Source organism: Lynx canadensis, chromosome F1 (genome assembly GCF_007474595.2).
Source record: "Lynx canadensis isolate LIC74 chromosome F1, mLynCan4.pri.v2, whole genome shotgun sequence".
Classification (NCBI taxonomy): domain Eukaryota; kingdom Metazoa; phylum Chordata; class Mammalia; order Carnivora; family Felidae; genus Lynx; species Lynx canadensis.
Window position 1 is genome coordinate 31,296,800 of NC_044319.2, and position 144,179 is coordinate 31,440,978.

At 41.0% G+C, this 144,179-nt stretch overlaps 2 protein-coding genes across 5 annotated transcripts in view; both read left to right on the plus strand.

Moving 5' to 3' along the window:
• The first annotated feature begins 22,358 nt into the window (after window positions 1–22,358).
• Window positions 22,359–113,527, plus strand: LPGAT1 (lysophosphatidylglycerol acyltransferase 1). 3 transcript variants are annotated; one of them, XR_003965866.1, is made up of 12 exons: window positions 22,359–22,401; window positions 23,290–23,554; window positions 55,082–55,200; window positions 59,973–60,068; window positions 62,021–62,294; window positions 66,242–66,368; window positions 90,289–90,395; window positions 99,651–99,770; window positions 103,370–103,615; window positions 108,140–108,452; window positions 108,830–109,030; window positions 113,442–113,527. XR_003965866.1 is itself a non-coding variant. In XM_030302240.1 (8 exons), exons 2-8 carry the CDS (start codon window positions 23,317–23,319, stop codon window positions 92,997–92,999), a joined length of 1,113 nt encoding a protein of 370 aa, XP_030158100.1. In that variant the 5' UTR covers window positions 22,362–22,401; window positions 23,290–23,316; the 3' UTR covers window positions 93,000–99,118. The 3 variants fall into 3 exon arrangements, 2 of the variants coding, with proteins under 2 accessions (XP_030158100.1, XP_030158101.1); XM_030302240.1 differs by lacking the exons at window positions 99,651–99,770; window positions 103,370–103,615; window positions 108,140–108,452; window positions 108,830–109,030; window positions 113,442–113,527 and adding an exon at window positions 92,848–99,118 and having other exon boundaries at window positions 22,362–22,401; XM_030302241.1 differs by lacking the exons at window positions 22,359–22,401; window positions 23,290–23,554; window positions 99,651–99,770; ... (2 more) ...; window positions 108,830–109,030; window positions 113,442–113,527 and adding exons at window positions 46,511–46,811; window positions 92,848–99,118.
• A 22,098-nt stretch (window positions 113,528–135,625) lies between these two features.
• The window catches only part of NEK2 (NIMA related kinase 2), a 12,467-nt gene continuing 3,913 nt past the window's right edge, over window positions 135,626–144,179 (plus strand). Inside the window, exons 1-7 of one of the 2 annotated variants that reach the window (XM_030302876.1) lie at window positions 135,629–135,981; window positions 137,092–137,309; window positions 137,588–137,828; window positions 139,628–139,710; window positions 140,434–140,560; window positions 141,403–141,619; window positions 143,074–143,199. In XM_030302876.1, coding sequence (XP_030158736.1) covers window positions 135,886–135,981; window positions 137,092–137,309; window positions 137,588–137,828; window positions 139,628–139,710; window positions 140,434–140,560; window positions 141,403–141,619; window positions 143,074–143,199 — 1,108 coding nt within the window. In that variant the 5' untranslated portion in view covers window positions 135,629–135,885. Of the gene's footprint in view, window positions 135,982–137,091; window positions 137,310–137,587; window positions 137,829–139,627; window positions 139,711–140,433; window positions 140,561–141,402; window positions 141,620–143,073; window positions 143,200–144,179 lie in introns of both variants that reach the window. The other variant, XM_030302877.1, reaches the window with a different exon arrangement.

A 144,179-nucleotide genomic window follows, 5' to 3' on the forward strand; every position in this document is an offset into this window, starting at 1 on the left:
AACAAACAAACAAACAAGGACAATGTGCACATATGAGAATACATGTAACATGAATTAGTCTTTAATATAGCATCTACTTTACATTTGTCTCTTATTTCCTAATACATAATAGTTATTGAAATAAGGTGTGTCTTTTTGAAACCTTAAGGCTCAAGCCAAACGGTCTTCCTAATGCTAAATGCAACTCCAGACACCTTTTATCCTCTTTGGCTTTTAGGGCTTTATTCACAATGCTAATCTCAAACATTAAAGGCATTTTGCAATCAATCTTAGCTTCCCTGAGAACCCATTATAAGCCAAATATTTTTCATTAGGAGAACACATAAATAAATGTGAGAATTAATTCCACATGGTATACACATACTATAAGGTCATTAAAATAAATTCATTGGGGTGCCTGGGTGGCTAAGTTGGTTAAGCATCTGACTCTTGATTTTAGGTCAGGTCATGATCTCGTGGATTGTGAGATTGAGCCCCACGTCGGGCTCTGTGCTGACAGCATGGAGCCTACTTGGGATTCTCCCTCTCCCTCTCTCTCTGCCCCACCCCTGCACACATGCGTGCTCTCTCTCTCACTCTCTCTCAAAATAAATAAACATAAAAAAATAAGTGCATTTAAAATGTATATTTAGACATTGTGTGTTAGATGATTACTAGATTACACGATTACTAGATTACATGATTACTAGAAGTGCTAGGTCTTGGAAACATGGTTAGTGGCAACACCAAGTGGTACATTATTGTATATAGTATGCTATTTTTGCATCCATTTGTATTTACTTATATTTTTAATGACACCATTTATGCAGAGTATAAAAACACAATAATAGTAACCTATGGGAAAGGAAGAAGGAGGGTGGGTGGGATTGGGGCAAGAACACTGGGACTTCAACTTTATTTTCAAATTTTTCAAAAGAATCTTTTATGATACTTCTGGTTTTCTCCTGAAGGGTCCTGCGGGGTAATAGTTCCTTAAGTTTCCTGGACATTTTGGAAGGTAATGCTCTCATTTGACATGAAGTTGCCCTTTCAATGTTGACAGGCATACCTAATTCTGACATTCTGAAATTTGTGAACTTAATTTGCTCATTCTATCTTTATCATTGCAATTTTATCATTTAAAAAAATTTTTTTTATTTAAAAAAATTTTTTAATGTTTGTTTATTTATTTTACAGACAGAGAGACAGAGCACAAGCTGGGGAGGGGCAGAGAGAGCCAGAGACAGAATCTGAAGCAGGCTGCAGGCTCTGAGCTGTCAGCACAGAGTCCGATGCAGGGCTCGAACTCACAAGCTGTGAGATCATGACCTGAGCTGAAGTCGGAAACAACCGACTGAGCCACCCAGGCGCCCCTACCATTGCAATTCTATTGGCGGTACCCATATACAGTATGTTTAGAGCTTATTAGACCTAGGATTAAATCCTAGTTCTATCACTTTTTAGTGGCTTGGTGTCAAGTAAGTTATTTAATTCTGTTTCTTTGTCCGTAAAGTGGTAGCAACAAAGACATTCCTCTCTGGCTGTGAGGCACTTCGTGGTGACTGACGTGGAGCTGGTCTCAAGAAATGCCAGCTTTTAAATTTTTTTTTTTTTCAACGTTTATTTATTTTTGGGACAGAGAGAGACAGAGCATGAACAGGGGAGGGGCAGAGAGAGAGGGAGACACAGAATCGGAAACAGACTCCAGGCTCCGAGCCATCAGCCCAGAGCCTGACGCGGGGCTCGAACTCACGGACCGCGAGATCGTGACCTGGCTGAAGTCGGACGCTTAACCGACTGCGCCACCCAGGCGCCCCAAGAAATGCCAGCTTTTTAAAGACTTAAAGCATAGTCTTTCTTAGTCTTCAAACTACTTGTAGAATGAACGAATGAATTAATGAATGAATGCATGCATGCATGCATGCCAAGAGAATTATATTGTCTACAATGAAGTAGGTATACTGAGAGAGCAGCCCAGGGATTTTTACATGAAAACATAAGTAATAGAGTAAAACAGCAGTTAGAGTTCATGCCTAAGTGTGTTTTAGAGGTAATGGAAGGATAAGTGAGCACTTTCAAGCACACCATCGAAGGGGAAGCTGATATGTCATTGTAAAATGTGTGATGCAAGAAACTAAGTTATCTCTACTAGCCTCAAACTACCATCACCAGCACGGGTGTGTCCCGTTATGTTAAATGATACATCACATAGATTACCTGCATTAACACAGAAGTCATGATCCAGAGTTAAATGGGTGCAGTGGTGCCTGGCTGGCTCAGTTGATAGAGCATGTGGCTCTTGATCTCAGGGTCGTGAGTTCAAGCCCCAAGTTGGGCATAGAGCTTACTTAAACAAACAAACAAACAAAAAAAAAAAAAAAATCAAAGAAATGGAAAGAAGAGGTAGGGAACTGTATAAGTTTAAACATAAAGATAGGATTTGGTTTTGAATGTAACAGCAGTATGTTTAATATATGATCATCTGAAGTTCCTAGGCAATGGACAGATAAGCCCTTTAACAAACCCACAATCAGAAAATTCAGAACAGTAAAAGTCCTGATCCCTTCTCTGACCACTTTAGGTTCTGAAGCCTCTTTGGAACAGAAGGTGGCTACTATAAGTGTGGTCTATATCACCAATAAGAAGCAAATGGGTATCATGTACCTCCTGTAGAGGAGATATTCTGAAAAGGACACATCAGCTATGTAGGATTCTAGCCAAAAATACATAACCCAAATCTAATCACTAGAAAACATCAGTCAAACCCACAATAAGGGATATTCTGTAAAATAATTGGCTTAAAAATGTCAATGTCATAAAAAAACAAAGATAGGCTCAGGCACTGTTCCAGATGGAAGGAGACAAAAGAGATGTCACACTAAATACAATATGTATGTGGCCCCTGGAGTGGATCCTGTATGGGGAAAAAAGTTGTGATAAAAGGCATATTGAGGCAATTGATAAAATTGGAATATGGATTGTATATTAGATAAAAGTATCTTATCAACGTTAAATTTCCTGAATTTGTTAACTGACCAGTGCTTACGTAGAGAGAACATCAAAAAAAATTTTTTTTATGTTTATTTATTTTTGAGAGAGCTGTTGGGGAGGGGCAGTGAGAGAGGGAGACAGAGGATACAAGCCAGCTCTGTACCAATAGCAGAGAGCCCGATGTGGGGCTCAAACTCATGAACCATGAGATCATGGCCTGAGCTTTAGTCGGTTGCTTACCCACCTGAGCCACTCAGGTGCCCCAAGAATATTCTTATTTTTAGGAAATACACACTCAAGTTTTAAAGAGTCAAAGAGGTATGATATATAACCTACTATCAAATGATTTAGAGAAAAATTTTCTAGATAGAGACAAATAGAGGAAAAAAGAGAGTAATAGTGTAAAGGTAGCAAAATAAAAATTGATGAATCTTTGTAAAGCCTATATGAGTTCTTTGTGCTGTTTTTGCAACATTTCTGTAAACTTAAAGTTACATCAAAATTAAAGGTAAAGTCGGTTGAGCGTCCGACTTCGGCTCAGGTCATGATCTCATGGTTTGTGAGTTCGGGCCCCGCATTGGGCTCTGTGCTGACAGTTCAGAGCCTGCAGCCTGCTTCGGATTCTGTGTCTCCCTCTCTCTCTGCCCCTGCTCTGCTCACACTCTGTCTCTGTCTCTCAAAAAAGTGAATAAACATTTAAAAAAATATTTTAAAAGTTAAAGGTAATTTTATTTATTTATTTAAAAAAAATTTTTTTTCCAACGTTTATTTATTTTTGGGACAGAGAGAGACAGAGCATGAACGGGGGAGGGGCAGAGAGAGAGAGGGAGACACAGAATCGGAAACAGGCTCCAGGCTCTGAGCCATCAGCCCAGAGCCTGACGCGGGGCCCGAACCCACGGACCGCGAGATCGCGACCTGGCTGACGTCGGATGCTTAACCGACTGCGCCACCCAGGCGCCCCAGTTAAAGGTAATTTTAAAAAGTGCCCACGGATCACCTGAATCAGAATACTGGATGGAGTACAGGTGTCACTACAGATGCAGACACATGGGCCCTGCCACTGACTTCTGAAGTGGAAAGTCTGGGGGTCGCGCCTGGGAATTTTCATTTAAAAAAGTGATTCCTGGTGACTGTTAGTTTGAACACCACTGGAATGGACTTGAAACAGTTTTCTTAGCTTCATCAACAAAATGCCTTGAAGAAGAATATTCCTCTTCCTGCACCTAATAGCTAAAAGGTATTATGTGCTTATCATATGGTAAGGACTGTATATATTTTCTCCAATTCTCACAATCATTTCTGTGAACTACTATTTGCTCTCTTTACAGATGAGGAAGTAGGGGCATAGAAAGGCTAAGTCAATTGCCAAGGTCACATGCTGTTAAGAGAGGGAGCCAGGGTTTAAAATCTAAGGACAGACTGTCTTCAGGGCCACATTCTTGCCACTACGCTATTGAGCCCAGCTGGGAAAACACATGTTCAGATTATAGGCTTTGGCTATCATAAAACTGACATGTTGTTTGTCTCCTATAAATTCAGTCCTTAATTGCATATTAAGGAAGGACACAGTGATGCAGCCAAAGCAATGAGCCTTATGATAAGGCATGGAAGTTCCCCTGCCAGTTCTCCATCCTGGTGACAAGCCTTGGCTCTGTGATTAAGATAAGGCCACAGCCTGTTTGTTCTTCCAGATCACTATTGTGACTTTCCCATCCATTTTGTAGATCTTCTTCAGTCCACAGGTACCAGGCCAGGGAAGGTCTGGAAATACCTTCACCAAAAACAGATCCACTCTCAGCTTGAGAGGGTTTCCTCAATGAGGTGAAATGCCATAATAGTTTAAAACTTTTTTTAATTTTTTTTTGGGGGGGAGAGAGAGAGAGGGTGGGGGAGGGGCAGAGAAATAGAGGGAGACACAGAATCCAAAGCAGGCTCTGAGCTGCCAGCACAGGGCCCAACGCGGGGCCGAACTCATGGACCGTGAGATCATGACCTGAGCCGAAGTTGGACGCTCAGCTGACTGAGCCACCCAGGTGTCCCAATAATAGTTTTAGACTAAGAAAAATTATCATCAGGAATTATCCCTGATGAAACCAGGGAAATGCCGTGACTAAAAAGAGGTAGGTATTTCCCAAGGAAACTGCACAGCCGGCCCTGCCTCCTCTGGGCGAGGGCCCTGCCACCTCGCTAAGGCTCAATCCTCTATAGGGGAAACAGCCAGCCTACAGAAGAAAGCCCCAGGAAGCAGCTGGCCCCTCCCTGGACTCTCAACAATAACCCTGTAACAGCACTGCTTATATGGACAGAGCTGGACTAAAAACCAGCCTTCCAATTCTAAATCCAAGGAGGTCTTTCCATGAAATCAGGCTGCGTTCTGAATGAAAAAGATAAACACTGACAGTTGTTTGCAGTCATGATCTCATGTATTTTCATAGATGGATAAGTGCAACCCTTGTGGTCAAAAAACAAAACTGTGTTTCTCAGCTGCATTAATTGAAATGTAATGTGTAAAGAATTAGTGGTGAATTTTGTAATTGAGGACTCCTCCTTTCTAACTGGAATAATGAAGAACTTCCAGCAAAAAACACATCTCTATTTTGAAGGAATTGAAGATCCACCTCCAGCTTAGTCCTAACGTTGTGCAGTTGTTGTCATCCCTAAGAACCTTCAGGTGGCAGGTGACCATGATCTTATCTACTGAAAACCCTAAGGAATCCACACAAAGAAACTATTACAGCTAATACATGATTTCATCAAGGTCCCAGGATACAAGATTAATACACACACAAAAACGTTTTCTATATACTCACAATAAAAAAAAAATCTGAAAATGAAATTAGGAAACCATTTCTATTTACAATAGCATCAAAAATAAAATACTTAGGAATAAATTTAATAAAGACATATAAAACCTATACTCTGAAAACTACAAAATACTGTTGAAAGAAATTCAAGAAGATCTAAACAAATAGAGACTTAATGTGGACACTCCCCCCCCGCTCCCAAGTCCCAGGGTGCCTGGGTGGCTCAGTTGGTTAAGTGTCCGACTTCGGCTCAGGTCATAATTTTGCAGTTCGTGAGTTTGAGCCCCATGTTGGGCTCTGTGCTGACAGCTCAGAGCCTGGAGCCTGCTTCAGATTCTGTGTCTCCCTCTTTCTCTGCTCCTCCCCTGCTCATGCTCTGTCTCTCTCTCAAAAATAAATAAAACATTAAAAAATATATATTGTACACTCCCCAGGACACCTTGGATGCAACACAATCCTTATCAAAATCCCAGTTGTTGTTTTTTCAGAAATCAACAAGCTGATCCTAAAATTCTTCTGGAAATTCAAGGGACCCAAAATAATCAAAACAATATTGAAACAGACAAGTGAAGATGAAAGATTCACACTTCCCAATTTCAAAACCTACTACAAAGCTATAGTCATCAAGACAATATGGTACTAGCATAAGTAGAGACATATAGATCAATAGATAGAATTGAAGGTCCAGAAGTACACCCTCACATTTATAATCAATTGATTCTGACAAGGGTGCCAAGGCCATCCACTGGAGAAAGAATAGTCTGGGACAACTGGAGAGCCACATGCAAAAGAATGAGGTTGGACCCCCACCTCACATCTCATACAAAAGTTAGCTCAAACTGGAGAAGCTAGAGCTCAAACTCTTAGAAGAAAACATAGGTGTAAATCTTTGAGATCTTGGATTAAGCCATGGTTTCATAGATATGACACCAAAAGAACAAGCAACAACAGCAAAAAATAGATAAATGTCACATCATCAAAATTAGACATTTTTGTTCTTTGCCATCAAGCAAGCGAAAAGAAAATCCACAGGACGGTATAGAATACTTGCAAATCATATATCAGGTAGGGGACTTGTATTTAGAATATGTAAAGTACTCTTACAACCTGAATATAACAAGACAACCCAATGTAAAAAGGGTAAAGTGTCTGAATAGATACTAGTGGCCAATAAGTGTATGAAAAGATACCCAATATCATTAAACATCAGGAAAATGCAAATCAAAACCACAATGAGATATTACCTCACGCCCATTAGGATGCCTAGGAGCAGAAAGAGGGAAAATAGCAAGTTTTGATGAGAATGTGGAAAAACTGGAACCTTTACACATTCATTGCTGATGGCAATGTGAAACGGTGTAGCCATTTTGAAAAACAGACTGATAGTTCCTCAAAAGGGTAAACACAGAGTTACCATATGACCTAGCAATTCCACCCCCAGAAACATAACCAAGAGAACAGAAAACACATGTCCATGCAAAAACTTGTGCATGAATGGTGATAGCAGCAATGATTCATAATAGCCCCAAAGCAGAAACAACCCAAACCTCCACGGGCTAATGAACTGGTAAATACAATGTGGTATTACTTAGACAATAGAATATTACTTGGCGATAAAAAGAAACACAGTTCCAATCCATTCTACAACATGGATGAACCTTAAAACATCCTGCTAAGTGATAGAAGCCAAACACAAAAGGCCATGCACTATGTGATTCCATTTATATAAAATGCCTAGAAGAGGCAACTCCATAGAGACATAAATAGAAGAGCCATTTCCTAGGGCTGGTAGTTTGGAGGGAAATGAGGGAATGACCGCTAATAGATATAGGGTTTATTGTTGGGGTGATGCAATGTTCTAAAATTGATTTTGATGATAGTTGCACAACTCTGTGAATATACTAAAAACTGTTCAACACTTTAAATGGGTGAATTATATGGTATGTGACTTGTAGTCAATGAAGCTGTTTAACATCTATATGTGCCTATATATACCCATATATTTGTATATATGACCATATATTTATATCCATACATTCATAAGGACCTCAGGTCTGTGTTTTTTCTTCCTTTCCTCTCAGTAAGAGCAGTTGCTCGGTAGGTACTCTTCACTGCTTATAAGTTTAATGTTTTAAAAATAGTAACACAAAATGAGGAAATTCCTAGTAACTCTTTCACTTATTGAGCCTGAGAAACATGAATTAAAAGCTCTGTAGATCAAAAGCGCTTGAAGGTGGCTGCAGATAGGTTTCCAGCTGGGGTGTAAAGAGACGACAAGGCCTTCTGCTGAGACTCAGGGGAGAGAATGCAATTAGAAGTTTAAGGTAAAGAGGATATTGTGTTTGAAATGAGACAGATGGAGGCGCCCAGGGGGCTCAGTCAGTTAAGCATTGGACTCCTGATTTTGGCTCAGCTCCTGATCTCACAGTGCTTGGGATCAAGCCCCGCATTGGGCTCTGAGCTGACAGCAAGTAGCCTGTTTGGGATTCTCTCCCTGTCTCTCTACCCCTCCTCCACAGCCTCTCTCTCCCTCAAAATAAATAAACATTAAAAAAAAAAAAAGAAATGAAACAGATGGTACGGAAGCTGATCATGGATATACAAAAGGATTTCCAAGTGGCTCAGAGAGCCTGATTGAGTCCAGATGCCATACTGTACTGGGCTGTGTGCTTTTTTTCCCACTGAGCCCAATATCGTCAATATGGGTTGGACAAAAAATGGATTTAGGGCCCATCCCTGGTTTTGCAGGGCAGGTGTAATAAGAATATGACCAGGAGGGCAAGTTGAGAGTACTAGTTGGAGTGATAAATGAGGTGAGAGATGCTCAGTGAGAGAGGGAGTGGGGGACAAGGGAAGAGTGGGGGGTTCCAAGTTGGGAGGGATGGACAGAGCTGGAAGGACAGGAGGTCATGATCAGAGGCTGGAACAATGGAGCTTAAGATATCATAACTGAAGCAGTTTTGGGTGTTGACAAGGCCCAAGGAGAGCCTGAGAGTGCGTTGGTGGTGGGTAGGTGCTACAGAATCCCTAAGTATGCATCCTTGGAGCTGCTAAATGCTAAGGCTGCCTTTGCTTTTCTGACTGAATCAATCAACATTGGGGATAGAGGCAGAATTCATTGTTACCTTTAAAAGAGAGAGAGAATAACATGCCTGCCTCTTCCACACACACAATTGACCCCTAGACCATCTAAACTCATCTTGGCCACCTTTGTAAGATTTCAGAATTTTTTCATTAACCTTATTTTTAGTGCTTTTCTAATGAAATTAAGTTAAAACTGCTAAATATAGCCAAGTAAAATAATTGGGTTCCTAGAGGGTATACTTTAATAATATTAAGGTATGCTAATTATTACTTTGCAAAGAAAACACTTATGTACTTTACATGTATAAAAAGAAATTTCTGCAGGTTTATTAGAGACTTGAGGTTAAATATAAATGAGAGAAAGACATAGCAGAGCTGTGTTTAAGTGTAAATTTTGATTCTATGACATCAAGCTTGTTTCATCATTGTTTGCTCCGTTCACAGTCCTCACCTCTTATTTCTAAAGCCATCAATTCTTTTTCTGGTGCAAAAAGGAGAGCAGCAACAAATAAGTTTTATATACTGTTTCCTCTTGCTCCTAAAAAGATGGGACAACTTGCAAAGGATGTTAAAATTATCATAAAGCCACAATGACAATCCTGATAATAATTTGCTTAGATATCTTCAGTTTAGAAATATGAGTTAAGAAAGCAGGGAGGGGCATGGGGAATTAAAAAAAAAAGAAATATGAATTAAGAAAGGAGACAGAAGCAAATGATTATTTGGAAATACCACGAGAGGCACGGTTCCATACCAACAAAACCTAGGTAAGTAGTTCATGGTAACTATTAGACCACTTTTTTGTAGGAGGAAAACATTTTAGAGCAACTCCAGGTACGAGAGCTCCTGGCTTCACTGACAGCAAGTCTATTTGGGATGAGGTGTGGTTCATAGGCTATAAAGAAGACTGTTTTCCTTGTGGAACACCTTGATCGAAGGCTCTCGCTTAAGGCAGCAAGTTAAGGAGCAATAATTTTTTCTTTATAGTCTTTGATTCTTGTAACAAAGGCCCAGGCCAGATAGTTTACACTTTGGCTGGGATGATATCCTCTGGGTCTACCTTAGTGTTTCAGTGCTTAGAACAGTGTCATTAGACTAGTCCTATGCGGAATTTAAAGTTCAGATTTGACTTTTACACCTGAGTTAATCCATGTAGTCTTGGAAATAGCATTTCCAACCTCTCACTGTGCCCTGCCAACTTTACCTCCTAAACTTCTCTGAAATGTCTCTTCTTCTCAACTCCGTAGCCACCACCTGAACCCAAGCTACCATCCTCTCTCACCTGGATACCCCAATAATCTTACTGGTTTCTATCTTCCTACACTTAGTTTTCCATACAGCAGCCAGTATGTGAGCCTTAGAGAAAAATGAGATCATGTAACTACTAGGGTGACAACCCCAGCCTACTTTCTTCTGATCTCTTTAACACGAGAAAGAAGTAATTTTATGTCTTCCTTAAGTTACCATTACTGTACTTTGGGCTTTTCTGTCATGCACAGCCAAACCTGATTCTAATGACTAAAACATGTACTTGAAAGTCAAGAATGCAAGAGTTTAGACATCAGGTTGCCATCCTGGTTTCACTTCTTATAAGCCCTATGACCCCAGTAGATTAGTTACCTAATCTTTCTAAGCCTTTCCCTTCTCACATGTGAAATCAAGATAACATTCCTCAAGGGTGGTTGTGAGGAGCGAATTAGATGGACTATATAAAGCATCTAGCACTGTGCACAGTACATTCTTCATAAATGTACTCTGTCTAATTATATCCGGGGATTTTGACAGGCCAATATGGGACACGGGGACAACTGTGGACATTCAGAGGTTATCCACATCTAGAAGGTTAGCATGGCAGTAGTGGACCTCATGGCTTGGAAGAAGAATAGACTAGAAACAGAGAAATGCTTCAAAAATCTCAAATCTAGCCAATGGCATGAACAATGGAACTGAAGCGGCTACTTACTGAGCCCATTTTTCTGTCCCAGGCACATTCTGGGGGTTAAAGCCACAATGATAAACAAAACACACATGATTCTTGCACTCACAGAATTTACAGCCTGGTGTGAGAATCAGACATTAAGCTACTAGTGAGCAATTATATGACAAACTGTGGTTAACTACTATGAGGGAGAGGAACAGAATGTCTAGAGACTTGTGTCAGGGTGGGGGTCCTAATGTAATGACGTAGGATTAAGCTGAGATATGAAAGATGAACCTGATTTGACTAAGGGAAAAGAAGCAGAAAGTACTTTCCCCACAGGGAAATGAAAAGCAAAGACTCTGAGGTGGAAATGTGCATAATGGGTTCCAGTAAATAAGATGAAGCCAGCGTACCTGGATTGGTGAGTCCCAGGGGGGGCCTTGCATGGGACAGGCTGGAGAGGCTGGTCTTACAGAGCCTCATAGGCCATTATAAAGGGTTTTAGTCTAAGGATGAGATTCTTCCAAAATGGTACCTACTCTCTTTCGGTGTTTCTTAAACATGCCCAACCATAAGAATCACCTGGGGCTCTTTTTAATTCCAGACTTTACTGTATACAAAATCCCCTGAGGAGAATAAGCTGGTGGTTGAATGTCATTTAATTCAGTGTAACAGAGAGTTACTGAAACTTTACCAAAGCCTCATGTAAGAATTTAAGCTATATAATTAATATGAATTGAACAGCACTAAATTTTTAAAATCTCATACTTGAAGAGGCAGCATTTTAGCATCACTTTTGCCCAGAGCTTTGTTTGATTCATGGTACTTAAAACAGGAACTTGTGTCTACAAGATTACACAATAGGAAACCAAATGATGAGATGTTCTTTATTGACAGTTCCTAATTTACAGTCAGGTAGTATTTCAGGGGAAGGTTATCAGTTTGCGTTTCCCCACAGAAGCAATATTCCGGGAGGGAAGGGGTACAGAAGCAGGGCCTGCCAGGCTTTGGTGACAGAGGGTGCGACCCTAACTCCAGGGCCTGTTGGTGGCTGTGTTGGGAGGGAGAAGCAGGTCCAGGATCCCAACCCCCCACCCCAGCCCTACTCTGGGCTTTCTCAAAGCTGTGTGGTGGCCAACAACTGATTCCAGACAATGTTTTAAAATTATTTTTTAATTTTTTCTAGGGGAACTAGTCAAACAGTTCATGAGCAGAGAAAAGTGTTTCTACTCATTTGTAAAATTTTGTTGGTTTGTTATCATGATAAGCGTACTCTTAAATCACCATCATTTATCTCCCCCATTCTGCATCCACTTCCCTTCTGGTAACCATCAGTTTGTTCTCTACAATTAAGAGTGTGTTTCTTGGTTTGCCTCTCTCTTTTTCTCTTTTGCTCATTTGTTTTGTTTCTTATATTTCACATATGAGTGAAATCATAGGGTATTTGTCTTTCTCTGACTGATTTATTTCATTTAGCATTATGTCCTGTACCCTCTAGATCCATCCATGGTTTTGCAAATGGCGTGATTTCATTCTTTTTTATCCATTCATCTTCTTTATTCATCTGTCATTGGACACTTGGGCTGCTTCCATCGTTTGGCTATTGTAAGTAATGATTGCAAACAATTTAGATCTCCATTTTGGTTTATGCTTGGAAGATGAAGTTTGAAAGAAACAAAGGATCTGAAAGTGTGTTTTATAAAATGTTTCTTAAAGACATTTCAAGAGGAAACTACTTGTAAGGAAATTCTTTCCTTACCCTTCTTACTTCTTTCAACCAATAAGTACCTGCCTATCCTCAAGGGGTTATTGTTAGCATTCAATAAGATGTGTGTGCATGTGTGTGCCTGTGTGTGTGTGTGTGTGTGTGTGTGTGTGTGTGTGAGAGAGAGAGAGAGAGAGAGAGAATGAGAGGTGGGGGGGTGGAGAGAGAGAAAGAACTTTGTTGACTATAAAGCACTGGAGAAATTCAAGGTGGCATAATTTTCATTACAACAGGGTCTCAGCCAACAGGCTTAGTCCTCAAGATAACAAATTAACTTTAAACACACAGCTGGATTATCAGCAGAGTGAAATTTTTTGTTCAAACCCCTTAGGATTTAAGCTGATGAGAACCACAGAAAGAGCCAAGCTACATCGCAGAAGACTTGGCTAAGAGAGGGAAATTTAACCCTGGTAAGGACAAGTAATATGCTTTCAAGGAAACATTAAACATGCTATCAGCCCTGAATGGTTTGTTAACTAACCTCTGGTGTATCAGCTCCTCAGGGAGCAGGTATAATAGAGAAAAGGTAGGGTGGGTAGGGAAGCTGGGTCTCTGTAACCTGCTAAAGGGACTTCTTGGGGACCCAGGGGTCAGGAGACCACATATGGTCATCAGCCATTTGCCAGGACTGAGTAGTTTCCTGGGATGTGGACTTTGAATGCTAAAATCATGAAAGTCCTGGGTCAACTAGGAGAAACTAGTCCCCATAAGGACAACCTAGCTCTGTTTCTGATACACTCTATGATGAACAAGCCACATCATTTCTCCACACCTTATTTCCCCTGTTCATAAGTGAAATTATCCTGTGTTCCTTTTCTACAGGGAAATTCCTCTTCCTTATCAGACATCACTAAATTCTACCCCCCACACACACCAGAATGTAGATGCTCCAGTGGGTTTTTTTTTTTTTTTTAATTTATGGGAAATCCCAGAAACATTGGATATTTATGGGATCAAAGATTCCAGAACAAGTTAGGAGCTTCTTGTCCATGGTAGGTCTTGGAGTTGTGAAAGGAAGCTAGAGATGAGATTCAAGGGGGTCTCCTGAGGATGGAGGTGAGGGCAGAGGAAGGGAGAAGAAGGTAGTTCAGAGCAGCTAGTCAGGATTCTGTTTCCAGAAATAAGTCAGTGCTGGGAAATTCTGTGCACAGAGTCCCGGGAAATTGCCAAGCTGGGATTCAGGTAACCGTGGAGAAAGAAGTCTTCTGCGGAAACTAAGGGGAACCCAGGACATTGAGAAGACTCAACTTTTGGAAGGGTCTAGAGAGGCTGAAGAAAGTGGATCTGGCTTTACAGGGGAAGGCGGAGCTTGGAAGGACAGAGGGATTGAAAGGATACAGCTACGAGAACGAGCAGAGATGAGTTGGAGCAGCTGGTACTCGTTGGCACTCTGAGGCGGAGCACCACAAGACTGTGCACCTGGAACTTCTCGACTCTGCGGTTTGAATGCTGAGACCTCTTTCAAGTGCAGGCTCCCAAGTGGGCGGTTAATTATGGCTATCCACTGCGACACGTGTGCAGAAGGAATGTGTGAAAGCAAAGAATTGAGTCAAAACCGTGAAGTGCTCTGGGTGAATGCAGTAGGAAATCAGAGAAGGGACTCTGGAGTCCTGGACAAGAAGACAAACTCCCCGTGGTTGATCGAAGATGGTCTGAAAGAAAGAAGGACGGTATTCTAAGTATGAAGAGCAGCCACGAAGTGAAGCTACGGGATGTGCTCATTTAAAAGCAGAGCAGGCTCGGGGCGCCTGGGTGGCGCAGTCGGTTGGGCGTCCGACTTCAGCCAGGTCACGATCTCGCGGTCCGTGAGTTCGAGCCCCGCGTCGGGCTCCAGGCTGATGGCTCGGAGCCTGGAGCCTGTTTCCGATTCTGTGTCTCCCTCTCTCTCTGCCCCTCCCCCGTTCATGCTCTGTCTCTCTCTGTCCCAAAAATAAATAAACGTTGAAAAAAAATTAAAAAAAAATAAATAGATAAAAGCAGAGCAGGCTGGGTGGAAGTAAATGAGAATTGAAGTGGAATCTGACAGTGTTTCCCAACCTTTAACTGTATGGCACTCATTAAAAACGGTCATAATAATGTAGGGTAAATGGAGGCTGCCCTCGCAGCACCAAGCTCTGCCACGTGAACCTAAGTGAAACCCACTGGTGTGCGTGACCCGTTGGCTGATAAAGTCTAGAAGGAGTGAGGGACTGGGTATTGAAGGCCCTGAAGTAAATCAGATAGAGACATTCAGACTAGATTTGTTATGACGCTGGGAGACATTGTCAAAACTTGAAAGGGAAAATGCAATGTTAAATATGGTACTTTAAGGAAAACACTATGACCACACAATGTAGGATGCATTGGGAATAGGTGATAGTTTGAGAATAGAGAAAGGATGCTATTTTAGAATAAAAGAAATAATATTCTTTTGCATAGTCCGTGATTCAGTTGAAGTACTTGTAGTTACTAAATATTACTGAAACAATCATGTTTAAAAGATTGAAATACATTTTGGAATGAATATTAGCAATCTTATTTCTTCTGGCTTGGTTTGGATGATAATGATGATGTCACCATCCTATTTGTCGATTAAAAAAAAGAAATTATTTAAACTTTTTTTTTTTTAGAGCACGCATGAGTAGGGGAGATGAGGAGTGGGGCAGAAGGAGAGAGAGAGAGAGAGAGAGAGAGAGAGAGAGAGAGAGAATCTCAAGAGAATCCATGCTTAGCATGGAGCCTGATGAGAGGCTCGATCCAAAGACCCTGGGATTGTGACCTGAGCTGAAATCAAGAGTCAGATCCTCGACCAACAGAGCCACCCAGGCACCCCCCTAAAAGAAAGTATTTAACATGAATAAATCAAACAAACATTGAGTTAAAAAATTTGTTTCCAGGATGCCTCGGCAGCTCAGTTGGTTGAGCAAACAACCTTGATTTCAATTCAGCTCAGGTCACAATCCCAGGGTCATGGGATCAAGCCCTGTATTGTGCTCTGTAATGAGCATGGAGCCTTCTTGAGATTCTCTCTCTCTCTCTCTCTCTCTCTCTCTTTCTCTCTCTCTCTCCCTCTGTCCCTCTCCTCCCCAATTAAAAAAAATTTTTTTTAATTCATTTCCTACCATATATAAGGCACTAAGCTAGACACCAGGAAAATAATAAGAAAGATGATGTAGAACTCCTAACCTGAGCAGAGATCCTGAAATATAAAGTATCCAGGCTTGTTAGAAGGTAGTAAGCACTGAGGCAGAAGCATACATATGGAGGAAGAGGCAATGAATTCTGAAGTGGTGGGAGACTGTTTGATATCTTAGCTGGACCACAAGGGATGAATATAATCAAATGGATGCAGAGAAGGGAAGAGCGTGAACAAAAAAATGCATGAACTTGTATGTGTGAAGTTGCACTGTGCATCCTTTCAAGAGGGTGAGAACCTTAGCATGGCTAGAATAATAGAGCACAGTGGGCGGTGGGGGGGGGGCACAAAACAGGGGAGGGCTCAGAAGGGAGTGATAAGAGGTGAGACTGGAAAAGAGTAGCATCTCTGAAACTTCCTCTCTCTCTCTCAGTGGAGAAGAGATTTTCCACCAATCTCTCTCAGAGAGGCAGTATAGTGTGTGGTCAGAAGCATGGGCTCTGGAGCCTGAGAACCCATCAAGAGAACTGGAAATCAAGTCTCAGCCCTGCCACGTGCCAGGCAGACCATCTGATCTCTCCATCCATAAAATATGTCTAACAATACGGTCCTTATAAGGTCTTTGTGAAGACTGAATGAATTAATTCAGGTATGCCATTGAGAACGGGGCCTGGAATGTAGAAAGTGATCGATACATCAGCTATTATTACCATTCTAACATAATCAGCAATAACATCATTATTTAGGCTCTTATGTTAGGAAAATACAATTTTATAAATTATTTATTTAAGAGAGAGAGAGAGAGAGAGAAAGCATGTGAGCAGAGGAGGGGCAGAGGGAGAGAGAGAATCTTAAGCAGACTCCACACCCAGTGCTGAGCAGGAGGCGGGGCTGAGCTGAAATCAAGAGTCAGACACTTAACTGACTGAGCCACCCAGGCGCCCCAGGAAAATACGATTTTAAATCTGAATCTGTCTTATTCATAGATGTACTACATGACTTCCTAGGTTTTGTCAGGAGAAGAACTTGCTGAAATAGCCTTCTCCAAAATATCTTACAAGAATACTCATCTACTACAGTACCTGAGAATCTACCACTGCACATGAATTAAGGCTCAGGGGATTTTAGGAGGGCCTTTATAAAGTGTTCAGACTTTAGGAAGAGGGAACACGTAGCCACGAGCAGCTCAGCAGGGATTAGTTTACCACACTAGATAGGAAAGACAGGGCTGAAACAAGGAAATGCAATGTTGGACAGGTAAGAAAGAAAGTTCCAGCTTGGAGGGTTGTCTGGTGTGGGTGTATGGGGGTTCTTAGGCAGGGTCTTCAGTGCCTTCTGGAAACTAGGGACCACTTTAGTATTAAGAGGGGAAAAGGGAAGGAAGTTGAAAAGGAGAGGGGTGCAGACAAGAAGAGAGAATTGTTTACTTCACAATATTGTTTAGGGCCAACCTTGTTAATAAAAAGTTGCTGAAATGACTTACATCAAGCTGCAGTCAAGTCTTGATGATTTGACCCAACTTGTCTAAAAAATATTAAGGCTATAATCCCTAATACATTTCATATAAAATGATTACTGACACTAATATAAAAGAAAAAAATATATTTTATATGTATATTAATATATATATTAATATAATATATATATTTCCCTTTTGATTTGAAGTTAAAGCCGACAGCTGTCAGAATTTGATTCTGTTGGGGTGCTAATGCCTGGTTTACAACTCTGGTGATGGGGAGGAACCATGCGAAGTCATCCTACACTTATAACACTGCCGACGGGGCTTCCCCTTAGACAGGAAATAGTCACAGGGGCTCCAGTGCAGAGAGCAGCCCGGGGAAGGTGAAATGTTTTTGTAATTGCTACTAGGAAAAGAGAGAGCCTGGGGGGATTCTTCTGCCCAAGGGAGTCCCTTCCTGGTTATAACCTAGTTTTGTTAGGTGTATGTGGACCAGACGGGTGGAATCAAACCTTCTGAGATGTTGTGGTTAGATTGTTTTAAAGTGTCTGGAGACTCCTGGAAATGTAAGAAGTCATATTTCTCCTCCAACGGACCATCTTCTTGTGGTCCAAATGTGGGCTTTTGAAACCGAAACTATAAGGCCTGTGGCTATAGCCACATATAGGGTGGCGTCTGTTCTCCCCTTTCCCCTATTGGAGGATATATGAAGGCTCTCAAATTCTTGACTTAATGTTTGTGTTTTGATAAACATAGCTCTAAGGTAGCAGGGAGCTATTGAGGAAGGTTCTTGCTTTCTACAGATCTCTCTAGAAAAACTGGCTTTCTCAAACTTCTTGTTACAGTCATTCAAAGCATTTATACATCTGGCTGCCTGTGCTGTTTTGGAAATAAGCTACCAAAAAAAAACCAAAAAACAAAAAACATCTCAGGAGGGTACCTAAGTGGGTTGAAAGGCAACAGGGGAAAGAAAAGGTTTACATAGGTAGGTATTTTATACCTAGAATGAACTCTGAAATACAATAAATAAAGCATCATCTGATATTGTTCCCTGAAGTCAGCTCAAATGCAGATTCCTAACCATTGTAGGTACTGAATTGGCTTGAAACTGAATGTGCTGCGATTAGAAAAATAAGCCCTTTTATTCACCCTGGACAACAAAAGACCAGGGTATATCTACACTTGGAATATGGTGTATTGCTTTGTTTGCTTAACTTCAAGAAAAGTCTAATGAGGCAGGAGCCAGTCAAGAGGAGAACAGTTAAAATAATCAGAATTAGGGCTTCTACATCCCTTCCATAAGGAGCTACTTAAACAGCAAAATTCTGCAGTGTAAACAGTAGAAGGATGATGTTATGACTGAACTGACACAGTTATGACTGAACTGTGTCCCCTAAAGCTCATATATCGAAGCCCTAGCCCTCAGGACCTCAGAATGTGACTGCATTTGGAGAGAGGGCCTTTAAAGAGGTAATTAAGTTAAAATGGGAGTCATTAGGGTGGGCCCTAATCCAATGTGACTGGTGTCCTTATAAGAAGAGATTGAGATACACAGAAATAGACCGACATCAGACACATGTGCACACACAGCAACAACCGTGTTAAGACATAGGAAGTAGGCAGCTATCTACAAACCAGAGAGAAGGGCCTCAGGAGAAAGCAACCCTGTTGGGAAGGAACTTCCTTCCCAGAGAGAGTGCGGCCCTGCCAATACCTTGATCTTAACCTCCTAGCCTCGGGAATTGTGAGAAAATAGATTTCTGTTGTCTAAGCTCCGCAGTCTGTGGTACGTTGTTATAGCAGCCAAAGCTGACTAATACAGATCAGAACAGATACGATCAAATAATGTAGAATTATGAAGGGTCTAGAAAAGAATGTAATTATCTCAGGATACCTCTAGGTCAGGTTTTCTTAAAGTAAGGTCTGCATATTACCCACATCAGAATTACCTATGATACTTTTCAAAATGCAGGCTCCAGACCCCTCTGGAAGTACTAACATGTTCTGGGGTGAGGTCCAAGAATCTATCCTTTCAATAGACATCCCAAGGTGTTTTGCATACTAAAGTTTGAGACCCACTATTCAAGGTCCTGCTCAACCTCTGGACCTTTTCTGGGCCTGGCTGGCTAGTACTAATTACATAGTAGCAAGTGCTGGTGTATCTGTGCTCTGGCAGATTCTCAGTGATCCAGGAACCAAGTATAAATCCCATTGTACATATTAAGTGTCAGCGAGTGTTTACCAGCATATGAGGAATCCTGAATGGGATAGATCAAATAGAATCCATGCCTTACCTATCTTATTCACTTAAGAATATAATGATATATAAAAAAGAACTTATACAACCCAACACCAAGAAAACCAACAGTCCAATTAAAAAATGGGCAGAGCACATGAGTAGACATTTTTCCAAAGAAACCATACGGATGACCAACAGACACATGATAGGATGCTCAACATCACTAATCAACAGAGAAATGCAAATCAAAACAGTAAGATATCACCTCATACCTGTCAGAATAGCTAAACTAAAAAACATAGGAAATAATGAGCGCGGGCAAGGCTGTGGAGAAAAAGGAGCCCTCATGCATTGTTGGTAGGAATGCAAGCTGGTGCAGCCACTGTGGAAAACAGTATGGAAGTTTCTAGAAAAACTAAAAATAGAACTACCATATATGATCCAGCAATTCCACTACTGGGTATTTATTTACCCAAAGAAAACAAAGACACTAATTCAAAAAGATCTATGCACCCCCATGTTTATTGCAGCATTGTTTACAATAGCCATGACATGGAAGCAAGCAACCATAGGTCCATCCATAGATGAATGGATGAAGAAGATATATATCATAGTGGAATATTACTCAGCCATAAAAAGTGAACTCTTGCCATTTGCGAAAACATGAATGATCTAGAGGATATAATGCTAAGTAAAATAAATCAGTCAGAGAAAGACAAATACCATATGATTTCACTCATATGTGGAATTTAAGGAACAAAACAGATGAACAAACAAACAAACAAACAAAACCCAGATTCTTAACTACAGAGAAGAAACTGGTGGTTGCTGAGGGGAGGTGGGTGGGGAGATGGGTGAAATAGGTGAAGGGGATTAAGAATACACTTACTGGGATGAGTAATGTATAGAATTGTTGAATCATTATATTGTGCACCTGTAACTAATATAACACTGTATGTTAACTATACTTGAATAAAAAAGAATATAATGGTATCTTTTGAACAACAATAATCTACAGTATGAATATTTTTTCTCTCACGAGATTTATTTAAAGATGTTACTATGTTGGTACCTATATTCTCAGAGAAAATACAAAGGAATAGAAAGGGCATATCTAACTTTTCTATTGCTACACATTAGTTGAAATTATACGGAAAGTTCTCTGATAGGGTCTACCCCTTTTTATGCCCCACACAACTGTATATATTAGTGAAAGAGATAAATAACATCTATAAATAAAACAAATTAATAATAGGTGGAAAGGAATTCTAATCAATTCTTTCAGCCAGGCTCTGTGCTTTCATGCATGGGAATAGAGGGAATAGAATGGAGGGAATGGGAATAGAAGGTATTCGTTCATACGGCATAAAAGTGAATGTTCTTTCTTTCATTTGTGGACCAAGGAGGGAATTAGAAATAGTTGAGAGTCCCAAGCAAACACAGTAACAAATATCATCAAAACAGAATAGGTGGCATTCTGATTTAAACGTGGCAGTTCGCTTAGGGACATGTAAAAACTGCTCCCCACCCATTAACAAATTTGATTAAGGGATATCATCCCTTTTTTTTTTTTAAGCTGAAATTTAGGTAGGCCATTTGAGAATGTTCAAGTGGGCAGGTCATTGGGTCATTTTGTCTATTCTCCTTATGGCCGTCCAGAATTTGAAACAGAATGCAGCTCCAGTGTCCCAGGAGTGACCTGGTCTGCCCAAGGGTACCTATGGCCACTATTTTTTGAGCACTTATTCAGTGGCAGGCTCTGCCTAAGTGCTTTTCCCTCCTTGACTAACTAAATTTCAGTGTCTCTGGGTAGACCACTCACTCATTCCCACTGGATTCCTATTTTTTTTTCTTTAGGGGGATGGGGGTGGGGACGTGGATGGGCGATTGGAACTGTCATTACTGTTCTGGGTGTTCTCCAGAAACAGGAATTCTGACCCTTAAGATGAATTGATTTTAAACTCTAGACCTTTATACTCTGGGGAGGTTCAGAAGAGAAGCCGTGAGAGCAACTGGGTTTTATTAGGAAAGGAAAGAGGGCATCCAGCCTTCCAGGAGACAGCTTCCCAGTTTGGGCAGTAATGGGTTGGTCCGACGCGGGAGAGCGCTAACAATGAGAACCGGCCGTGTGGTCTGAAAGGCGGCTCTCGATCGGACCGCGGCACTCCTTGTGTGGTGTAAGGACAGCTGCTCCTTACCAGACCGTTCTCAGCCGCCCTCCTCCTGGGAACGGGGCTCGGCGAGGTCCCGCCGGCCTAGGGACCAGGCAGCCCCAAGGGCCGGGACCCGAGGACCAGCGGGATCGGGGACGCGGGCGGCGGCTGCCGAGCCTTCATTAGAGGGCGCTCTGGGGGCGGCTCCGCCGAAGTCTCGGCTCCCGCCGCTTCCTCCCCGCCGCCCCTCCCCGCCACCCCGGCGAACGCGGCCGGGCCCCGGGGAGCGAGTCTCAGCGCCGCGGGGACCGGGCGCGGGCCGCGCCGCAGCCGGAGCGGGGCCGGGCCCCGCCGCCGCCTCCTTCCGCCGGCCCCGCCGCCGGCCATGCATTCTTCCGGCTCCTCTGGCTCCCGCAGCCCGGGCCGGGGCCCGGCCCGCCCGAGGTAACCTCCGGCTCGGCGGGCGCAGGCCCGGGGCTGCGGCGGCGCCGGGCCCGGAACGGCGCGGGGGGGGGGCGGGGAAGGGGTGTCGTCGTCGTGCGGTCCGGGGAGGAGGCGGCGGCGGCGGCATGAGGGACGAGGGCGCGGTAGGCCCCGAGGAGGAGGCGGGGGCGCGGGGCATCCGCCCGCCTCCCCGGACCCGCCCCGGTGACAGGTCCGGCCCCTGAGTCCCCGCCGTCCCTCTGTCCGCAGGCAACCGCGAGGGTTATAGGGTGCCCGCGCGCCCGCTCGCGCCGCGCCTCAGCCGCCGCCGCGTCCATGACCGCGACCCCTCGGCCGGGGACACCCGCCGCCGCCGCCGCCGCCGCGCAGCACCGCGCCCCGGGCCGCCGGCCCCCGGCCCCGCTCGCCCCCGCGCTCCACCGCCCGCCGTCCGCGCCAGCCGAGGTGAGCCCGGCGCGCGAGCCGCCCTCGCCGCCGCGACCCCAACCCCAGCCGCGGAAACCGCTGCGGGCGCCCCCCGCACCCCCCCAACCCCCTCCCGAGCGCTGCCGTCGCCTCTTCCTCCGCGCTTCTAACATCATCCCTGGCTTGCCTGCCCTCCGGTCCGGGACTTCATTCTCATCTGTGCCCCCCGTGCCTTCACCTCCTTCTGGTTTTTGCTCCCCTCCCCCTACTCCCGTCCTTCCTCCTTTCGCTGTCTTAGCCCCCACTTTCTTCCTCTCACCTTCCTGCCCTCTTTTCTAGGCCCTTCTCCTTTTTTTCACCCTGAGTCAAAGGTTAAACAAAAACCCCTTTGCCGCAAACGAACATTGTTAGCGTAACTCGTTTTGCTAAGGCGAGAGACCGTTCTAAGGCACGATCGATGTGCAGGAATGGTAGTGGTTCGGGTACCCAGGTTCTCCTAGCTGGGAAAGGGGATCGGGTCCCTGCAACAGCCTCCTTTCACTCGTGTCGTCAGTTTGGAAATACTGAGGGGGTCTGAAGCAAGTGGGTCTGTTTTTCCTCCCCAAAGTCCAGACAGCAGACTGCAGTGAGGCGCGGTGCGGGGACGGCCACTGATTAGTTAGTGGGGATAGTATTATCGTTTGCTAAATATATTATGACATACCCTGTGCCTCCGTGAACAGCTCCCTTGACCTTGTGCGGCTCCTCCTCCCTCGCTCTCTGTCCCCCTCTGGAATTTCCCGGAGAGATCACCGAGGTACTACACCGCGAAAGCTTAGACCCTCGATTTTTCTCGTGTTTTTGTGCTAGAGGCGATTTCTATGTTAGTGACTATTTGGATGTGGATGATCCATTTTCCTTTTTAAATGAATTTTTCTTTCACCTCAGAAAGACAGGACGGACGCCCATGTGAGAATGGCTGTGACTTTGGAAGAAGCTCCGTGGCTGGGCTGGATCTTGGTGAAAGCCCTATTGAGGTTTGCCTTCATGGTCGCCAACAACCTGGTTGCTCTTTTATCCTACCTCTGCTATGTAATTGTACTTCAGCCCCTTCGACTGCTGGACAGTAAGCGGTTCTGGTATATTGAAGGATTCATGTATAAATGGCTTTTAGGAATGGTGGCTTCTTGGGGATGGTATGCTGGATATACAGGTAAGAGTGTGAGCACTTTTGTTTAACGCGTATGAAACAATTTATAATGTTATGCCTAAGTCAGGAGCCATGATTAAATATATATTACATTTGGGGTTGAAGACGCCTTGATGCTTTGGCTATTAAAAAAATAAATAGAAAACAATTCTATTGAGTTTTTTTTTTTTTTTCAGAATCCCAATTTAGGAACGATGATATTTTCAGATGTATAATTTCATAGTTACATCCTGATAAATTCCTTAAATAGTATGTTTTTAATGTGATTGACATTGATTCAAACCGGTCTGCCAAGGCTCACCTAGAGGAATAGGAGTGGGTTATATAGGACTTGAGGGCTTATAAAATGAGATGACATATTTAGCCCATAAACACATTAGGAATTTAGAAAAAGGACTGGGCCATATTTGTGCTAAGATAGTTTAATAAGTTTTTTCATTTAATGTAGTATTGTGTTAACATTTTGAGTCAAGCAAAACATGGCTTTCTTTCTGTGATGTATGTTTCTTTTGTTTACTAGAATCTATATTTTAATCTCATACGTGTGTATTAGAATATTAAATATAAGAATTAAGTTTTATCTATGCCAAACTCATTTATGTTCTGAGTGTCTTTAAGTAGATTTATATTTCTGCCTTTAAATTGCATTTTGGGGAGCCAGATTAATGCTGTTCTGAAGTGGACTTTTAAAGAACTAAATGAGAAGTAGCGTTTATTTTTATTTTCTCTTTATAAGCCTTATGTGCTTTGAGAACTTGGGCCTCTGATGTGAAAATTCTTTGTTTATTATATTCATTTGACTTTTTCCCCCTAAGAATTACGAAGATGAAAAAAAAAAAGCATTGAGGTTTCTAGCATTTGTCTTAGACATTGAGGCTGTTATCATAGGATTTTATAATTGATAGTTTCCTTAGAGATCATGCTGCAGATGCTGTGGTCAGTGGAGTCTGTAGTTCACAGCTTGGAAAAGTGAGGAGGGTATGAGGGTGCTCTCGGGGTCACACAGCATGGCAGTTCCCCGTTTTAAATTCTCTGTCTCCTTCTTTCCTGCCCAGGCTGCATCTGTAGATTTTATCCATATACATAAAAAAAGGACTGACAACACATAGCTTTTATGGAGTCCAACGGACTCTTGCTAGGTCAGAGTGCTCTCAGTTGCCCCAGATGAAGTCTTTTTTCCTTTTGGCAATGCTATTTATTATTCTGCAAGACCCAAAGCTCCTGGGATAGTGTGTGCATTGCTTCCCTGTCACGGGTCTTGTTGAGATCCCATGCCCTTTGGGTACAGTAGGTGAGCTTCTAGTCCTCTTTTAGGACCTTGTGGTAGCAGTAGTAGTGGTAGAGGGGGAAAAAATGAAGTTCTCAACTATGGTGCTGAATTCTTACCTGAAGTACTGCTGTCTTAGAATCGCTTTGTTCTGTGTAATTTTAAGCTTCCGCAAATATGATATGTGGTACTCGTGACTTTGCTTTTTGTATTGTATACTTGTTGGCCAGTTTTAAGTCAACTCATAGATTAGAGTTCTAGAAGTTCATTCTACTTAAACACAATGAAATTAGTGAAATGTTTGTGCCCGTGTGTGTGGTTTGTTTGTGTATAAGTGTTAGCATGATGAGAAGCTGAAAAAAAATTGGCATTGACCTTGAGATTGTAGTGAGTGCAGTGATGCTGCTTGAAGTTAAAGTGAGTTAACCTTTGGCCACAGCATGGCTGCAAGGCATTTCTGAGGATATTTTCTTGTGGTGTCTTTCCCTTGCTGACTGTGGAACTGCGCAGTTTCTTTTGCCACCTGCTTGGAAAGTGGTCCTGGCATGATCTGCATATTTTAGTCTCTCTGAAGCATCTGTTCTCTTCAGGCTACTGCATTCTAACCATTTAAATATAGAATATTTTAGTGTTTATATTTTAAATGGTTTTCCAATAGGTAGAATGCTTTGAGAGGGTTTGATCATAAGGAAACACAATCAAGAGGTCAAACAAATGTAGAAATGACTTTTGTGGAAAGCCACAGCTGGGTCTAAAGCAACATAAGCAGGGGATTGGTGAGCAGATGTACCCATGAAGGAGCCTAGGAGGTTACATTAGCCTTTGTCTGGATTATGTATTCCATTTCTTCCCTTTGTATCAAGAGGAAGGTGGGATTCAGTTTTTTCCTTTCCCTGTGCTTAAGTTTCACAGACAGAAAATTGAACACTGCCAAAGGGATTCTGCTCAGCAGATCTAAAATGTTCATATTTCAGAATAGAAATCGCCAAACTTTGTTGAAAAACACTTCTAAGGACAACTTAAATATTAAGTAATGAAATGTTAATTGGGAAGTTGGAGATTGAATATTTGTGTATAATATCATTTTTTCAAATTGTGACATTGAGTCTAAGACAAGTGAGTTAGCCAGCTCTGCTGCTTTTGTTGATTATCTAACCTACGCTATCCCAAAGGTAGGTACTTGGGCGAATGCAGCTATTTAAATTTAAATTAATTAAAATGAAAAAAAACCTTAAAATACACTTTCCCAGTCACATCAATCACCTTTCAAGTGCTCTATATTAGGTGGGTGGTGGCTACTGTATTGGAGAGCACAGACACAGAACACTTCCATCCCCAGAGAAAGTTCCATTGGATAGATCTGATAAATAGTAAGTATGGCTTTTCCTTTTTCTTAGGAAAAATGCATTTGTCTTTATAAAAAGAATATTTTTCTGAACATAGTTCTAAACAGATTTCTTTGGGGATGATAGGAGGATTTGTTAAAGTCTTATAAAATTGTGTTTTAATTTTTTTTTTAATTTATTTTATTTTTTTGAGAGAGAACCTCAAGCAGGCTCAACACCCAGAGTGGAGGCTGATGTGGGGCTTGGGGCTTGATCTCACGATGCTGAGACTATGACCTGAGCCAAAACCAAGATTCAGAGGCTCAATTGACTGAGCCACCCAAGTGCCCTAAAATTGTCTTTTAATTTGAGGCAAATGTGACAAAAACTACTGCTTTAAACTCGGACTTGCTTCTTGGATGGTGAATGGCAAGGCCAGTCAAAGAACTTGAATGAACATTCTTATACTTAGTTTGTGTTTTTAGAGCTGGAGTACTGCCTGTGGACCCAGAACATGGAGAAAGAGATTTTCTGGTCTTTCTGCCTGTTTGTGACTTTCTAGGGGAACACATTTCTTTTTTTTTTTTTTTTTTTTTAAGTTTATTTATTTATTTTTGAGAGAGATAGAGAATGGAGGAGGGACAGAGAGAGATGGAGAGAGAGAATCCCAAGCAGGCTCTGCGCTGTCAGTGGGAAGCCTGATGTAGGGCTCGAACTCATGAACTGTGAGATCATGACCTGAGCAGAAATCAAGAGTCAGGTGCTCAACCGACAGCCATCTAGGCACCCCCAGGAGAACACATTTGTTGAAAGAACTCTGAGGACATTGGAGTTTGTTCATCCCTAGCTTGCTACTAGGTAGTGATGTAGTTGTTACCACATTTCCTTTCATGGGAAATGCTGTACAAACATCTCATGTTGAGGAAAAGTTGTATACTGTCTTTGACCTAATATTTTGAGAGCAAACAAGAAGAGGTACTAGCTTAACTAATGATCTTCTGTATATTTTATTCAGATCTGGGATAAATCACTTCCCTCCTCCCAATTTAAGTGAAGCATGGCAAATTTCAGAGAGTTTTTTTTTTACATAAAATGTGTTTAAAATAGTTCAATTTTTGTTCACTTTATTTATTTTAAATGTTTATTTATTTATTTTTAAGAGAGAGAGAGTGGGGGAGGGACAGAGAAAGAGAGAGAGAAAGAATCCCAAGCAGGCTCCACACTGTCAGTGCAGAGCCCAAAGGGCTCGATATCATGAACTATGAGATCATGAACTGAGCCAAGGTCAAGAGCCCACCTGAGCCACACAGGCACTCCCCATTCACTTATTTTAATAAATTTATTGTTCCCCATCCAAACACCTTTAGTTAAAGTCTCTTATACAAAATCATTTAAAAAATATTCATTGTAAGTGGAAGCTCCAGAATTTCTAAATTTTTTTTTTTAACGTTTATTTATTTTTTAGACAGGGAGAGACAGAGCATGAACGGGGGAGGGTCAGAGAGAGGGAGACACAGAATCTGAAACAGGCTTCAGGCTCTGACCTGTCAGCACAGAGCCTGACGCGGGGCTGGAACTCACAGACCATGAGATCATGACCTGAGCCAAAGTCGGCCGCTTAACCGACTGAGCCACCCAGGTGCCCCCAGAATTTCTATATAGAATAATTGTCTTTGGGCCATAGTCTGGTGGAAGGGAGCTGGGGTGTCAGGAGGCTTGCCACCAGTTTGTTTCTGCCCAGAAAACACTCTTTCCCTCAGATTGGGTATTTGTGGCTTTAGGGAAAGCGGATGGAGATTAGGTTTAGCTTCCCCCCATTCCCCAAGTGACAGCTGGCATGACTCCATTAGTCCTTGTGGGTTATTTGATTATTTGATAGTGTTTCACCTTTTTTGCTGGGATACACATTTATTGTGTGAGAAAAACTATTAGGAATTCTATCTGACATCAAAACTCTAGAGATTAAAAATATATCTCCTAGAGCAGTATTTTTCCACCTTTGAGTCATAAGCCAATTTAGTGTGTCAGGCTGAACATTGAAAAACAGTGAAATAGAATAGAATGAAGATAAAAAGATCAGAAATGTGTATCTGTACTGGGGAGTGCTACAGGATGTATTTTTTACTATAAGCCCACTCAACATTTGAAAGGCACTGTTCTAGTGGAAAGAGCCCTGCAGTTTAGAGTTGGGAGTCACATGGCTTAATCTGGCTTTAACTTTAACATCTCTGCTCACTGGTGGGGGTGAGATCCTTACCTGCTCAGTGCCCACAGCGCTGTGAACTCAGGTAGAGCTGTGGTCTTTATAACCCTAGAGTAAAGTTTCTTGCCAGAAGCTCACAGAGTTCCCCTTAAGTATTTCTTGAATGATTCCTTTTTTCTTGCACCTCCTTCCCCTAACTTCCTGAAACCTCTGATAGCAAACACATTGCAGTCCACAAAATGTAAACCCTGAGCTGGATCATGTTTTTCACACATGTACATAAATGCATATATATATCCATCTCTTACACTGTCACATTTGTTAATTTAACACACCTTTACTGAGCTTCTATTATATGTGGGAACAGGTGCCCTGGAGATGCTGAGATGCAAAAGACATAGTTGCTGACTGTAAGGAGTTCACAGAAGCCTTGGTGGGGAAGACAGTGCACCAACAAAGAAAACATCCTGGTATAATGCTCTAGTGGAGATTTACCATGGGATTAAAGAGGAAGGGCTCCTGATCTCATGCAGGTGGTAGGTGGTAGCAGAGAGGGAATAGGGAACTTAGGGACGGAGCTGCTTTAAATGCCTTTTTTTTTTTTTTTTTCCACTAGGGAAGTACTTGTCTGTGGGGTTAACTGGATAATCAGTAATTATATCAGATTTAAAAGACTTGCATAATGTGTCAGTTTGAAATTTGTATCTTTGTGATGATAATATTAGCTAGCTAGCATTTATTGACACATTAAACCAAGCGGTGTCCTGAGCGTCTCGGCCATTTAATGCCTACAACAGTCTTACCAGGTCGGTACTTAGCAGGGTGGTATAATGATAATACCTTCCTTTTGTTATTGTTGTGGAAATTCAAACACAGAGGGTCACAGTTATTTCCCTTTAAGCACTAACTGAGTTGATGTCACTACGGGTAGAGTCATTATTGATCTTTATATAATATTCCTAGAGTCTTTTAATCTTTACTACCTGTATGTCCTTTTGTTTCTGAGGCTTGAAATCTCTTTACTAAACTACAGCTTTTAACACCCGAAAGCAATGTCATTGCTATGGATTTCTGCAGGAGGTTAAAAAAAACCTGTTGCTTCAATAGAAATATTTGTAGTATACTATAAATTTAATGAAATGGCACTTTCTTAAATCTCTACCCTTACAGAGAATGACAGTTCAATTAGGATTTTTGTTTTTGAGTGCTTGACAATAGATTGTCAACAGAGTGAAGGGTTACTGCATGGTATTAGGTCCATAACATCATGGGCAGAAATCCAGGCAAGGAATTTTCAGTACAATGTTTTGATTTTTATATGAAAAAGTAGTATTAAATGCCTTGAACTCAGCAGTCTGGCAGTACTTTAAGTTTGGAATCTAGTCTTATTTCAAAGATCATATACAATTGAGTAATTTATTTAGATAGTTCTCTTTAAAAGTATACTCATTCATGCACACATACCCAGGAACACACGAAGCAGTATTTGCAGTTTGTAGTGGTTAAGACCACAGATTCTTGGGTCAAAAAGAGCTGGATAAAACAATTCCTGCTTTCTTTTTGTTTGTTTGGCTGGTATTTCTTTGCCCATTCTTTGTTTTCAAACTTTTAAAATTACTTTGATTTAGAAGTAGTCTACTAACCAACATGGAGTTAGGTTTTCACTTTATGAGTAAATTTGTAAACCTCTTTGTTTTAATATGAGTTGAATCTATTTATATTTGTATATCAGATATGCTTTGTTTGGACTCTGGCATTTTATTTTATGTTTTCTGTTGTTTTTTTTTTTTTTTATTTGAGAGAGAGAGAGAGAGAGTGTGTGTGTGTGGTGGGGGGGGAGAGAGAGAGAGAGAGAGGAGCAGAGGAAGAGAGAGTCTTAAGCAGGCTCAATCCCATGGCCCTGGGGTCATGACCTGAGCTGAAATCAAGAGTTGGATCCTCAACTGACTGAGCCACCCACGTGCCCCATTTCCTGTTTTATATAAATTTTAGGTCTTTCACTGTTTGTTGCTCTTTTGTTATTGTGGTATTTAGGAAGGTTTGTATTTTTCTCTTGTTAGTTGCTTTATATGATGTTCTTAGTTCTCTGTTGATAGTAACTCTTAGTTCTCTTCTAGGAACAAAGGTAAAATTCTGTTTAAATCTTCTCTCTTCCCCTTTCTCTTCTCCATCACCCAATCTTAGTCAATACTCAGTAGCATTTATTCACAATAGCATTTGCATTTATAATATTATGTATACCTCTAGTACTTGATTTTTGAGCTTTAAGATGACTATCTGTTGACTCCCAGCTATTATGTTAAGGTAATCAGCAAGCTTATTATACTTCCTGCTCCCAATTTTTGTTATTTGCATTTATACATTGTCAAGGCCTATAATATTTATGTTAAATTTATCACCCTTATCTCCCTCTGTTTTAGTCTTAATTCTTCAGTTAAATACATATATAATGCTGGGGCGCCTGGGTGGCGCAGTTGGTTAAGCGTCCGACTTCAGCCAGGTCACGATCTCGCGGTCCGTGAGTTCGAGCCCCGCGTCGGGCTCTGGGTTGATGGCTCAGAGCCTGGAGCCTGTTTCCGATTCTGTGTCTCCCTCTCTCTCTGCCCCTCCCCCGTTCATGCTCTGTCTCTCTCTGTCCCAAAAATAAATAAACGTTGAAAAAAAAAATAATTTAAATACATATATAATGCTAACCCAAGGACTTTTGCAGAAATTTTTCCCAGTCATTCTTTGGTTGGCTGAAGTTCATTCACTACTGGTTTCCCAATAAGGATCATGGGAACAATATGGGAATTATTCTTGCAACATGTTTAGAACTTCATTTTTTTGTTGCTTTATACTTGAAGGACAGCTTGGCAGGTAATAAAATCCTTGGCTCACCCTTTCCTAGAGTAATATAGTGTTATACAAATGTCTTCTGGCATTCACTGTTGCTGTGGAGGTGTGTGAAGCCAGCTTGTTTTTTTCCATTATTAATGATTTTATCTTTGTTGCCTATCTGCTGAAAGGATTCTTTCTGTCTAATATTTAGTAATTGTACTAAGATATGCTGGTATAGTATATGCTGGCTCACCTGTGCCCTTTTAATATGTGGCTTTAAGTCTCTTTTATTTAGGGAAGTTTTCTTTAATTATATCTTTAAATATTTATTTAGTTTGCTTGTTTTGATTTTCTTTTTTGGCGACCTAATTTTATATTTGTTGGCTCTCCCTTTTTAATCTGTCACTTTCTCATTAATTGTTTTAAACACTTTCTAATATGTGTGAGTTTTTAAGAATTTTTTTTAATGTCTATTTTTTGAGAGAGAGAGAGACAGAGTGTGAGCAGGGGAGGTGCAGAGAGAGAGGGAGACACAGAGTCCGAAGCAGGCTCCAGGCTCTGAGCTGTCAGCACAGAGCCCGATGCAGGGCTCGAACTCACAGACCTTGAGATCATGACCTGAGCCAAAGTTGGATGCTTAAGCGACTGAGCCACCCAGGCGCCCCTCATATGTGTGTTTCTATCTTTAATGTCTCTTACCATGTCTTCTGCACTGTCTCTCTTTGTTCTCATTTCAGTTTCTTCTTCATTTCTGTGATGGTTTTATGTATTCTTCTGTTTCTTTCTTGAGTTCTATCAGTTCATGCTTTCACTATCCCTGTTGCCTAGACATTTCTTCCTTGAGTTCTTATATTTATGCTTTGTGATTTTCTTCATAGTGGTAGTGACTTCACTGATTTTCTTAAATTCATACGAGATATTTAGTTATAATTTTTATCTTATATAGTGTAATATTTTTCTAGTGAGCATTCTTTGACATTTGGTACATTGTGCTGCTCATTTCTACCATTTTTCTTACGGTATCTCTAAGTGAATGCTGTGACAGTTACCTTTTTATTCCTTGTACCTTAATGCGTTGGATTCTTCACAGTCAGCTATTTGCAGGAGGTACGGGTAGGAGGGCCAAGGTAGATTCCAGATTTCTGCCTCAGAGAAAGTCTTTTTTACATATGGCACCTGGGTGTGCTTCTCTATGTTGCCACAGGTCCTCTGCTTTTCTCCAAACCAGACTGAATTTAGGTGGCTTTTTGCCACCAATTCTGGACTTCCCACTCCTTCCTTTGTGGCTGTGAATGGAGGGACACAGCCTGAGTGTGCCAATGTAAACCCTTCTCTTTAGGGAAGTGCGTTTTTGCTGTTGTTTTTGGAGATCTGCCACAATCCTCATCACATGCCATATTCTGTCTCTGTCTCTGTCTCTGCTTTTCACTCCCATCACAGATTCTGTCTGATATCAGTCTTGTTTGATCTCAGTCCTGATCTCATGATTTTTGGAGTTTTTATATATTTGTTTTTCTCCTAGGTTTGCTAAAAGAGAAGTTTTGTAAAGTTTTTTTTTCTCTTTTTCCTTGTTGCTATGTGTATTTTTCAGACTCTTGTCTATAACTCCCCATGTTCGTATCAGAAAATACAACACAAGATTTTTATTCAACTATGTGTAATTCAGATAGCTCTGTCACCATTCTGTTGTACTACTAGTTGATTGTTAGAAACTGGAGACAAGTTTTACCACTTAATTTTCTTTTTCTAAAAAATTTTTATTTCTTTTAGTTATCTCTACACCCAAAGTGGGGCTCGAACTTATAACCCTGAGATCAAGAGTTGCATGCCCCTCTGACCGAGCTAGCTAGGTGCTCCCCTAATTAATTTTCTTTAAGGTCTGTCTAAAATCAAGAAATAGCTTCCCTAATTTTTCCCCTCCTAGTGGTTCCCAAACTGTTTTGATTCTTGGACTACTTGTCAGTGTAGGTAAGACATCCACTCTGTTTCTACTTGGCTGCAGTAAAAAAAAGTCACCAAAACGAATGGAAGGAGTGAGTTACCTTTGGTAAGAATTCAGTAAGGAATATGAATGAAATGTAATATTAATACTAGTCTTTAGGGTCTGGTCTGTGGATCACCTGGAAAACTTTAAGGATGGACAAACTTTTGTATTCATGCTCCTCAAACCTCAGTAAGTATATTTAGAATATATTACATGCATTATATATATTGAGCATATGTGTAATATATATTAGTTATATAAATTATATTATATATTAAATCTGTTATAGTGTATTTGTAGTTTGTTATAAACTAGTTTCAAGAGTTTCTTTTCAGAGTTTACAAACTCGTGGCCATATTCTATAGCTGATGTTCTTTATTGGCCCTTTGCACTATTTCAACTTTTTTTAAATTAGTTCTCAACATTTTGAAATTAGGGAGATTTCACAGAACATAAAAAATAAAACCAAGACTTCCTTGGGAAATTGGAATTCCAGCTGTGCTGGGTCCTCATTCCTGTCTGGCAGCAGTTTGCTGGAGCTAAGTGATGGCCACCTCCTTTAGATGGGGCCTGGGATCTCTAGTTCACCTGAGATATCCCACTCCTTCCTTGTCTTCCTCTGGGCCTGCTTTGCTCATTTACATTACCTGCCTGCATCCCAGAGGCATAGATGATGTTCATTTAAAACAAAACAAAATGGAACCTCAAATAACAATTACTAGTCTCTTTCTGGTAGGCATTTGATAGTTTTGCATGTATATGCCTTACAAGTGCCTATAAACTCATGAGTTCTATCATTGAAAACTGAAAGTTTGTTAGAGACCTCGGCTGTGGATTTCATGTAGCAGAGGCATGTGATGGGAACTAAAAAATGAAGTGCCATTAGTAAGAACTGTGGCCACAAGGTTTTTCAATTCATGTACTATATTTCTAAGCTAGTGAAGTGTTTCCTTCTATTTGTACACTCATTAATTAATAGAACCTTCATTTCATCTTCTGAATATAATCGTATAAAATCTAGATTATTAAAATTCCTTCCCTTTGCTTTTCATATTTTGAAATATGAAGAACAAGGCAAGCCCAGTTGATTTCTGTATCTCTAAATTATAGTAAGATAGTTAAAAACTAGTATTGTAAAAAGCATGCATAAATTTTAGTTATGAAGTTATACTTTTTCTTAGGGTTTAATAGATCTGATAAAGTTTGCTAGCATAGCACCTTCTGTAAACTTTTTTTCTACTCATTAAACTTTAAGAAACCATTGTGAATCATGTACATAAGACATGTTTTGCATATGCTGTTAATTCGAAGCTTGCATTATTTGGCACTTTAAGGGAAAAAACATCTGTAGAGTTAAATACATCAAGATGTTTCTGAATCATCAGAGGACTAAACTATGATCAGTATGGATTTAGTGTTAAGAATATATAATATATATATATTTAAATTGAAGTATAATTCACATAGCATAAAATTCACTGTATTAAAATGTACAATTCAGTGCTTTTTAAAATTTTTTTTTTTCAACGTTTATTTATTTTTGGGACAGAGAGAGACAGAGCATGAACGGGGGAGGGGCAGAGAGAGAGGGAGACACAGAATCGGAAACAGGCTCCAGGCTCTGAGCCATCAGCCCAGAGCCTGACGCAGGGCTCGAACTCACAGACCGCGAGATCGTGACCTGGCTGAAGTCGGACGCTTAACCGACTGCGCCACCCAGGCGCCCCTCAGTGCTTTTTAGTATAGTCACAAGATTGTACAACCATCAGCACTGACTAATTCCAGAACATTTCATCACCCCCAAAAGAAACCCAAGCCAATTAGCAGTCACTCCCCATTTCCTGTTCCCTTCAAGCCCTGGCAACCATTAATCTGTGTTCTGTCTTTATGGATTTGCCTATTCTGGATGTTTCATATAAATGGAATTGTATAATATGTGGTGTTTTGTGTCTGGCTTCTTTCACTTAGCATAATGTTTTCAAGGTTCATCCATATTGTAACATGTCAGTACTTCATTCCTTTGTATGGCTGAATAATACTCCATTGTATGGATAGACTACATTTTGTTTATACATTCATCAGTTGGTGCATATTTGGGTTTCCACATTTTAGCTATTGTGGATAATGCGATGAACATTCATGTACAAATTTTTGTGTGAACGTATGTTTTCAATTCTTTTGGACCTAGAAGTCAAATTGCTGTGTCATATGATAATTCTATGTTTAACTTTTTGAGGAACTGCCAAATTGTTTTCCATAGCAGCTGTCCCCTTGTACATTTCCACCAGCAATGTAGAAGAGTTCCAATTTCTTCACATTTTCACTAATATTTATTATTTTCTGGGCTTTTGTTGTCCTTTTAATTTGGCCATCCTAGTGTATGTAATTATAATTTAGATTTCCATTTCTCCGATGACTAATGATGTTGAGCATTTTTTCATTTGTTCATTAGCCATTTGTGTATATTTGGAGAAATGTCTATTCAAATCCCTTGCCCATTTTTATGTTGGGTTATTTATCTCTTACTGTCTTTTTATCGAAACTTATTGTTAAGTTTCTTTCTATATTCTGTATACTACACCATCTGTTTTTTCATTGGTTGATTATACTTTTGGTGTAGTATCTAAGAAACCATTGCCCAATTCAAGATCATGAAGATTTACACTTAGGCTACCTTTTGAGTTTAGCTTTTATATTTAGGTCTTTGATCTATTTTGAGTTAATTTTTCTATATGATGTAAGATAAGGGTCCAAACTTCATTTTTTGTTTGTGGATATCCAGTTGTCCTAGTGTTTGTTGAGAACACTGTTCCTTTCACATTGAACGATCTTGGCACCCTTGTTGAAAATCAACTGGAATTGATTGGAATCAGTATGAATTAGTATTCAGATCTGGGTTATTAAGTGACCCCTTCCTACCTCTTTATTGAGGAGATGCTTCCTAGTTATGTGTTTTGCTAGTAGTTGTCTTAGAAATATGGTTATAGGGAATAACTATTTCTAGTTTGCTCTCTCAAGAAAACAGAACTTCAGTTGTATCTTGTGTGATCGATCAATCAAATATTTATTGACTGCCTGCTGCCAGTTAGTAAAGTTATTAATTTGTAAGATACTGTGCTAGAGAGTATGATCTAGATTAATTCCAACCAAAAGGATTTTGGACATAGTTTTTATTTTTTATAGATGCCTTTGGGAATACTTGAGTTTGCTATGAACTGTGTGTCCAAAATGTACCAGGTGCAAAGTTTTCTGAAAAAGAGATCAGAATGCGCATTTTCCCTTAAGGTGATGGTTCCATTTTTTAAAGTTAAGTTAGTTCCTTGCAGAGAAGAAAATTAACTGGAAGCTAAATTTATTTTGTAGAATAAAGTATGGATTACATAGATAAAGAACAAGGGTGTCATTTTCAATAAGAATTGCAGGCTGTTTTTTATGGGTGGAATAAAATTGCTTTTTGTATATGAGAGACTGAGTTGGGCAGTCATTTTATTTTTATTTTACTTTTTTTAATTGAAGTATACTTAATATACAGTGTTGTATTAGTTTCAGGTGTACAATACAATGATTCAACAAATTCTATACATTACTCAATACTCATCATGATAAGTATTCTCTTGGTCCACTTTATCTATTTTACCCATCCCCCCAGGGCAGTAATTTCAAAACTGAATCATTTAAAGAAATTTTAAGCCTCAGATACTTATATACAAATGTATTTTTAACAAATAATAGATATTGCTAAGTAAGTGTGATGTTAGAGATAGCATGATATATTAGAAAAAGTCCTTGACTTTTGAGTTAGTAGGAATTTAGTTCCTGTCACCACCACTTGCTAGTTGTGTAATTTCAAGCTACTTACTTATTTGAGCCTTAGTTTTACCACCTGTAAAAATGGAGGTTATATTTATCTCATATGAAGCTTAAGTGTAACGTGAATAGCATGGTATTTGTTATTCTATAAATAATAACAGTAATAATAATATTATTATTATATTAATGCCTAGGAAAACAGCTGTGTTAATCTCTGGGGAAAAGCATGTCTAAATGAATAAAAGCTAACATGGGATAGTTTGAGAAATACATTTGACAACACTCAAGTGTAGTTAATAGTATAGCTCAATAAAGTTCTCTAATCAAGAAATAAAAATAATTTATCATTAGTAATTTAAGCCATAGTCCAGCTGAAATATTAACTAGTGTTGATGTTTATAAGTTATGAAATCTTCAAAGCATTTATGTTTAACAGTGTTCTGACTGCCTCCTCTGCAGGCACTGTGCTGGTGGTGGGGGAATGGTGGCAAATAAAACAGCACTGCCCCTGTTCTTCTGCAGTTGACTTTTTCTGTGGGAGACAACAGGAGTCACATGGTAACCATGTGATCACAACTGTGAAAAGGGCTGCAGAGAACAAGTGTAGGGAGTAAGGAGGGCCAGGTTGCTGCAGCATGGAGTGAATGTGGCAGAGAGGAGCAGGGTTGGGGGATGAAGGGAAGCTGAGGAAGCCAAGTCCATTGAGGTCGTGTAGCGCGTGTTGTGGATTTTGAAATTTATCCTAAGAGGAAACTATTCAAGGATTTTAAGTAAGGGAATGACGGAATCAGATTCACATTTGTAATTCTGTACTCTGCCTGCTTTGTGGAAATGGATTAGAGAAAGTGAGGGTGTGCAGGGGATGCCCTTGGGAAGATTCTCACTTTATCCGGGTGAGGTGACAGTAGCCTGGTCTAGGTGATGGCAGTAGAGATGGAAAGAAGTGAACCAATTGGAGAGTTTTATAGGAGGAAGATGGTCAGGAGTTTCTGAGCGATAGGACATAGAGGATGTAGTAGAAGGGCAGGTGACAGGGATGACAGGGTTTCCAGTGTGAGCTGCTGGGTAGATGCGGAATCTCAGAAGAGGCAACGTTGAGAGGAAAGATAAAAATTTGGCATGGGGTAGGATGAGAAGCACCTTAGTGGAGCTCTGCACTGTAAATGGATATACAGTCCAAAACACACAGGAGAAACCTGAGCTAGAAGGAAGAATTGGGAAATTAGCAATAGTATTTAAAGCCAGAGGCTGAAGGAGGTCACCTAGAGAGATTGTAAGTACTGAGTGATGAGAGGCCCAGGACCAGACTGAGGAAATGCTGACATTTTGGAGGTTGGGGAGAGCGGGATGCTTGAGCCTCAGAAGGAAAGGCTAGAGAAGCCAAAGGTGTGCCTGCCCTAGGAATGTGGTGGCAGAAGTCAGCAGCGTTTCAAGGGAAGGGCTGGGTGAATGCTGCTGACAGTCTGTTTTGTAAGATCAGAGCTGATTTATTCTTTTACTGCATTTTGCAGGAGCAGCTTCTTCGAGGTGGTAGGAGTGGAAACTAGATTGTAGTGCATTGGAGGTGATGACAAATGGGAGGAGGTCTAATGGAAACATGAACGTGTGACTTACCAAAAGTCTGGCTGTCAAAGAATAGAGGGCAATAGTTGCATAGTTGCAGGAGAGAAATTGGGTCAAGAGAAGGCTTTTCAATTTTTTTTTAAATTTTTTAAGATGGAAAAGTCTAGATTTTGAACCACTTAGAGTAGTTCATGATGAAACCATGGTCATTTACTTACACAATTCAGATGTTTAGGAAACCATTCTTAGAGGAGATTGAATGAGGGCATACTTACCAGGGTTCAATACAATTCATGGAAAGCACTTAACCGTTGGCTCTGGTGGCAGAGACAGATGGTGATGCGGCGTCTCCATAATTTGGTCCGTTCTGAGCTCTTATTACTCAGGCTGCTCTCCCTCAACCCTTCTTCGTTCTCTCATTGATGTTCTTCCTCTCCCCTGTTAAATAACAAAGTTCAAGTACATTTGAAGATCTAATTGGCCTTATTAAATAATTTGTGAGTCAGCAGCAGCCCATCTGGCAGGTAGGGAGGTGTTCCCAGGATTTGTACAAAAATGGGACGATTTTGTAGTTGGGGGGGAAGGGCGGGGCAAGAAAGTTCCTAGCAAGCTCTTTTTTTTTTTTTTTTTTTTTTTTTAAGGCAAGGTGTCTTATGCACATTACCTCATCTTTCCTTAGGGGATAGAGAGAACCCAGAGTGCGTGACAGGCTCATTGGTGCAGACTGAAAAATTCCTGGCTGACCAGGTTAAGACTACATTTCTGGGGGAGGTTGGAACTGCAGTTAGATTACATATTAGGCACCAGTTTGAGAACTAGGTCTAAGTGACAATCATTTTGGGTCTGTGGTTGTATGTGTGTGTGTTTGAACACCCTCAAATCTGTTCTTCAGTTTTCTTGAAAATTTCTACCTACTTACATAAACCCCTGACATCCCGAAAGAGGACTTTGGCTTCCTCCCTTTTGACCTCAAACTTTTTAGTTGGGTTTTTCTTTCTAGCTTATCTCTTGGCTCAGGCAGAAGACCCTGAGGGCAAAGCATCCCCCGAGGGGAACCAAAATTACGCCCTCAAGCAACAAGGACTGCCCTGAGCCAGCAAGACCCCCATCCACGATTGACCCCAAGAGGATGATCAATTTAACCTTCACTGCCTACCTGCACGTACCTACCCTTCTTTGCCCCACATTTGCCTTACGTAATCCTGGAAGTCTTTTCGACATTTTGGAGACAGTCTTTGAGACTGTCCGCTGTTTTCCTGGTGTTGGCCTCCCTGATATAAATTCCTTTCTTGCTTCACCACCACTCGTCTCTCTGCCTTTGTGTTTTGTCACTGCCAGTTAACGGACCTGGTCTGTTTGGGATCCCCACACCAGGCGCTTTCACCCCTTGTGCCCTTGGCGCGCCGGCTACAGTCCCCCTCCTCCACCCACTATAGCCTCCACTGTTAACTTTCTTTCTGAACCACTTTGCCATCTACTCTGTAATTGTGTTCCTACCTGTTGGGCTGCACTGCTTCAGAGTTCTCTCAGGGTCAAGAATCCACATGCGTGTTAAGCGCTGTCTGTGGACGAATAAATGATGTGTCTTGTACATATGTGTTAATATTTTCCAAACATATGTAGCTGCTGTTTTAATTAATAAATCCCTTAAAAGCATCATAGACATTTTGTTGTTGCTTTTTGTTATGGAGATTTTCACTCAGTGGTAGAAGAACTACTGTATAGATGCCTGCCATATTTTCTGACATTAATAAAGACCGTTTGTGTTTGAAACAGTTAGGATATACTGCCCCACAAATAAAACATGCCGAATTCCGCTTCAGGTTTTTCACTGTGCTTTACTTTTGCTGTTCCTGTCTCTTTAATTTGTCAGTTTCTTAAGGGCAGGGGTTGTAGTTCTTCTTCCTTTTACCTTTCTTGGGCCAGGCTGCAGCTCTTGGGCCAAATCCAGCCCATGACTTGTTCCTTTTGTAAATCTCCATATCCTGGTTTTTACACACCACCATTTGCAGTCAGTCTGATAGGAAACACTTTGAACCCCAATTAAGTGAAATGTTACCTCCTCCCAAGAGAGAATTCCGTGGTTCTTATTTGTAGACTTGTATTGCAAAAGTTGTATTCAATTTTATATTTTTAATTTTGTCCACCAAAAATTTGTAGAAATATGTTGGCAAACAAATTTGTTATGGAAATACCTATGTAATATACTCAATATTGCCTCTTGGCCTTAATAGCCTAAAATCTTTACTATCTGACCCTTTACAGAAAAGGTTTACTGACCCCTGCCCAATAGCAGTAGTTCCCAAATTTGTCTGCACATCTGAATTATTAGAGGAGCTTTATGTATGTGTGTTTTCCTCCATCCTGGAGATTCTGATTCAGTACATTAATAAGCTGTTTAGTTGTTTGGGAGTCACTGTTCTTTCATGCATTTTGTAGGGTTAAACTCCAAGAGCTAATGAAATGGATATTGGATTAGATGCCAGAGGACAGCTTCTTATTTTCTTACTTCAACATGTACCAACTATGGGACCGTATCCAAGTAGTGACTTGTTTTGTAGGTTTTTAAAAAATTTCCAGTTCATCTGTTTATAGACAGTTTTGCTCTGTCCTCTACAGTAGTAGTTGTTTTACCCATTGGGATTCATAAGAATTGCTTTTAGAGTCTGATAAAAGTTATGGGCCCACCCCCTAGAACAGTGCACCTGTATTAATTTCCTATGACTGCCATGGCAGGTTACTCCAGAAGCGTGTAAAACAACAGAAATTTATTCATGCATATTTCTGGAGACCAGAAGTTCACGTCAATGTGCCAACAGGGCAGAGACTCCAGGTGACATTCCTTGCCTCTTCCAGCTTCTGGTAGCTGTAGGCATTTCTGGACTTATGGCTGCATCACTCCAGCCTCTGCCTCTGGGGTCACATTGCTGCCTCTTCTGTGTTCTGTGTGTGTCTGTAATAAGGACACTTATCATTGATTTAGGGCTATCTGGATAACCCAGAATAAGTTCCTCTCAAGATCCTTTATTCACAGGTTCCAGGGATTTGATGTGGATGTCTTGTGGGGTGGAGGGTGGGCATTTTTGGATTTACCATAGCACCTTTGCACATGCTCACAGTTTTACAGTTTCAAAGGGTTCACAACTCTGAGGTCCATGTATGGACTCCATGGACTCCAGGTTTAAACTCTTTGCTCAGTGAGAAGCACCTTACACCTACAGTGTATTCTAGTTATAGTCCCTATTCTCTCCTCTTATGTCATATTCTTTTTTTTTTAATTTAAGTTGATTTATTTATTTTGAGATACAGAGACAGCATGAGTAGAGGAGGGGCAGAGACAGAGGAGAAGAGAGAGAGAAGCCCAAGCAGGCTCCACGCTGCCAGCGTGGAGCCCAACGTGGAGCTTGAACTCACAAACCGTGAGATCATGACCTGAGCCAAAATCAAGAGTCAGACACTTAACCAACTGAGCCACCCAGGCGCCCCTCTCCTCTTATGTCATGTTCTTATATTCATCATGCTATTACCACTGAATCTTGAAATGGTGTTGTTTTCTTCTCATGACCTTAGATTCTTTAGGGTTTGCTTTTTGAGCTGGTTTCTCTGCTTCCTTTAGGAACTCTTTATCTTCTGATAAGATTTACTATTTTAAAAGAAAAGCCAAGTTTTTCCCAAGCCTTTCTACTGAATTCTGTATCAAGGAGGCTAACTTCTGTGCAAACCATATATAACTGATTATGCCTCCAGTGAGAAGAGAAACTTACCTGGAGTACGATGTGCCAGGCCTTCTAGCAAGTGCTCTCACGTGGCTTAATTAAATACTGAAACCCTTCCTCAGAGGGAGGTCATATCAGTCCTACTAAATAAGTGAGGAAATAAAGACTGGTGGAAGTTAAGTAACTCGTTCAGTGTGGGTGACGGAGCTAGCAAGGGACAGAGTTGGTCTGTGAATGAAGGTCTTCTGCCCATGCTGCTTTCATTATACCATGAAAACATAGCATACCTCCCTTTTAGTTGAATGCTTAGTAATCTGCGTAGACAGGGCCTATCTATGCTTTGGTGTCAGGAACCAGCAGACCTGGATTTCAGTCAGGTTTACAGTGCTTACTTATCGTATTACCTTGTACAATATCTTCTCTGATCCCTAGCTTTAAGTAAGACCGATACCTGGCTTGTGTGCCTTATGGGGCTGCTCTAACAACTGACAGACTATGAATGAAAGTTCCTTAAAATCAAAAAATCTTACTAATATGCAGTATAATTAATTCGTTTCTCATTTGATTATACTTTTAGTAGTTTCTTCTTTTACTATCCTAGATTTCAAAGTTTGGGAATATGGTCAAGCCTCCAACCAGAGGCTACATTAGTTCCAAGGCTGAATTTGTTTTCTTAAGACCTCTTGGGCGCTTGGCTGGTATGAGTGCTTACATTTGCTTTCTTCTCTTTCATTTTTAGGGGAATCCCCACTTTTGTCTAGTTCAGCTGCACTTAGGATATCTACATGTGTGATAAGTTTCTGAGCAGTTCTCTCTCCTAGGTTAGTTTTTAACTCCTCTCATTGCCTCTTTGCCATGGGTTTGGGTGGTGGCCTGGGACTATGCTCTGGAGACTCTTCCCTTTTCTCTACCCCCCCCCCCAATTTCTTGACACCTTCATTCATCCGGAGATAGTTTCTTATCCAAAGCAAAAATCCCGTCTCTCTTACTTCTCACTAATTATAGGCTCCTTCTATCTTTGCCCTTGTCTTCCAAGATATAAAGATACTACAGACATTCCATCCTAAAAAAATACCCCCATTTAACAAACAACTTCATTCCTTTCCTCCATCCCACATATGGCCAGTTTCTTTTCCCTGCTGGCTTTCTGTGGTTTATAAGATAATATTAAAAAACTTGGTGCTTTAATAACCTGGCTCAGGCCTGCTGCTCAGCCTTATCTTTTGGTGAGCCTTTCTTTTATTCTTCCAGTTACAGTGCAGAATGTCCTTTTTCTATCAAGAGCCTGTCCCTTTGTTTGGATTCCATTCCTTCTCGCTTGCTCAGGAAACTTCCTTTAGTGTTAAGGTCCTCTTTCTTCACCTTTCACAAAAACTCTCAAATTTCCAATTATACTTAAAAAGTTGTAGAATATGGTAATCTGGGTTCACATTCCCAGAGATGGGAGTGGAGCATGTGCTGTCTATTTTAACACAGTCCCATTGCTTAGGGGCACCAGGGTGGCTCAGTCAGTTAAACGTCTGACTTCCTCTGTCTTCGGCTCAAGTCATGATTGTGAGGTTCCTAGGCTCGAGCCCCATGTCAGGCTTTGTGCTGACAGCTCAGAGCCTGGAGCCTGCTTTGAATTCTATGTCTCCCTCTCTCTTTGTTCCTCCCCACCTCGTGCTCTGTCTCTGTCTTTATCTCTCTCTCAAAAATAATAAAAATTAACATTAAAAATTTTTTTTAAAAAAGTGTATCTGTTATCTGACCTCAGATTTACAGATATAACCTTATTTTTCATTCTTTAAAGTACCAGCTATCTGTCCCAGAAGGCGTCTACCTAGGTTGTGTTCCCATGTGTCTTTGGTATCTCTTCCCTTTGTGTGTTAGCTCACAGTGATTTCTCCTCCTCCTGCCACCTGTGGTACATATTTTCATAGATAATGCATTATTCCCCAGTGTGTCTTTTATTCTCAATAAGTGAGCAAACTTCTTGAGGGCGGGGATCATGTTACATCAATTGGAAAGTTTGCTTATGTTTTATATTGAAGAAAATGTATCTTTTAAAAAACTAAAATACAGCTTATTGAGATGCTGGTGAGTGGGATGATGGTATGACACGAGGGCACATGAGAGGTGAAATGACCAGGAATAGCAGATTCATGGCTCTGGTCGCAAGCTTACACAAGGGCTTTCTCCTGTGGACTGGAAAGGCAGGCAGAATTGCCTATACCATTTAGTATGTTCTCTGTTTCGGTCTTTCTCACTTCTCTTTTCCCTCACCTTGTACTTCTTCTCTCTCTCTGTCTCTCTTTTATTTTTGCTAAGCTCAGATAGTTGGGTAGTATGATTCCTCCCACTGTATTCATGAGTTAATTTCTTCATGATGGAACCCCAGTTTACCTTTATGTCTCCCACAGTGGTAGAACCCTGTTTCTCTATGAAAAGAATAAAACTAGTTGAATGAATGAATACAGGAAACAGTGCTTTGGGGGATAGTGAGCAGGAGGTGATGTAAATTAATTATACTTACCATCTCTATGTTTTTCTTTGCAACTAATTTGGTCAGGCAAGAAGCAGCCTAAGAGTTCTGTTTCTTATACTCGATTTAAAATACCTGTGAGGAGAGAGATTTGGGTCCAGCTATCTCTAAATTCCTTCCTAGTTCTAAGCTTTCTAAAATCACCCCCCTACCATTTGTGAAAAAAAAAATTTAATGTTTATTTATTTTTGAGAGAGACAGAGGGAAAGAACATGAGTGGGGGAGGGGCAGAGAGAGAGGGAGACACAGATCCGAAGCTGAAGTTGAACACTTAACCAACTGAGCCACCCAGTGCCCCTAAGACCCCCACCATTTTTAATGGTCTGATTCTAAAACTAAAGCTCTAGTAGCAAAGCAAAAAAGTACCTATACTGCACACTTATTTCCTGGCAATTTGGTATAATCTTTAGAAGTTAGAATTTCCCTTCTTCTAATTACTCATTTCAGGAATCTGAGGCAGATATTACTGAATTATGTTGCTTAAACTGTCCCAGTGGAATCAAATTTAAAGTAACTTTGATTTAAGTTCTGATCTCTGATTTAGTATAGTGTTAATTGTATAGTATAGGTAAATGAAAGAAGCTCTTTAAAAGGTTGAGAAAATAGGGGCGCCTGGGTGGCTCATTCAGTTAAGCGTCCAACTCTTGATTTCACCTCAGGTTGTGGTCTCATAGTTCATGAGTTAGAGACCCACATGGGGCTCTGTGCTGACAACTTGGAGCCATCTTGGGGTTCTCTCTCTCCCTCTTCCCCTCCCTTTCTCTTCCCCTCCCTCCCTCTCTCTCTCTCAACAATAAATAAAATCTTAAAAATGTCAAAAATTCTAAAAGGTTGAGAAAATAAAACTGAGCAAACTGAGGATTCTGCATAGAGTGAAGTACTTTTATTAGAACATACTAGAAAAAAAAAAAAAAACTTAAGATGTAAGTCTTGCTACTTTGACTCTCAGTGATTTAACAAAATAAATTTGGACCAGGCTGCTTTGGGGGAGAGGTTGTTAGTGTATGTGACATAATGAACATTAAAGAAACAAATAAGAGTGCAGTGTATTAGTAAAAGCTTTCATTATTACTTTGTTCTTGGGGAGCAGGGGAACTCTCTTAATTACAAAAGTAATAAGTCAAATGCTGAAAATTTGGAGAAACAAAACAATATAAAAAATAAAGGAAATAGGGGCGCCTGGGTGGCGCAGTCGGTTAAGCGTCCGACTTCAGCCAGGTCACGATCTCGCGGTCCGTGAGTTCGAGCCCCGCGTCGGGCTCTGGGCTGATGGCTCGGAGCCTGGAGCCTGTTTCCGATTCTGTGTCTCCCTCTCTCTCTGCTCCTCCCCCATTCATGCTCTGTCTCTCTCTGTCCCAAAAATAAATAAACGTTGAAAAAAAAAAATTAAAAAAAAAAAATAAATAAAGGAAATAAAAACAGAACAAAACTCATTCGTAAGTCTGCCATGCTGCAGTAATCACTATCCTTGGTAATCACAGTCTCCCCCTACCTCTAGACCCCCGACAAACTCAGATATGTTCTCCTTCACTCTAATTTTGTCTTTTTGAGAGTGTCATATAAATGGAACATTTTGAGATGGGCCTCTTCTCTCAGCATGCTTGTGAAAGTCATCCAAATTGTTGCATGTATCATTAGAATGTTCTTGTTTGTTGCTGAGTACTATTCCATTGAATGGATGTACCACAGCTTCATTCAGCTATCAAGGACATTTGGGCTGTTTCCAGTTTTTAACAATTATGAAAAATGGCAGTATTAATGTTCATGTTCAAGTTTCTGTATTACATAAGTTGCCTTTCTCTAGGGTAGGAGTAAACAAACTATGCCCCATGTGCCAAAATTTCCTGTTGCTTGTTTTTACATGGCCCTATGAGCTAAGAATGGCTTTTACATTTGTGAAGGTTTGTACAAACCAACAACAAAAGAAGAATATAAAACAGAGACCCTATGTGGCCTACAAAGCTTAAAACACTTAATGGCTGGCCCTTTACAGAAGAAGTTTGCTGGCCCCCGCTCTGGGGTAAATACCCATATTCCTGGGTCGTGTGGTAAGTGTCTTTTTAACTTTATGAGAAACTGCCAAACTGTTTCCAGAATGGCTATACCATTCTGTATTCCCAACAGCAGTATCTGTAAGTTCCAGGGTTTGTTTGTTTTCTTTATCCTTGCCAAAACTCAGTATTAACAGTATTTTTAATTGTGGTCATTCTAATCAATGTTTAAGGTTGCTCATCATGGTTTTAATTTGTATTTCCCTAATGATTAATGGTGTTAAACATCTTTTCATATGGTTGTTTGCCAATCTTATATCCTCTTTGGTGAAGCGTCTGACTTTTTTGGCTGGTTTTTAATTGGGTGGTTCGTTATCTTACTGTTGAGTTTTCAAAGTTCTTTATATATTCTGGATACAAAGATGCCAATCCTTTGTTGGCTATATGATTGTCTATATTTTCTCCCCGTCTTTTCATCCCCTTACCAGTATCTTTTGCCTAGCAAAAGGTTTAAGTTTTGATGAAGTCCAATTTACTGGTTTTTTTTCTTTTATGAATTGTGCTTTTCATGTTATGTCCAAGAACACTTTGCCTAGACCTGGATGATGGATATTCTCCTAAGTGTTCTTCTAGAGGTTTTGTAGTTCTGAGTTTTACATTTAGCTCTCTGATCTGTTTTGAATTATTTGTTGTATAAGGTATGGGTTGAGGTTTCATACTTTTGTAATTTTGTTTGTTGATAAGACTATTTGTTTCTCCATGGGATCAACATTACACCATTGTCAAAAATCACTTAGCCATATTTGTGTGTTCTATTTCTAGATTCTCTTTTCTGTTCTGTTGATCTATGTGTCTGTCCCTTCACCAGTACCACACCATCTTGATTACTGCAGCTTAATAGTGAGTTTTAAAATTGGGTAGTATGATTCCTCCAAGTTTATTCTTCTTTTTCAAATTTATTTTGGCTATTCTAGTTTGTTGGCCCTTATTTATAATAAAATTTATAAATCAGTAAATCTAATTGTATCTGAAAAAATTCTTACTGGGACTTTGATTAGAATTACATTGTATTTGTAGATTAATTTGTGGGAGAATTGGCTTTTTACTGTGTTGAATCTTTCAGTCCACAAACGTGATATTCATTTCATTTTGGTCTTCTTTGATTTCTTTCATCAATGTTTTATAGTTTTTAGCATATATATCCATTTATATGTTTTAATTTATATCTAAGTATATTTTTGAACTATTAAAATGGGATTTAAATATTTTTTTATTTCCTCTTGTTCATTTCAAGTATAAAAAAGATTGATATTTTGTGTGTTGACTTTGTATCCTGGAACTTTATTTTTTTTAAGTTTATTTATTTTGAGAGAGATTGAGAGAGAGCACAAATGGGGTGGGGGCAGAGAAGGAGAGAATTCCATACCTGTTCCATGTTGTCAGTGTGGAGCCCAATACAGGGCTTGATCTCACAAACTATGACCTGAGCCAAGATCACTTAATCAACTGAGCCACTCAGGAGCCCCATCGTGCAACTTTATTAAACTGTAATTAATAATGAAAGCTTTTTTTAGATTAGTTGGGATATTCTACATAGAGTCATGCCATTGTGAATATGAACAGTTTTATCTCCCTTTCCAACCTGTAGGACTTTTTTTTTCTTGCATTATTGAATTGGCTAGGCCTTCTGGAATACTGTGAAGTAAGAAAAAGGAGTTTGATATCCTTGCCCTGCTCTGAATCTTATGGATAAAACATTAGTATATAATTACTACTAAATATTATGTTAGCCTTGGGTTTTGGGTAGAAACACTTTATTACATTGAGGAAATTCCTTTCTATTCTTAATTTACTAAGCATTTTTATTATGAATGGATAGTGAAATTTGTTAAATGCTTTTTGTGCATCAGTTCATATGTGTCTTAGTCCATTCAGGCTGCTATACAAAATGTCATAGTCTGGGTGGTTTATAAACAACAGACATTTATTGCTCACAGTTCTAGAGAGTGGCAAGTCCAGGATCAAGGTGCCATCATTGTCTGGTGAGAGCTCTCTCTGTGTCCTTCTCACTGTGCCCTCACATGGTGGAATGGGCTGGAGAACTCTGTGGGATCTCTTTTATAAGGACACTAATCCCATTCATGAAGGCCACACCCTTGTGACCTAATTACCTCCCAAAGACCCCACTATTAGCATCACCTTTGGGGGTTAGGATTTCAACAAAAGAATTTTAGGGAGACACAACCATTCAGACCATTCAGACCAGAGCAATATGGTCAGAAGTTTTTTCTTATTTAGACTGTTAACATGGTGGATTGCATTCATTGATTTCTGATACTGAACCAACCTTGCATTCCTGTGATAAATCTTACTTGGTTGTGGTGTATACTGTTGGATTCCACTTACTAATATTTGTTGAGGATTTTAATGTATATTAGTCTATAGTCTTGTATTTTTCTGGTTTTGGTATCAGGGTAATGGTGGTCTCATAAAATAAACTTGAATGTGTTCTGTTTTCTGGAAGAGATTTTTTAGAATTGGTGTTCTTAAATGTTTAGTAGAATATGCCAGTGATAACCATTTGAGCCAGAAGAATTATTTTTTGGAAGGTTCTTGCCTGTGTAAATCAATTTCTTTCATAGAGATAGACTTTCAGATTATTTACTTAATCTTCAATGAATTTGTCAGTTTGTGGTTTTCAAGGAATTGGTTCATTTCACTCAAAAATGTCAAATTTGTGTTTGCAAAGTTGCTCATAATATACCCTTAGTTTTTTAAAGTCTTTGTGGTATGTGTAATGATGCCCTATCATTCCTGACGTTGATAATTTGGGGAGTTTTTGGTTAGTTTTGCTAGAGGTTTATAAAACTGTGTTGACTTTCTTAAAGAGCTCCATTTGATTTTATTGATTTTCTCTATTTTTTTTGTTTTCTATTTTATTGATTTCATTGGTTTCTGCTCTTTTGATTCTTTGGTACTCTGTTACCCACTTAGGACTTATTTATATCCAAAAAAGATTTTCGATTTCTGTATGAGTTTATTCACTGACTGACTCAAAGAACATATTAAAAAGTCATGTCTTCTAAATTTGTGCATGTGTTTTTTAGTCTGGCTTATCGCAGTATAATTTGCAGTAAATAAATTACAGTAAAATTTACCTTTTGTAGTTTATAGTCTGTGAGGTTTTTTTTAAATGTTAAGTAACCTTCCTTCCTCAGATTAATTCTGTTTTATGAGTCAGTATAATGGCTTTAGCATCACTGTTTTTAAGGAATTTGTGGTGGATTCTTATTGTTTTTATTTTCTTTTTGAGATGTGAACTATCCTGATCAATACTAGTCTATAACTTTTAGGGGAGGTTTATTGTTAAGTTAGAAAGAGAAAGAGAGAGAGCAAGTGTGTGTATGTGGTGGGCGGTAGGTGACGATCTTTGACTTTCATTTTTAACAAGAATTTTAAAAATTCAGTTACAACTAGAGAAGTTTCTTCCAGATTTTATTCAGTTGTCCTTCATTCCCTTTGGAAATAGTGGACCTGACCCAGTTCTTTTTTGAGAATACATTTCATAGAACAGTGTGTTAAAATATTTTTGTTCTTTCAGTCAAGTACAGTGTAAGAACTGGCAGGCATCCATAACTTCTATTCTTTAACATGCACATAATTCTATTCCTTGGTTAAGATATTGACTCCATTATTATACTTACTTTTTCTGGTATAGCAAGGTTTGAACTGAGGAACATAGCTACTTCATACATAATAAATTATTTGTCTCTACAAACATTTTTACCTTGATTTTGTTAGTCACATGACTTTCTAACAGTGATCTTTGAAGTATATAGTGGAATGGTAAAAGTATGGTAAAAGAATACCATAAATATTGGAAATTAAATATGTTTGGGTTTTTTGGAGTTTTTTATTTTAGAGAAAGAGAGCGTGAGTGGGCAGGGGGGAGAGAGAATCTTAAGCAGGCCCCACACTTATCACAGAACCCAATGCAGGACTCAATCCCACGACCCTGGGATCATGACCCAAACTAAAATCAAGAGTAGGACGGTAGGGGCACCTGGGTGTCTCAGTCAGTTGGGCATCTGACTTCAGCTCAGGTCATGATCTTACAGTTAGTGCCCATATCGGGCTCTGTGCTGACAGCTCAGAGCCTGGAGCTTGTTGTGGATTCTGTGTCTCCCTCTCTCTCTGTCCCTCCCCTGCTCACGCTCTCTCTCTCTCTCTCTGTCTCTCTCTCTCTCTCAAAATAAGTAAACATTAAAAGAAAAAGAGTGGGACCCTCAACCAACTGAGTCACCCAGGTGCCCCAGAAATTAAATTTATTGAATGAAATTTAGATTTTATAAAATTCAGGATGACTTTGTTACTATATCAGGATCATTTTTTAATAAAAAAGTTGTTTGAGCTACCTTTACTTATTTGATTTAATATCCCATGTGGGTCTTAATAAGTTGACATTTGGTTTGAAAAGAAATTTTGGCCAAGTTGTGGCTGTAAGATAAAACATATATTAGATTAACTCTTAATGATTATACCCTGAAAGGATTGTAGAAACTAACATTGAGAGCCATTTATAATGCATAACATAAGATGCATAACATTAGATGTCCGTTGAAATGTTCTAGATGTTTAAAGTACAGCGCCATTTTTTCCCTATATATGATAAGAAAAAAAAAGCTATAACTTGGGGGGAATAGAATGGAAAAGAGAGAAAAGGGATGGGGAGAGCTGAGGCGGCTGAGGTATATTAGTTTCAAGGGGCTGCTATCATATAACAAAGTAGTACAAGCTGGATGGCTTCAAACAAAAGAAATTGATTCTCTCATGGTTCTTGTTGGTTTGAAGTTCTAAAATCAAAATGTCGGCATGGTTGTGCTCTCTCTGAAGGCTCTAGGTGAGGATCCTTCCTTGCTTCTTGCTGCTTCTAGTAGTTGTCCTCAGTCCTTATGTTGTAGATCTGTCACTCCAGTCTCAACCTCTGTTGTCATGTGGCATTCTCCCTGTGTATATCTCTGTCCACATTTCCTTCTTCTTAAAGGACACCCGTCATATTGGATTTAGGTTGAGGGCCCGTTTACAGATATAGGATGGATATAAACTGGGGGGGAGGGGACGCTATTCAACCCAGTTCAAAGGGTTCTAAATTCAATTTAAATTTTGAGATAAGCCAACACACTAGATTTATCTGCCTTATACAAAGCAAACAGGTAAGATACATTTTACGTAAAAATTTTTTATTTGCAATTATATTCACTTACATGCTTTCCCATTGTGTAGGCCCACGCCTAGGTATCTAGCATTTTCCCTTCATGTGATAGAAATTACATTAAAGGAATATTTTGTTATGAAACCTCTGTTTATATAGATGTGGAGCCAGAAGACTTTCCACATTACCTCTTAATAGCTCAATATTTATAGAACCAAGCTAGACTTTTTTTTTGAACGCTTTAACTGCTATTAGAATAATAATTTGGGGGTGCCTGGGCGGCTCAGTCAGTGAGGCATCTGACTTCAGCTCAGGAGGTCATGATCTCACAGTACATGAGTTTGTCAGCTCAGAGGGTCATGATCTCACAGTCCAGGAGTTCGAGCCCTGCATCAGGCTCTGTGCTGACAGCTCAGAGCCTAAAGCCTGCTTCAGATTCTGTGTCTCCCTCTCTCTCTGCCCCTCCCCTGCTCATGGTCTCTCTCTCTCTCTGTCTCTGTCTCTGTCTCTATCTCCAAAATAAATTAAAAAACATTTTAAAAAATTTAAAAAAAGAATAATACTTTTATTCTTTTTATTTTTATACCCACGACATCTAACAGCTCCTGGTGCTGATTTATTGAATGAATAATGCATTAATGAAAGAATGGGGGGTGTGTTTGTGTGTGTGTGCCTGTCTGTCTCTCTGTCTGTCTCTGTCTATGTTGAAGGGTTGTCAGCAAAGGCATGATAGAATCAATTTTTATTTAGCAAACATATTTCCCTCTATCCTTTTTAAAACCCAACTGGTGGCATCCTTGACACACTGGTCTGAATTTCGTTGTTATTACTTTTAGTATATCATTTCATATTGGTATACAGATGCTATGATTCATAATATTCCTTTGCATAGATATATAATAATTTACGCTCCCTTTTTAATTTTAATTGTGAAAGATACAGAACATGAAATTTACCATCTTAACCATTTTTAAGTATATACTTTGGCATTGTTAAGTATATTCACATTATTGTGTAGTCAATCTCCAGAACTTTTTTATCTTGCAAAACTGAAACTCTACTATTGAACAACACCATTCCATTTCCCCCTCCTGGAAACCATCATTTTTTTCAATTTCTATGAATTTGAGTTAGTCTCTCTTTTGAATTGTTATCCTCTTTGCTCTTACAAACAAGGCTGCAGTAACTAGCTTTGCATATGTGTCATTCTGCACATAAATAAGTATATCTGCAAGATGAATTCCTAGAAGTAGAATTTCTGGGTAAAAAGATTTTTGCATTTCTCAGTTTTGATATATATTGCCAAATTGACTTCCCAAACTGTTGTACCAATTCAGACTCCCCACAGCAATGTACGATAGAGCAGCTGTTTAAATGTGTTTCAGTAGTTAGCATGTCAGCTGAGCTGAATTGGGAACTTGGGAAAGGAAAGGCCGCTCGGTAAGAAAGTTGGTGCTACTGCATTTTTCAAGGGGCTGGGCTCTCTCCCAGTATTCTGTCTCTATTCTTTAAGGATTATTTGATGTACTTTAGTGTAGTTTTATCCTGCATTCACTTAAAAAATTTTAAATAAAAAATTTTCCCACATAGTATATAGGCTATTTGAGTGTTGGTAATAAAATAGATTTGAATCTGATAGAATGATTAGAATACCTCACTTTGCAAGGAGGTCCTACAACTTAATACTATATGTTTAGCTCGGCTGAAAATTTCCTTAATACAAAATTCGAAGGTCTTTAAAATCAATGAATAGATGGGTTTTAACAGAAAGGAAAATCAACAGACTGCTTTTCTGAAATGCATTCTTTTTAAAAATTTTTTTTATTTTGTGTGAGAGAGAGAATGAGCGGCAGAGGGGCAGAGAGACAAGAGTCAGAGAGAGACAGAGAGAGACAGAGAATCCCAAGCAGGCTGTGTGCTGTGCTGTCGATGCAGGCCTCGATCCCACGATCCTAGGATCTGAGCCAAAATCAAGAGTTGGCCACTTAGCCAACCAAGCCACCCATGTGCCCCTCAGACGAACTCTTATGAGGAGCTCTACTATGTTGGGGTGACAATGAAGGGTGACTGGAGAAGGAAGAAGGCTGGGAGAGGCAGAGCCAGTGGGCTCCACATCTCCTCAAGCCTAGTTCATCCAGAATTATTACACACGGGTGGCTTGAGTTCTTTACTTTTAGCAGTGTGTGAGGTTAGTGAGTACTAATGTGTAACCAGCCTCTCATAATTCATGTCAGACGTTTGAGGAGCCCTAGAAGCTTTGTCTCGTAGAATCCTGATATGTGAAACTGATGCTCAATTATATTATTTCTCTGAAGTAAATTTACTGTAAAATGAGGCATATTAAAGGAGTTTCCTGCATGGAGATACCACTGTTTTCCTCAGAGTGTATGTATAGGTTTTAGTACAATGACTTTTCATCTGGAGATTTTAAACATTAGTTTTCTTATATTCAAATGAAACTATTTGCATATATTTGTGATGTTTTCACATTTTATTATAAAGTAGAAATACACTTTATTATGCAGTATATTTGAAGGGTTCTGGAGACCTTCTCCCAATCATGATCAACATCAGTGGTTTGGAATTCATTCCCTCAGACTTTTTTCAACGTATAAAATAATATTTAAATTTTATTCCTTCTTTAAAAAGGTGGAATCATGCTATATATACTGTTTTGTGATTTGCTTTACTTGATAACAGGTCCTTTCTGGGTTAGTGCATAGAGATACATTCTGGTCTTTAAGTGGACTTATACTCTTCTATTATATCATAATTTTGTTATCTGTTCCCCTGTTGGTAAACATTGGAGTTCCAATAAGTATCCCTTATGCATGTATCTTTACCTATTTGGACAAATGTTTCTGCAGGATAAATTCTAAGAAGTAGAACTTACATATCAAAGGATGACCATTTTACATCTTAATGGGTATTTTGGTGCTCTATAAAATGTTACATCAATATATCAACATCCTGATATTTATAGGAAATAAACTTAGCTCAGACTTTAAGAAGTTTTAGCGAGGTGATGTGTCATCATTGATGTATACCAGTTGTTCTAATATAAGGTTTCTAGTAATGTAAAACCTTTAAAGTGACAGCTTTTTTATTCTTACAGTGATGGAATGGGGGGATGATATTAAAGCGGTTTCCAAAGATGAAGCAGTAATGTTGGTGAATCATCAGGCAACAGGAGATGTATGCACTCTGATGATGTGCCTCCAAGACAAAGGACTGGTAAGCCATCCTGAACGCAGAGGTGGACGGGAGAAGGGGGAGGTTAACAAAGAATCAATTCAAGTATCTTACTGGGGTTTGGAACATAAACTTTAATATGTATACTTTTTCTGAAAATTGAGAAAATTTTAAAAAGAAAAATATATACAATTCTAAGTAATTCTGACTATAATTAGAATTCTAATCTATAATTCAAAATATTATTCGAACTCCAGGACAGGAATTTGGAGACTTTCAAAAAAGTAGCTGGAAAATAATGTGAATGAGCTGTTTTTTTAAAAAAATAATTGAAGTAAAAGCAGAGTTAATATGGTTCAAATCGGGGACTGTCTTGAGGTGAAGTGGTGGATCACTGGTTTGAGAAATACACAAAAAGCAGTAGTGTTTAAGAGAGAGGTCAGTGAATTAGATGATCTCGGGGATCTTTAGCCAGAAGGAAAAAAGGTAAATATTTTGGATTTCCTTTACAAAGGAAATTGAACAGAAAGATACTACACCCATTTCATTAAGTGTTACTAGGCTGTGTGTGAACTGTTGGTTTTACGTGACTTATATTAATAAGTCAAGATAAAATATATCCATCAACTGGGTGGGTTTAAAATAAATTCAGTCTTTAGCATTAAAAGAATTATCTATCACCTTAGAAGTTGAAGAGGTTGTGTTACTAGAAAACCAAATAAATGGAAAGTGTATAAATTAATGGAGTTAATATTTATCCTAATAGTAAAGAAACAAATCAAAGAAGTTTATTAAGTGCTTCATATTCATAATCAGTGACTGCAAGGATAGAACACCATCCTGTAAGACACTATCCTCGTAAAGGAGCGAACAGTCCAGCAGAGGAAAGCGTAGCGAAGTGAAGAGTATTCAGTAGAGAGGGTGCTCCCCATGATAGGTATAGAAGACTTTGTAGAGGGGCAAGGACATAAGCGTGGCCTAGTTAGAGTGGTGAAGCAGGGGCCTTCTTCCTTAGTGAAATACTCTTGGCCAGAACACCAAGGCAAGGATAAGCCTGGGTGTTTAGGTCCTAGAGATTTTGACTCAGTAGGTCAAGGAGGGGTCATAAAATGAGGTGAGAATAAAGGAAAATATGTTTGATTACTGCAGAATCTTTTCTTGTTTATCTGAAAAGCAGAAGCATAATCTCGAATGTGGAATAAATTCAATCCTTTCTTGAACTGTTAAAAGAATGTCGCTGTATAAATATATTTGCATTTATAATAATATTACTTGTGATATTAAAATTTTGTAAAAACTAGATTATTTGGTCTTGTATGAAAGAGAATCCCCAATTAACAGACATTTTTAATCTTATTGATAGGATCATTACACTCACAGTGATTATTCTGAAGGCTTACAGTGTCCTTGATTGGTTTTTGAATTTCAAAGAATGATTACAGTGGTCAGTATAAATACGCCTAACTTTAGTGCTCTAACCCCAGTTTGGCATGGATGATAACTGTATTAACTAGAATATTAGATAACCTGAAATTCACCAATTGTGTGAACAAAAGAAAATTTGGTTTGTTTGTTTCCTTTTATAAAAAGATTTCTGTTAGTTTGTCTTAGATTCATTTTTCTGTCCAGATTATGATCTGATATTAGTGAGTAGATATTAGTACAATCTTGAGGAATTTATTTTTATCTTCTTTCATAAAGGGTAATAGAGAAATATAAAGCTGGAAGCATTATAATTTCTCCCTCCTGCGCCTATCAAGTATAAGGCAATATTAATTTTCATTTACCAGTAAGAATGTTTGCTTGACTTATTGAATATTCCGTGGGTATATTCAAAGAAAGAAGGCTAATGCTAAATTGTGGCCCAATTTTAAAAAATATTAGTTTAATTGTGATGTGAGTGTAAACAGCTTTTAGAATTCAGGAATCTTCTTGTAACACCCATTAGTGTTACTCAGCGGGAGTCCTGTTGGCATTTTGGTAGGACTGTTGTGTTGTGTTCTGAACTGTCCTGGCTATTGCTGGATGTTTTCCATACCTGGCTACCACCCACTAAGTGCCGGTAGCATGTGCTAGTCAATGTGACAGCCAAAATTGGCCTTAGAAATTTCTAAAAGGGAGAACCATTGACTTTACTATAATTTCAGAAGGATATAAAGAACGGAGTCCTTCATGTAAGCCTCTCTAGATCTTTTGATATGTAGAAAATCTGTGCTTCCAGATAAAGAATAATTGATATGGGCCAATTTTGTTTCTTGAAGATACCTAAGAAATTTCTCAGTGACAGGCCTATGAAACGTTGACAAGAGTTGCTTCAGGCAGCTGGTATTTACTGAGCTTCTTTTGAGGAATATGAAACAAAGGATTAATTGTATTTTCTAAATGTGCTGGTACCTTTTAAATAAGTATCTGTGACTTGAGGCATGTTCTTTTATGGCAATTGATGATAAAACTAAAAACTTTTTTTATTTGTCAAAAGAACTTTATTAGACATGTAATAAACATTTACTGACTTGTAACATTTCCCCTAAAATAAGTTAGGACTTGGGGCACCCGGGTGGCTCAGTTGGTTGGGAGTCTGAGTCTTGATTTTGGCTCAGGTCATGATCTCACGGTTAGTGAGTTCAAGCCCTGCGTCAGGCTCTGCGCTGATGCTGCGGAACCTGCTTGGGATTCTCTCTCTGCCCCTCCCCCACTTGTGTGTGCATGCACTCTCTCTCTCTCAAATAAATAAACTTTAAAAAATAAATAAAATAAGTTAGGACAGAATTATCCATACAAATCTTAGAAGATAGCTTGGCTATCTTATTGAACTGATTTGTTTTAGGTGACCTTCTAACTGAAGAGGCAAATCCACTGTAAGTACAAGGTTAAGTTATATACATTAAATACATTAAAGCTAGAACAAGTAAAGCTTGTTCCTTTAGTGTTGGTATTTTAAACCCAGAAATTAATAAATTGCCACTAAACTTCATACTGTGTATAAAGCTCAAGTATTTTATAGGTTGAAGTCACTTGCTTTCTGTTTTGTTCCTTGGGGCACTTTTCAACAGATTCCATTTAGTTCAGATTTCAGTTAATTTAAACAAGTAGTCATCATTACAAAACAAGACTGAAAAGTGAGATGTTGGTGATCATTTTATTCTGTATTAGTTGACTTGGGGAATCAGTACTTCACTGGGCATGTATCTTTATTTTGTAAAGTGATTTAACATAGTAATGTGAATGAAGTATGAGTTGTGTAACTGACCTATTTAGTGATGCTGAAAAATTATGCTGGAAGCTTTAATGTTACATTCTTTGTCAGCTTTTTTAGTGTTTTTGTAAAAGCAGCAATGGTATTGATGCTTATTTTTTTCCTAATATTTAAGTTCATATAATTTGGTGTTTAGAGGTGAAGTTTACATATGTTATTCCCATAGAAACCAAAGTAGAGCTCTGTTGCACTCTTGATTGAGGTTGTAGCTTTTAATTAATTCCTTTAAGGATTATAACCAGGAATGCTATTTCCTCAGCAGGGAAGAACAATTAACCAGTTTATTAATTAGACCCCTGTTTATAGTTACTTATAATTTTGAAATTTGTTTGAAATAAAGTCTTACGCTCTTAATATGAATATTAATTCTTATCGGCAAGGGATACTATTTCTGTGTTTAAGAACTGAGGTGCTGTAAATTTTTTTAATTTATTCATTTATTTTAAGAGAGAGAGAGAGAGAGAGAGAGAGAAAGCAAGTGAGCATGGGGAAGGGGCAGAGAGAGAGAGAATCCCAAGCAGGCTCCACTGTGTGGAACCCCACACAGGGCTTGAGCCCACGAACTACAAGGTCTTGACCTGTGCCGAAAACAAGATTAGGATGTTCAAATGACTGAGCCACCCAGGGGCCCCAGTTCTGTAAATATGTTTTTGCTGGGGAAGAAGATAGCCTTGCATAAAGTAACAAATATTCTTCTTAATGTAATAGAATGTTAAATCATTCTATTAAATGAAATTTTAAATGTTCGTGTATTTTGGACATTTTTGTACTTTTATAAAATTTTATAATTTTACATTTATATGTAAAATACATTTATATATTTATAATTTATAACTTTTAATATTTTAGCTATTAAAGCCCCATTTTATTTTATTTTATTATTTTTTTAATAGAAATTTATTGTAAAATTGGTTTCCATACTAAAGTCCCATTTTATAAAGCTTTAGTGCTTATTAAACTTACTGCCCTCATTTGGTAACATTAGCCATTTTATTGTTTCCAAATAATTTTACAAGTTCTATAAGAATTACCAGAGACTTTGCTTAGGGAGAGCAAATTTGGAATGGTTAAGTCCAAATTTAAGAAGTTAATTCAGGAATTCCTGGGTGGCTCAGTCAGTTGGACGACTGTCTTCAGCTTTGGTCATGATCTCATGGTCTGTGGGTTTGAGCTCCGTGTTGGGCTCTGTGCTGACAGCTCAGAGCCTAAAGCCTGCTTCAGATTCTGTGTCTCCCTCTCTCTCTTCTCCTCCCCTGCTTGTGTTCTATCAAAAATAAATAAACGTTAATAATAATAATAATAATAATAATAATAGAAAAGAAAAAAAAATTATTTGTTGCACAATAACATACTTGGGATTTCAGGACTTGGAATCAATACCAGTAATTGTTCATAGAGACTTTGTGCTTTAATTGTAGAAATAAACGCTAGATTTAAGATATTTAGGTTAATTAAGAGTGTGGTTGGATAATTATATTTAAAAATTAGAGACCTGGCTAGACTATAGCAGGTTGCTTCTGTTTAACGTATAATTATTTCTTGCTTTTATATATTTTAGGTTGTTGCTCAAATGATGTGGTTGATGGACCATATTTTTAAGTATACAAACTTTGGAATTGTTTCTCTGATTCATGGAGACTTCTTTATAAGACAGGTAAGTAATGAGTATTCTTTTTTAACAGTGATAACCTGATTAAACTGACAATTTATTATAAACATGGGAATAACAAGACCAATTATAATAGATAGAGCCAGTTACACTATCTTAGGGAGCTCTTCCTCCGAATCTTTGTTCTCTGAAACATTTATTTCAATCTGAATTTGAGTATGCTCAAGCAGTGAAATGGTGACATTGCAAATACTTTAATCTCTATCCTCCTCCTCCTATCTAAACAGTGCAATGCTTAGTAACGATTTATCAAGCACCCGCCACATTCCCAGCTCTTCTGCTTCTTAGCCATGTGAATCAGGCAACTTATTTAAATTTCCAGTTTCCTCATTTTTCAGATGAGAATAATAGGTACTCCCCTCACTGGATGGGTGTGGGGGTTAAATTAAGTATACACTCAGAACAGTGCCTGCCCCCTTCGTTGTCATTTTCATCACAATTACCCCTATCGTCATCTGTATTTTCACTATTACTTTTATTTACAAGTCATTGTTCTATGATATAGAAGGTATCTAAATTACCAGTAGGTAGGTAGGGTAGGTAGGTAGGTAGGTAGACAGGTAGGTAGATAGATAGATAGATAGATAGATAGATAGATAGATAGATAGATAAATAGGTAGATAAATAGGTAGATAAATATATATATTTTGGTGACTCGTAGTAGGAAAAGTGAATCCATCAGCTTTTTATGAATACGGAAAATATTTATTTATTTATTTTTTTGAATCCAGAAAAACTGTAGAGTAGAAGATGATATTTGGCACAAATGTAAAGAATGTATATGGGTTTGTTAGAGAAAGGTAGATTGAGAGTGGGTCTGAAGTATTAGGGATAGTTCACTGTATGAGAAAGAATCCTACCTTCTTATCCAGTCAGCACTACATGATAGTATCTCCCTGTGTGCTAAGGATCACACGCTTTATTTTCTCAAAAACTGAAATACGATATGCAGGAGTTTTTATGTATGGTAATGCTTCACTGTTCTGGTATTTATATATTTAGCAGCTTCAGCCTTGCACATAATAATTACTTAATGAATAACTGATGAATCTGATTAAGCCTCATATGAGAACCACAAATTCTGGAAACCTTCTGGAAACCACAAAGCTGGAAGTATGTAGAAAAACTTCTAAGCTCTGTGAATGAATGTAGGTGTGAGAAAACACATATACTTTACTCCAGACAATTTTATGTGCAGAACATTTTTGTTTTTCATATGCTGTGCAATTATCTGGTTTCTTTTGGAAACACTCTTGGTGCTTCTGAGCAGAGAGATGAATAAAAGCACACGCTGGAGCCTTTCTGCAATTTTCCCTCCTACCTCTGTCTTCCTCACTCTTCACCCATCAGCCACACTGGCCTTGGAACTGTTCTTTGAACATGCAGAGCTCCTTCCCATCTCAGGGCCTTTGTCCTGTTTGCTCTTGTCACCTAGAAGACTCTGCCTCTCCTCTCCACTTGACTGGGACCCTCACATCTCTAGCTCCTTGCTCCAGTTTCGCCTCCTTGGGGCTGCTGACCCTGACCTTGTCGACCTTCTCTATCCTCTTACTCTTTTTATTCCTAACACATCACCAACTGAGTTTACACTTTGTAGTTCTCTGTCATTTCCATTTGAGTCAGTTCCGTGAGGGTCTCTCATTACCTCTCTATCTCCAGTGTGTGGGACAGTACAGTGCCTGCTGAGCAGTAGGGGCTCTGTAAATAGTCACTGATCTGATGAATGAGTGAACTCTCAGGAGCAAGTAGAGCAGTGTTTTTCTTTTGGAGTGCTAACGTAATATAAGCGCTAATCACTTGATTTTACCACTGTGGTCAGAAGGGGAGGGAAGGAGGGGGACATCACTATACTTTAGAAACTGTTGTTTCTATTTAATTTTATGGCATCTTAATTTCCAGTGTGTATCTACTTATTCTATATGTATCTGCCTTCATAGGGAAAATCACATCGTGACCAGCAGCTGCTTCTTCTCAAAAAGCACCTAGAAAATAACTATAGGAGCAGAGATCGAAAGTGGATTGTTTTGTTTCCAGAAGGGGGCTTCCTCAGGAAGAGGCGAGAAACAAGTCAAGCATTTGCCAAGAAAAATAACTTGCCATTTCTTACACATGTCACTCTGCCAAGGATCGGGGCAACAAACATTATTTTGAGTGCACTTGTAGCACGACAGGAAAATGGAAGTCCATCAGAAGGAGATGCTAAAGAATTAGGTATGATGGTTTTTAGCATTTTTTTTCTTTTGTTGGAACTCAGGGATTATCTGGAGTTCCAGAAGATAACATTATTGTTCTTTTTTATAATTTTTATCAAATAGAAATAATACTCAAGGAGAAGATGAAAATTTAATGTTTTAATGTTTCTATTTACAGAGTTCATGCTTATAATCATTTATTCACATAACCCAGAAATGCATAAAGTCAAAGGTGTCTTTCCTTACACTGCTTACCCATGCTTCTAGTCATTCCCACTTCTGCAGTAAACATTCATATAAATATCTTTACATATTTGTGGAAGTCTGTAGTATAGATTCCTAGAATGGAATTGCTAGGGCAAAGGTACAGGAATAGAAATGACTGATTTGAAAACCTAATGATAGATACACAAATGGAAATAGTAATAATGTATATTTCGTTCATTTATCAAATGTAGAAAGTTTTGAGGGTTTGTTTTTAAGAGTATGAACTTAATGCAGTTTCACAATGTTTATGAAGAGCCTTCAAATGACTCCCATCATTCCACTACAAATAATACTTATCAAAAGGAAATAATCTGAAATACCGGCAAAAGGGTTTATCCCAGCATTATTTTTATATATTTATTTTTAATTTTTAATTTTTTCTCAGCATTATTTTTAATAGCAAAAAATTGGAAATAGAGGGGAGAACAGAGAAGTAATATCAAATATCCAACCAACACAATATAACCACACGGCCATTACAAATGATGTATACAGAGGGGTTTTATGGCTTTGGAAAAGGCTCATGCTGTATCATGTTAATGGAGTGCGAGGGACATACAACTCTAGTGAAACTGTTATGAGCTCAAATGTGTCAAATGTAGGAGATGAGCTCAAGGAGAGATTCCAGATGTTATCAGTGATTGCTTCTCAGAGCTATAACTTTATGGATGATTTTCCCCCATTTCTTAATACTTTTCTGAAATTAAAATTTTAAGGTTTATTTATTTTTGAGAGAGAGACAGAGAGAGCAGGGGAGGGGCAGAGAGAGAGTGGGACAGAGGATCTGAAGCTGGTTCCGTGCTGATGGTGGAGAGTCCAACTCAGGAACCCTGAGATCATGATCTGAGCCGAAGTCTGACGCTCACCCGACTGAGCCACCCAGGCACCCCCTGAATTTTTTTTATAATGAGTATGTATTACTTTTATGGCCAGGAAAATGCAAACCATACTCAAAGATGCAACTGTCTTGGAGATAGCCTGGTGCATTGTGAAGGTTTGCAGAAGGTATTTGTGCCAGTAACACGAAGACTGTTTTGAACAAGTTTATCTGAGATACTGTGAAATTTGGTGACAAATGATAAATTAAAAAACTGAAAGAAACTCACCAGGCCTGTTTCCTCAGTAGTGTTTTACTGTTTAAAAAATATATTCTTCAGATAAAATAAAAATAGAAATGATTGACCCTCAGAAATATGTGTTTTTAAATGAGGGTTAGGACCAGACATAGAGATAATGCCTGTAAGATTGCACTGAGTTTTCCATTCATGTGTTTTTTTAAGCAGCTGCTTGGCAGTCAGCTCTCTTAATCTTTCATCATCTATTAAAAAGACAAATTGAAATAATCTTTTAATAGAAAAGGAAAGTTCAGAATAGCTTCAGACAGCCACTGTGGCAATGTCAGCCAAGCCAAGGCTTGAAGGCAAAGGTCTTCCAAATAGAATTAGTTGCACTAATAAAGACTGCTGTAGTTTTCTCCAGTCAATAATACCCTGTGGTGTCTAGATCTCAAAGGTAGGGGCAATTGTCATATTGATCACACAATAGTGAAGACATTTTTCTTTCTTTTGGAGAGAAACAATTTCTTTGTATAACCAAAGCAAAGTAGTTTATAATTTATCTTACCTTAGTTAAAATTTTTATTCTAGATGTTTAGGAAAAATAAGAAATTCTAGAAAGTTATATACCCTAAAACTAGTTTTACTTGTATTTTACCATTTTCTTCTCTATGTTTTGGTATTTTGTGTCTTATTTTCTTTAGTATTCATATTCACTCTTTAGTGTTTTGTTCCATATAAACACAAAACAGGCCTTTGTATCTGTTTTAATATGTGATCCATACACATATCAAAATTAAGTTGTGTCTGATTAAGGATTAGTATTTTTTTGTTTCTTGTGTGATTTAATATATATTAAACTGAACTCTGATGATTTTCCCAACCATTTTGTTATAAAACTTTTTAAGCATCCATAAAAGCTGAATGTTGTAGTTAATATCCACTAGCTGAGTGCTTGCTTCGGCAGCACGTATACCACTAGCTGGCCAAATAGATTCTATAATTAACATTTTGCTATATTTACTTTATCCTGTCTTTTTCTACCTTTCTATCCATCCATTAGTCCATCTTCTTTTTTTTAATGCACTCAAAGTAAGTTACAGACATCAGTATATACTTTACTCCTAATCATTTCAGCATGTACAATCATTGGTAACTTGTTAAAATGTGTTTCCTTACATAAATACTCTGTTCCTTTACCAATAGGTTACTTAAACATTATTATTATTTTACCTAATTTTTGTTTAAACCCTTTTTTTGATAGTTTATTTTTTGAAAAAGAGGGAGGGAGAGCATGAGCACAGAAGGGGCAGAAAAGAGAGGGAGAGAGAGAATCTCAGTCAGGCCCCATGCTCAGAGTGGAGCCCAACGTGGGCCTTGATCTCATGACCATGAGATTATAACCTGACCTGAAATCAAGAATTGGATTCTCGGGGCACCTGGGTGGCGCAGTCGGTTAAGCGTCCGACTTCAGCCAGGTCACGATCTCGCGGTCCGTGAGTTCGAGCCCCACGTCGGGCTCTGGGCTGATGGCTCAGAGCCTGGAGCCTGTTTCCGATTCTGTGTCTCCCTCTCCCTCTGCCCCTCCCCCGTTCATGCTCTGTCTCTCTCTGTCCCAAAAATAAATAAAAACGTCGAAAAAAAAATTTATAAAAAAGAATTGGATTCTCAACCAACGGAGCCACCCAGGCGCCCTTTCTTTTCTTTCTTTTCTTTTTTTTAAACCTATTTTTATGGGAATTTTTCCCCTTCAGAATATTATCAAAAAAAATTTTTTAACTCAAAGGTCAGCTTTTAGCTATTTGATATACACAAGTAAAATATCATTAATTATTACTGCACATTTAGTCTTATGTTTAAGTTTTATTTTTTTAGAGATCTCTTAAATACTTCAAACAAAGGACAGACTATCACACAAGTCTGGCTATCTGTACTCTCTGGGAAGATTCATCTCTCAATTCTTGCTCTAACTCCATGCTGGGAATAAAAGCAGCATGCAGAGGACCAACGTGAACAGAACTTTCTTACTGCCTCTCACAATAGCAGTTACCTGTTGTACCTACCAAAGGGTGGACAGTTTTATTGCTTTATTTGTATAGAACTCCTGCTAAAATGGGAGGAGTTTGTGTTGAATAAAAGCAGCAACTGACAATCGTGTGACACTAAAATGCTTAATTTGGGACCTTATTCCAGTATTTATTAATTTTTTTTTTTACTTTTTTTTTTTTTTTTTTACTTTTGTGGTGTGATACCTTAGCTTCTAACTTTTTGATAGGCCAGTTCTTATGACTGATAAAGTATAAATTAGACTTTGATAGTAATTGTATTGAATGCTTGAATGGTGCATGTCCAATAAATAATAGTGCTCTGTTATTTGTTAATTTATTTGAATTTCAGCCATTTTATAATATATTAGGAAATGCTTGGTTTCATCCTAAATGAAGATGATACACTAAATGATACATCCTTATATCATATAAAACAGTAACAACCAAAGTTCATCTGTTTTCTTAAAGCAAAAGATACATCAATATGCTTTATTTATACTATATTATTTGCTGTAAATAATGTAAAAATTGATCCAATTTTAAGTGGTTTTTTTTGTTTGTTTTTTTGTTTTTTTTTTTTTTTGCTTTGTCCTCAGAGAGCAAGTCAAAAGGCCTCCAGTGGATAATAGATACAACTATAGCTTATCCCAAAGCTGAACCCATAGATATTCAAACCTGGATCCTTGGATACAGGAAACCAACAGTCACACATGTACATTACAGGTAAGAGTTTTGTGTTAGTACTCAGCATATATCCAACTTAAAGTATTATCTCAAGCAGTGTTTTAAAATTAAATTTTTAATCAATAGTGAAAATAGTTGGCTCAAAATCATTCTTATGCTGAATTTTTAATATGAAAATATCATTTGAAGTAGTTATTTTCACTGAGTGATAAAAGTCTCTCAAAATGGTATTCTAGAGGCACTATGATTACTTGATGGCCTGACACTCTGAGCAAGGGTGATTAAGGGCAAACATCAAACATAAATATATACTCATTTGGGCAAAGTAGATTTGTATGAATAGAAATGAAATTTGTTTTTAAGTCATTAAATCACATAAGATTTTCCAAATGATTAAATTGAGAATTTAGCTGAAACTTATACTTTAAAATTTTTAGTATTTTAATATTTAACATTTTAACATGTTCATTTGCATAAACAACAGCAAAAACATTTATTGAATATTGCAGCTTCTTGAGATTTTTAAAAGTAGATTGCTTTTTAAAAAAGAGTATCATGTAAATGTGTGTAGGTATTTATATCAAAGCATGATGCTGATGAGGCTTGGATAGATTTGACCGCTTTATAAGCCATTTATCTTTACTGTATTTCCTGGCCAAAGATCTCACTCAACCCATGGCAGCTAAGTTACAAACTGAGCAGTTGGTCCACTGAAAGATCACAATTGCCACAAAAGCCCTCAATTCAAGCGGAAAACTACTCAAATTACATACTCACTGCAAGTAGATAGGTACATGTTTTCATATATATAAACCATCATAGTTTTACACATAGAAGTACAAATTTGGAATAATTTGAAACTAAAATTTTAAAACTTAAAATTAAATGTTACAATTTGCGTTTTTGGTGTGTAAGAGAGGACTATAAAATTACAGTTGAGTCCACTGTGTGACTTACGTTGCCAAATTATGAAGTTCATGTGTAAGATAAGAAGTAATTCTTGAGAACTGTACTGACTACATTTCACATGTGTTGTCCACTTTACTTATGGAGCACTTACTATATATAAGGCAGTGTGCCAGGCCCTGAAAGAATTTCTCCAGGAACGGTTTTATTTTCATATAGAAGAGGCTTATCTAGCCTTCACTAAACTTTTAAATTGTAATCTATAAATGAAGCTCAATTCTGATGCCCAAGCAAAAATACATGACTGTTGGGTGTATGTTCTGGACATGTGTAGATTGTATTTGAGTCAGATATATGTAGATCTTCCTAGCACATCATACCCAAAAGGAACTGAGACAAGGAAGAAAATATTAATTACAGAGGCATTCTATTATAGTTCACCCTGCTTTCTTTTTTAACCAATAAGTAGAAAACAATTTTATTTTATGGATTAAAAAATGAATGGAATAATAAGGGATCTTAGAAATTCAAGAAATGTCAATTTTTAGCAAAATTATTTTACCAGAAGTAAGTGCAAGGTCCTTAAATTCACTTGAAGCAGGAGTTCTTAACTGTGGTTCTCATGGATGAACCTGAGAATTTTTCTTTTTTGCCTTCAAAATCAGATGTTGTTTTAATTTTTTGTATTTATTTATTTTGAGAGAGAGAGACAGTTAGATCAGGTGGGGGGGGGGGCAGAGAGAGGGGGAGAGAGAGAATTCCAAGCAGGCTCCACACTGTCAGCACAGAGCCTGACGCAGGGCTCAAACTCGAACTGTGAGTTCATGACCTAAGCTGAAACCAAAATTCGGACACCCAACCAATTGAGTCACCCAGGCGCCCTAGATGTTGTTTTAATTAAAAAAATTTTTTGAGTATACTTGACAGACATACAGTGTTACATTAGCTTCCAGTATATACCATGGTGATCCAGCTTCTCTCTACATTATCCTCACCACAAGTGCAGCTACCATCTGACCTCAGAGAATTTTGAATTTTTCAACTCCTTCTCTATACAAAATGTTCTAGATGTATGCAGTTTTCTGCAGAGAAGCTTCACAGATTTCAATCTAGTCTCAATATAGATTAAGGGTTTAAAAAAAGATTAATGACCCCTGATTTAGAGATCAAAACCAAATAGTAAATAGAAGAGGTGGGATGGTTAGTTTGATACAGAAAAATACTTCTGTTGATAAAAGTGAAGCTTCTCAGAAGTATATTTGACTATAGAAATGTTATTACCGACATAGAAATAATAAAGAAAATTCTAAAATATTAGATTAGCAGAGATGAAATCATGATACAGAACCATATCCTGAAATAGTAATTACAATACACATCATGCCCAGTTATTTATTTATACACACGCACACACACACACACACACACACACGCACACCCTAGGAGTCTCGTGACAGGTAAAGAGATATACTGTTGGGTTTTTTTTTTTTTTTATGTTTATTTATATTTGAGACAGAGAGAGACAGTATGCGAGCTGGGGAGGGGCAGAGAGAAATGGAGACAAAATCTGGAGCAGGCTTTGAGCTATCTGCACATGACCACACTGTCAGCACAGAGCCAGACATGGGGCTAAAACTCACGAACTGTGAGATCATGACCTGAGCCAAAGTCAGATGCTTAACCAACCGAGCCACCCAGACACCCTGAGAGATACACTGTTCTTTACAGAAATTTAATAAAAAAAATTTATTGTCTAACCAGTGTTAGGAAAAGGGAAGGACTTAAGTTCAGATGGGAAAGAGAGGGGAAGTGAAAGGGGCAAGAAAGAGTGAGGTGTCTTGGCATCAGGATAGTTTTGAGATTTGCAAGAAGCTTGTGAGAAGGGATGTGGGCCATGTCTGTGGCAGCTGCCAGGGACAAATCTCTATCACCCACGGGTTGACTAGGTCTCCGCCTGTATTGTTCGAGGCCATCTGGACACCCTGGGAGATAGGGAAAGGAAGATTGGTTTTTTGTTTTGGTTGGGGTTTGGGGGGGGAGTTGTCCCCCCCCCGCCTCCAGTTTTCTCAATTCTAAAATAAACTGTTTATTGTTTATCATGGAGTTTTCCTGGCGGGAATAACACCATAGAAATTAAAATACATTTAAACAAACATGGTACTCCTTACTCATTTTTTTTCCTGTTCTCAGAAAGATTGGTTTTTGTTCCAACACTCCAGTTGTTTGGTTATATTTTTAAAGTTTTAAACAAGGATGAGATGTTTCCAGTTAGAATAAGAGACTTAAAATGCGACATTGGAAATCACGTATATACAAATGTGAATAATGTAAGTAACTGAGGTTAAATCTTTCTCTTTTACTGTGGGGTGGTTGGCAAGAAAAACTAACCAGCGCTGACTACTTAAAGCAGGGAACAGGTGCCTTGAGAGATGGAAAAGGTGCTCAGGAAACTGTATAGGCAGATTTTAAAATTATTAGTGAATGTACTTTTTCCCTGAAATTTAGCATAATTTTTCCAGAACTTTTCTATTAAGCCATATGTACAAGCCAATTTTGTTTCGTATCATTTAGAAAGTATTTATTTTCTTCCTACCTCCAGCTGACTTTTTCTTTTAATAAAGCACCACATCAGTCTTAGAGAATTTAATTGAAATGATTACTTGAGATTATGGTGTAGCTGGGCAAGTTGGTACCGTTGCTAGTTTTTTTCAGTGTGATCTAGGGTATACATGTGAGAGTCAAAAATAATTATTCCATTCTGCTCAGCATTTATCAGATGCCACTTAGAGTATTGAGTGTATTTTAACTGCTCTATTTTAAAAGAAATAATACGGCTGGTAGAAAGTTATGAAAATACCTAATACTGTATGTATAAATCCTACAACACGACTACCACTTAAAAGACCATTTTAGATCAAATCAAAGCAAATTTGGAGTTGGTAATAATTAAATGAAACATAATTCCAAGAGAAACTACCAGTTGAAAATATAAATAGGTTAAGGAAAACTTTAACCATCAGTAACCACTAAGTCTGTAATAAGTTTCTGTATTTATGAAGTACTTTTACCACATTTTAGGTATATTTCATGGAGGACAGCAACTGTCCTTTCCCGTGTGATACATCTGTGCCTCTGGGTGACTGGGGTAGTCTTAGAACACTGTAACATTCCTGACCATCAGAATTTACTTGTCATCATTGATTGTCATCACTTATTTAACATTAATCAGTAGTTGGGCCACTTATTATTTCTTTGATACATTTCTTTTCTTGGAAATTATTATCAAGGCTTCCAGGTAAATTCTGTTGCCTCTTCTATACCTCATTGGAATATACAGGTGTAGGGAGATTTCTGAGCAAAAAAAGGCATTTTGGGGGTCGCATGGCTCGTTCAGTCAGAGGGGCACTTGACTGCATCTCGGGGTCATGAGTTTGAGCCCCACGTTGATTTAGAGATTACTTAAGTAAATAAAACTTTTTTTTTTAACGTTTATTTATTTTTGAGACAGAGAGAGACAGAGCATGAGCAGGGGAGGGGCAGAGAGAGAGGGAGACACAGAATCTGAAACAGGCTCCAGGCTCTGAGCGGTCAGCACAGAGCCCGATGCGGGGCTTGAACTCACTGACCGCGAGATCATGACCTGAGCCGAAGTCGGCCGCTTAACCAACTGAGCCACCCAGGCACCCCAAAACTTTTTTTTAAAAAGGCATTTTCTCCTTCAGAGTGATTCCAGTCATAATGTATTAGTAAAACCAAATACTTAGAAAACATTTAGTTTTTATTTAAATAAGAAAAGACTATCTAGATTACCAGAATGTACGGCAGAACGTTCTTCTAGGTTTTAAGTTTCTGTATTGATGCTTAGGAAAAAGCATAAGAGTGCAATAGCTTATTTTAAATGTTCTGAAATAAACTATTTTTTTCCCAAGAGCAGTTTTCTACATTGTCCATTCACTTCTTCTTGGGTTTATATGTAAACTTTTAGGATTTCTGGAAGAGACAAACCCTAAACATGTATGTTACTATATGTTATAAAAGACTTTCCTAAAATACCACATAAATGAGAAAGTAAAAATTTGTGACATGGTTATATGTTAGATCCCATCTTACAAATAGTGTTGTTATCTGTCAAAAGTCAAACTTTTAAGGCAAATGTTTGGAGCTAATTCCTTAGAAAATTTGCAGTAAGTGGTAACTAATTACCCAGACCATTTTGCTAATTAAACCCAATGCACACGTAGCTCCTCAGGCAAACCATCGTAGGACCTTACTGGCTAGAGGTTGCCCCAGCTTCAGTGACTGCATTGTTTAAGCACCAAATGATATACTGATTAAAAAGTTTTTTAAAAACCATAAAGCACCTTACAAATGCAAAGTGCCATTATTAAGGTATATAATGTGTATGGATTATTGTCAAATCCAGTGTTAGTAAATTAGTGTTCCTTCCCCATCTAAGCCACTTATTATTTTAAGAGAAAAGAGGTCCTTTCTTATTCTTTACTTTCCAATATTATGTATTATTTAACCAGGGGAATATTTTTTATTAGTATGCATACAACCACATTATTGATCTTTTTCAAAAGTAATGCTTGTTTTAAAAAAGGAACTAAGGCTTAATTATGAGAAACATTTGAGGGAACATTTTCTCCTCCCACTTTCCCTTTTATGTTATTACTGTCACACTGGAAGACAGCTTATTCCTATTAAAGAAGTAATTGGCACAGTGTGCTGCCGTTAAGAACTTAATAGGAAAATTAAACATGATTAGATTTTAACTACAGGGATAGAATGTTATAAGGATAAAAGCAAAAGTAATCTATATCCTTAATATAAATGTCTTCACTCCAAAAATAAGACATTGAGTTAGAGAAAATGATCCTCTTGTGCAGAAGTAGTTTATATTTTTATTTTAAAAATTTTAAAAGGTGTTGCTTTCACGTCTTATTTGATTGGAATTTTGGTTACTTTGGAGAAGACATCCATTTAAGGACTTTGAGCAGGAACTTACTTTCGGTTTTGGAGGGAGGGAATTCATTCAGAAAATGATTATTTGACTAATTAATATTTTTTAAGAAAATATGTTCACTAGGGGTGCCTGGCTGGTTCAGTCAGTAGAGCCTGCAACTCTTGATCTCAGGGCTGTGAGTTCAAGCTCCACACTGTGTGTAAAGATTACTTAAAAACAAAATCTTGCCATTATTTCCCTTTCCAGTTCCATACCCCTTCTTTCCCACTATCAAAGCCACTACCGTAATTTGTGTGTAACCTTCCTGTTCTAATGTTATTACACAGAGACATTTATAACATATAATGTTCTGTATGTTATTAAAAATGTATACAATCATATGTAGTTTATCATTTTACAACATGTATTTTTTCCACTCTGTATTATTTCCTAGATCTTTTTGTTTTTACACTTATGGTTCCCTTTCATTTATTTGAACTGTTAACACGCTATTCTGTTCCCATGATATGATTGTCACACATCATCTATTCATTCTCCTACTGTTGGATACTTGTTTCTTCAGTATTTTTGCTACTATAATAAACAATGTTGAATGAACATTTTTATACCTCTTTCACTAAGCATGTACTTGTGAGAGTTAAAGTAGGGTGTGTCTCCACCCAGCGGTAGAAGTGCCAGATCGTAGGGTATGCACATTTTTACCTTTATTGGGTAGAGCCAAATAGCTCTCAAAGTGGTGACATCAGATTACAATCTCATTAGCAGTATAGAGATCACCTCTTCCAGTATATATGTCAAAGTCATCACCTTTAACTTTTTCAAATGTGATACACTTGAAATGTTATATATTATTTAGCCCTCAGGTTTCATACGTATGAGGTAAGTGTTATAATCCTGCAATCTGATAGTACAATCCACTGCCATGAAACAAAGATTAGGGTGAAGCTAGCATCTTTATCTAAGCATTCAATCGCTGTTAGAAATCTTACTGGTTTGCTCATGGCTGTCTGTCTGTCACATCTAGAACTGAACGCCCGTGAGAGCAGATACTTCATCTGTCTTGTTTCATAATTCTCAGAGCAATGCTGGCATACAGTAGAAATGCAATACTTATGAATGTACGAAGGCTAAAGTTTATGCTGTCTAGACATGCACTGTCCAGTTATAGCAGCCACTAGCCACGTGTGACTGTTGAGCCCCTAAAATGTGGCTAGTCTGATTTGAGATGTTTTTTAAGTGTAAAATACACACTGAATTTCAACAACTAGGAGGAAAAAGGAATCTGAAATATCTCATTAATGATTTTTGTTGATGACATGTTGAAATGATAATATTTTAGATTGGGAGGGTTAAAGGAGTACATTTCTCTAATGCTGTTAGATGCCTTCTGTTATGTACTTTGTAAAACATTAAAATTATTTTCAGAAATAAAAGTTTGCAACTATGGGAAATATTTCACAGAGGGAAGATGCTGTTCCAGCATGCTCCCATAAAATTCCCTTTTTATATTTCCCTTTAATATTTGTTTTTATGTATGTTTTTAATGTAGCTGTGGCTGTAATAGGCATAAAAGTTATTTGTATGCTACTTTTTCCCATAGAGCATTTTAATGAACATTGTACCCATACTTCCTATGTACTAGGTGTTAAGATTATAAATTTTGTAAGTATTTTAAAATATTGTTATAAAGTCTTTACATTTTTAGTGCCTTTCCAAAATCCTACATAGTATATACATTTAATGACCCATTTCCCTATTAGTCATAGACTTGTCAGATTTTATTCTTGACTTTTAATAATGCCATGCTGAATATATTAGTACTTACATATAGCTCCCTCCACCCCATGTTTTAGATTCCTTTTATAGTAGATATTTTTAACCTGTTATTTCTGATGTTAGCTTGGAGAGTATTATTAAAGTTACATCTGAATGGGGAAAGTGATTGTCAGAGAGATGAGGGAAAAGTGTATGAGAAAAATTACCGACATATAAAAACAGTATATTATTTTGGTAATTTTATGCATAAACCTAATATATTTGTGATTCTGGTTTTCCTTTCTGTTTTTTTCCTTACTTCCTAAAACAACAAAATTTAAAAATCACAAGTTTTTATAAGTTTTAGAGGCTATAATTTCAGAAATAGTTTTTCTCTCTAAAACTTTTCTTATGGAAAATATCAAACCTATAAATTCAGCCCAGGTACCTATCCTACTCTTATGGGGAATGTTGTTTTCCCTATGCTATTTCCCAGAACCCGCTGGAATATTTTGAAGCAAGTCTCAAATATCCTATCATTTCATTTGTAAATATTTCATTACATATTCTCTAAAATATAAGAGTTCTTTTGTAAAAAAACATTACATAGTATCATACCTAAAAGTGTTAATAACAGTTCCTTAATACCATCAGATATCTAGACAATTGTCAATTTTTCTGAATTATCTCATAAGTGATTATATATATATATATATACATTTATTTATTTTAACGTTTATTTATTTTTGAGACAGAGAGAGACAGAGCATGAACAGGGGAGGGTCAGAGAGAGAGGGAGACACAGAATCTGAAACAGGCTCCGGGCTCTGAGCTGTCAGCACAGAGCCCGACACGGGGCTCGAACTCACAGACTGTGAGATCATGACCCGAGCTGAAGTCGGATGCTCAACCGACTGAGCCACCCAGGCGCCCCTCATAAGTGATTTTTTAAAAACAGTTTGGATTCAATTAGATTATAATTGGTCAATATATCTCTTATGTTTCTTTTTATTTACTGATTCCCCCTCTCTTTCTTTTTTCTTGTCCTTGTAGTTTATTTTTGAGGGTACCAGATTATTTGCCCTGCAGGCTGGCTACAATTTTTATTTTGCTGATTGTATCCTGTGTATTTCTCTGTCCCTTCTGTTTCCTGTTAATTGGGGGGTAGGGACTAAAACTTCATCAGATTGAAGTTTGAATTTGCTTGATAAGAAATGCTTCATAAATAGTGATACTTACTTCCATCAGGATGCATAAAATGTCTGATTGTCAGAAATGATTTTTGAATGCTTTTATTAGCTAAAAAACTTCAAAACAAATACATCCAATGCTTTCAGGAAAAAATGATACTTCCTCATTCCATCCCTTTAACCCCGTGATGTTAGGAACTTCATTTTAGAATTGGGGCCTCTTCTGGCATGTAACACATAACAAGTATCAATTTTGCCTAAAATACCCTCCTAGTGATCTTATATGAAGGTTCATAGCCTTATATTATTTCGTGAACCATTAAAAAGCGTTTTTCCCTGTGTCCCAAACTATAAAGGTGTTGGAAATGTTCTAAACTTAATTGAGCAATGAACTATATATCATCCACTGGGATGACTGGTAGTTGTTTTAGTCAGGGTTTCTTCAGGGAAATAGAACCAAGAGGATATACAGAGTGATCTGTAAGATGAGGTTCAATTTAGGAATTGGCTTTCATGATTGTGGAGGCAGAGCAGTCCCATAATCTGTTGTCTGCAAGCTGAAGAACCACCAAAGCAAGTGGAAAATTCTGTCTGAGTCCCGAGGTCTGCGAAAGGGAGGGCAGGAGAGGCTGATGGTGTAAGTACCTATCTGAGTCTGAAAGCCCAAAAAGCAGGACCACTAATGTCTCTAGGTCGGGAAAAGACAGCTAAGCTCAAGCAGAGAGAGCAGACTCACCCTTCTTCCACTTTGTTCTATTCAGACCTTCAACGGATTGTGTGATGCCCATCTGCATTGATGGGGGCATCAATCAAATCTTCTTTACTAAATCTACTGATTCAAATGTTAATCTCTTCTAGACACACCCAGAAATAATGTTTACCAGCTATCTGGGCATTCCTTATCCTGGTCAAGTTGACATGTAAAGTTAACCATCACAAAAGTCTACATAGAAAACCTAAGAGACTGAGTTGACCATCTATTTATAGAGTTCAGTAATCTTCATATAAAATCACTACAGAAAAATCATTGGTATCCCTTATCTTGGCAATAAATAGGAAATACAATTTTTTAAAAATATACTCTTCCCAGAGGCAAAACTATAAAGTACCTAGCAATAAAACTTAATGAAAAAATATATAATGTTTATTTTTCATGAAGAAAAAATATAAAACTTCATTGAAGAACATAAAATACCTGAATAAATGGAAAGAGAGACTGTGCTCATAGAGGGGAAGACTCAAAATTACAAAGATGTCAGTTCTCCCAAATTAATCAATAAATTTAACATAATTACAGTTACAAGAGGGTTTTTCTGGAAACTTGACAAGATTGTTCTAAAGTTCATTTGAGAGAGCAGAGATAACGGAACATAGCTAAGGTAGTTCAAAGACGAAAGAAACAGAGGAATACTTCCTACCAGATGTCAGGGTTTAATGTAATTATGAGGGCAGGGCCAGATCAATGGAAAGATTTAAAAATCCAGACTTATTTTGGAACTTCTATATGATTTAGTAAGTATCATTTATCAGAGGAACATGAACAGACTATTCAACAAATGAAGTGGTTTGAGACCATTGGTTTTATATCACATATAGTGACCTACCATAGAGTTGCTATTCAACTGTGGACAGACAACGCCTCTGGTGGGGAGGGATCTTTCTTCTCATTATAGTATTTGAAGTTTTTTTTTACAATGTGAATGTATTAATTCTTCAATTTAAAACCTAATCAAAAAAAGAAATTGCCTGTAGAATTTAGGATTTTGGTCTAATAGTCCTTTGCATAATTTCAACAAATGCATTTTCATCAGGTAGTTATAAGTATTTAATAACTTCACATGTAAAATAAATATCATTTGGGGCACTTGGGTGGCTCAGTCAGTTAAGCATCGGACTTCGGCTCAGGTCATGATCTCACAGTTTATGAGTTTGAGCCCTGCTTTGGCTTTTGTGTCTCTTTTTCTGTGTTTCCCCCGCTCACACTCTGTCTCTCCCTCTCTCTCTCAAAAATAAATAAACATTTAAGTAAGTTAAAACATATATATATAATTTAATAGATGCTAAATAGATTTTACCCCTTTAAATCCGTCATATTGAAATACTCAAATTGTATAGTCTAGATTTTCATATTCTAGTGCTTTATCCGTAATTTAAAAGTGAACTTTAAGAGGCTTAAATTTCTATAATATATTTTTGGTGTAAAAGTTGGAAGAAAGTAGGATAAAATTAATATGGTGAAAATCAGTCATTTAACAAAATGGGGACCAAATTCCAGGTCACCTTTTCCCAGTAACTGTAAGTCTAAAGTAGTTCACGCCTAAGTGGTACACACTTAGGTACTAGTGATGCACCCTTAGAGGTTTACCACCCTCTGCCCCAGTCCCCAAATTACCCATCTGGGAGTGAGGTGATAAGAGTGCCTCTTGAGCTAAAATTAGGCTTTCTTTATTCCTAGCAGAAGGAAATAGTGTCTTGTCTTTAGTTTTTCTTTTTCTTTTTTTTTTTTTTTTACATTTTTTCTTAATGTTTATTTATATTTGACAGAGAGACAGAGTGCGATCTGGGGAGGGGCAGAAAGAGGGGGAGACACAGAATCTGAAGCAGGCTCTAGGCTTCAGGCTTCAGAGAGCCTGACACGGGGCTCCAACTCACAAACTGTGAGATCATAACCTGAGATGAAGTCAGACGCTTAACCAACTGAGCCACCCAGGCACCCCTGTCTCTACTTTTTTTTTATGCTAGGGTTTTCTCTATCCTTGCTTAGAATTATTGTTCATTTCACCCCTACTTCTGCTGTGTCTAATAATTCTCTTCTTCTTCCTGTCTGCTTTTCTTCTCACCTCTTGTTTTCTGTTGCTTTGTCTCTGTATCCTAGCCTCTCCCTGGAAAAGCACGGACATTTTTGTCTTCAGTCACTGTTCAGAACTTCTAGTTGGAAAATGGAAAGTTACACATTAAATTCAATCTTCAAGTTTTTAGTTCTGCTTGGCTGTTTTTATTAATGTTCACCACCCACAAGTTCATTCTTTTCTGTACCCACAGGTTTCCCCTCCCCCCTTTCCTTTAAGAAAAGAAAACAATTTGGCAGCATTTAGGATGCCGGAGGCATTGGTCTTAATTGAATTTTGACTGAATTGTGGGTTGAATTCTGTATTTCTGTAATGAAGTTGAAATTTGAAAGAGGTGAACCATCATTTCAAGTGAGATAAAATCTTCATCCTCTACTTAGAAGATAGACTTAATTTCTTCGCAAATATTTATAAAAAGTTATACACGGAAGAAATTTTGTACTGTTGACATAGTCGAGATAAAAAACCAAAACCTATAAATCTAATTTACTAAGTTATTTTCAGTATGTGAATCTGGACATAATGTGATTTGGAGAACTAGGATGAGCTTTGGAAATGAAGAGCCCTCTCCCCACCTCCCTGGCCCAGTGGAGTTCGCCCTCTCCTTGTCACTTTTTGGTCTCTTCAGGATCAAGCACAGTGACTGCCACTGGTATTCAGAAACTATTTTTGTTTTCTAACAGTTAATTTAGTGTTGTTAGAAATATTATATTCCCAAAATAAAAAAAAATTCTTAGCATTTAATTTTTGATTGAATAATGGTTAAGCATAACTCTCACTGAAGATCACTATCTTTTAGTTACTTGAAGTCAGTTGAATCTGAGAAATGGCAGGGCTAGCTAGGTCTTTTTGTCTAACCACTCATTTAATGCAGGATCACACACACACACACACACACACACACACACACACACACACACAGTGACAAATTGCTTAAATATAGACTTCTCCAGGATCCTGTTTTTAGCTCTCTTTTGTCTGTGGAGGTTGAGTTCATAGTAGAGTAAATAGAAACAGCCCCTCTAGAGTCTTACTGCTAGTTCTCAGCCCTTCTACCAAGTTCCAGACCCTCATTTCACTCTCCCTACTGGGATAACAAGTTGTTGTTTCTGCAAGCCTGGTATTTCTAACACTGAACTCACTTTCCTTCACACAAACTTGTTTCTCCTGGATGTCTAAGTGGGATTTATGCTGATATCATTCTGCCCTCACCCAGAATGAAAATTTCGAATTTCTTTGACCCTTCTAGTTTTTAATTCTGCATCTCAAATTCAGCTACCAATTCCTATGAAGGAAACCTCTGCGATGTTTCTATTTTTTTTTTTAATCTAAATACCACAGACTAGTTCAAGCCTCATTACCTTTTACTTGGAGTGTATTTTCTTATTAAATATTTCCTTTATTGATATTGGTTCCATCTTAAGTCTGTTTTACTTATTTTACTGCTATGTTCCTCTTCCTACAGCATGATACCTTCTTTTTCCTTTTTCCTTTTTATTTGTGTTTTGTTATAAACATTAGTGGGATAATTGGCATGATTTGAATGAAGTTTGTAGATTTTAGATTAGATAATAATATTGTATCAGTGTTAATCTCCTGATTTTGATCATTCCATTATGGTTACGTAAGAGACTGCCCTTTTATTTAGAAAATACAGATGGAAGTATTTAGGGGACACTAATTTACTCTCTAAAGTTGAAAACTCATATGTATATGTGTCAGAAAGCTATATATAGAGAGAAAGAATGTTAACATAAAGCAAATGTGGGAAATACTGATATTTGGGGAATCTGAATGAAGCATATATGTGAATTCTTTGTACTATTTTTACAAATTTTTTTGTGAAATTATTTCAAGATTAAAAGTTTTAAAAAGTCAGGGCACCTGGGTGGCTCAGTCGGTTAAGCATCCAACTCTTGGTTTCGGCTCAGGTCATGATCTCACAGTTTATGAGATTAAGCCCTGCATTGGGCTCTGTGTTGACAGCGTGGAGCCTGCGTGGGATTCTCTCTCTCTCTCTCTCTCTCTCTCTCTGCCCCTCCCTCCCCTCTTTATTTCAAAATAAATAAACTTAAAAAAAGTTTTAAAAAGTCATTAGAGAGACAGGGAGAATTCTCTGTGCCTTCCCCTCAATTTTTCTGTGAACCTTAAACTGCTCTTAAAAAAAACAGCCTTAACAGTAAATTTTTAAGTTATTAGACTCATGGAAAGTGTAATAGTGTGATTCTCTTAAGCAAATATACCAGTGTCATGTTTTGCTTACTTGATAGTTCAGTTCACTCAGCAAGCATTTATTAAGCATCTTACTGTGTCTCAAAAGATACAACGTGAATAAAGATATAAATAAATTTGAGTTCTAAACAATGCCACTTCATTGTTTACACCCTCACGTGGCATATTGGTTTGCTATAGTTTTGATTATTACAAGGAGCAGGGCTCAAGGAGAAGGGGTCCCAGGCTGAATTTTTCCTGACTATGAAAGGAAGCAGTGGCCCATGTGCTATTTGCCTTCTCTCCTTCTACGTAAAGTTAAAGTCACTTGAAATTCTCTCCTATATGACCCTACATTTGCTGCCTTAGAGCCTTGGTTTATCCATGTATTAAAGTGGGTACAAGTTTATATCTGAGTTACTAAATTCTGTTTTCAGATAACTGAGGGGTTTTTTTTTTAACGTTGCTAGTGGATTCAGGGGGAAGCTATAAATATTACATTTTAGCATGTTGAGGGTGAAGGCTTGAGCAGCTTACCTCAGGACAGTGGCTCAAAGCAAAACTTCTGGAACTTGAATGCTGGGAGATACTCTGATATGTTCAATTTGGCAGTTGCCTGTTCTTGTCCATAAATCTGCTTTTGGTGACAAGCAGTTTCTGCATTTCTGAGTTATTCTTATCACACCCGTCCTGGTGGGTGTCACTTAACTACACCCGTGGTACTGATGACTGTCTACACATGGCACCTCATAAGTTTTATAGTGGCAGATTACTTTCATTTTAAGTCAGTTCAGCAAGCTCGAGTTCCCACAAAGGATCGGGCACTGATTTACGCACCAGGTATGCAACGATAAGGACAGCACAGTCTAATAGAGGCCATAGACACATGAGAAAATACATAGAACGTAAACTAATAAGCATAGTTACAAGGGACGGAGTTGGCACTGAGAAGGAATTATTAACTGTGTAGGAGAAGAGGAGGAAGAAGCTGAAGGGGAAGAGGACAAAGGGGAAGAGAGCCAAATCCTTCTTCCATAGTAGGAAGTCAGTGAATAAATTTGAAGTTGGATAATCTAGAAATAGTGGTAGGAAGTCAGTGAATAAATTTGAAGTTGGATAATCTAGAAATAGTGGTAGCAGCATGTTTATAAGCAAGATGGAGATAAATGGCAAAAGAAAAGTGAAAAGGGCTGTATCTGAGAAACAGGTATCTCAGTAGGGAAAAAATAGGCCTATTATTTTTCATGTGAACCTTGTAGTACTCTGACTCTTGAAAACTATATGCATATTGTTACTTTGTTAACAACTAAAAAAATTTTTTAAATCCTAATTACTTTTTTAGGCCAACTGAAGTGAGGCCATTTCCACGTATCCTATGCTATAAGTAGACAACACACCCCCTTCCTTTAAAGTCACACAGAAGTTCTTTAAATTCCTTATACAACATTGACCATATTCTGGCAGTAGAGTATTTGTTTACTTTTCCCTCTGCTAGATTATTAGGTTTTTGAAAGCAGGAACTGTGCATCTCAAAATCTTCCTCAGTGTTTATTAGCTCCCTTACTTGGAGTTGGCATAACTGAATCGAGGATTTAGCCATGTTGTTTGTTAGCTAGCTCCCACTTTGGGTTCTTGGTACCATGAAAATTCAAATGTTCTAACAAATATATAGAGGTGCCAGCTGCTAAGCATTATTTATATCTTTTTTTGCAAGTGTAATTTATCTAGTGCTCTTAAATCTGATTCAATGGATTTTGGTAGAATACTCTATTTAAGAGCACGTTCTGGGGGCGCTTGGGTGGCTTGGTTGGTCAAGCATCGCACTCTTGGTTTCAGCTCAGGTCATGATCTCATGGGTTTGTGAGTTCGAGCCCCACATTGGGCTCAGCACTGGGCATGGAGCCTGCTTGGGATTCTATTTCTCCCCCTCTGCCCTCTGCCCCAATTGTGTGCTCATTCTTTCCCTCAAAATAAATAAATAAACTTTTTTTTTAAGAGCACATTCTGGATTACTGATGATTAGAATTTTTGTTTCTTGAAAATTAGAAGCTAGTTTCTAATTTGGATAGCTACTGGTATTGGAAAGATTTATTTCTGTTATTTATTTCTTTATTTATTTCCCACAAGAACTCCTTTTATTTGATTCCAAGAGGACTGGTATTGAGTGCATTTGATACTTTGCCATATTAGGGGATTAGTTGTTTTAATATTTTAATCCCATGGTGATCAAACAGAGTAATAAAAGTAGATTGCTCTTGAGGGAGCATTTGGTCTGCCCTTCTGGCTGTCTCCTCAGGCCTAGAGAATGTCCAAGCTGTTCTAGGCAGATGGTAGGGAAGGTTTTCTGTTAAAACACAGCCCCATTTCCACACTCACCCCCACTTAAAGCAATATATACTTCCCCAGCGTCACCAAGTTCTTTCAAGAGTCCAGTTGGTAAATCCAAACTCCTCTGTTTAATTCAGCCATATTTTTAGTCACTTTTCTCCTTATAAGGTGGGGTTTTTAAAATTTTTTTAAATGTTTATTTTTTGAGAGAGAGACAGAAAGGGCACATGAGCGGGGGAAGAGCAGAGACAGGGAGACAGAGAATCCGAAGCAGGCTCCACACTGATAGCAGAGAGCCCGATGTGGAGCTTGAACTCACAAACTGTGAGATCATGACCTGCGCTGAAGTGGGATGCTTAACCAACTGAGCCACCCAGGTTCCCCTAAAGATGTTTTAAATACTATTTCAAGATGTTCTTTAGCCCTATGGCTCTTGGTATGTTTTCCTTAGGTTGATTAGGCCTGATTTTATATTTACAGAAATAGTATATTTTTATAAGTCAAAAAGTAATGCAAATAATTCCCCAAACCATTTGGCTGCTATTCAGTGTGGTAGAAGTGAGTAAAGAGTGTTCCTTATATTGCAAAACTGTGTTAAGATAGTATTAAATTATCTAAAAGTAAAAAGTCAGTAATTTGTAATGCCATTTAGTTAAAAAATAAAACCCAGTTTTTAAATTTAAGTTTTTAATTTTAAAACCTTCCTGGAGTTTCTGGATGAAGTTAACCAACTTTCCTAAAATTCCAAATCTTCAAGGGTATCTAATTTGGAGGAAACAAATGATTACATTTTCCTGAACGGTTAAATTCCCCGCGTGGCCCTGGGCACACCTTCCTTGTACCTGGAACTGTGCTGGCTGGAGTTGTGAGGCTTTCTTCTGCCTGGACTCTGCCCCATACATACATAGCTCAGGGCTCATCCAGAGACTTGAAGTTGTGACTCCCCGCTCTAAATTTTAAGCCTCCCCGTGTGGCACTAACTGGGAATTTCCCTCAGGTAAAAAGCTGGAAGAAATGGAAAACTCGCCCAGTACCGTTCCTGCCTTGCCCGTGTTGACTCTCCTCCAATATCTGCCTGTCTTTAGTCACTCTCCAGTGCGCTCTACTAATTACTTTTGGTGTTCTGTCCAGAATGTATAACTGGTACCTGTGAACTTCTCGGCCATTATAAGAGGCAGAACTCATCTCTTGTCTCATTTTAGTGGATATTACAAGTCACAGGGAGAGTTAGAACTAACTCTCAGATTTTAAGAGGTGAAAGTATAGATTTTGCTCTTGAGTATGCCCGCGTTCACTTTTTTGGCCTTTTAAGTAGTACCGTGTTGTGCCAAAGTTACTATAAACATTGGCACTGAAGTCAAATGGCAGTACTTAGTAAAAAGATGATTATCTGTATAATTCAGAATATTTCTATTAAGATTAATATTGAAATGAAAACACAAGAGCTCTGTATACTTAAAGAGAACTCCTAGATGGATCCCCAAGAATATGTCCCCAAATTTGCACATCCCGGTTGTGAAACATTGCTGGCTATCCTCCAAAGCAGAGCCTCTGACTTTTGCTATTCTCCAGTTTAAAAATCCTTCCATGAGAGGCATTCTCATAAATTGCTGGTGGGAATATAAATTGATCTAATCTTTATGAAGACAATTTGGCCACATTTTTCAAAATTACTAATACATTTAGCCATGACTTAGCAATTTCATTTTGGAATTTTACCCTGTAGATGCACTTGTACACGTAAGAATGGACATTTGCATAATGTTCTTCATTGCCACATTGTTTAGAATAACAAAAGATGATGGGGTGCCTGGGTGGCTCAGTCGGTTAAGGGTGTGAATTTAGCTCAGGTCATGATCTCATGGTTCTGAGTTGAGCCCTGTATGGGGCTCTCTGCTGTTAGATTGGAGCCCTCTGTTTCCCGCTCTACCTGTCTCTCCCCAACTTGTGCTCAGGCAACCGTGTGTGTCTCTCTCTCAAAAATAAATAAATGTTAAAAAATAAGAATAACAAAAGATGAGACTCTGTCTATTATTAGGAAATAATTAATGTTTACTGTGTATTAAGAGACTACAGTTAAATTAGAAAATAATTTTAACAACAAAATATTTTTAACAGAAATGATAAGGAAAATATAAAAATTTATGGGATATAGCATAATCTGTGTCAAGAGGAAAATTTATAGCCTTAAAAACCTTCTGTTAGAAAAGAAAAAAACATGAAAATCAGCGATTTAAATGTCTATCTTGGAAAGTTAGAAAGAGAAAAGCAAATTAAATACAACGATAGTGGAAAGCAGGGAATAATAATATAGGAGAATTTCTTGAAATCGAAAACATACAGTAGAAAGAATAACACTAAAAAAAATTTTTTTAAGCACTATAAAATTGACTCCTGGCAAGGCTGATCAAGAAAAAAAGAAGGCCCATATTGCCAATATCAGGAATGAAAAAGTGGACATTACTACAGATTCTATAGTCACTAAAAGGACAAAAAAGGACATTAATATAATTCTTCCAGAGCATAGAAAAGGGGATACTTCTGGGCTTGTTTTATGAAACCAGTATAACTCTGATATCAAAACCTGAACCAAGGATATTATAAGAAAGGAAAATTTACAGGCAAATTTCTTCCATGATTATAAATCTAAGACTAACCCAGCAATATATAAAAAACATATCAGATTGCATACCAAGAACATATATTCCACAAATGAAAGTTTTGTTTAACATTCAAAACTGGTCAAAAAAAAAACCATTCAAAAAACAATTTAATTCATCACATTAACAGAATAAAGGAAGAAATTATAAAAACATGTCAATAGATGGAAACAATTGATGAAGTGTTAACTGTCATTCATGATAACAAAGAAAACACTTTTAGCAAACTGGAAATAGAAGGGGATTTCTTTAATCTTACTAATGGTATCTACAAAAAAATCTTCAGTAAATGTCACACTTAATGGTAAACTATTGAATGTTTCCCCCATGAAAGATGAGAAATGAGAGGTGCCTGGGTGGCTCATTCGAGTAAGCGTCTGACTTCAGCTCAGGTCATGATCTTACCGTTTGTGAGTTTGAGACCCACATCAGGCTCTGTGCTGAAAGCTCAGAATCTGTGACTCTTTCTCTGTTCCCTCCCCACTCATGCTCTGTCTCAGTCTCTCAAAAAATAAACATTAAAAAAGTTTTTTTTTTAAAAGAAAGAGGAGAAATGAATGACAAGGGAACTCGTTATTACCAGCTCCAGTCAGTGTTGTCAGTATTGACTAGAGTATTACCAGCTCTAGTGACAAGAAAAAGGAATCAACAGTGTAAATATAGAAAAGGTAAAAAAAAAAAAAAAAAAGTCATTATTTGTGTTAATTCCTCTTCCTACCTGCAAATTAAGGTTGTAAGTTTGCTTGGTGGATGTAGACCTTCAGTCCTCATAATATAAATGGCTGTTTCATACAATAGGTACCTAAAGAGACTTCTCAGACAAGGCAAGAGGCTAGGAAAAGCTACTTCACAAACTGACTTAAAAAAAAAATAATCTCCCTTTCAAACCCACTTTAAGTAGAGATAGTGGCTTGAGACAGGGGAGTTTGGCCTTTTGCAGCCAAGGACAAAGATGTAGCAGATGAGACAATGTGAGTTTAGCATTGTATGGTGAACACTGCCAACATTTTTCCATAGAAATATGTTTGCCTAGTGGCTAAATTCTGTAGGATTCCATGTCCACTGCAGGTGGGTCAGTCTATCAGAACAGCCTGAGGAGCTTGTACAGCCTATGTAACTTTCCCCCATAGGGATCTGCATTCTTAGTTAAAATGGGGAGAAGAAGGGACGCCTGGGTGGCTCAGTCGGTTAGGCTTCTAACTTCGGCTCAGGTCACGATCTCGCAGTTTGTGTGTTGAAGCCCTGCGTCGAGCTCTGTGCTGACAGCTCAGAGCGGGGAGCCTGCTTCAGATTCTGTGTGTATGTCTCTCTCTGCCTCTCCCCTGCTCGTTCTCTGTCTGTCTGTCTGTCTCTCTCAAAAATAAATAAATCTTAGAGAAAGTTTTTTTTTTAATGGGGAGAGGAAAAGAGGAGACATTAAAATTCTTGGAATATTATTTCTACTTTGAGAATTTCTTATAATTCAAAGAGTAGAGAGTTACCCTTTGAAGAAATGGAAAGACGAACTTGTTTAAATAGCCAAGGAACTGACCCCTCATTTGAAATTTTATCTCCATGTCTCTGCTCCTCTGAGTATTTATTTCATTATTGATATTAAAAGAATCTTTAGAATCTCTGTCAGGAATTCACCTCTGTAATACTTGGTAACAACATTTATGTTTTTACATGACTGGCTTGAGGCTGACTTCATATTGCCTCACTGGTATAGAAACACACACGCATACACTGTATGTATAGAGTATTACGCTGTGTGAAAAATGTGTAGAGTATTACGCGTATAAAAATAGTCATGGAGGGGTGCCTGGGTAGCTTGGTTGGTTAAGTGTCCAACTCTTGGTTTCAGCTCAGGTCATGATTTTCCTGTTCGTGGGATTGGGCCCTGCATTGGGCTCTGCACTGGCAGCATGGAGCCTGCTTAGGATTCTCTCTCTCTCCCCCTCTCTCTGCCCCTGCCCTACTCGCGCTATTTCTATCTCCCTCAAAACAAATAAACTTTAAAAAAGAAAAGAAAAGAAAATAGTCACGAACTGTCAAACTCTTATAGCAACTTTGGGTCCAGTTTAATCACTACAACTATTGCTGAAGCCAGAGAGCTGGAAAACACAGCTACTTGCCATGAGTGGTCTGGCCTTTAATGACCCCACCACCATCAGTACCAATACCAAGTTATGCCACTCCCCTGTGCCCAGTAGTGCGCATGTGTAACAACTTTGTAAGGTAAATCATACTGTTAACCCCATTTTACAGATGGAGGGACCAGATCGTACAGAGGTTAGGCAATTTTCCCCAGGTCACATAGCTGGCAAGTGCTGTTGAGCCAGAATTCAGCCCCCGGCCATCTATCCCAGAGTCTATACCCTTAGTCAGTATGCCACACTACCTTCTGGGATTATTTTAATTGGGCCCAAAGAACAAAGATTCTCCATATATTAAAAACAAACAAAACAAAACAAAAAAGCTGTACCGTTTGTGGAAGGGGATCTCGGCCCTGAAGTCTCAGTCTCTTACTTTAGTGAGGCATATGAGAACATGAGAGTGCAGAAGTAAAAATTTTAATTTGAAAGAGATCTTTCAATTACTCAGCAGTATAACCACTGAAAGGGCTAAGAAATACAAGCCTATGGGATGATTTTATGTGGCATAAGTATTTCAAGTATTTTTTCCTCTTTAAAAGTTCTAACGTTCTTTAATGCATCTTTTTGTTCAAAGCAAAATAAATGCTTTGAAATGTTCTTTCAAAGCAAAAGAAAATGTAATTCTGGTAGGGGATTTTATAGTAGCAAGCTGAAGCTTGAAGTTTCTGGACCTCAGAATCTCCTACCCCATTAAAATATTTAATAGACCAAAACCCTTCTATATGACTGCTTTAGAGCAACATAGTACTATCCTTGGAGGAACAGAAAGGTGACTAAGGTTGGGAAAGTTATTTTCTGTGTAAATAAAACTATATTTTGGCTTTGAAAGTAAAATTTTTAATCAAGACTGTGATTTCCTGAAACTTATTTTTTTTTTAAGTTTATTTATTTTGAGAGAGACAGAGACAGCATGAGTCAGGGAGGGGCAGAGAGAAGGAGAGAGAGAGAATCCCAAGCACAGAGACAGCACAGAGCCTGACTCGGGGCTTGAACCCATGAGCTGAGAGATCATGAGCCAAAATCAAGAGTCAGATGCTTAACTGACTGAGCCACCCAGGCACCCTGCACTGCCTGTTTTTTAAATAAAATTTTATTTGATCATAACTATACCCCTATACCCATTTATTTCTATATTGCCTAAGGCAACGTTCACACTACAAAGCAGAGTTGAATAGTTGCAACAGGTACCATATAGCCTGCAAAGTCCAAATATTTTCTATCTGGCTGTTTAAAGAAAAGTTTGCAGGGGCACCTGGATGGTTCAGTCAGTTTAAGAGCCTGACTCTTGGTTTCAGCTCAGGTCATGATCTCATGGTTTGAGTTCAAGCCCTGCATTGGGCTCTGTGCTGACAGTGCAGAGCCTGCTTGGGATTCTCTCTTTCTCCTTCTCTCTCTGCCCCTCCTTCACTTGTGCACGCATACACATGCTCTCTATCTCTGTCAAAATAAATAAACTTAAAAAAAAAAAGAAAAAGTTTGCAGACCTGACCTAGAGAATTGACAGACAAGAGCTGATGGCTGAATTAGTTACATATTCAGAGAAAACAATATGATTGCTCAATTCAGGGAGAACAAAAATTGAGCAGGAAAGGAATAGTAGCCTTGATTTACTACATGGTTTAGCTTTGAATATATGTACCTGATTATAACAATGTAAACTTCTAATACTGTGCTAATTAAAATTACGCACACTGCACTGGGAAGATGGGAAGGACATGAATGTGTGGTGGGAAAAGAAAGGAGCTTGATCTTCATCTTCCATAGGGGAGGTCAGTAGATAGGCCCTCAAACTGAAGAAACATGGTGATAAATATCAAGGTAATTGGTTAAAAGAGGTAAAAATCGATTCCTCTGGGGAGAGAGAAACAAAGGGCAGAGGGACAGGGACTGCTATTTTTCATACAAACAAACTTTTTGCAGACTTTTAAGACTGGGTACCTTTATGCTTTTGATTTAAAAAAATAAAATCAAATAAAGAGGGGCCCCTGTGTGGCTCGTTGGTTCACTGTCTGACTCTTGGTCTCAGCTCAGGTCATCATCCAGGGTCATGGAATCCAGCCCTGCGTGGGCTCTGTGCTGAGCCTGGAGCCTGCTTGAGATTCTCTCTCTCTCTCTCTCTCTCTCTCTCTCTCTCTCTCTCTCTCCCTCCCTCCCTCCCTCCCTCGCTCCCCCACCCCACTTGCATGTGTACACATGCACGCTCTCTCTCAATAAATAAAATTTGAAGAAATTTAAAAGAAGAACCCCCTACCAAGAAATAGCAAAACAAAACAAAACAAAAAAAAAACTTTTCAGAGTCAGCAAATGTATAGTATTTACCCAGCTACCCTTTTCGATCCCCCATCCAGCAGCTATAGGTCACTAGTCATCCCAGTCTGTTTCCTGTTGAGGTGGGACGCGTTCACAGAATCTTCACATTTGTGCTCCAGTAAGAGGTGGCCCTTCTCAGGACACCAGTATCTGTGCTCTAATTAGTGAAAAGGCACCAATTTAGGCAGATTCTGTCTGGTTCACAGACATCTCCTCCCAAAGAACATGGCCAAGATGCATTATTCGGCATTCGGCCTAGCATCCGACTGCTCTAAATGTGTCCTAAAATAGCTACACTTGAAAACTTCATCTGTTCTGAATACCGTTTCTTCTTAAACCCACAGAGGAAGACAGGCATTTCTCAATAATTATTTATAGATACTGGATAACTTACTAATATTTTTTCATCTTCTGGTGCTGGACCTAACATATGATAGGCTAGTGAATGAATGAATGAATGAATGAATGAGTGAACATCTGTTGTGTAATCAACAAAATTTTAAAAACCAAGATGATCTGAGAAGCGGCAAAAACAAAGGCCATTCCATAACTTTCTTCAGCATTTCAGTGACCAAAGCTAAGTTGTGTTTCTGAATGATTTCGATTCCTGAATTAAAGTAGTTTTTGCTTTTTTTCTAACTCTTCATAGGATCTTTCCAATTAAAGATGTACCCCTGGAGACTGATGGCCTCTCTGACTGGCTCTATCAACGTTTTATTGAAAAAGAGGAACTCTTATCACATTTTTATGAAACAGGTACAGAGTATCCTATTACATAGGTTTCTGAAGTTAGTGGTAGTTCCAAAGATGTACTTTGGGGGAGATAACCATTTTTTCCATTCTTCAGATACCCTAAAGGAATCAAAGGATTTCTACAGTTAAGAATTTCAGCTTAGAATATTCATAAGAACAATGTTAGTGTTAAATGTATTCAGGCTTTTACTTCATCAGGCAATATGCAGATCAAATGATGAGTAAACTATATAAATGGAACTAATGCAGGAGGGTACCAGTATGCAAAAGACTATATACATATACAGTTACACGGTTTTTTTTTTTTTTTTTTTTTTTTTTTTTTTAATTTTTTTTTTTTTTTTCAACGTTTTTTTTATTTATTTTTGGGACAGAGAGAGACAGAGCATGAATGGGGGAGGGGCAGAGAGAGAGGGAGACACAGAATCGGAAACAGGCTCCAGGCTCCGAGCCATCAGCCCAGAGCCTGACGCGGGGCTCGAACTCACGGACCGCGAGATCGTGACCTGGCTGAAGTCGGACGCCCAACCGACTGCGCCACCCAGGCGCCCCTTACACGGCTGTTTTATGAAATAGTAAATAACATTTATGATTTGGAATTGTACTTACTTGATTGTTTAAATAATGCCATCATCTTGCAGTCGTTTGAGATCGTTTTGAACTGCATTTTTATGCGTGGTTATTCTTTTCTTTACATATTAGATATGTAGTAGATAATACATATTAGATAAATCTTACTTTTTAAGTTTTATACTTATATTTTTCTTATACTCAACCTTACACTTTTCTCCTTGGGAGAAAAACGTCAATTTATCGTAAGGTCCCTTATCTGTACTTAATATTCTCTACCTTCTGTGAAAACTACAATGCGGTAAAAGGAAGGGAGGGGAAGGGAGGAGGAGAGAGGGAGAAAGAAAGGAACTTAGGAAAGAAGAAAATTGGTAGAATGCTAGGCATTACCAAAGTGCTTTCACAAATAACTAAGTATATTGTACACTTAATTTCTAGAACTTACAATAAGAAGGGGAATAAAAAGGAAGAGAAGGTTGTTTTAAGTTTGATGATGGCTATGAGATTTTAGATGAACAGAAAGTGCTATATTCTTCCCACTTAGATTTTTTTGGTTCAGAATTAATGTTCCTCTTAAATCAGACTGTCAAAGGCCTGATGGTGGGCAAAAGCTGATACTGTTAATTACCGTTAATGCCTTTGTTTTTGTGTTTAGGGTTTTTTTTTTTCACTTTACCCACAACAGGATTCCTTCCTGATCCTAACATTCCGACTCTGGGGCTGTGGACTAGTACATATTCTATGACAGGGGTTGGACGCTGTGCATGTCTTTAGAATTCTTAGTAAGACCCATTGAACAAGACATCCTTCTGCACCACGTACAATCTTTGGTCTTACTCTCAAAATTTCTTTAAAGATAAAACAGGATAGATGTGTAAGAAGGCACAAGGTGATTAAGAGAAGAGAGTATCTCTTCTTTTTCAATCTTTATGTCTTGCTTTATGATATTTAGGCAAAATTACAGCAACAATAATGGAAGTCTTTTTTTTTAAGAAAGCTATTTGTATAATAGACCTTGCAACTTGGAAGTGTTCTCTGTAAATTGCTTGTGAGAAGCAAATCCCCACATGAATCAGCTTACCCAAAGGGATTATCAGCAAGGACAAAGACTATTTGAAATGCTGAAGTGTTATCAAGATGACCTTAGGTACTATTGCTCCGAAGTAGTCTAGCCTTCCCTTCCAGAAAAGAATTTAAAGACATCTGTTTACTTTGTGTTTCTTTTTATATTATTAACATATATTTCATAAATAATATTGCCTTTTGAAAATAATATGTGATTTACCACTGCTTTTTGCAAAAACATTTAACTTGTAAATAGAGGAATTAGTGTAAGTTATGTTATTTCAGAAAATATTTAATATCAACTTGATACATCCTGTGTCCTGGCTGCCATGGAGATCTGTAGGGTTCCAGTGGAAACAAGGCAGCCAGAGTGCCTGCTCTCATGCAGTTTATATTCCAGAAGGAGACAGACAATAAACAAGTCTGTAGCAAAAAGAAAAGATAGATCTGGATCATTACAGATCATGGAGAGTGCCGAGAAGGAAATAAACATAGTGATGAGCGTGATGTCCTTGGGGCGGGGGAGGGAGATGGATGGTGTTTTTTCTGATATTGGAAGAATGCAGTTAAACCTGCTATTCACTGAGATGAGGAGAAGCATATCAGGTGGGGAAAATAAATGCAAATGTTCAGAGGCAGGAAAGGGGTCAGCAGTTTGAAAATTGTTATTTCAAATGAGATCTCTCTTCAGGAAAAAGGGAAGTCGCAGAATGCTTTAAAAAACCAACAACAGAAATTCTAGTTAAACTAATGTTCAGCTTTTGTTCGGGAGACCTACCACCACAGTAAAACAAATTAATATTTCTATCTTGTCTTTTAGGGGCTTTTCCACCTCCCAAGGGCCATAAGGAAGCTGTTTCCAGGGAGATGACCCTCAGCAATATGTGGATATTTCTCATACAGTCCTTTGCATTTTTGTCAGGCTATATGTGGTATAAGATCATTCAGTATTTTTACCATTGCCTGTTTTAGGAATTGACTGGGACTTGTCAAGGTCACCAGAGGAGTTCAGACTTTCATAAGTGTGCATTATTTTACATGTGCAAATCAGAATATAAAAAAAAAAAGCAAAGGAAATTCAATGGATGGATTAATATTTATCCCCCTTCGGGATATTTTAAAACTCTACTAAAATGAGGATCAGTAATATAATGACCTGCTAATATGTTTTAAGGACTTTTCATGTTTTCAAAAGATACACTCTACCACACACTTAAACGAACATCCCACTCGGAGAAGAGGAAATCATAAAACCATCCTAGAAGACTATCTGAGAGAAATGCTGTTGCCACTAGATGTACTTGGTAATCTAGTTCAAGCTCAGAAAGTTGTGTCCGTTCCTCTTAGCTCGTAGTGTCTGTTAGGGCAGTGCTGCAGAGCACCGTCATTTCCACCGACCCTAGCCGTGTCCCCAGGAGCGTCGAGGCAGGGGAGCCATTGGCACCCTCTGAAGAGTTGTTCCCCAGGGGTTTGCAGTGGCACTCCAGTGTCAGGCATTCGCATGGGGGGAAAGCAGGGCCCACTGGACACATTCTGGTACTAGAATGTGTTTCTAAAAAAGGCTAGCTCAGTCCAATATCGTGTTTACAGGCGCTAGTGCTTTCCCTTGTATGAGGGGGTCACTTGATTTCTCTTTTTGTACAGAAGGCATATCATAGATTGATAATTGTCTTTTACAAAATGCACTTTTATCAGATGCATATATAGCAGAGGATTAGTAATATAGCCTGAAAACAAACGTAAGCCTAATCCGTGAGTGGAATTCTCGAGAGGCTGTGTTGTCTCTGCACGTGTACCTGGACCCTGACGCTCTGGAGAGGCTTCCGTCCAGCTCCGAGGCTTTTGTCTCCCGTTTTGGGGTATTAGCACCAAGTTTGCTCGGGGGCAGCTGAAACCAACGTTGTAAAGCATTTAAATGATCCATTTGAGGTGAAAAGGGGGTTCGATCAGAAAAATAGGAGCTAGAGCCAGACACGGGCTCAAAATGGTGACAAGCTGTCACACGGCACCCCTGAACCTATACTCTGTCGTCACGTCACGTTGCTGCCCATGTCAGGGTGGTGTGACCAGGATTCAGACCAGCACAAAAGGCTTCCCCTGTCTCTTCCAGTTGCTTTTAAGGAGAATAAAGTCAAGTGTCTATTTCTAGAGAAGATTTTTTTCCTACTATGTTCATGTGATTTATACCTCATAGTAGAACCAGACTCTTCCCACAAAGTGCTGGGACTGCATCGACTCTTCCCGTGCATTCCCAGTGTTGAGACAGAGCGTGTGTTTTAGTTTGGGACTGTAGGACTATTAAGATCTGAGTAAGTCAGTGGTAGTTTTCTGTGATACGAGCATTGTAGATTCCCGTGTTGTCGCTAATCATTCAAATGGCAATTTTGAGAAGTAGGCCAGAAAATAAAAATAAAGGCTAATGTTTTCTATTTTTAAATAAACCAAAAAAGGAAACTGAAAAGATGTGAATTTTCTCCCAGTTATGTGGGAAGGTAAAGCAACACCAAATAAAAGTCCACAGCAGCTTCATCTTTAGGTTAATTCCGTGCATATATGAAAGAGAATAATGTGTTAATGAAATACCTCATTGCATATTATGCCACTACTGGTAAAATGCAGAAGACGGTGTTAATGTGTTTGCTTTGGTAGTGCTTGTGATCAGATGCGATTTTTTTTTTTTTTTTTGAAATCCAGGCATTTTATTGTGTGCTTTACAGTGACAGTGAGTAGGTGAAATCAATCTCAATTAAGAGGCATGGATGACAATAGGAAGCCAAAGAGAAGCTTAATGATGCTTCTGTTTGAGGCCCAGCAAACACTGCTAGATTACAGGATGAATTGAAATTGTTCATTTGAGAGATTAGTCAGCCATCTGGGGGATAAGTTGCTCACTGTCAGGGATGGCATGCACAGTCCTAGCTAAACAGACCTTTTCCTCATTGCTAAAGCAAGCCACAGGGAGGAGTGGCCAGTTCTCCTACCAGAAAAAAAAAAAAAAAAAGAGAGAGAGAGAGAAATGCATACGTGCATACATAGATGCAATTTAGAGCCACTATCGCCATCACTGTGCTCCAAAGGAACGTGATACTGTTAATATACTGTACACATTAAACCAACTATTCTATAAGATGCTTTACTTTTCAAGCACAGAGTCATTTCAACAGACTCTAGAGTGACAAATACCAATAGATACGTGAGTTCATTTTGAAAATAGACCTGTGGGTTGTAAATAGATCCGTAGTTGATCTGTGTATCCCTCTTTGATTGCTTATCAATGTGTTCTCTTTCTTCTGTTTGCAAAATACGTTCATTTGAGAGCATCGATAGTGCTCTCCTTACCAGTAACTGGAGTTCTCCTGCTCGCACTAGGGAATGCGAAGAGAGAATCAGTGTTCTTATATGGCAAATCAGGGAAGCGGCAATACGCCACTGTACAGAACTGAATAAAAATTCCCAGTTTGTACTTTCTGCGCAAAGTGAGGTGAAAGGTTTAGAGACTGTATGTTTTGTTAAGGGGGAAAAAATTAAACTGTGCCAGTTTTATACCGGTAGCTTGTAGAATCTCAGCACTTCTTGATCTCAGTTGATCTGACTAGATTCCTGTGGCAGAGAGGGTTGAGAACTCCCTACTGGATCCTGGTCTCAACAAGTCACAGCAGTGGAGCACCTGCTTGGCCATGGGCCAAGAGCAGGTGCAGTGAATACAGAAGTGACCACACTGGCAGTTCACTCTTAACTTCAGAAACCATTATTGGTGTTGAAATGTACAGATACGATGGAGAAAGCTATGCACCAGTGGAAGGTAAAGAAAAACTATAGAATGGAAAATGATGTTTTGGGGTGGGCAAATAAGTTGAGAATCTAAATAGATTTTTTAAAGATAGCTCTGAGTTCAGATCTGTCATAATATTAAGTAGTTTTTAATATTACAATCAACTGTTAATTTCCCACTATAAAGGAACTAGAGGTTACTGGATAATTAATCCAATAATATGTCATAGTTAGCCAAAAATCTAGTGTGTATTTACGAGTTTGAGTTTTTTTCTCATCAAACTTTTTTTTTCTTCTGGGGATGCTTGTTAATGAAAAAAAAAGATTTCAGTTGTTTATTAGTTTCTCTCATTTATTTGTGACTGTGTTAATGAGTAGCGAAAAGATTTGGGAAGACCGCTGCAAAAAGAGGGAACACAAAAGCCTAAGTAATCCATGGGCTAGAAAAGGAATCCCTGAATAATCAGGAGTTGGCAGTATTGCGATTATACTCAAGCCTTTTATGAAAATGAAATGTTAAATCACCCAATGTAAACCTCACATCATCCTAGTGTTAATATCGTTCGCATTGATGTTAAGAATGCCTCTTCATTCTTTGCTCATGTTATTCACTTCTTGTGGATTTGTCTTTAGTAATGTTTTTGACAATCACTTCCCTAAAGACTCTTCTGAACTAGCAGGACCTGGTTATAATCATAGAAAGTAGTCTTTAATCATGGACAGTCTTATTGGATTCTTTTTATATTTAAGAAAATTTTATTTGCGCTGCTGACTAGGAAGAGTTCGTCATTTTCTTCATTACAAAGGACTTCACTCCAGAGTTACCATTACGAGCAGGTCCCCTTGGGTCCATAAAGATGAATAAAAATGGTTAGTCTCATTTTTTGCCATGGACTGCTGTGAACCTTACGTCTGTTAATGTGAAAGGCAAAGTCAAAAGCGGCACTGGGCAGCAGGTATACTGGTTTATTTTATGAGGGGGTGGAGTCTAATACGTTTGGGACCAAAACCACCTAAATTGGACATTTCTAGATCACAAAGGGGCCGGGTGTCCTCTGGAGCGGTCACTGGTTGGTGCTTTATTGCAATCATTTTGCATTGATCCTCAACAATTAGGAACCGGACCCTGGGAATAAGCTGAGGGTGCTGAACTGTTGGGGAGGGTGACTGTAGCCATATGGAAGAAAAATATTGGTTTTTCTGCAGAATTTCCATTTGAGGATTTTTACATTTAATACTTTTTAGAACAGTTGAAAGAGTGAAAAGTTTTTAAGTGTATTCTGGTTGCAAAGTGTGCACACATATTTCAAATGGCTTTATTTTTATTGTGTAGAACTGTTGAACACATGACTGAGGCACAAGTTCTTTCCACGGGAGGAGTCTGCATTTTACAGTAACTTCTGTGGTGACTGGGTAATGACACAGTTGTACATTGACCTGCCATTGTTACATTAAGTGCTTTCATTTTCGTCACAGTTATTGCAAAGTCATATTTATTTTATACAGGTGGATTTTAGTTTTCCTGATGCCATATGTTTACTTCTGCTTGTTGACCTGTTTTTCTTTCTTCATGTATCTGCATGTTGTAATGTATTATAAGAATGAATGTAAAGGCTGTGGCAACTGTAATTAATTTTTGTAAAGGGCTGGTCACACGTGGATCTGGGTTATGAGTGCATACGGGATTATTTTAGTAACCAGATCACCTTTTGAGAAATTTAGATGTGAACACCAAAAGAAACATTTTCTCGACAACAACAACAACAAAAATGAATAGCTGGTTCTATTTTTTTTTAACCTAGAAAAATAAAGTTGATTTTTTTCAAGTAAAGTGCTTTTACTTCTTAGTGGTGGGGATGGGGTGTTTGTGTGTTTCTGGAGATGCTTTGGCATTAACATCTGTGGACATGTACTTAGAGCACATCATGGCAGCTGGATGCTGAGGGCAAACCGAAAAACCAAATGAAAAACGGTGTACTTCCTTCTTTGGTTTTAACCTGTTTCCTCCACTCCTTCCCCATTTTTCCCCATGGTATGGTGGAGATACTGGTATATTGTTGGTATCTTGGTAACTGTTCACCAGTCCGCTCTCCTGGAAAAAAAAAATGATGCATGTAAAGTATACATACATTTGCTATAAATTTTCCTGATAGCAAGGACATATAACACAATTAACAGAAAATAATAAAATATACTTTATTGTCAGCTCCATATGGCCAAGTGATTCTCCCAGGATGCTTTAACTGATTTTGCCGAACTCTTGTAGCCTACCTATGATTTGAAAAATGGAATAACATCCTAATTCACCTACTTCTCAAATTGATTGTCACTCAATCTGATATGTGATCTGTGAAACTATTTCTTACCCTTGTACAAATTTCACTCGTTAGGTGAACCACTTTGAGCTCCAGCACCAATTATAGGCTTATATAATTTTAATAACAGCTGTTTAACAACTGCTGGCAAAACACTAAAATCTAACAATCGGCTGTAGCGGCAGGAGCCGGCAGGAGCTGTCTGCAGCATACCACTGGCCTGTCTTTCGGTTTAACTGTTAGTATTGAATAAACTCCTCACAGTTGAGCTACTCACTGCTCTAAGGAAATTCCTATCACTGACCCTTGCAGGGGCTTTAAAAGGTGGAGAAGCATTAACATCAGTCCTACAGAGCATGCTTTTGATTGGAAGAATTTGACAAATGCAAACTTTTTCCTGAAGTGCATGGGAAGCTTGCATTTTTCAAAAGCTGGTTCTATGCTTTCCAGTCTCAAAGCTAAGTAGACCGATAGAAATCTCTCTTAGATTTTGTTTTTAACCTTCAAAACCTTTATTGTTCAGGTGTTTGTTTGTAGAATATGTTTGATCCCACTGAAAACAATTTAAATGTATTAAAAAATATACAATCTACCAAATAAGTTAAAATGTTGCAGTTCAGTCTACCTCTTCTTCTGTTTGGATTCAGGCTGCTGTTTTGAGTTGAGGTTGCATTTTTTCCCCCTAGAAGTTGCTTCTGTCCAAGATGAAGAACAAATTGGGGGCAGAAGACTGAAAGCAGATTTGAAGCACTCAGAGATTGCTGACCAGCCCTATTTCTCATGAGTTTTGGGGGGGGGGGGGGCGGCAGAGGGGAAGAAGCCATTGTTTTAAATTTCCACTTAATATGAAAATGTTTGTTTTTAAAATGTTTCTTCCTGCTGGAAAAAATGTATTTTTAAAAGGAAAAACATCCTCTTTTGGCTATAAGAAAAAGTCAGCTGTATGAGCAGGTGTGACCGTATCATAACATGCTGATATATAAATCAATAAATTTTTACCTCTCAGGACTGGTATAACCTTCTTATTAACTCCTAGAGGCATGAGAAACATGAAGTGTCAATAATCCAGATCACATGTAAACAACACACACGAAGGGAGGAGGGTTGGCTAGCCACTAGAAGTGAGACAGGTTCTTTTAATAATCAGAAAAATACTCTTAATTAGGTATGATCAAACCCATTTTGCAAAGGAAGAGATTGGAACAATGTTTTTTGCTAGGCAACATGAGCGTATCACAAAGGTCATTTCTGAGTTTTCCCCTGGAAGGTTTCTGGTGCCTCCCCTCGGAGTACTTTCTGACTTTTAGGGGTGAGATTCGCTCTAGAGATGGTGGTAAAGCTCTCACCATTTATTTACCGGGCCCAAGAGAGAACCCTGGGCCGTCTTCACAATTATAGCTGTCGTCTTCGTGGTGTCATTGAGAAATCATGGGGCTGAGAGGCCTCCCCAGATTATCGATTGTGGCATCTTCAGGCCTGTGTTTCATTTTTCATGCAAAACTGCCTGACACAGGTCTTGTCTTCCGTTTTTTACCAGTTAACACTGTATCCAGATCAGGGCACCTAGAAGTGGAGAAATCAGAAGAGTTAGAGTACTAGGAAGAGGAACTCAGGAGTGATAGAAGACAGGGAGTGCAAAGGCTGCTCTCTAAACAAGGTACACACACCACTGACCCACGAGGACCCCAGGGGGTACTCCAACACGGCAGTGTTCGGGAAATCCACTCCTGTAAGATCTCTGTCCTAAGACTGCGTCTTCAGGGTTCACCTGTGAAGGGTCCCACTTGCCATTTCAGATACTCTGCCCTCTTGGCAGAAGAAAAGCCTGCCTCTGAGCCATTAGGCATCTCCAGGATGTTAAACAAAGAGACAATTCAAAATATTGGTGACAAGGAGCCTCTTTTAATCAAGGCATCTAGAGCCCACAATAGGGCTTTTATCTTTCCTTCGAATGTACACATTTCAGTTAGGACAAAGGATGGCATTGGAAATGAGGCATCTGGGCCTGTCTGTGTTGGATGTATTGAACTCTGACATGTTTAGTGTGGGACAGTGGGAGCAATGGTACCTTGGGGCTCCAAAAAGCACAAGAAGTAGAAGCCAACCAAGACTTCCTTTGGCTTAGATCCAGTACTGGCAAAATGTCACTTTGGTTAAAGTGAGTCACAGGGCCAATGTTAATAAACATTAATTATTTTTTTAATGTTTATTTATATTTGAAAGAGAGAGAGAGAGACAAAGTGCAAGTGGGGGAGGGGCAGAGAGAGAGGGAGACACAGAATCTGAAGCAGGCTCCAGGCTCTGAGCTGTCAGCACAGAGCCCGACGCGGGGCTCAAACCCACAGATTGCGAGATCATGACCTGAGCCGAAGTCGGGTGCCTAACCAACTGAGCCACCCAGGCACCCCAAAGTGAGTCACAGGGCCAACCCAGATTCAATGTGAGAGAGTCTACAAAAGGGTCTAAATACCAGGAGTCATGGTTCATTGGGAGCCATCTTTGAAGTCCAGCTATCACAGTAAACAATTCCTCAGCTATTGGAATAAAGACCACTAGCTGGGTCTAGAATTCTCACACTTTAACAAGTTTGCCCATAATTTCAATAGTTGGAAGTTTTTTGAATTTCTGAGTACTTTAAGAGGATTAGATACGTTGGTCCATCACTCATTCATGTAAATCACATTAATCAAAAGGACACATATCCAAAGAATGGAGGTTTTGTTGGGGAGTAACCTTTATATTATTTTCAGTGTTGATTGATGCATAACTCATTGGCCCTTAGCATTTCAGAGCTAGCAGGAACTTTAGACATCACCTTGTTTTTTTGAGCCAGTGGATTTCATTCTGGTGCAATTGGGCCCCTTGCATCAAATGGCTACTTAACAGAATCACAGGGACTAAAACCAGGTTTCCATTCAAATATTTCCCCCAAACAGCAGATTGCCTCTGTTTGGGTTTTTGTTTTGAGTAAATAAGAGTTAAATCTAAAGGATTAAGTACACTTCTTAAAGGGGTAATAGATTCAAAAGCTTCTGTAATTTCCTTTTCCTCGATTTTAAACATAATAGTTCCCAAGTCCTAGATTATTTTTTATAACTGTTCCCTCAGCTGTTGCAGAGATACAATTAGCCACTAAAAAAGTCTGAAATCCATGCTTCTTATCTTTTTGGAGGTGGAAATGAAATGTATTTTGTTTTTATCTCTGCCCTGTACAGTAGAAGATAAAGAGAATGGCTGACTTGAGACTGAAGTAGGGACAGATTTCAATCTCATAACAGTTTCTTTCATTTCTGAAATCTGGGTATGACGCCAGCAGCAGGTAATACACTCAGGGCCACCACTGCCTCTAGTGTCCCTCCATCATGGCAGCTGCTGGGTTCCAGGGCCTGTCCAAGAAGAGCCCACAGAAGGGCAGCAACACCCAGGACTCAGCCCATGAGCTTAAATCGTAACCCCTTTGATATGTTTCTTTCCTCTAAACCTCACTCTCCTCGAGTGTTAAATGGGAAACTTTCAAAGAGTTCTTTTCAGTATTACATGAGATCTTTTCCGTGAAGCACATTGTATCAAATGCTCAGTAATGGAAGCTGTTTTATCTCACCCCAATTGGGTTTAACAAAGTATGGAAATTATGCCTGTGGGCCACATGACCTGTTTTGGCTCCTAAGAATTTTATCACTATCACATAGGCTGTAATGCCCGCCATCCCGTTTTCTGAGCCCTAGGTCATTTGGGTTTCCACGATAAACTGAAACGCAGTCAACACGGCCAAGCTCCTAACCTCACCTAGTCAGACTATATACCTCATTATTTAAGGCTCCCGACAGCAACAAAGAGCTTTGAGGTCGGAGAGCAAATTAGGAAGGTAAGGAGAGTAGGGCATAAAGAGGAAATACGATCTGCTCGACAGAAGACATTACATAGTCTTCGTAGAGACCTATTTTTTGCTTCTGAGACATGATGTCACTTGTGGTGAAGACCTTGAACTAATTATCAAAAGGGAAGAAAATATAATTTCTAGTAGTTGGAAGCTATCCACCAGCCCATAGTTGTCTATGTATATTTCATATGATCCTAAAATAGAAAGGCCTGTGCTGAAGGCATTCTGATGATTCAGGAAACCACAGTAATTTTGAAAATGTTTTCCTTTCTAGTTGCAGAAGACTCTGAAGTTTATATCTTGATAATTGACATTTTATCCTCCAGTCCTAAGTGCCATGTACTCAATCCTTAGGGATTTGGGTACCAGCAGACAGTGGGCATATTAGAATCAGTGCTGTTTTTGGTTATTGAGGTATTATGGTAGACGACAGAGTTTCCTCTACGTGGAACTGGGACAGGTACACAACAGAGGATCCTCTATGTGGAACTGGGATGGCAGGCATGGGTCTGAGGGCTAGCTCCACTGGGGGTGGGGGTGGGAGGTGATAAGAAGGTGATGTTTCAAAGCCTGATCTTTCTCTAAGAGCCCCAGCCTGATGCCCATCAGGCTGTCCAGCCCACCATCCAAGAAATTCTTCAGGGTATCAACCCCAGGAAGCAGTCATTCCATGAGAGAGAGAGAGAGGATGATGGGCAAAGGTGCGATTACAGAACAGATCTCCTGGAGGAGATTTGGAAATACTTAGAAGCCATTGTCTGGTGAGAAGCTTGGCATGAACAATGACTCATAGAGATGCACCTGTGCCTGCCCAGGCATGACAGGGCTCAGAGCAGTCCTAGGCTGACCTATACTGAAGGTAAGCTGGCTTTGGTTTCCTAAAGGGTTACTTAAAAAGGCAACGGATTGAATGAGTTAATAAATGTAGAATTTATGAGTCAGTTTCTCCTTGAGGGCAGAGAAATGGAATAGTTGATTGCTCAGCCTTCAGACACTGTTCCATGTAAGATCAGGCATAGTAATTGGAATAAACTGGAGTTATGTCTGAATAATGGGAAAACCTGGTGTGTCAGGATGAGCACTGACTCAGACTGACTTACTCATTATTGAAAGAGGAAGGAAAGGAATGACAAGAGGACTACCTTACCAGCCCCACTGGTAGTGACCTAACCATGGGAGTAGATTCTAACACAGAGAAACCAGTCCAGGCAGAATGCCCCATGGGTTTCCCATTTGGAAGGCATTCATGGTTGGGTTGGGGTGGTGAGGAGTGGGAGTGTTGGCTGTAGAACATAGGTACAAAGAGTCTGAAAACTACAGACAAGAAGGAAATGAACAGACAAGACTTTCTTTTTCTTTCTTTTTTTTTTTTCCAGAAGCTTGGGAAATAGGAAAGTGGTAAATCTACTGAGCAAGTGAGAAGCAACAAGTGTATCCTTCCAGGAGCCCCTGTAGCACCCTGTCACAGACATCTGGTAGGACAGGTGTGTGCTAACTGCCAGGTCCTCATGGTGAGGCTTTCTCTACCTGAGTTGCTCCTCCTGTGGGGTCTGGTCAACACTTGTACCTTACCGGGAAGACAGCAAGCCGAGGACACCCCTTCCTGCCCACTCAGGCGCCAGGTACTGGGGACCTCCACTCTCAGACAATTCCTTGCCCTACCCATCCCCTCTAGTGGCTGCCCTCCAAATGGGAAGGCACTGGTGAAGTGCTCTGGATCTCTTCATTCAACATATTTCCACAATCAGCGGCGGGACAAAACCACATGGGTCTAGAAGCTTCCATCTCATTCCTTGCCTGGCACTTTTTAAAGTGTGTGTTCTACCTTGTGTGATTGACTCTTTGGCTGTTTGAGGTCGTTGTGTTTTTGTTTTGTGTTTCAATTTCTGCGTTATTTTTTTGGGCAATAAGGGAGGGAGATTCTGTGATCCTGTTTTATCCATCTTTAAACAAAAGTCGAATACATTTAAAACAAGATTCAGTTCCTCAAAAGGCTGCTTAACTCATGCCATTCTCATGACTGTTATTCAAAGCACAGCACATGTGAAAAAAAGATATTACAATATATTACCTATGGCTCAGGTGAAAAATAATTTTAGTACAAAAATAATTAAGGTGTTCTTCTTTCTCTTTCGATAGGCTGAAAGACTTCCTAGATGAAGTGAGATTTCAATCACTGATAGAAGGAAGGGGGGAGGCTGAATGGGGGCAGCCAGGGCTGCTAATCTGGAAATTATCATTTCCCCAATTTCTCTTCCTTAGAAAATGCCTGTCACACAGAGGGTTGGTGACAACCCAGTGAGATAGTCCTTGTGAAAGGGTTCAGAGAACTTTAAACACTCCACAGAATGAGAAGCAGTTACAATTAGATTCAACAATGAAACGGATCCTTTCTTGTTGCTGAAAGAATTCACAAAGAAGCTGGGTGAGCCTGTGCCAGGGTGGGTGGAGGAACCCAACTCTGGGTGAGGGTTGGACCAGCTGGTCCCTGTGGCCTTCCCCACCATGAGCCATTGTCAGTCACAAGGACTCTGATAAAAGTTCCACTGTGCCTGCATCTTCTGCTGCCTTCAGAGGAGACAAGAAGCCATGAACTCAGTTTGGCCAGAGGACAGGGTTTATTTTGCTCTCATCACTCACAGAGACCTCTCTCCAAGATCTGAGCCACAAGGCGGGACCAGCTACATAGTTTGTAGGACTCCAGGGCAAAATGAAAATGTAGAGCCCCTGGTTCAAAAAGTTTAAGAGTTTCAAGATGGCAACTGCAGAGCATTAAAACGGGCAGGTCACACGTTTATGAAGTCAGCCCCGCCAAGAGGACCACCAAGGAGGAAATGAGGAATGGGGAGGAGCCAGGCCCCTGAGGGTCCTCAGTGTTCCAGCTCTGTTCCTCCTCCCAAGCCACTGCACAAGGGACTTTTATGGAAGAGGAGATAAGAGCAGCAAACACAAATACCATTTCTAGTGTGCCAGGCAATCCTCTAAGTGCTTTATACACACCTCGTGTAGCTAACTTTCACAACAACCTTATGAGGTTTCTTTTACAGATATGTAAATGAAATGACACATAGAGTTTAGGTGACTTGCCCAAGATCACATTGCTGAAGGTGGCAGAGCCAGGATTCAGATGCAGGGTGTCTGGCCTCAGAGTCTTGTCCTCTTAGCCACTGTGATTTACTCTTTTTCTTTTTCTTTTCTTTTTTTTTTAAGTTTATTTTGTGAGACAGAGAGAGAGAGAGAAAGAGAGCCAGCAGGGGAGAGGCAGAGAGGGGGAGAGAGAGAATCCCAAGCAGGCTCCACGCTGTCAACACAGAGCCTGATGTGGGGCTTGAACTCATGAACCGTGAGATCATGACCTGAGCCCAAGTCAAGAGTTGGATGCTTAACCAACTGAGCCATCCAGGAGCCCCTGATTTACTCTTTTTCCAGGGGCTTCTGTTTAATTGCTCAGAGAAGGGAACAGTGGCAGAGGGAACAGGTACCAGAATGTAAATGGATCTCCAGGTGGTAGCCTCTTCTTTATTGCCCTTAGTAAGACCACACCAACCCACCTACGAGGGGGTAAGGCTGCTGGGAGATACAACAGGCTGGGTAGGCAGAAATGATCATGTACCTTGTCCAAGTGACAGGTGTCTTAGTTTGGTTCACTCTAAAGCAAAGCCTGAGGTAAGGACTTGGGTGCAGATGATTTATTTGGGAGATGATTCCCAGAATAAGTCGGGGATCAGACAGCATTTAGAGGAAAGAAAAAGGAACAAGGAAATGTGAATATGGGAGCATTGTTGCTGCTGCCATTGTAGGCAACCAGAGCTCAGTTCTGCAGGAAGCCGGGCATTCACCCACCACCTCCTGTCCCCCTTTGATTAGGGGCTGCCCCTGTGGCCATTAACTTCCCCAAATTTCTGGGCTGTCCCTGAAGTGGGTGGGAGAGGTTTTCTTGGCCCTGGAGAAGCCCCAAGGCCAAAAGCAAAAAGATTCAGGGAGTGTGCTTGAGCTGGGATGTGCCCAAGGTGAGTGTGAGTCCCATCACAAGGGCAGCTGAAGACAGTGGGCCAAGGGAATGTAGGGAGGAACACCCAACACGTCTGTCCAGGAACCACCAGATTTCACTAGCCGCCGGCTCTCAATGGAGAATGGGAGCAGGGAGTGGCAAGAATATATGTGGGCAAAATGTCATTTCCATTGTTCTCCTGTGGATCTCTATGTCTGCTCACTGGCTGCTGTTGTTCATTCTTTGAGCAACCTGCTTCCTCAGCTCCAGAGCACAGGAGATGGGATAGCAGGCAAGGGCCAGTCAGCTGTTGTTTACTGAGTGTGCTTACTAAATGGGCTGCCAAAGGGCTGAGGGACAGGGAAGGACCCAGGCTCTGTCACCCTACAGCAGCATGTTGACACTCCCTGGAGGGCATCATAGAGATTGACTGTGGCTATGATGCAGGGCTCCAGGGGAGTGGCTAATCCCTACAGGTGTTGGGACAGGAGCCACAAAGCCCAGGGAAGGACTCCAATAAAGCTTCCCCGCTGGCCTGAGAACTCTGGAGATTCCGCCACCCTGCTCTCAATCCACTCCTGCATATAGGCTCTCTGGGGCTCCACCTGGCTGCTGGCCTGAGGCTGGCCTGGGCTCAGCCAGCCTGCTCTGAGCCTCTTGCCACCCCCTCCCTTCCTACCCTAAGACCCTCTTCACTTGGGCACATTTGCTTTGACACCACTTTCTAAGCCCTAGCTGCTCTCTGCATTGTTCTGAGAAACTAGTTGGCATTTTGACCAGCCCAGAACCTGGGAGCTGAGGGGCAGGTTTACGATGTTAGTCTGCAAGGGGACAGAATCCAGGCCTGGGAAATAGAAATCTCAGGGGAAGGTCACAGCTCAGCTTCTTTCTAGCCAGCGAGGTCACATTTCCTCAGTTTCCACATGTACAACACTAATCAGCCTTGCCACATCCACCTCACAGGGTCGCTGAGATACCAGATGGAATGTCTGTGAGCAAAATTTTCAAACCAACAGAGTCTTATGTAAATGTAACTTGTAATAACCATTGTTTGCTGCCCTGTGCCTGACATCCCATTAGACCGAATTCCTCTGCTCTCTTCCTGGCACACACAGGGGCCTTTGTTATTTGGAACTTGGGAGGTTGGCAAATTCCTGCTTGTCTGGAATCCAAACAGGCCAGTTGTGAGTTGTCTTGGGGTTGTCGTGCCCTGGAAGAGCCACTCGGTCAGGGGCCAGAGCCAGGAATTCCCCCTCCAGACCCAACTGCTAGGAGCTCCATGGCCTTAGGCAAGCGCCTTGATTTCCTAGAGCCCTGTGTGATTCATCTGACAAAGGGAGTTATTGCCCCGGTCTGGCCTGTCTGCCTCCTGGTCTCTCAAGAGGGTCAAGATGGATTACAGGGGTCTAGGCAAGGGTGTGCGAAATGCTCCTGTGCTGTGTAAATGCTGGGGATTGTTCCTGGAAAAAGGGCTTTCTGACTTGATTCCACAACACGCATCCACCCATCAGGCCTAGTGTGAACTTAGAGGCACAGTCAAGATCCTGAAATGTTTTCCAGATCATCCAAGAAAGTTGGTGCAGGAAGAGAAAGACTCAGCTTTCTTAGTAGCTAGAAGTACAGGTAATTGTCACCATTATGGGGATGGGGTTGTATGAAAATATTGTGGGTCAGGAAGGAAGGGAGTGGACTTTGAGTCCCAGAAAAGGAGGACAAAAATGTCAAGATGTCTTTGGAGGGACAGCAGGAACTAGAAAGAGTAAGGCAAGGTCTAATATGCGGAGCCTAGAATGAGGCAGTGAGAGATGGGGCAGAGGCTGCAGGAGGGGGTCCCCGACCTGCACGCTGGCTAAACCCCAATTTTTCTTGTGTGTCAGAGAGGCCCTTCTCCCGACCCCATGGACGAACCGTGATTGGTTTAGAATCTTAATCTATACCACTGGTCTGCTTATTAGTATGACCCAGTGCTGGCCGATAGAATCTGAGGGGGAGTCCACTGGGGGCTTCTGGGAAAGATTGTCCTCCTTGATAAAAACAGAGAGAGAGACAAAGGAGGCTGTTCCCTCTTCCCCATCTACGAGGCCCCTCCAGAGCCTGTCCTGTCCCACCTGGCAGTACCTGAGCTGGATAATAGCCAGTTCCCATTTCTCACCAGCTCCCCCCATGGCCCACACCTTCCTGCCCCAGCTGTTGGCGTGAGAGGCTGAGGTCTACAGCTCCTGCAGCTCCCAGTGAGAAGAAACCCAAGAGCCATGGAGCTGCTGCATCTTGGGATTCCCTCCAGGCTGCTTGACATGGGAGACAAGGCATATCTTCACAGTTGAAGCCACTTTATAATCTACTGCTCCACTGGCAAGGGAACCAGGGTTAAAATAACACTGGTAATACGTGCCATTGAAAGGAACATTACAGTTCATGCAGCACTTTATATGCGCGGGTCTTACTCGATCTTCACAAAAGACAAGAGGGTAAGTGAACAATAAATGAGGAAGCTTTGGCCAGGGGGCATAAATGACCCCCAAGGTCACAGAGCTAATTGCTGGTAGGCCTGATAGCATAAGTCAGAGCTGCTGACTCCTGCCCCAGGACCCTTTCCGCTCCGCCCGGAAGAGACCAAAACTGAAGCTAAACACAGGGACATACAGATGTCCCCGGGGCTAAGATGAAAGGTCAGACTGCAGCCTTACTGTCACCTTCCTGAAGCATCTTGGGGGAGAATAAGAGGGAGCCTGATCATCAACTGTCTGTGAGCCATTAGGTTGGGGGACTGAGCCCAGGGTGGAACCAGACAGTCCAGGAGAGGAGGAGGTGGGCACATGGGAGCAGCCTGTTTCTCCACCCCCAGGAAGATCCTGGATGGAAGGAAGGAAAGATGACAAAGTGTAAAGCAAGGATTGGCAGTCTTCCCGAAGCACGAGGCCAATTGGCTTCCCAAGCAGGCAGGCACGTGTGGATCTAGCCCGGAAGAGACGGGTCATGGGGATTGGACCAGAGAGAGGAGTGTCGGGAGCAGGGCAGGCTCCGTCTGAGAAGCTTTCCAGAGAAGGTGAGTTCTGCACAGAGAAAGGGGCCAAAGAGGGCACCTGGGTGTTTCTGACTTCGGCTCAAGTCATCACCTCACAGTTGATGAGTTCGAGCCCCACATCCGGTGAGCTTGAGCCCTGCTTCAGGTGAGCACAAGCCCCGCTTCTCTCTCTTTCTCTTTCTCTCTCTGTCTCTCTGTCTCTCTGTCTCTCTTTCTCTCTCTCAAAATAAATAAATAAATAAATGAATAGGAGTCAAAGAGGCTCTGGGAGGGCTGGGAAGGGCTGCTCTGTATGCTTCCCTGACACTGGTGTGAACTGGCTGTGGGCCCTTAGCTGGGGGGTACACAGAGGACCCCTTCCTTGTCATTTAACCCTCAATAAAGAGATCCCAGGGGTAAACTCAGACTCTTCACATGATCAAATGTGAAATGTGTTGCAAGAAGTGATACTTATCACAAAGTACCCAAGTATGGACATTATTTACTTTAAAAAGATCAAAATAGGTAACAAAAAGCATTTTATGCACACACACACACACACACACACACACACAGTGCAGATTTCAGTTCCATATCATAGATGACCAGACAAGGTAGAGACCTAGACATAGAGAGGGAAACTGAAAAGAGGGGTTACAAGGATAGAGGAAAAGCATGTGAACATTGAAAGTTGATGAGGAAAACACCCTTGTTTCAGAGGGCTTCACCAAGGCATTAGAACTTTTTCTTTTTTCAGTTGTCCATGTGTTTATAGTTGCCTATGTTGATGGCAGGAGGTGAGCTTCATTTATTTCTTTGTGTTTTCATTAATCAACAGACATTTACCCCGTGTCTAAGTGTATTGGACACTATCCATGCAGCCGGGGTTAGAAATGAAACACAGGACTCATGCTCTGAGGCATCCACAGAGCATATGTGCACGGCCGAGGGTCAGAGCAGGACGGCACACAGTTATAATGCAGTGGGATAATGGTAAGGAGAGGCATGAGTGCCATGGAAGCAGAGAGAACCAGGTCTAGCCGAGCCTGGGCAGGGGCTTAGAAGCCTCCTTCCTTGGTCTATATTAGCAGGAACCCGCACCACCAGAGCATTCTTGGCAAGAACAGACCCAGGACTGAACTAAGGCAGTGTCACAGAAAGGAAAGGATTGGCGAATGGGGAGAGGGTCCAGGAAGCACTTGGTTGAGGAAGATGACCCCAAGTTGCCCCAGATTTCTGGCTCATGAAACTAGCGGAATGGGGGTGTCATTGACTGAAATAGAGAAGAAGGGAAAAGAACAGGTCTATGGACAAAAGAGTTTTTTCTTCTCAAATAAAAAATCTGATCATACAAATATCTGACATAACATTTTCCGAAGAGTCTTCCTAGCTTTTAGGATAATATTTAAACTCTGTTGTTTAGCACATATGGCCCTCCCAATTCTTTCTTCTCTAGGCTTATTTCTTGTCACTCCCTTAAGTCCTTCCTTAGACACAGCTATATAAAACTCTTAGTTATTCCAAGACACATTCCATGGCTGTTGTATAGTTTTGTACATGTGATTCTCTCTGGCTAGAAAGTACTCTGTCATGAACATCTGTTGTTTGTGTTCTCAGTACCCTCTCCTTTGGGTTACCTCTCCTGACTCATTCCATGTGGCCCTGTTGGAGCTGCCAATCACAGCATCCCGCCCCCTGGTGGCAAGAGTGGGTAGGGAAGCCGGGTCTGGTCAAGCAGAGTATCCCACACCTCTGTGATTGGCCTAGGATTGGCACGTGACCCAAGCTGGGCCAATCAGAGCCCTCCTCTGGGATTTTATATATATAATATAAAAAAAAAATATATATATATATATATATATATATATATATATATATATATATATATATATATGCTGGGGCTAACCAACTGAGTTGATAAAAGCCTGGAACTTCCTGTGGCCAACTGACCCCTGAAACATGAAAGAAGCTGAACTGATTAGGAGAGAATGAGTTCAACTCAGAGGAAGAAACAACAGACCCGATGCAAGGACAGCAGCAAGTCTGAATGCTGTGTGAGTTCTGAGGCCAGCTTCACTCAGGTGTCCCTGGTTTGCTTAAATCTGTCCTGTCACTTAAAAGTGAAAGACTCCTATAGCCCAAATCCCAATTTCTGCTACCCACTTCCCACACATCCTTCAAAACTCAGTTCCAACCCAATTCCCCCAGAAAGTCTCCCCTGACCAGTTGCTCCTCCCCTCCTGGTTCAATGCACTTCCCTTGGGTTCCCATAACATTCTGGGCATATTTCAGTAGTATCCCTTAGCAATTAGATATGTTATCCTTGGTTCATATTTCTGCTTACTGTCAAATCGTAAGCTTCTTGGCCCTAATCGTATTCATATCATACCTCAGTTCCTGGCACAGAGAAGGTATTAAAAAAAAACTTTTGATGAGCAAATAACAAGTTCAGAACTTGTCTGTGGAACATTCAGGTGCCAGGGGGTGGGGGCTTTGGGTATGTTAGTCATGGGGAGAGGGGGTGCTTCTGTGGAACAGGTGTAGGAGGCCAGTGGGTTGTGGGCAGTGAACAGTAAGGAACGCCCTTGGTCTGTCTCCAGTGGCTTTTCCAAAGAGGGAAGGAGGGTAATAGGGTGACTGGAAAGGACAAGGGGAGATTTATTTGAAGATTCCAAAATTCTAAGTGTGTTTATATGTTGAGGGAGTGAGGCCAGGGAAGACAGGGGTGAGGATGCAGGGGAACCAAGACATGGAACCAGGGTAGAGGATGGGCGTGAGCACAGGTAGAAGGACAAAGAACAAGAATGCCCAGCAGACACTCAGTTTACATTCAGGAGCCCCACAGGCTAGTGAGGTTGGGCCGAACACTTTTTCCTAAGACTCCCAGAGCATTCGGCTGCCTTTCTCTCAATTACCCTCCACCTCCCAGCAAGTAGAAGGCCATTGCTGAGCTTGAGTGGCGCTATCAGGTCACTGGCCTCCAGCTGGGTCCAGACCTCCCAGGTGCTGGCCAGAGTTCAGAGTAATCCTCGCCATTGTTCCTTTTGTTGTTGTTATTGGACCCAGGAGATCAGATTCCCAGGATAGTGTTCACTGACTTTGTCCGAGGCCATGTGATCCTGTCAAGGGAGGAGCATGGATGTAAATTATTGAGGAAATCTTAGGTTCTCAACAACTCCCTAGTGAGTCAAATATGCCAAGAAACCGAAGAGGACTCTGCCCTTGGGGTGTTCACAGCTGGGATTGTGCAGGTGATCACTTCCCCGGCCTGTGGCCTCTGAGCCTGCCAGAGATTGAAACTTGAAGTCTGGAGGCTCATTAGGGCCCTCCAGCAGCCAGGATTTCCCAAATGATCTGGAGGGGAGAGACTGCAACAGCCCACAGATAGAAACCCAACTGAGAAACTACATTCATTTGGGGCCTTTGGAGGGGATATGCAGGTGAGGAGAAAGCAGTCCCTGTTCCCCCTGGAGGAGCCCAGGGAGCCATGGTCTTTGCTCAAGAGAGAGAGGCTCAGCCTCACTGTGGAAGGCATGATCCCTGCCCTTGGGAGTTCCTGACCAGACAGAGGTCACCAGGGGTGTGTGCTCACACACACACACATACACACACACACACACACACACACTGTGACTGTAATGACAGCAACTGGAACAAGATACAGACAGGGTGTAAGCACTGTGCTGGAGGCTGGAACTAGCCAGATCACTGCAGACGGGTAGCCCAGAGGAGGGGATTATCTGGAGTTGCCCCCTTCCCAGAGGCCACCCCCTGCCATCTGGTGCAGAGCTGTGCCAGGCAGGGTCCAAGCTAGTTGGATGCTTGCTGGTTCCGGCTGCTGAGTATCAGACACTGTGGTTGTTCACAGGGGGGCAATGCTGGAAGGATCTTGCTGGCTTGTTGCCTTAAGTCCCAGACTACTCTCTGGAAGAGAAGAAGGGAAGGTGGGGAAGAGATCAATGTTCAGTCTTTCCAAGTTTTCCTTGGCTTTGGTTATCAGCAGACAGCCCATCTGTTTGCTCAGGGCTCTCACTTCCCTACCCTTGAATACCTGTTATCACACTTGCTGTGTTTCTGGGCTCTCAAAGATGGCTGAGCCTGTGTGTGTGTGTGTGTGTGTGTGTGTGTGTGTGTTCTTGTATACCTCATGCATCTCTATGCCCGGCCTTCCAAGTGCACACCTGCATATCTCCATGTAGATGTGACCACATGTGATAATTCCCGTATTTGCCTAAGTTGCCCCTGTGTACACATGAATGTGTCCAGTTGTGTGTGCTGGGGCGGGGGATCCTCATTGCAGACACCAAGCATTCATCTGCTAGGTTTTAATGTCCAGCAACATGATAACATCAATACAGCAGGCTGGACATTGAGCTGAGTCTCACCATTTCCCTGGCTTTGTGCAGAACTGATACATGTAACTTAACGTCTCAAACTCCTTCTTCCTTCTCAGCTCGCCCTGAGTCCCTGAAGAACTCTTGTATGTTACACCCAAGACTTACCCAGAAGGGTAGAGGATGGCTGATCTTTGGAGCTTCCACTAACTCTCCGATCATTTATCCACTTGCCCCTCAAACGATCCATGAGCTTCTGCCAGACCAGACCCTGTGTTAAGAGCCAGGGATACAGAAATGAGTAAGACAGAGTCGCTGTTTTCATGAAATGCACATTCTTGTCAGGGAGGAAGGCCTGGACACAACTAATTATGTTCAAAGGCAGACTCTGATAAGACCATGGGACTACAGAAAAAGAAGACACTAACATCCCTGAGGAACCTGGGATGGTTTCAATGAGGTGGCACTTCGCTAGGACTGGAGTAGAATTTTGACAAGAGAATGTACAGAAGAGCATTGCATGCAGAACAACGGTATGATCAGAGATCTGGAAGTGAGAAGGCCCACAGAATGTCTACTTTCAAACCCTTCTGCAGGGCTAGCACGATGCATGACTCTGGGGAGTGCCTGTCACATAGAATTCAGTGTGAAGGGTGCCCCCTAAAATCTGGTCCTGCCCTTCTTCTCTGCATTCTTATAAGTCTGTGTCCCCAGGCTTTGCTCATGTTACATCTAACCAATTCCAAATAGGAGCAAATGACTAAGGTGAGGTTAAAAGAACACGGGGTAGGAGGGGGGCCACTGACGATGTTGTGAGCGAGGCTCATGAGAGTCCCGTGGAAAGCCAGCCCAATCTGTAAAGATAAAGTCAGAATGGGCTGTTGAGAGTGATTGCAAAGTCTTTCTCTGAATCATTTGTTCAACAAACATTCATCTGATGTGGTCTCTGGAAGGAGACAGGCACAGAAGAGAAGTCTCCTTATTTGTTCATGATGATTTAGGTTAGTGTTTCTTTAAGAGTTTTCCTAAGAACAATAAATAATCCAGAGAGATTCTGAGCTCAAATAAGAGTTACTGGAATCAAACACATTTAGAAAATATGTGTAAACAAAGCAAACAAGTCTCTCTACTATAATATTTATCAGGGCTTGTAAAATCTTATGCTCTGCAAATCTCCATGAGTGGGATAGGCCCAGCAAAACTTCCCAACGTTATTCAAACTGTAAACCCCATATGTTCCCACAGAACTGGTAAGGTTGATTAAAACCTTCCTGGGGAAACCCAAGATTGGGAACAGTAACTCTAGGAGTCCTTGGGATAATGGCAAACCAGGGGAAAGGGATTCATGAACTCTTGGGCAAATAGTGTGGCCAGGACATGCGTCATCCATCTTACTCCAACCAGGAAGACTTCCTAGAGGATGTGTGGTCTCAGGGACCATTAAGAGAAGAAAGGGCAATCTCAAGGGACCACAGTTTAACCGCTGTCATATGGAAACAAACGTACTCGGGGGGGAATATCCATGCAGTGAAATGCTATGCACTTAAGTATCTGTTAGAACATGCTTTGAGGAAGGGGTAAGGAGGAAGGGAGAGGCCCAGGTCTCCCCTCCTCACAAGTCACACCCAGCCTGATGGAGCAAGCATAGAACCTGCCTTCTGGGAACTCCTAGCCTGATGGAGGGATGCAGGAAATGATGGTTCCCAAGACACTGGACATCAGGCAGCAAGGGTCACTGACACCTGAGAGGTGGAAACAAACAAAGAAAGCCCTACAATTGCCTCCGTGTACTGCCTTGAGAGGATTTCTAAGCCATGACGCAGGGAAGGGAAGCCGAGGTGGACCCCAGCAGATTTTGTGAGTGAGGAGAAGGAGCCGCAAGTCTGGGGAGACCCAGGCAGCTACAGTACGCACAAGAGAGTACCCAGGAGGAGAGAGCTGCGTGGAGAGAGGACCCTAGGAATCTCCAAGTTTTAAGCAGAGCACTGACTCACATATGTGTGTGGGGAAACTAGCCCCAACTTTCCAACTGGGGGAAAGAATCACCCAATAGATGTAGGGAAGAGTACTCAAAACTCACACAGAGCTGGGAACACTCCCTATTCCCACCAGTAAGACTAGAAAAACTAATAACTTATGGATAGAGTACTCAGAAGGATCTTACTTCAGTAGTGGAAAATAATTAGCCTTAGACTAAATACTGCTCTCATCCTGCCTAACAAATCTTAAAGCCATGAAAGGATAAAATTGCTGCATCCTGGAACAAATTCAACAATATTTATCAGAATATGAAAGTATTTAGTACCCAGAAAAGTAAAATTTACAATGTCTAGCATTCAATAAAAAATTACTAGGCATGCAAAGAAACAGGAAAATACAGCCCATAACGAGGAGAAAAAATAATCACTGAAACTGGCCCAGAACCTACAATTAGGGTGACAAGTGTCCTGGTTTGCCTGGGACTATCCTAGTTTTAGCACTGAAAGTGGTGCAGTCCAGGAAACTCCTCAGTCCCAGGAAAACTGGGACGATTGGTCACTCTACACCCAATTAACATCATATATAATAGTAAACGACTGAATGTCTTCTCCCTAAGGTCAGGTGCACATCAGAATGTCCACTTTTAACATGTTTATTGTGCTGGAGATTCCAGCCACCACATAAGGCAAAGAAAAGAAATCCCTACTGGAAAGGAAAAGTAAAACTGTCTTTGTTTCCAGATAATATGAAGAAAATCTGATTGACTCTACAAAAAAGCCATGAAACTAATATGTGAGTTAGTAACATCGCAAAATACAGGTAAATATCCTCAAATCAATTGTTTTTCTATATTCTAGCAATGTACTATCAAAGTTGAAATTAAAATACCGATACCCATTTTAATAGAATCAAAAAATATGAAGAAAGGATAAACATGGCAATCAATATGAAAGATATGTGCATGGAAAACTACAAAACACTGATGAGAGAAATTAAACAAGGTCTAAATAAATGAAGAAACTTATTTAGAGGTTGGAAGACACAATATTTGTTAAGATGTTAATTCTCCTCAGATAGATTCAATACATCTCAAAAAAATCCCAATAGTCATTTTGGTAGAATGCTGATTCTAAAATTCATGTGGAAATACAAAGAAACTAGAATAGCCAAAACAACTTTGAAAAAGATCATATTTGGAGGACTAACACTACTTGATTTCACGACTTACTGTAAAGCTGTAGTGACCAATAGACCCACTCGTAGATGCATGTAGTAGGCTGACTTGTATCCCACTCCCTCAAAGTGTATGTCCACCTGGAACCTATGTTGTGATTTTATTTGGAAAAAGAGTCTGGGAAGATGTAATTAAGTTAAAGATCTTAAGATGAGAACATTCTGGACTTGGGATAGGTCCTAAATCCAATGACAGGTATCCTTATAAGAAGAGGGGAAGACCCTGGGTTGCCTGGGTGGCTCAGTCGGTTAAGCGTCTGACTCTTGATCTCAGCTTAGGTCTTGATCTCACAGTCGTGAGTTTGAGCCTTGCATTGAGCTATGAACTGAGTGTGAGACCTACTTCAAAAAAACAAAAGAAAAGAGGGGAAGATCCTGAGAGATCCCCAGGTGAAGCCCGGGTAAAGACAGAGGCAGAGATTGGAGTAATGCGGCCACAAACCAAGAAATGTGTGAGCCACCAGAAGTTGGAAGAGATAAGAGAGAATTCTCGACTACAGCCTCTGGAGGGAGTGCTGCCTGCCAACCCTTTGATTTCAGACTTTGGGCCTCTAGAACTGCGAGAGAATAAATTTCTGTTGTTTTAAGCCACAAAGTTTGTGGTATTTTGTTAGGCAGTCCAAGGAAACAAATGTATAACTTTTTTTCTACAAAAGTGCAAAGGTAATTCAGTGGAAAAAAATTAGTCTTTTCAACAAATGGTGCTGGAACAGTTGGATATACATATGCAAATAAATAAACTTGGATTCGTGCCTTTCAGCATATATGAAAATTAACTCAAAATGGATCATAAACCTAAATGTAAAACCAAATCTGTAAACTGGAAGAACTCATAAGACAAAACCTTTGTGACCTTCTGTTGAGCAAATATTTCTTTTTTTTTTTTTTAATGTTTATTTATTTTTGAGAGAGAGAGAGGGCACAAGCAGGGGAGGGGTCGAGAGAGAGGGAGACACAGAATCCGAAGCAGGCTCCAGGCTCCTAGCTGTCAGCACAGAGCCCGACACAGGGCTTGAACCCACCAACCGCGAGATCATGACCTGAGTCAAAGTCCGACGCTCAAACGACTGAGCCACCCAGGCGACCCTAAGCAAAGATTTCTTAGACATGATGCCAACACATGACCCACAAAAACTGATAAATTAGACTTTGTAGAAATCTCGTGCTCTTCGTAAGACCCTGTTCCGAGAATGAAAAGGCAAGTCACAGACCAGGGTGCATACACCTAATAAAGGACTCGTGCATAGTTATATATTTTTTAAAACTCTCAAAACTCGATAATTCAAAAACAACCCAATTTTAAAAATCAGCAAAGATTCAAATAGACATGCCACCAGAGAAGGTACACAGATGACGAACAGGCACATGAAGAGACGCTCCACATCATTAGTTAGGGAAATGCAGATCAAAACCACAAGATACTACTAAACATGTGTAAGAATGGCTGAAACGAAAGGCCTTCCATATCAAACGCTGGCAAGAACGCAGAGCCACTGGAACCCCCCTGCACTGCCGGTGGGAACATCAAATGGAACCACCACTCTGGCAAACAGTGAGGCAATTTCTTAAATAAACATGCATTGATTATATGACTCAGATAGTCCACAGCTAGCTATTTACCCAGAAGAACTGAAGGCATATGTCCACACAAAGACTTGTACACAAACGCCCACCCACACTTGAATGGATAATCAAATTACAGAATTAAAAAGAAATGAACAGGTGATACATGGGACAACGGATGAATCTCAAAATAATTGTGCCAAGGGAAAGAATCTGGACCAAAGAAGACAAAGTGAACCCTTCCGTTTGTATAAAATTCTATAAAATGAAATGAATGCGTAGTGACAAAAAGCAGACCAGTGGTTGCCTGGGAGGGGTACAGGGGTGCGGAGGGGAGGGAGGATGGATATGTATCTCCCAGTAATGGTTTCATGGGTGTTTGCATATGGCAAAACGTCTCAAAGTGCACAACTGAAATATGTGTGGGGCGTTGTATGTCAGTTAAACCTCAGTAAAGCTAGAGAACAGAAACGAAGAAAAACCAGTATCTCCAGCATTCCCAGCATTAGTGCTGCAGCCACTGCAGTGATGGAGGGCGGAGGGAAGGGGAGGCTGAGGCCTCACTCCCAGGGGCCATGCTAGCTCACCCCCATCCACACACACACACACACACACCCCAAGGACAGGATGCAATGACCCGGAGGCTGCCTGTCCTGACTTCTCAGCCCCTCCATCAGGCAACTGTCCGTGCAGGCCTGAGGTCTGGCCTGAGGGTAAAGTTAGGGGGAGAATGAGGTCATTTAGAGTTCTTGGAGCGAGATCCCTAGAGAGTGAGTACAAACATCAGAAAACATTTGGTCCAACAGATGCTGTAAAAGCCCTTGGAGTAATCTCCTTTTTTTGCTTCATTAGTCTGCTTCCCATCTGCAGCTGGATCTTTCCACAGGAACCGGGGTGGGGGTAGGGAGGGGCTCTGCTCGATTGCTGTCTGCAGTCGTGGAGGGAGTTCCATGAGGAGGAGAGAGTCCAGGACCCAGGCTTCACTGTGGTGACACCCCAATTACAGAGGACAATTCTTCCCAGATTTTCAAGGGTGTGATTTTTTCCTTTAAATACAGTTGCCTTTTACATGTAACTACATTTTTTTTTCCATGACTACGTTTTATAAAATTGCTCTGAGGGTCTACTCAACTGGAAGGTAAGAGAGTTTGCAACCATATTCCCAGAAATCCTGCTGAAGGACTGGGAGGTGGTTTCTTCTGTTAAGGCATTCAGAAATCTCCCCTGCCCTCAACCAATCTGGTTTATGCCAAAACTGAGTTCAGCTCACCCTTTTGCAAAGTCAAAGACTCAGAAATTCTAGCCTGCTGTATATAAATGACCACAAACTCAAAGTGGTCAGTCTGCATAATTGGCAGACTTCAGGAGCACGGTTGGGACCCAGGTGTTCGGGTCAGCAAGCCTCAAGGAATTCTTCCAGCTCGGAGGGCAGATTCCCAAGGTCCCGGAATAGACTCCCCTACCCCCACTCCCCCCCACCCTTGCCTGTCACCCCTGTCCCCTTTCTCTGAAAAATAGATCTACGATCTACACCTCCCCACCCTGCTCAACATGAAACACTAGTAATAGTCGACACGGGGCACTCAGGTGGCCAGTCACCGATGCGAACCCTTTGCACACATCATCCAGCTAATCCTTACAACAACCTCTGAGATGGGTAGCATGATTATTCCTGTTTTACAAATAAGTAAACTGAGGCAAAGACAGGTGAGGGTACAGAGTTTCCAGGTCTTTTATTTTAAAAATTTTTAAATTGTGGTAAATCGTATATAACACGAAATTTACCTTCTTAGCCATTTTTAAGTGTACAGTTCATTAGTGTCCAATAAAGCCTCTGTGTCCAACCTCCAAAACTCTCTTCATCTTGCAAAACTGAAACTCTGTCTCCATTAGACAATAGCTCACTTCGCCCTCTGCCCAGCCCCAGGCAACTAGCATTCCACTTTCTGCCTCCATGAATTTGACGACTCCGGGTACTTCGTATAAGTGGAGTGAGGGAGCATTTGTCCTTCCGTGACAGACTTCTTTCACTTAGTATAATGTCTTCAAGTGTCATCCGTGTTATACCAGGTTATCAGAATTTTCATTTCCTTTCAGTTTTGCAAGATTAGTCCTGGGGCTGGGTGGTGGTGATTTGCACAATATGAATGTATTTAAGGCCACTGAACTGTATGCTTTAAAATGGTTAAAATGAGGGGTGCCTGGGTGGCTCAGTTGGTTAAGGTCCAACTTTGGCTCCGCTCATGATCTCGCGGTTCAGGAGTTCGAGCCCCCTGGGTCGGGATCTGTGCCGACAGCTCAGAGCCGGGAGCCCACTTCGGATTCTGTCTCCCTCGCTCTCTGCCCCTCCCCCGCTCATGCTCTGTCTCTTACTTTCTCTCAAAAATAAAAATAAACATTAAAAAATTAATATTAAAAAAATTATATGGTTAAAATGATAAATGTGTGTTTTACCACAATGAAAACGACGACAAAGACAGGTGAGATTTGCCCAAGGCACACAGTAAGTGGCAGTCCAAACCCAGGTGGGCGAGCTCCTGCGTCCATGATCTTTTACAACCTGCTGTATACTTTCTCTCAGAAGAGAAATCACACAGACAAAGCCTGAGGCCCCGAGTCTTTCTAGGACAATACAAGATGTGTGCACCGCTATAGATTCAGGTTCAGGGTTTATCAGCAGCAGCAATGGGCAGTCCGCACAGGGCTCAGAGGGGGAGACAGAGTTAGATGCTGGAGTGATGGGGTCAGACAGAAGACATAATACAGAAGACCAGAGTCACAGTGTTTGGGGGGGATTTATAGGCCCACAACTGAAGGCTTAGGGGCCACAGAATGACCTGAGACTGGGACAGGCTGGGGAGACAGGGTGTCAGAAGGGTGTGTGAAGGTGGATGTGCCAAGAAGCCACATTCAGTGACGGGCCTGGGTGGGACTCACAGAAGGAAGGGCACCGGCTTCCCTTGCCTCTTCCTTTACCTCTGAGGAGCAAAGAAGAAGGGGGAGAGAAAGGTTCCCCCTCAAGTGGCCTCCGATCCTCTTTCTTGGGAAGGGAACAGGAATCGTGGGCAGGGACAGGGAAGGGAGAGGATCAAGAGACTGAGTGGGCACAATGGTCAACTCAGCACAGACCCCCCCCATCCCTTTTCATGTGTCTTAGCCATGACTGTGTCCTGACTTGGGGGGTTAATTTTCTTCCCTATATTTCATCCCTCTTAGAGATAAGAAGGGAGAAAGACTCAGAAATTCTAGCCTGCTGTATATAAATGACCACAAATTCAAAATAATCAGAGTCTACATAATTGGCAGACTTCAGGAGCACGGGTGGGAGAACACTTTAAATGTCTTTTTCACAAAGAAGATGTGAAATGTCTTTTTTACAAATAATTTTAGATGGTTTTTAAGAATCTGGATAATAAAAGAGACATATAAACGATAAAAATAAGGATGATCAGAGGAAAATTCATATCTGAATGTAAGGTTGGCAGGAATATATAACCTTTTATTTTCTCTCTCTGATTTGTCCCTGGCCAGGCATAGCTCTTCCTGGAGTGTTAGTGTTCTCACCCCACCTTGGGAGCTCCAGAGGGGAAGCCAGGAGAGCCACCCAGGGGAAGATTGCTGGTTATCTATGCAGGGGTTGGGGTGGATCACAGAAGCCATCGCAGAGGAAAATCTAAGTCAAGAGCAGCACAGGAAGCTGTCACTTGTGCAGACACGACCAAGGCCCTCTGACCTCAGGGGAAACCACTACCTCCCAGCCTCTACAGGGTCTCATCCTAGCAGCCATAGGCTTCAAGCTGGGCTACGTATGGTTCTTCTTCTGGGACAGGATGACCCTGACATGTTGGCCCCACAACTGAATTACCTCCCAGGGAATCTTTGGAAAGAGCTGAGGAAAAGCAGCAGTCCTCTGATGAAGTGTGTGGGCCCTACCTCGGTTCCTGGGCAAGAAGAGGCTGGCCTGTCTCCAGCCTGGTTGTACCATGTGATCAGGCCTGGGGGTCTTGATGCCATGTTCCTCCCCACCCCCCACCCCCACCAGCATCACTCAGTTAAAACTTCCTGGTGGAGGAGAGGGGCGGGACAGGAAATGCACTTTCTGGGCCTGAGCTCAGCGAGTGTGCAAGTTTCCCTTGGCCGTTCTGAACTACTTAGGGCAGTGGTCCCCAGCCGTGTCGAAGCTGTTTCAAGCACTGAGACTTGTTACAATTTTGAACAACCTCCTACTCTCTGTGTCCCAAATACAGGTGCTCAAAGGGATGACCTAATCCAGAAGTCAATGAGGCAACCGGAACACTGAGACCATTCTCCTGCCTTCCCTGGTCCCTGCGGCCCTGGAGTGCCCGGGCTCCTAGGATATCTTTCCAGCCCCATCCCCTCACACACAGACCTATTTATCACCCTGCTCCCCCTCTCAGCACCTTCTCCTACCCAAAATGCCACCAGCCTTCCTCCCTTAGATCTTGCAGGGGCACCCGATTTACATTGTCTAGTGGTGCAATGATGGTGTGCATGTGTAACCTTATCTTTAGCCATACTTCCTGAAGCAAGTTGAGGCCCAGATTCCTGAAAACTCTTGGCCTATTAACCCCCAGAGCTATAAGGCCCTGAGCGAGGCAGCCTCACCGGTTCTGCTGGGCAGCAGAGAGCACCCAGCCATCCAGGCTGCCATTTTGCAAGGGAGCTTGGGTCACACTGAAGTTTTCAAACAATCTCCTAATGCTCTGAAGTGTTGGGTAGGAAGGCCTGTTCTCCATAAGCAGATAGGAGAATAATAATTAGAACAAAAGAGTAACTAGCTAGCGTTTACTGTATTTGTAGTGAATCCCAGGCACTTACATGCATTATCTAACATACTATTGACAACTTTAGAAGTTGGTGATAGAAGTTAGGTGCTTTTTTTAATGCCCTTATTAAACATAAGAGAACACAACCTCAGTAAGCAGAAGGCCGGTTCTCAAACTGGACCATATCTGTCCCCAGAGCCACGCTTGTACTCAATACCAGTGTTTCTCAACTTGTGGGAGCGTCAGCACCTGCCGGGGAACCCCACCCCAGAGTTCCTGATTCTGTAGATCTGCAGTGGAGCCTGAATTTGCATCTCTCAAAAGGTCCCAGGTGCCCCTGGCGATCCCAGGAGGCACCTCTTCAGTTGCACTGCTCTGTGCTACCCTTGTGACCCACCCCCCCCAACTCCCTGCAGAGACCAACTGAGTCTCTCACAATCCTCTGGTGTTGTCACCTGGTGGTATTTATCTAGAAAATATCCAGACCCTGCAGATGTCACATGTCCATGCCACCGGGGCCAGACAGTCCCTCGGTCCCCAAAAATGGGACTGCAGAGGGGGCAGGCACAAACTAAGGTCCCCCTCTGTGCTCAAGATGCACAACTTCTTGTGGCCAGCAAAACACTTACCAGCATGACAAGTCTATTCATACATATCTCAGCCATCTTTGCCCCCACATGGAAGCAGACGGGGTCAGGAGTCAGGACCCCCAGCTGACCACTCTCAGGCACTTCGTTTCTGTCACGTAGCACCTAGCACATCACATCATTGACACTGACTTCAGTGTTGTGTGATTAGTGCCCTGGCCTCATACTGTAACAGAAGTGCCCTGTGGCCAAGCATTTTTTTCTTTTTTTTTTTTCAATTTTAAGATTTTGCATGTCTTGTTTTTTTCTTTTAATGTTTGTTTTTGACAGAGAGACAGAGACAGAGAGAGAGAGAGAGAGCACAAGCAGGGAAGGGACAGAGATAGACGAAAACAGAGGATCCAAAGCGGGCTCTGCATAGTCAGCACAGAGCTGGGCGCAGGGCTCGAACTCACCAACTGTGACATCATGACATGAGCTGAAGTTGGTTCCTCAACCAACTGAGCCACGCAGGCATCCTGCACAGGCCTCTCGTCTGCCTCGTGTCCCACTGTGTGCCCAGTATCTAGAACCACTGGTGGCTGGCTCACAGAATGTGGACCAGAAAAATGAATCGAATGACCAAATAAACAAATGGATAGCGGGACGAGGAAATGAATAAGTGAACGAGCAGATGCAGAGAAGAGTCATAGACAGGCTGTGGAGTGGGAATGAGCAAAAGCCACGACTGGCACAGAAGCTGAAATGTCAACTGGCCAAATAGATAAGTCAGACGAAAAAGCTGTTGTAGGACTCTCGGCTTCCCCCTCTCCCTTCTTGAAAGAGGTCACCTTTTCCCAGGTACGGAAGGCATAGCCTGATGTGTTCCTGCCCCCACAGTAATCTGAACAGACGTGTATCAGTCTGCTGGGGCTGCCATTACAAATTTCACAAACCTGGTGGCTTCCTCAAGAAACTGTCCCACAGCTCTGGGGACCAGAAGTCCAAGATCCGGGCGTCAGGGGGGTTAAGTTCCTCCTTTATGTCTATGAGGAAACAGGCTCGGAGTGAAAGGCCTGTGAGAAGATTTGCTGAGAAGGAGCTCAAAAGTGCCGGCCCCAGTCAATGGATGCAAGATCACACCTGGGGATTCTTTTGCAGCTGCACCTGTTTCCTGGGCTTGGTAGAGAAGGTCTGAGGGCTGAGCGCTCGAGGGGACCGGAGGCTGCCTCCTGGGCCCGGCTGCCCCGGCACCCTGGGCGAGAGCCAAGTTGGCCACAGGGTTCATGTAGAATTGCAGACTTCCCTTTCTGGTTCTTCCCGTCCTGGGTGCGAATTCCCCACCCCCACCACCTCTTGTGTGGCACGGGAAGAAAGGACTGGGTGGGGTCAGCTGAGCAGCAGCTTCTGGGCCTTTCTGCCTGCCTTAGGTGCCCTCGGTCCAGCCTCTTCTTCGTGTCTGCAGACACGCTCCCTGCACTGGGCATGGGGAGCCGGACACACCTCTAACTCCTTCTGTGTTCTAATTTCCTTTTTCACTTGAGCAGCCTCAGTAAACGTAGTTTTAATGCTTTTACCAACACTCCTAATGAAGGTGGCCACCAACAATCACATGAAACAAACCATTTAGTGGTGAACTCCTTTTGATCCCCGGCCCCATTCCTAATTTAGTCATGGTAGGCAGAATTGAGCCAATTTGGGATTCACGGAATCCAAAGTCATGAAAATAGACTCCCCCCTCCCCACACGCCCTGCCCTCCGCAGCTGGTGCCCTGTGACCCTCTGCTCACCTCACTCTGCCCGGGACGACGCCCTCTCCACACCACACTCCCGAGCCTCCTGTCATTTCCCTGCTGCTGTGACTCCAGGTCTCTATGTCTCTCCTCCCCACATGGTCTGTCCACTGCACAAAGGAATCTCCAAATGGAGGGCCTGACCTCCTCCTCCACAGACCTCCCCCCTCCCTCCTGCTGACCTCCACCCCAGTGATCATTTGCCAGGCAGCGCGTCCAGGAACCTGGGCGTCTGCCTCAACTCCTCCCTCTCATTTATTTTTTTTTTAATTTAATGTTTATTCATTTTTGAGAGAGAGACAGAGACAGAGCACGAGCAGGGGAGGGGCAGAGAGAGAGGGAGACACAGAATCTGAAGCAGGCTTCGTGCTGTCAGCACAGAGCCCCACACAGGGCTTGAACCCATCAACTGCGAGATCATGACCTGGGCCAAAGTCAGGCACTTAACTGACTGAGCCACCCGGGCTCCCCTCTCCCCTCCCATTTATTGCCCACATTCCAGTCACGGTGTCCCAGTCGTTCTGCCTTCTAAACGTGACCGGATGGTGTCCTCTCCTCTGTGTTGCTATTGCCTTGGTTTAGAGACCTTCAAATGCCCCAGACCCCACGGTAACCTCTTATTTGGATTCTTTGCCTCCTGGCCTAAAACCTTCCTCCAACCCTGAGGTGATCTATGTCAGTGCACATCTGATGATGCTCCCCATCCTCCTGTTGAGAACACTTCAGTGGCTCCCTGTCACTGTCAGGATGGAGCACGACCTTCCAAGATTCAAGAACTTTTAAGGCCTGGTTGAGCCTCTTGCTACATAGCATCTTTACACACACCCAGGGCTGCCCCTCTGTTCTCCACACCTAGAACACTACCATCCACCCAGGCCTCAGATCCCTGGCTAACTCCTACTTGACCTTCAAAACCCAACTCAAGGGTAAATCAGGCCCTGAGGCATGTTTAGGAACATGTCTGTCCCCAGAAAGCAAAAGTTTTGCCGTTACTCTTTCAGTCATGGGGTCAAGGTTTCCATATTCGGACACTCTGTACCTAAGCATCCAAGGGTTTGAGCTCTTCAGAGGCTAGTCTCTTACCGTCTTCTCTTGTCTCCCACCTCCACCCCCCAAAATAGAGCATGCTGGCGCATGCAGGTGAGGGGCCAGGCACCCCTGTCATCCTTCAGTGCCTTCTGGAGGGAAGAAAAGGCACCCTCAGATGGTGACAGGCAGGATGGCAGAGAAAGGGCAGGGCTGAGTGGCTATTAATGGTTCTGGCCCCTGGATGCCCCTCAGAAACCCCTGGGGGACTTCCCCAGATCATAGAAACCTGGCCTCTCACCAGAGACCCTGATGCAGGACACCCGAGGTGTGGCCTTGGCATCTTTGTTTTGAAAAATGAAGCCCCATAAGGGTTCTGATCAATGCTCAAGTTGAGAACCAGAGGATATTGTGATCAGATATGAGGCATCACAGATACCTCCCCGCTATTCATACATAGTTAAGGCACCAACATTTTGACTCATTTGTCTTCTTCCATATTTAAGTTAGAGCAGATGTGAGGCCGGTGCTCTTAACTGTTGATCTCCCCTATACTGTCCGGGAGAAAAGGCTGGTGGTGCTTCCCTGCAGGCCTCCTGGCCCCACTGGAGCCCTCCCTGAGAGCTGTCCCGGACCGCCTTCTTGCCACTGGGAGTTTCAAATTGGTCCAGTGCCTTACGGGCCTCCCCAAAGCCTGGGCCCAGTTCTAATCTAATCGGGGCTCCCACGGAAGTGTGCCTCAAAAGCAGAAGAGGCTCAAGAATGCTTACAAAGTAACAAACGAGATGTTATACATCGATTTTCAGTGTAGAAAAAGCACTGAGGGAAGGTAGATTAAACTCATGGTCACCATGAAGTAGGGTGGAGCAGGAAAGGCTGAGCTCTGAGTCAGAGAGGGAAGGGACAGGGACGAGAGGAGAGTCCGAGGCCGGAGTGAGGGGAAGGGCTCCCATCGCAACACCAGCTTCTGTTAGCATTGATTTCACGCGTTGTCAGTTCATCTCAGTCCATCTCAGACCATCAAAAATCACGGGTGTGTGCTGGTGTATTTGTACCAAATGCCTGCATCTAATTCTTATAGGCCACTTCCCCTCCCACCAATGGCAGGTGATGTGGGCCTGCATATAAGTTGCCCTGGCTTCCCTGCCCAGGGGGCTTCTGGAGAATGTCATACCATCAGTGGTCTAATGGCTGCAGCCATTACTGGTTGATCTGGTCCTGTCTCCACTGTGCCATGTGCCCTGTGATTTGGGCAGGAAGGGGGTCAGTGTCTCCCTGTCCCTGCTCATCCCATTCCCCTTACAGGGACAATTGAGGCATGAGGGTCCTGAGGGCTCCCTGGAGACCCAGGACTTTGCCAATATTTAACAGAGCCTGGGAAGGCTTTAGGGCTGTTCCACAAAGTCTCTTACTACGGAGACTGCAGACAGTATTTTTGGGGAGGCAGTCATACTCTGGCCTATGCGTTTTGATTCCTAGAACTCAGAGTATGTGGGTTTGGAAATGGTACCCTTTAGGGTGGGGTATGGAAAGACTTCTGTATTACCAAATATGTTAAATTAATGCAGCTTTATTTCTCTTCTTTAGTGTTTATTCGTTTATTTTGAGAGAGAGAGAGAGAGTAGGGGAGGGGCAGAGAGAGAGGGGGAGAGAGAGAACTACTGGTAATTGAAAGCATCAAGATGTTGCCAAATGAGATATGCTAGAAATCCACGTTCGGTAAAAGAGAACAATTAGTTCACAGACCTTAGAGATCAGATTGACGTTTTTTTTTTTTTAAATAAAAGTTTTATTTTTGATGAATATTCAATTTATAGAAATTGAATTCCCATATACCCTACACCTGGTTTCCCCTACTGTTAACATCTTACATTTGGTTTTTCTGTCACAACAAATGAATGAATATTGTTACTTTATTAACTGAAGTCCATACTTAATACCGATTCCTGCAGGGTTGGGTTTTTTTGTTTTTTGTTTTTTGTTTTTTTTTTCTCCACCTTAATGTCCGTTTCCTGTTCCAGGATCTTATCCGGGATGCCACATGACATTTAGTTGTCATTGTCATGGCTCCTTAGGGTCCTCTAGACTGGCAGTTAGACATGCCTTGTTTTTGATGCCCTTGACTAGACACCTTTTTTCACAAAAGAAGAAACAGACCTAGGAGGTTGCAGAGCCACTGAAGGGAATTCTAGAACCCTCTTCTCCATAATCTTCTTGCAATTTTGTTGCAATCTGATAATGTGCAACAACCCCCTCCCTTGCCATTAGCACAGAGGTAAAATTCTGCCTTGCACTGAAATGGTCTAGTTTTTCCTTAATGTGTCACTGTGGCGAGTCACTGGGTCTTACTGCACACCTTGGATTCTGCAGGCATCCTAGGTTCCCTGACGTGCTTCCGTGCCACCCTTTCCTGCCTGGCTACCTGCTCCTGTCAGCCTCCAGCCCAGGCCAGGCCCCCCCCAAGCACACTGCCAGACCTCACATATCATGGATGGCTGGGTGCTGGGAGCAGAGAGGAAATTGTAGAAGAGGGGGGCTGCCTTCAGCTGGGGTCTCTAAGCAATTGGGGGATGTTGAACTGTCTGGTCCCTGCCCGGGCCTCAGGTGCCCAGGGCGGCCCTTCTCATTTCTCACAGGGAGTCCCACGCTGGCTCCCCACTGGGACAGGGTTTGCTGCGGTCCAGTTGTTCAGGTTTTGTATGGCTTCCCTTCTGTGGTGAGGCTGTTGAGGAGGCTACAGCTTTTCGATTTGTAGAAACGACCTTCGTCCCCAGCTGCACGCTGACCTCTCTGTGCACAAACGTACCTGCACACAAATGCCTACCCGTGGTGTGTGGCCATCCAGTGTGACAGCACCCCCACTGAGCCGGGCTCGTGCTGACCCCTGACCTGTTCCGCCTGGAGGCCCTTGTTCTGACCAGACTCCTTCCAGGAATCATACAGTTACTGAGTGGTCGGGGGAGGCATGCGGGGCTTTCTCGGAGATTAGTGAGTCAGACCTCCAAGAATCTGTAGGGTGAGTGGATACATTTCTGCCTTGTCTTCTGCAGATGAGAACTGGTATGGTGGTCTAGGGTCTTCGGCTTAACCATTCTGAGCCTCGGTTTTCTTTACTGAAAAATGGGAATAAACCAACATTTCAAATATGGGTGTGTGGTGAAGAATGAAGAAGAGTGAGTAGCCCAGTGCGTGGCATGGATGAGTGGCCTTTATCTTCCCTGGCTCCAGGGGCCACATCAGTCATGCCAGGCGTAACTGTGGCCTCAGTTTACCAGATACTCCAGGACTGCCCTTCACTGTTGCCCAGGGTGGAGGGTAGTATGAGGGTGGCAACGTGATGATGCGGCAGCCTGGCACGGGCCTGAAGAGTGATACGTTGACAGTCATCAAAACCTCCTCAAATGAAGGCTTCTCTCTGTGCACCACAAAATTGCTCCAGAAAAACAAAAGTCCAAGGAATACCTTTCAAATTAAACCATGTCTTAAGAACACTCTAGAAGACTGGCATTTAAAATAATCAGTAGCAAATACTTTTACATGGTGGTGAGTGGTTTGTGTCACAAATAATCCCCTTCCCTAAATTACCTGTGTGGTAAATGCTGATTTCATGTGTTGGGTTCTCTAAAAGCAGGGATCTAACGAAGAACATTGTGCCTTGGGTTCAAAGTATGTATTTGGGAGAAAGATGTATATGTCATTTCTCCTAACGTCCAACAAACCAAGAACTCTGGAAGAATATACAGGAGTCTGAAGTTCACCAGAGGCCAGGCAGCAGATCTCCCCCGAGGGTTTCCAGATGTTTCCTGAAAACTAAGAAAGGAAGAGTGAGGTCTCTGCAACGTGTCTCAGGCCGAAGGGAGGCCAGTTCTGGAAACTTGAGGCCTGGGAGGGAGGGAATTAGCTCTGAAGTGGCACAGACCAGGGCCTCTCCTCTCCTCAGCTTCCCTCAGTTGCCTCTCTGCACTGGACAGTGAGGGGGAAAGAGAGGAAACAAGAAAGAAAGAAGGTAAGCACAGCAGAAGAAGGGTGGCAGGCACCTGGGAGCTATTTACATCTGCTCATCATTGGGGAAGTGGATTTAAAACCACCTTGAAAACAGCTGTGCCTCACCCTTGCTCCCCTTGTCTTGAATGTCCTTGAACGCAACGTTGAGAACCCTCCCAGGGCAGGATGCCGCCTGGGGCGGGCAAAGCAAGAGCCAGGGGAAGGAGCCAGGCCATCCGGGGCAGTGTTTGCCATCTGCAATGCTGTCCAGGGCAGGCAGGTTGGAGGTTGTATTAATGCCTGTCATGGAGCCTCGGCAGTCAGCAGAAAGTCTAATGTGGTGTTTCCCTCCAAGGCTCCACATGGCGAGAGAATTCTACTGTAAACCATAACAGCCATCACATCTACGGCAGGTCAGACACCACGACTGTTATTTCATCCAACCTTCAGTGAAACCCTGTGAGGGAAGCATTAATGTCCCCCTTTCTACAGGGGAGATTCTTGGGGCTCAGGAACTGTCCACAGTGTCATCCAACTTGTGTGTGCAGGGCCACACGCCAGCCTCAGGTCGATGTGATTCGGGAGCAGGAGCACAAGAGCCCTGCTTTTCCCTCGCAGACTCTCGCCATGTCACGGTGTTGTGGTAGGTGAGCTCTCTGGGGTCCGGCACTCTCGCTGTGCCTGTCACTCAGTAAATGTTGCTGGTGCAAGTAAAGAATGAAGAGAAGGGATGTCGAGGAAGCTAATGCAGACATAGCTACTTAATAAAAAGTGTCACCTGGGGTCAAACCAAGAGTTAAACAGACCAGTGTTCTGGCTCTTTTCCGGAGATAGAGATGGAGTCATAACACGTAAAGCTGGAAAGGTCATTTAAGGTCATTAAGGTTACTCTCGATTTGTAGGGCCCAGAGAGATGGAACAGATTCCCTAGGTCACACAGCTCAGCAAAACAGAATGGGGCTCCTAGACATCAAAACCCACTGCTTTTATACTTTCATTCTGCTGCCCCCTGAAGGAAAAAGTGGGAACGTTCTCTAGAAGCTACTCCAGTCCCTTAGAAACACATATGGCCTCAGCATCTGTGATTAGTTTTAATGTTCTTCTTTACCAATTGACATTCCCAATGTTCTTAGAGATAACAGATATCCTGAATTGACAACTATCATGAAAAACCATGTAAAATTTGTGAATGTCTCTCTGTCTGAAAGTGTACCCTTATATCGAACACAAGTCAGCCTTGGGTACACTGTCCCTCTCTAAAATGTGGCAGAGATCAGAATTCAACACTATTTGATTTCAAAGATAAATTTCTTCTCATCCTATTCTTCCTTCAGTTGCTCCACATCAAATCCAAAGCTGTCTCTTAGGCTGCATCTTGCCCTTCTGTTTCCATCAAATGGTGTGTTGGTCGTAGGGCCAGCCTCCATAGCACCTCATTCTTTCTCCCAGAACATGATTATCTACTCAGCACATGCCATGTCATGCACATTTTTTAAGAAACATATTTTAGCTTCCAATGGCTGGCTATAAACAAAGAATCTCTCTTTTTCTTTCTAGAAATCTTTATTGAGCACTTTAAAGAACTTCCATAATCCCTAACTTCAGATTGCTCCTAGGAATTATGGAAATGAAACACACAAAGCTTTTTGTCTGCGGTTTGAAATGTTCAATATGCAAATCTCAGAGTTTCCCCGTAAGGGCAGGTTTCTGCAGGTGGACTGGTGTGGAGGTACTAACTGCTCAGTTTATTATGCAGTGATTTACAGCCCTCTAGTGGGTCTTTAATGTAGCAATTAAAGGGAAGCTGAGGGCACTGAGGTATGGCTTTGTTCTTTTGTTTGTTCCCTCGTTCATTCATTCATTCACTCATTCATTTATTCATTCAATGTACAAATGCCAATTGAGTGTCCACTTATGTTCTGGGCATGTTTTGTTGATACTGCAGTGAACCAAATAAACAACAACAAAATCATATGCTTTAGTCACTTAAGACAAAGAAGATGGCGAGTAGAACAAATTTGGGGCAAAGATCAGGAGCTTGATTTTGAACATGTTAAGTTGGAGATACCCATTAGTCTCCCAACTAGTTTCTTTTCAAAATTTGTTGGTGTCTTTGGGAACAATGTAGGGCACTGGTGAGGAGAAAACACGGACATAGGGCAGATAATCTCTTTATTTGGGATTTCACCACGTTTGAATTAAAATGGACAACATGAAAAAGTCTGTGAAGACAGTGAATTAGACCTTGGGTGTGAGAGAGAAGTTCAAGCCTTGGCCCCATTCTCACGGAACTGCTCAGCTCTTAGTTTTCTGTTTAACTGTAATCTCAGTTTCTGTCTCGATTCTTTGTTTTCTTCATTCTGACCACAGTTTGTAATGGTTGAATTTCTCCGCACATGATGTACACAAGTGTATGTACCTCCTTCACCTCCAGAACTGCATGTGAGTCCTCCTCACTGGGGTATCTCTATCACCCGGCAGGGTCTCAATTTATATTTGCTGAAGGATGAGTTGTGTTGTAATAGGTCAGATAAGATAGATATACATGAGAAGCTAGTGATACAGGCTAGTATCTGGCATATTCTAAATGAGTAAAAAGCACAGTTAATTCCTCTTTTAGGAGACCACAGTGGGTTGGAGGCAGTCAGGGATCTCTTCAGGGAAGAAACTGGGAGTGAGCTGAGTCTTAAAAAAAACGAATGGTGGAAAACGAAGGAAGGAGAGAGGAAGTGATGGGGGAAGGGATGTTTCTTGTAAAGGGTTCCTGAACGACCTCCATCTGCTCCTCTGCCTCCACGGTCTCTGCTCTAGTGGCTAGTGGTCTCTGCTGCATTGTCCTGCCCCTGACTCGATTACCTGGGCGATCTCCATGGGAAGGACAGTGTTGCAGAGACCCGCCCACACCCGCTTTCCACCTGTCCACCCTCCCCTGTCTCTTCTTTAATGACCACCTAGCATACAGATGCCTATCATTATGCCTGGCACGTAGTAAGTGCTCAACAAATATAAATATTTTTTCAATGAACATATGTGTCTAGAGGCCCCTCTCCATAATCTTGGGATGGATTTTCCCCAATATTCTCTGCCATCGGGCTGGGGCACTTGAAACGAGCACTTCAGGGCTCACATCAAATCCTTGAATGATTATTAATAAGCTACTTTCTCATACTTTCATTTAACAAAGATTTGTTGCATGCCTCCGGGACTTATGTTGGCTACAAGGAGCTTAGAGCTGAATTACCATGAGACCCATGTAAACAAATAATGATAAAGTAAGTGTTGACTTATGTACAAAGTGGTCTGTGAACACTGTAGATGGAGAAATTGCTCGTTTTAGCACGTTAGAAGAGGCTTCCTGGAAAACAGGAAAGAAAGCTGGCATTGAATATCGAAAGACAAGTTGTGTCCTCTAGACAGACATGGGGTGGTGGAGTGGTTAAGGGAGTAGGTTGGACAGTATTCCAGGCAAATGGTATAACAGGTACAAAGGTGATCGTGGGTGGCGGTGGTAGTTGAGAAAGCATGCCAGGTTTGGGGAATTGGGGCAAAGCATGAGAGTAGAAGCATGGCCAGAGAGAAGGTATGTGACTGGATTTGGGGCAGGCCAGCCAAAGAGCCCCATGGATGTCAATCTTTAAGAGGTACTAAAGTAAAAAATACAATGCCAATTAACTCAGCCACTTGTAGCTCCTTACATAACTTTTGAAACCTAAATTGGCCTTATTCCCTGAAGTAAGACAGTGTTCTTGAATGTTACTTTAAAAATTCTTCTGGCTGGCAATTCCAATTATGCTATATTCAGTGCATGTAATAAATTCCTTATTTTTAACATAAAGAGGTTTGTAATTCTTATTAATAGAAAAGCAAGTTCCTTTCAATTCCATGCTGAACAGATATTTAAAGAAAATTGAGGGGCGCCTGGGTGGCGCAGTCGGTTAAGCGTCCGACTTCAGCCAGGTCACGATCTCGCGGTCCGTGAGTTCGAGCCCCGCGTCGGGCTCTGGGCTGATGGCTCAGAGCCTGGAGCCTGTTTCCGATTCTGTGTCTCCCTCTCTCTCTGCCCCTCCCCCGTTCATGCTCTGTCTCTCTCTGTCCCAAAAATAAATAAACGTTGAAAAAAAAAATTAAAAAAAAAAAAAAAAAAGAAAATTGACCTATTTATGCACTGCCAAATTATTAGCTTTCTGGTAATGGGCTCCATCCAGGGCTGACCCCCTCTCCCAGGTAGAAATGGGACTGTTGCATCTGACTGGGTGAGCTGGGTGCCCAGAAGAGGCTATGTCTAATGAAGTATTGTCAATTAATTATGTGTTTGGCACCCCCAGATAACCTATTTGGTAGCTTTTACTAATAAAAGAAATTTTCATAGGAGTCTTTTTTTAAGTGTTTTATTTTTATTTTTGAGAGATAGGGAGAGAGAGAGTGTGAACGGAGAAGGGGCAGAGAGAGAGAGAGAGAGAGAGAGAGAGAGAGAGAGAAAGGGAGTTGTAGAATCCAAAGCAGGCTCCAGGCTGTCAGCACAGAACCTGACACTGGAGTTTAAACCCACAAACCCTGAGATCATGACCTGAGCCAAACTCAGATGCTTCACCCACTGAGCCGCCCATGGGCCCCTTTTGTAGGAGTCTTAAAGGTAAACTCAACTAGCTCTGCCTCAGAGCCACCATATTCTCCTGGGTATTTCAGGACTTCCGTATTCTATATTGAGGTTTTGCACACATCCTGAGGTTTTACACACACCCTGTGCTTGTTAAACAGGACTCTAAGTTTGGTGTTCAAAAAGGTAGTCTCTCTAATGATGGTTACACCCTAAAGTCATGTGTAAGCTTTAAATCATCTCTATGAGTATCCACAGTTTTTAAATTGATTCTTCTCTTCCCGACCGTTAGGCCTAAAAGAGATAATCTAACTTTTCTGTGCTTTCCTTTCCTCATGGGAAACAACACGAATTCCTTCATTATAGGTTTGTGTTGAGGAATAAACGAGACAACACACGCATAGTGGCTGGCACAGTCCCCAACCATAGCCTGCCAACGGTTCGCGCACCCTTCGGAGTGGTTGTGTACTTTTCATCTCGGTTCTCAGCTCCCACGAAGTCTTCCGTGTGACCCCGCCTAGGCTCGGGGTTCAGGAACCTAAGAGAAGGGCATGCGCACAGAAGAGTGGGTAGTGTGAGGGGTCAGAGTGCAAAGATCAGAAGGCAGCTGGTGGCAGCAGCGTGCAAAGAAGTCCAAGAAGACGTCTCTGGACTTCGATTACTTGGGCGGGCTCCGCTGGAAGGACAGAGGTGCGGAGATCCGCCCACACCCGCTTTCCACCCCGGCCCGCCTTCGGTTTAGCTCCGCCCCTTTCTCCCTAGAAGGGGGATAGCGGCGGACGCGGACACCTAGGCGGACAACGGTTGCCTAGCGAAACGCTTTTCCCAAGATGCCTAGGTTGTTGTGTTCTTTTAGCCAATCAGAGAGGCGAAGCGACCTCACCGTGGGCCAATAGGCTGCCAGGCCGGGGCCCGCGTCAGTTAAACCGGGCTGGAGACTGAAGTGGCCAGATAGGTAGTGTGGCTAGGACAGGTCTCCGAGTCGGCGGAGAGATCTGCGGGAGACCAGGGGGAAACGTCCGGGGGGCCCGGCCATGCCAAGTCGGGCGGAGGACTACGAGGTGCTGTACACCATTGGCGCGGGCTCCTACGGCCGCTGCCAGAAGATCCGGAGGAAGAGCGATGGCAAGGTGAGCGCGGGCAGCCTCGCTGTTTCCGCCCCTGCTGCGGTCGCACCCGCCCGCGGCGAGCGCCCTTGGCCCCCTTGGCGAGAGAGCGAGAGGCCTGGGGCTGTGGGTCTCCAGGGCGGGGTGCCTGGAAGAGGCCATCTCTTCCAGGTCTGTGTCTGTCCTGGCTCGCTCAAGGGCTGGGACACTGCGTGTTTTGAGATGTATCTATGTATCTCTACTTTTTTCTTTCTCTTCCCTGTCCCTCTTTCCTGCTTTGACTTGCTAAGGGCCTCCCTTTAGTGACAGGTGGCTGAGTCTTGAGTGCTGTTCAGAGAAGAGTATCCCTCTCGGACGTGGGAAAGAGGCAGGACCCCCAGAACCTGGAGCTTTTTGTCTTGGAGTCAGGACTCACTTAAAATACCCATTACTTGGATTATTGGATTGTTATTTTCCAGTGTGTGTAGGTAGACCTTATACAGGAAGAAACAATGGAGAGGAAACTGCCTGGCTGGTGACGGAAGGATCTTTACTAAGGGCTCTCACCCTGGAAAACTTTGACCGGTTGGACAGTGGGAATGGTCAGGGACTTTGCCTCTGCGCCAGCTTTGACCCAAGTACCTTTTGCTACCGTGCCACAAAGCAACTGAGGGTAGGGGGTTGGAGGAGGCCTAATGTTACTCCACCTCTCTCCCATGGCATCATTTACCCCTTGACAACTAGGGGAAGTTTATGGAAATGAACTCGGGTTTCTTAAGTTCATTGAACTAAATTAGATGGTAATGACAGTTGTGATCTATTTAATAGAGAAGTAACTTAAAAAAAAAATTTTTAATGTTTATTTATTATTGAGGGACAGAGACAATGCACTAGCTGGGGAGGGGCAGAGAATGAGGGAGACACAGAATCCGAAGCAGGCTCCAGGCTCTGAGCTGTCAGCACAGAGCCCGACGCGGGGCTCGAACTCACAAACCGCGAGATCATGACCTGAGCCAAAGTCAGACACTTAACCGACTGAACCATCCAGGCGCCCCTGAGAGAAGTAACTTTTAAAAGTTTAAAATTTTGGAACGTTCATTCTTTGTCTTTGAGTATGTAATGAGTTCATTCATACCTTGGAAATTCTTACTTCAGATACTAGTTTGGAAAGAACTTGACTATGGCTCCATGACAGAAGCCGAGAAACAGATGCTTGTTTCTGAAGTGAATTTACTCCGTGAACTGAAACATCCGAACATTGTCCGTTACTATGATCGAATTATTGACCGAACCAACACCACACTGTACATTGTAATGGAATATTGCGAAGGAGGGGACCTGGCTAGCGTAATTACAAAGGGAACCAAAGAAAGGTAAATTCATCTTTTAAATGTAAGCTGAAAATGGGCCAAGTTTCATTTCTGTTAAGCATCCTAGTTTAGGATTGGGGATGAAGTAGTTAGTTATGTGGAAGACTGTTCTTGTATTTGTTCTGTGAGTCCACAGCACTTTAGAATCAACACCCATACCTTATCTTGAAAATAATTTATTTCCCTAGTTGTACACTCTGAAAACTAGATACTTCACATTATCCCATCTTTTTAGTGTTCTTATTCAGAAGTCATATGCTGTGTAACTGCTTTGGTTTCAGACAATACTTAGATGAAGAATTTGTTCTTCGAGTGATGACTCAGTTGACGCTGGCCCTAAAGGAATGTCACAGACGAAGCGACAGTGGTCATACCGTGCTGCATCGGGATCTGAAACCAGCCAACGTTTTCCTGGATGGCAAGCAAAACGTTAAGCTTGGAGACTTTGGGCTAGCCAGAATATTAAACCATGATACGAGTTTTGCAAAAACATTTGTTGGCACACCCTATTATATGTCTCCTGTAAGTATTTCAGAACGCTAAGCATTCAGTGGAGGGAAATTGAGGGTTTTGTTTGTTTGTTTGCTTAGTAATATACAATAGTCAGGAATGAATACTGTTCATTTGGACTTTATATTTTTTCCAAATGGACCACCAGACTCTTGAACTCCTCCATATCAACAATTAAAGTGAAGCTTTTATTGAATGGCTACCATGTGCCAAGTTCTGGGATTACGAAGACGAAATAGGTTTTGTCTCTGTTCTCAAAAGCAACATGGGCCCTGTACAACACCTTGGACTCATTTAGAGTGTTTGTTCAAGACGCAGAGCCCTGGGCCCCAAACCCAGATCCAGTGGATCCGGATCCATCTGGATCTCTGGGTGTCTGGGCCAGTTCTTGCACTCTGCGCTTTTTTCTCCCTTCCACTTTTCATTTTGAACATTGCCTTTCAGTAGACTCTCTAGATGATTCTTGCGCATGGAGATTCAGGGCTTACTTCAGATACTGTGTTTTTACAGTGTTAGCTTCTTGTACTTGTGTTTTTGTTGTTGTTGTTGCCTTTTCCTACAGTGGAGCTGCAGCGGACCCACTTTACTTATCTGTTCTCTCTGTTGCTAGATATTTTGTTTCCAGAATTTCTTACCATTCTAAGGAGCACTGCTCTGCACACCTTTGCATGCATTATTCATTCTTCCTTTTTGGTTATTTCCTTGGCATGTAGCTCTCAGAAGGGTATGAACTAGGTCAAAGGGTATGAACTGTTTATGACTCTAGATATTACCTGATGGCTGTTAAAAGCTTGAAGCAGTAAGTGCTATCACTAATGTGTTGTTTTTGACTAAGATTAGACATCGCCAGAACAGTGTCGTTTCGCACTGGATCAGATTCTAAGTAGAAAGCCTTTAACATAAAGGAAAATTACCCAAAAGTGGTTCTTGGAAAATTTGAAACCTGTGTAATTCTTTTGTTCCTTTTCCCTCCTGCCCTTGTAATTAGATCGGTTCAGCCTTCCCTAAGGCATTGATTGTCAGGAAGTGGTATCAGACTCACCTGTTGGAGTTTCGAACACCAAGAAGCTTCCTGAAGGTTTTGTACTACTTCTGTGCCCATTGTTGACAATAAGAACTATGGTAGACTAATACTGTAAGTGTGGAAGAAAGGAAAATACTTAAAATAGGAAATGAGAATACTAGTTAGTACTGTGATTTATACTGTGGACTAAGAGAAAAATACATACATGGATAATTCAATTAGCCATTTATGTCTATATCCATTTACATGTGCACCAGATGTATGTTTTGGTTATTCTGAAATTTTCTCTGGGATTTTATTTTATTTTATTTTTTGCTCTGGTTCTTTCAAAATGGAGTTTCCACATTATGCATGCCTTGAGGGTAGAGGTCTCATAGTCACCTTTGAATTATCAGCACCTGATCTATTGTAACACAATAACATTTGTGAGTGAAATGAATGTGAAAGTGAAATGAATGTGAGTGAAATGAAGTGAATGAATTATATGCGATAAAGTATATTAGGATAAGATCATTGCCTTTTTTCCATTATAAATTTGAAGATACAATATAAAGTACCATCTTCGTTACTGTGATATAAGATCTGACATAAACTGGATCTGTCTTTTGAATCTGATATTTTTGTACAGATATAAAATGTTTTCCTTTTTTTTTTTTTCCTTTTTTCTTCTCCAGGGCAATATTACCAAATGTTAAGGTTCCATTTTTGTTTCAGGTTATTTTGTAAGTTTTAAAACAAAATAAACTTTTCACTCCTCCTACACTTTTACCCCTTTTTCTCCCTTTAGGAGCAGATGAATTGCATGTCCTACAATGAGAAATCAGACATCTGGTCGCTGGGTTGTTTGCTGTATGAATTGTGTGCATTAATGTAAGTGTGAGGAAAACAGCCTTCTGGTCTGAAGTTTATACTCACAGAGGTTTGTCCCCTTTCACTGGGTTCAGCTTTTTGAGCATCCATGCATATTTGAGCCTGAAAGAATCATATGGTGGGTTAAAATTAACGTAGATGGACGAGTTAAAAAAATTATTTGCAAATTAATAATATAACCCCTGAGGCTGGTTCATGCTTTTAACCTGGAAAGATGCTTCCCTTGCTAGACTGATACTTAGCTCAAGGGAGAGCACATCGTCCAGGCTTGTGGAAGAAATGAAACAAAAATCCGGGGGAGAGGCCTGGGAATCTGGAGAACTAAAAAGAGCTCCCATTCTTTGCCATTTTTTTTCTTTGCCTCTTTTTTTCCTTCTAAACTATTCTGTAGAGCAGTGGTTCTCAGCCAGGGAGCAGGAAAAAATTTTGTCCTCCAGGGGACATTTGACAACATCTGGAGGCATTTTCGGGTGTCACAGCTAGGGAGAGCTCTGGCATCTCGTGAATAGAGGCCAGCAATGCTACGAAACATACCACATGCACAGGACAGCCTCCCTAACAAACATCATATGACCCTGAATGTCAGTAATGCCAAGGGTGGGCAGCTTAGCTAGGGATGACAATCCCAGAAGAAACATGAACACAAACTGCAGCTTAAACTGTGCTTTTGATTTGGCTCCTATTATATATTTTCATTTCTACATTAAAAAAAATTTTCCCCAGGCCTCCGTTTACAGCTTTCAACCAGAAAGAACTAGCTGGGAAGATTAGAGAAGGCAAATTCAGGCGAATTCCGTATCGTTACTCTGATGAATTGAATGACATTATTACAAGGATGTTAAATTTAAAGGTAAAGAGTGTAAGATTACATTGTCTACTTCTGTCTCTCAATTTCTCTCTTGAAGCAATGTGACTGAAGAAGCATTAGCTATAGTTCCTCAGCTAAATCTACTCTGTTAAGGGAAGTGAAAACATGTAAATTTGGCAAGTGGTGCGTCCTTGCCGACCTACCTTCTGTGCTTTCTTCGTGCCTCCTCCCTCTCTCTGCCACACTAACAGATGGTGGCTAGCAAAACAGGATTGCAGAAAAGCTCCAAATCCTCAGTTCCCTTGCCTACCTCAACGCGGCAGGTGGTAAGGGAAGGGGCCACAAATCAAACTTCATTACCCAGCCTCTCGCGCCAGCCGAGAGATTAGAGACCAGAGATGGAGTGGGGGAGGGGAAATAAATAAAGAGATTGTGTGGAAAAGACCTGGTCCTGGGATGGGGAGGAAGATGTCCTAGGGTCAGGTTGATGTGAGAGTAGGAGTTAAATGCTGTGGAATTACAAAGAAGGAAAATGGTGAAATAATAGGACTGAAGGTGGGCAAGGGAGGGTCTTGCTTAAAGTAGTTTTGAGATACAAGGGCAGCACTTGCCCTAAAGCAGCCCTGGCATGCCACCAAGCACCAGCTCAGGGATTAAAAGGTTAAGGGGGAACAAAGGTTAGTTAACGTCTGCATTACCTTGTGGACCCAGAACCTCATGGGTTAAAGCCACTAGTGAACTTCACCTTTCTAGGTGTTTAAGACCCATCCATAAAGCCCTTTCTTTTGTCTTAGAAATGTATGCTGTTTTTAACGTACCTGCTCTTTTCGGATGAGTATTCTGTTATGAAATCTGACTGCAACACTGAACATTGTTCCCCCCAGGATTACCATCGACCTTCTGTTGAAGAAATTCTTGAGAATCCTTTGATAGCAGACTTAGTTGCAGAAGAGCAAAGAAGAAATCCTGAGAGAAGAGGGCGGCGGTTGGAACCGGAGAAGGTACAGGATTCCAGCCCTGTCTCGGGAGAGCTGAAACTAAAGGAAATACAGTTACAGGGGCGGGAGCGAGCCCTCAAAGCACGAGAAGAAAGGCTGGAGCGTAAGTCTGAATGGGGGCGAAGCAAGGGAGCGCCACAGAGGGCTGTTCTGATGAGTGTGAGATCTCTCTGAACAGAGTATTTGATACGTGGATGTTCTATCAGAGCATTCTGATACATCCTGAGATACCGAAATACGTACTGGAAAATAGTAAATGAAGCTTGCCGGCATTTCCCTGTTGAGCCTCTTTCTTTCAGATCGAGTGCTCTTATAGTGTCGGTCACTGACTGTGATGACCCTGTCGCAGTAGCCATTATATGTTACTGTGGAGCTACTTTTTCTTTCTCTTCTTTAATATATTTATACCCTACATTGTTTCCATCGGAAAAGAGGGTTTAAGCATTTGCTGCCTTCCATAATAAAAACCATCGCTTCTATCTTCTGATACGGCTGGCCCAGCACAGCCCAGATGTAAAACTCTATTGCATGTAGGACTAGATATGTTTGGGCAATTCATTAAAGCATGTGGGTAAAGATGTTCTAGGTCTGTAAGTCTTAGTCTTGAGTAGTAACTGATTAGGTACTAATTAGTTTTTGATGCCGAAAGTCTGTCTACTTCACCAAAGTAAGAGCTGCTACCCAGGATGTAGATTAAGCAAAGTAGCAACAGCAGCGAGGCTCTTCATGTTAATATCAAGGGCCAGGAGATGGAGTCATGACCGTCTCCCGTCACCCTCACGGCTCACTTGATTTTGCTTCTGCGGCTTTATGCACATGCAGCCGAGGGATAGCGTTCTATTTAAATGAACGTACAAGGCATCCCATACATGCATTCATGTTTTTACTTCCTGATGATAATTGTTTAGTGCTGTGAGCTCTGCTTTCTGGAGGAGTATAACCTGCGTTTACCCAGAAACCTTTTTTTGATGCTTTTGTCAAAAGAATTTGTAAAACAAAAACTTTCATTAAAACCTTTCCCAATGTTTTGTGGTTTCATAGAGCAACTGAAGTCTGAACTTTCTGAATTCTGGGCCATGAATTAAAAAAATAGCCTTTGTTACTGATCTAAAGAAGTACCTCCCGAGTTGTGGTTTATTTCCGCTTCTATTTGGGTGCTCTCATTGACCCAGAAGAAGGAGGGTTTGTTCTGTGAGGCTAGGCAATGCCCGGAAAGTGGACTATTGCCTGCTTTCAGTGCAGAGCAGAGATGGCTTTCGTTGTTTATTTTCCCAAATGAGTTCCTCTCAGACAACATGACCAAAAGTTGATGCTGACCTTGTATTTGTGCTTAAACCAGTCCTTACGAGAAAACCTAAGACAACACACAACATACTAAAGTGCTGAATCAAAACCTAGCAATAGGTTGACCAGGGTTTATGGTACGGAACCTTTTGCACTGCTGGTCAGGCATGCTAGGCTGCGTGATGAGGAAAAGTGGTAGGCTTACCAAATGTGAACCGTCTTAAACCCATAGCCACTTGTTAATATCTTTCTTGTTCCATTGCCTTTTTAAAGAGAAGGAACGTGAGCTTTGTGTCCGTGAGAGACTGGCAGAGGACAAGCTGGCTAGGGCAGAGAGTCTGTTGAAGAATTACAGCCTGCTGAAGGAGCAGAAGTTGCTGTGTCTGGCGGGGGGTCCAGGTATGAGAATTCGCTCTGCAAACAGAAGCTGCCACCACAGATGAAGAAATGGCACCGGTGTCGCTGCCGTGGGGCTTTGATAGCCCTTTTAATTTACGAAGTCTCGATTTTAAGATGGAGTTCACTGAATATATGCATCTTAATAGAAATAATTTTGTTATAGCAACGATTTACTTAATGGGTTCATAGACTTGAGGCAATGAGCCATAATGATTTCATCTTCAATTTTATTTACCTCATGAAACTACATGTTTAGTTTTTTTTCCTACTTAGGTTTTAAAGCTAGGACACTTAAAAAAATGTTGTGCATTTCGGATTTTTCTTTTGGTATATTACCAAAATTACTATACATTTCTCTTCATTTTCAAGCAAAAATCCTAGCATTTTACTCTTGCCACATGAGCAGGTAATATGTGCCACATCTTTCATAGAAAGTATGGCTTAGGGGCACCTGGGTGGCTCAGTTGGTTAAGCATTGACTCTTGATTTTGGCTCAGGTCATGATCTCATAGTTTGGGAGTTTGAGCCCCACGTCAGGCTCTGAACTGACAGCGTGGAGCCTGCTTGGGATCCTCTCTCTCTCTCTCTCTCTCTCTCTCTCTCTCTCTGTCTCTCCCTCTCTCCCTGCCCCCCCCCCCCGCTTCTCCCCCGTTTGTGCTCTCCTTCTTTCCCGCTCTCTCAAAATAAAAAAAAAAAAAAAGTATAGCTTAAAAGGTGTGATAAACTAACTGTAGAATAGGCCATCACTTTTGGGTCTTTGCTAAGACCCCTGCAAATTGAAACATGTATTTGGGGCGCCTGGATGGCTCGGTTAAGCATATAACTCTTGATTCTGGCTCAGGTCATGATCTCACAGTTTGTGAGATTGAGCCCCGTGTTGGGCTCTGCGCTGACAACGCAGAGCCTGCTTGGGATTCTCTCTCTCTGCCCCTCCTCCTCTCGCTCTTTGTCTAAAAATAAATAAATAAATAAATGAACAT

Coding starts and splice junctions, on each gene's coding strand:
- LPGAT1 (XM_030302240.1), top strand. CDS start 23,317: ATGGCTGTGACTTTGGAAGAAGCTCCGTGGCTGGGCTGGATCTTGGTG. Junction 55,201..59,972: donor GCCTCCAAGACAAAGGACTG/GTAAGCCATCCT, acceptor TATATATTTTAG/GTTGTTGCTCAAATGATGTG. Junction 62,295..66,241: donor AGGAGATGCTAAAGAATTAG/GTATGATGGTTT, acceptor CTTTGTCCTCAG/AGAGCAAGTCAAAAGGCCTC.